Raw genomic sequence first — 143,495 nt, forward strand, 5'->3', positions numbered from 1 at the left:
CCCCTAAAAGAACAAGACTTGCTCAGAGGTCTTCCACCACATGTAGGTGGAGTGTCCAGAAGGTGCTCTGACCTCTGAAGAGAATACTTATCCACAAAACACGGCAATGGAGCAGAAGCCCAGGCCTGGTGCGGCTGCAGCTGATTGTTTATAGGGTAGACAGTAAATTTTCAGAAGTCAGTTTAATATTAAAAGTAGCAAGTTAACCTATTCTTGAGGGGGTTGAGTACAATCCTCCACCACCTCCCTATAGAAACAGATGCTTGTATCATGAATTATAAGCGAGGTCAGTGATAAGCCTTTGCAGGCCGAGGTTCCACTGCAACTGTGACAGTTTTTTTTCACTAGAAGTCTTTCTAGTGGTTTTAAGTAGCTCTGTAAAATTCAAATTCTTTTATACCCACAATATTTATTCTGAGTGTGTTAATATGAAGCAGCAATGTAAAACCGTGCTTTTTATATGATCAACCTTTAAAATAAAGGGCTTTTGTCTTAGGTGCACTTTGGAATGGGCAGGTCCCCTGTGGATCTGTAGCAGTAAGTTCTGGGTGGGGACTAGTATCAGCACTTAACTCTGAGCATGAACAAGGCATTCTGCTTGCACATTCCAGAACGAAACCATTTGCCTAATCCAAATGTATGAGCCGCATAAATGCATTTCTCAAGTGCAGTTTGAAAGATTTACTTTCCCCTTTTGATTATGCCTTAAGATGGCTCACTCCCTCGAGCTAAGAAGTGGTAGCACACTCAGTAGTGATTCTTCTGGTTTCGTGGGGTGCAGGGAGCCCACACCCAGCTGTTCAGGGTGATTACTTCTGGCACTGCACTTATGGATCACTCTTGGTGGGGCTCACTCACAAAAACATGCAGCAAGCATGCGCGTATGATTTGGTCTTTTAGGAACTTCGGAGTCCTGGTAGTCCTCACTACATTTGGGATCTGGGCAGATCACTTAACAAATATGCACCCCGGGGAATAGAATGTCTTGTTTACAGAACTGTTGAGCATTCATTCAGTGAAGAAAATTAAAAAACAAAAAAACTCTAAGTCAGCATAGAATACTAATTAGTATTTATTTCCAATTATATTTTAAAAAAACAAACGAAAAACGGATTCATCATAGAATAATTAGTCTTTATTTCCAACTTAGTATAATTGTAATGTGTTTCCTGGAAATACTACATTTTCACATTATACTAGAAACATTATTTAACATTAAAAACTTAGTTTTTGAAAGAGTATACAATTACAAAGTCATCCATATTTTAAAAATTTGCACCGGAATACTGTTAGCAAGTTTCAATACTTGGCCTTTCTGGTTTTCGCTCATCCCTTATCTAAAATCTTCCTGTCAGAAGGGCATCTGACTATATATCATTCAAGGTCTCTTCCAGCTATGTGGTTGGTTCATCACACACTTAATTTCCTTTACAAGTAAAAGAGTGGAGAAAATTAAAAGTTGTGGTCATCCCGGTGAAAGTACAAAACTTACTTATTATATAAGATAAAAGGTCAACCTATCCATCTCAGAAGGTGCAGGATAAAAATCAACTAGCCTGGCACAATGAATTTGGTCCAGGCGATTCTCCAGTCATTTAGGATCCATGGTTCTAATCCGTGGTCTACAAAGACACACTGAAAACTTAAAGGGGGCCGGAAATATGGCTCAGCTTTACACTATGTTCCAGTCCAGTCCTAGGGATGGCCCCCTAGTTAGCAGCCACGACTGGAGTGCATCCCATAAACAAAGCTCAAAAAAATATATAGAAAATGAAAACTTACACTCCAAGACCCATGTTTTCTATTTTCTTTGTATGGTTTACCTTTTTTTTTTTGGTTTTTGGATTACACCTGGCAGCACTCAGGGGTCACTCCTGACAGGCTTGGGGGACCATATGAGATGCTGGGAATTGAACCCAGGTCTGTCCTGGATCAGCTGCATGCTAGGCAAACACCCTACTGTTGTGCTATTGTTCCGGGCCTGCATGATTTACTTTTAAAGTAAATTATTTATGAACAGGGCTGTGCCAATTATTCCCCGCCTACCACTCCTGAAGGGATGCAGGGTCCCATCCTGATTCTCAAATTTAGCTGGCTCCTCTTCCCCATTCTTATTTTTATTCAACTTGGGCTTTCTGAGGGTCCCAGACTTGCCCAGGATCCGTGTCTCCACCCTACCAGAGCAGCCTGCAGTCAAGGCCTCAGATGCTCAGGGATTTGGTAGTGTACCCCTGTGGGATTATTTCACTCATATTTCATTGCCCCCCACTTTTTCTGCACCCCAGAATAATTCTTTACCCTTTGTATGGATGGAACCCTCTCTCCTCACCAGGAAGCAATACCATTTCAGGTCCAGAAAAAAAAAAAAAAAAAGGGTTCTGTTGGTGGCCAAATTCAGCTTTAACAGTAGAACTTGGCTAAGCAGTCGGGATTTCTAATTTGCATTCTACTTTATTTTTATTTTATTTTACTTTTTTTACAAAAAGCAAATTGGGGTCGGAGAGAGAGGAGAGAGGAGAGAGGGGAGAGGGAAGAGGAGAGAGGAGAGAAGAGAGAGGAGAGAGGAGAGAGAGGGAAGAGAGGTGAGAGAGAGAGAGAGCAAGAGAGAGAGAGAGAGAGAGCAAGAGAGAGAGAGAGAGAAAGCAAGAGTTTGCCTTGCAAGCAGCCCACCCAGGACAGAGAAGGTGGTTTGAATCCTGGCATCCCATAGGGTCCCCTGTGCCTGCCAGGAGTAAACCCTGAGCGCTGCAGGTGACCCAAAAAACAAACTGACCCCCCCCCCCCAAAGGCAAACCAAAAAAGCCAGGCTGGAGAGATACCATGGAGGTAAGGAATTCGCCTTGCATGCAGAGGGACTGTGGTTCGAGTCCTGGCATCCCATATGGTCCCCCGAGCCTGGCCAGGAGCGATTTCTGAGCTTAGAGCCAGGAGGAATCCCTGAGTGCTGCCAGATGTGACCCAAAAACCACAACCAAACAAAAAATTCTAGCTGTGCTAGGACGGAAGGTGGGTGGTTCAAATCCCAGCATCTCATCTGGTACCCTAAGGTACCTACCAGGAACCATTTCTGAGCGCAGTCAAGAGGAATCCCAGAGAGAGCCAGCCGGGGTGTGACCCCCCCCAAAATAAATAAATAAAAAAGCGGTGTCATGTCCCCCCAAAAAGCTGTGGCACCCCTCAACGCTCACTCTCAATTCCAATAGCCCACAGCAGCCACCGCCTCAGGAGATCTCCCAGGCCTCAGGAGATCTCCCAGACCTCAGGAGAGAGATCTCCCAGGCTTCAGGGAGAAATCTACAGGCCTCAGGACAGAGATCTCATAGGCTTCAGGAGAGAGCTCTCCCAGGCTTCAGAGAGAGATCTCCAAGACCTCAGGGGATAGATCTCCCAGGCCTCAGGACAGAGATCTCAGATCTCAGGGGAGAGATCTCCCAGGCCTCAGGACAGAGATCTCCCAGGGCTCAGGCAAGAGATCTCTCAGGCTTCAGGACAGAGATCTCCCAGGCTTAAGAAGAGAGCTCTCCCAGGGGTCAGGAAAGAGATCTCCCAGGCCTCAGGAGAGAGAGATCTCCCAGGCCTCAGGAGAGAGAGATCTCCCAGGTGTCAGGAAAGAGAGATCACCCAGGCTTCAGGACAGAGATCTTCCAAGCTTCCGAAGAGAGCTCTCCCAGGCCTCAGGTGAGAGATCTCCCAGTTGTAAGGAAACAGATTTCCCAGGCTTCAGGCGAGAGATCTTCCAGGCCTCTCAGGTCAGGCAAGAAATCTCCCAGGCCTCAGGAAAGAGATCTCCCAGGCCTCAGGAAAGAGATCTCCCAGACCTCAGGAGAAAGATCATCCAGGCTTCAGGAAAGAGATCTCCCAGGACTCAGGCAAGAGATCTCCCAGGCTTCAGGAGAGATCTCTCAGGTCTCAGGTCAGGTGAGAAATCTCCCAGGCCTCAGGTGAGAGATCTCCCAAGTGTAAGGAAAGAGATTTCCCAGGCTTCAGGCGAGAGATCTCCCAAGTGTAAGGAAAGAGATTTCCCAGGCTTCAGGCGAGAGATCTCCCAGGCCTCTCAGGTCAGGCAAGAAATCTCCCAGGCCTCAGGAGAGAGATCATCCAGGCTTCAGGAAAGAGATCTCCCAGGACTCAGGCAAGAGATCTCCCAGGCCTCAGGCAAGAGATCTCCCAGGCTTCAGGAGAGATCTCTCAGGCCTCAGGTCAGGTGAGAAATCTCCCAGGCCTCAGGTGAGAGATCTCCCAGGTGTCAGGAAAGAGATCTCCCAGGCTTCAGGAGAGAGATCTCCCAGGTCTCAGCAAAGCAAGCTCACCTTCAGCTCGTCTGTGTGTGTGTGTGTGTGTGTGTGTGTGTGTGTGTGTGTGTGTGTGTGTGTGTGTGTGTGTGTGTGTGTGTGTGTGTGTGTGTGTGTGTGTATGCGTGTGTGTGAACTCCATTTTCCAAGCAGGTACGCTCCCCTCAGACCTACCTCCCGCCTCTCGGAACCCTCAGCCCGAGTCTCAGCCTCAACCGGAAGTGCCGCTTCTCTCCCCGCAGGGGCCCGGACGCCCGCTTCCGGTGCGCGCGCTCGCCTGAGCTCGGCCAATCAGGAGCTCGCTGGCTCCTGGCCACGCCCCCTGGCGGCCAGAACGAGGCTGCGAGGGGAGGCGGGGGGGGGGCGGGAAGAGGAAGCAGAACATCTCGTCGCGCCCTCCTCCTCTCAGCGCGCGGGCGAGCGACGGCGGCGGCACCGGGGTCACGAACTCTGACCTTTCCCGAGAGAAAAAAAACTCCTCAGCGCCCACCCCGCCCCCACCCGTGACCCCGGCGGCGGCGGCGGCGGCGGCTTCCGGCGCGCGCGGCTTTCCCGCCCGAGCCTGAGGTAAGTAAGTGCGAGAAGCTGAGGTAAAAAATGAAGGCCGCAGAGCTGAGGGGGGAAAAAAAAATGGGCGGGCCAGGCGCGTGGACGTGGAAAGAGCTGGTGGCCTGGGGCGAGCTGCGCCTTGAACGGAGCCTGGCTTCAGCTTCTCTTTATTTATTTATTTATTTATTTATTTTCTTACCTCAGCTTCTCCCCATCGCGCGTCGCCCGAGGGGGGAACCGGAAGTGCCGCCATTTTGAGAAAGGCTTGGCGAGGCGAGGATGTTGCCTCCTCCAGCGTCCTCGCTTACCTTACTTTATTCCCTCTTTCCTCTTTTCGCCCTTTTCTTTCTCTCCTTTTGGCTCTGCGCGTCGTCCTGGTGGCGCCCGCTGCAGCCCAGCCGCCATTTTTATTTATTTCACCTCAGGTAGAGGAAGGTAGAAAGGGAGGAAGGAAGGCAGGAAGGCGGATGGCGAGGCGCGACCTTGTGAGTGACAGCCGCGCCGGCCAATGAGAACCGAGCGGGGCGGGGCATCCCTGGCGACCACGCCCCCTTACACACTGCTGATAGGCTCCGACGGGAAGGGGCGGGGCCATGCCAGACCGGAAGTGCACAGAGGGGTTGGCTTGAAGGGAGCTTGTGAGGAGAGGGCAGAGGGCACATGGCGCTGGCTGAGGCGAGGCGGCTGCAGGGCTGAGAGGGAAAGCATGGCAGGGCATTCATTCATCCTTCATGAAATGATGGATTCTGATCCACTGTGTCAACCCTCCTATGTAGCCTTTTTCATGGGAAAGGAGGTGCATACATTTTGTGCCCTTGGATCGCTTTGTGTGTTGCTAAGAAATGTGATGACAGACTCCATTCTGGGGACTTGAGGGCCAAAGTAAATGTGTACGCGTTTTGTTTTATTTTTCTTAATGTTTTTTGTTTTTGCTGAAAATTCAAAATTAAGGTGTCAGCAAGGGGATTTCTTCGGAGCATTCTGTTTCCGGGCGATTGCCTTCCCACTGTAATTTCACCTTGTCCTGTCTTTGCATCTCTGTCTTCAATAAAGAGAAGAAGAAAAAGAAAGAAGAAAGCTGCTGTAGGGTAGCTTTTTGAGCTTCACCCTGTAGAATCAAATAATTAATGATGGTGCTGGATGGAGATGGATGGAGGCCTTTCTTTGCCATCCCAGGCCACGTGGCTCCGCAGTCCCCATTCAGCTGGCGGGTCCCAGGTTTAGGCGAACGGCAGAATCAGACTCATTCAGAGATAGGCATCAGGAAGCATCAACTTTATTCATGTCCTATCCACCACATGTGTGGCCTATATCATAACCTTTTTAAGCATTCAGCCATTCTTAGCTAGCCCTGCATCTTAACTCCTGTCAGCCATCTTCCCTTTGACCTCCATGCTGGCTAAAGACCAAAAGACGCCTAATCCCCTCTGGTCAAAACCTTATCTACCTTTTCCAAGACCCCTCCCAGGAATGGGCAGGGTCTTGCAGGTAAGGTCAAGTTACCTAGGAAGAATGGAGGGATGAGGCTTCACCCCTCATGCATCACCCCTCAACATGATATGCCTCCCTCTCCCCCGCCCCATACCACACCACCACCACCATACATACAATTCTGCTAGGATCAGACCCAGGGCTTCACACTGGTGAAGTATATATTCCACTGTATCCCTGGCTAAACGTTGTCCAAGCCCCTTTAAAACTGATGCAGTGATAGGACACTCTTTCTGCATCCTATCTGTATTTTTAATTTGGGCGAAGAGAGGGTCCCAGGCCAAGGACACCTGCATTCAAGTGCTCAGGCGCTGGCACCTGCCTGAGGATGCTCATGACATGAGACAATTCCTCACTGCCCCAAGCAAGGACCTGGAAGGGTAACTGAAGGCCCAGTGGGAAGGGACGCTTCTATGAGTGAAATCCATTCACTTGGCTGTGACTGGAGTTTGCTGGCACTTCTGTTATCCTGCACTATTCCTCAGCCCTTTTTGTTTCTTTTATATATATATATATATATATATATATATATATATAAACATTCTAGGGGTTGAAGGGATAGTCAGTATGTCAGGTACTTGCCTTGCATTCTGATGGCCTGGATTCCATCCACATAGGGTCCTCCCAGCATTGCCAGGAATGCCAAAGGGTGTGACACCCACCTCCCCCAAACAAAAAACTTAAAGCCTTTCTAGACTTTTAATCGTTTTATTAGACCTATACTACAAGCATACCAGACTGCTGTCCTTGGCAGGTGGCTTGCCTGCTCCTCTAGGGCCCCATCACATGCAGTTCTCTATGACTGAATTCCTTGCTAGCTTGCCCACCCCCACCTCCAGTCCAGCAGAGCATTCTCTCTTTAGGAAAGCCCTCTCTGGTATCTTTCTAAATTAGTCCTTTACTTTACATTGTACTCTTCCTTTTTAACCCCAGTGATTTTGTAATTACTCTATTGATTGACTGTCCCCTTACTATGTTTTAAATTTATGAAAGCAGAAATGATTTCACTTACCACTTAGAAAAGTGTACTATTTGTTGAGTAAATTGTTGATATTTTATTATATTTTTTGACAACTAAATTGCTGCCCATAGTATGTCTTTCTGTATTGACTTGTTTGGCAACTCCAATGTTAGTGTCAGCAGTAGAGTCTGTGATGGTATTTGAATGAATGGAGAAGTCCCTCAAATAGGGTACTGCCTAGAGACATGAGTATGGATTAGATCTGAATAGGGGTAGCCCCGTGTTGCCCAAGACATTTTTTAGGCAATCTCAGGTATATACTTATATAAATTTGTAGGCACAGAGAGATAGTACAGGGTCCTGGAGATAGGTCATTGCCTATGGGACATGCCCAGCCTGCTCCCCAACCTAGGTTTTATTCCCTGAAACAGATTGTTCTCTAAGAATTGAATGGTGCAGCCCGGAGATCCCAGCACTACTCGAGTTGCACTTGTATTTTCAGCACCAAGGGGCCCAAGCAGTATCACTTCTTCAGGCATTGAACTGTTGGCTAGTTGAGAGTCAGCAGTGGGAGCCTGAGGCTTCTTGGCACTGCTTGGGAGGCTCCTTTCCTAAATAAGCATACAAATTGGTTACTGATGAGAAGGCATATATTTGTTTTAGACTTGAAGATATAGTACAAGGGGAAAGGCACTTGCATGCTAAATAAATCTGTTTGATCCTCAGTACCACATATAGTTATCACTAGGGGCCACTTCCTGGCTCCTTGTTCAAGATTAACCACTGGCAGATCTTGGGGATGATCTGGGATGCCAGGTATAGAACTCAGGTTGATTGCATGCAAGGCAAGTGCTCTACCTGTTGTACTAGCTCCCTGGTTCAATAAGAGATCATCTAGTATTTGTCTATATATGTATGGCTTATTTCACTTGGTATATATAATGTGCTCAAGTTCTATCCATGTTTTCACTAGTGGTGCAGGATTTCCCTTTTTTATTGCTGAATAATTTTGTTTTTGTTTTTGGGCCACACCTGGTGATGCTCAGGGGTTACTCCTGGCTATGCACTCAGAAATCATTACTGGCTTGGAGGATTGAACCAGGGTCTATCCTAGGTTAGAGCTTGCAAAGCAGGCAGATGCCTTACTGCTAGTGCCACCACTTCTGACTCCAATTGCTGAATAATTTTTATATCTCCATTTCTTTACCATTTGATATATTGGCGGACACAGGTTATTTCTTTGCTGCTGCAAATAATGCTGCCGTGAATATAGGAGCTTAAATATCTAAGAAAATAGATATTTGCTGGATCATAGAGTAGTTCTTTTTTGTTTCATTTTTGTTTTGGGATCAAAATGGGTAGTGCTCAGGGTTTACTCCTGGCTTTGCACTCAGGGATCACTCCTGGTAGTGGTGAGGGGGTCATACAGGGTTCCTGGAATCTATCCTGGGATGACTTTGTGCAAAGTAAACACCCTACTGTACTCATTGCTCCAGCCGCCTCTTTTTTTTTTTATGAATTTCCATAAATATTTTTTCATAGTGACTGTCAATTTCTATATCTTCATCAACATTTAACTGTTTTTCTTTCAATTTTCATGTTCTTACTCTTTCTTTGTTGCTGCAGTGACTTGGTGGTATACACAGTCATGATGCTAAATGGGGTCACAAGTTGGTTGAAGTGCTTATGCATAGTCATACAAACAGCAGTGCCCCCAGGACCATACATAGACTTGTGGGTGTTGGGTTTTGTTTTAAATCACTGTAAGATAATGAGTTCAAAAGTTGCTGGTAGTTGAATTTCCGTCATAATGTTCCCAACATCCATTCCTTTATAGTATTCATTTCTTGCCACAGTTTCTCCAGTTACCCTCCCATCCTTGAGGGTGGTTTCTGGATTAAATTTGTGGCCTCATTCATGCTTGAAGGACACCACTGAACTATTCAAGCCCTTCCTCCCCCGATATTACCATCATAGTGATATTTTATTATATTGATTTTCTGTGTGTGTGGTTTTGAATTTTTATCTGTGCTGATTAAATGATAATGATGGTTTACAGCCAGAGCGATAGTATAGTGGGTAGGGCAATTGCCTTGCATTCAACCTACCTGGATTTGATCAATCCTGCCACTATATTGGCTCCCAGGAACCTACCAGGAGTGATTCTTTTTGTTTATTTTTGGGTCACACCCGGCAGTGCTCAGGCTCTACGCTCAGAAATCGCTGCTGGCAGGCTCGGGGGGCATATATGGGATGTCGGGATTCGAACCACCGTCCTTCTGCATGCAAGGGAAACACCCTACCTACCTCCATGCTATCTCTCTGGCCTCCAGGAGTGATTTTTTTTTTTCTTTTTCTTTTTCTTTTTTTTTTTTTGTTTTTTGTTTTTTTGTTTTTTGGGTCATACCCGGCAGCGTTCAGGGTCTACGCTCAGAAATTGCTCCAAGCATGCTCAGGCGACCATATGGGATGCTTTGATTCGAACCAATGACCTTCTGCATGCAAGGCAAATGCCTTACCTCCATGCTATCTCTCTGGACCTAGGAGTGATTCTTGAGTGCAGAGCCAAGCTAAACCCTGAGTACCACCAGGAATGGCCCCAGAACAACAAGAAATGGTGGCATAAGTGTTTTTCTATTTACTTATTGGCCATTTTTGGTAACATATGTACCAAGATTTTTTTAACTTATTTATTTTGTTTTTTTTTTGGCCACACCCAGCAGCACTCAGAAGTTACTTTTATGTAATTTAGATATTTGCCCCCACCAGATATATAATTTGCAGATATTTTCCCCCATCAATAGGATGTCCTTTTATTGCGTCGATGGCTTTCTTTGCCACACAGCAGCCTTTTGTTAATAGTCATATTTGTTTGCTTGCTTGCTTTCAGGTTTAGATTTAAAAAAAAAAATCAATACCTAGGAGGCCAAGGAGTTTATCACGTTTTATTCTAATTTTTTTTTTTTTTTTTTTGGTTTGGTTTGATTTGGTTTGGTTTTTGGGTCACACCTGGAGGCCCTCAGGGGTTACTCCTGGCTCTGCACTCAGAAGTCACTCCTGGCAGGCTCAGGGGACCTTATGGGATACTGGGAATCGAATCTTCCTGTATTGGCCACGTGCAAGGCAAACACCTTACTGCTGTGCTATCTCTTCAGCCCTTATTCTAGGAGTTTTAAGGTTCAGGTCTTAAAGTCTTTAATCCTTTTTGAAGTTTTTTTGTTGTTTGTTTTAGAGGATGGGACACACTTGGCTGTGCTCCTGGTTTATTCTTGCTCTGTGCTCTAGGGTTGACCACATGCAAGTTAAGCACCTAACCTCCTCTACTGTCTTATCACTCTGAAACCACTTTCTCTTTTTGAGAGAGTGTTAAATGTACACAGTTCAATCCATTTCTGCTTATTGAGTTTTCATCTTGTACCTGAAAACAGTTTCAACAGTTGATTGAAATCTTTTAAAGGTTTCTGTTTGCCAAATCATTTTATCTGTAAATAGTTTTACTTCTACTTTTCTGATTTGGATACTTTATATTTATTTATTTTTGCCTAATTACTCTGATTAGGATATTTATTGGGAGGCACACACTGATGATGTTCAGAGGGGTTACTTCTGGCAGAGTTTAGGAGATTATACGGGATGCCAGTGATCAAACCCAGGTCAACCATGTGCAGCATAAGTGCCCTGCCTGCTGTACAATTGCTTGGGCTTCTCTAGTTGGGGCTTTAAGTACTAATTTAATAAAAGTGGTGAGCGTGCTCATTCATCCCTAGCATGTTCTGAATCTTTCAGAAAAAAACTTCCTTTCACCGTTATAAAGGATGTTAGCAATGGCTTATTATATATATGCTATCTTTTTTAAATCGAAGCACATTTTCTATATGTACTCTTAGCTGAGACTTTCATTTTAAATGAGTCTCAGAAGCCATTCACAGAAGTGCTCAAGGAACCGGGTGGTGCCAGGGATTGAACGGGGGCTGCTTACATGTAACTCTGTGCTCGCCATTGAGCTATTCTAGTCTGATAATTACTCTTTGATTTTGATTTGGGGAGGCCACACCTGCCTGTGCTTAGGGCTTACTCTTGGCTCTGCGCTCAGGTATCACTCCTGGCAGGTTTGGAGGACCTTATGTGGTGGTGGGGATTAAACCTGGGTCTACTGCATGCAAGGTAAGCACCTTACCTGCTATGTTAGCTCTCCAGTCCCCAAAATTTATTCTACTGTATGTTTTCTTGTTGCTGATTAGCACCCTACTTTTTCATTTTGGAAAGTTTACTTTTTCTTATAAGGGTGATTAGTAATGAGTAACTACTTTAGTTTTTGCTTATCTGGAAAAACTCTTTATCTCTCTGTTTTTTCCAGAAAATCACCAAGGTTAAAAGCAGATTTTGCAAAGTATGTCAAGCTTCTGCTGGAAAGTCTGGTAAATAGAACATTTTTGTTCACTTATTTTATGTAATGAGAGATTTGTAAAATAAAATGCTAATAGTATTTGGAAAAAGTCACACTTTTATTTTTCTTATCTTCTGATAATTTGTTTTTATACTCATCAATAAGTTTTTGTATTGTTTAGTTCATTTGAATTTTTGATTCCTTGAACAACTCCAGATACCAAAGAACAGACTAATGAAAAAACTACATACCGTCTTACATCGTTAAATTATTTATCCAATTACATAACGTTTGTTTACAGTACCCTCCCAACGTTGTTGGGTTTATTTTCCCCCCAGGAACATATCTTTATAGAAAGGAGAAAAACTGGGAACCTTTAGCATTTGTCTTCATGACTGCAGGGTCCCCATTACAAAATGGGCCATGAGGAGCAAAGACTGAGATCAGACCCAGGATTTGGAGCCAGTATTGTCCAAATGACATAGAGGAAAAAAAGCAAGTTCCTGCAATGACTGGCCCTACCTCAATCTCAAGTGGCCTCTTCTTGCTGCTGAGTATCTATAATCAGGAGCTATTATTTAGGATTTTTATGTTTGAGTTCACTTTATTTGTGTGCCATATGCTTCCTTCTTTCTGAGGTAATTCCCAGAACAGAAGCAAGTCTGCTTTATTAATACTATGGAAAGTGACTCTCTGAAGGCACCCATCTGTGTGCTCCTCAGTCAAATTTTGATGTGGAATTATTTTTATCAGAATTTAGTTTCTTCCTTACCTTATCACTGTTTATGAGGAACTTCAATAATGGCTATTGTCACGTATGATCGTTTAACCTGATGGACACATTCATACATTCGCATGTAAAAGGCATCATTTTATTACGTTGGAATTTCAGTTGGCTCTATACCAAAATTCCTGCGAGTTCATTTGTTTTTTTTGGTTTTGGTTTTGGTTTTATTTTTTGGGTCACACCGGCTGTGCTCAGGGGTTACTCCTGGCTCTACGCTCAGAAATCGCTCCTGGCAGACTCAGGGGACCATATGGGATGCTGGGATTCGAACCATCGTCCTTCTGCATGCAAGGCAAACGCCATATCTCCATGCTATCTCTCTGGCCGCAGATTGTTTTTATAATTCTTTTATATACCCGCTTTCTCCTGCTGCTGCTCCTTATCTTCTCATCCTGAGCCCAGAGTGCACGAGTTTTAAGAACTCTACCAAAAAGGCAGGACATAGTACAGCGGGTAGAGCATTTGCCTTGTACATGACTGTTCAATTTCTGAATTCTACATGGTCCCCTGAGCCCACCACCAAGCCCCAAACACAACCAGAAATAGCTACTTTGTATCATGGGTATGACCCATACAAAAGACATAAAGGAGCTTGGAAATAATATCAATAACATAACTCAGTGGTGAGGAGTAGTAGATCCACAAAAGACTGGCATTAGGTGTTGTCAGCGGGACAACATACCTTTTGGCATATGTCTATGGATAAAAGACATAATTTCTGTTTCAGGAAGCAAAGGAATAGGCTAGCTCTGATGCTTCTCTGCCCTTATTATTCGTCCTAGACTTTGGGTATCCTGTAATGATGAAAACCAACCTCAGGGCAAAGTGAAATTCTTTTCGGTCCAATAAAAATGACCTCCTCTAGTGTAGGAAAAGGCCTAAAATCCCTTAAATAGGAATTGAAACCTTTCAGTCCATGAGTGTTTATAATACAAAGAGTCTGATTTCTGGAAACATAAGAAGGAAATGAAGATGTTATTATTTGCTCCTATATTATTTGGTTTTGTTTGATCAATAAACTATGTAATTCTTAGAGCCTGGAAAATGGACTGATGCTACTGAAGAGTGAGGTGAAGTAAGAGGCCTTGTAGGTCTAGATTCAAAAGTTGAAGACTTGATGATTCTACTAGGAGTTACTTTAGTTACCTTTATTGTTCATATGTTGGTAGAAACTGCTATCCTGCCCCTCTGCCAAAGGTAATCTGGCTGTACACATGCCCATTAACAACTTCACTACCTCTGCAGTGGCCAGGAGATACTCAATTGTGGTTATGATGTGATCTCATTTTTATACACTGTTTCGTGATACATTTTCCTGATGGTATTTATTGTGCAGTGAATTTGATTATGTGATATTTTGTACAACATTTTAGAAATTATTATTTGTGTCACCTTGATTCTCTTTATCTCACCCTCTCCCATTGCTTTTACAATATTGCTATTTTTAGTTGGTTGAGCTTGGTAAATAGTCTGGGGGGGCGGATCATCTTTTATCACAATTAAAAGCTGAGTTATTATAAAATGTATATAATAAAATAAATATAGATCATAAAATACCCATTAGCTGAAAAGCTTGGCAGAGTATGTTGGAAGATGGTTCAAAAAAAAAAAAAGGGGGGGGTCGGGCGGTGGCGCTAAAGGTAAGGTGCCTGCCTTGCCAGCGCTAGCCTTGGACGGACCGCGGTTCGATCCCCCGGTGTCCCATATGGTCCCCCAAGCCAGGAGCAACTTCTGAGCACATAGCCAGGAGTAACCCCTGAGCGTTACCGGGTGTGGCCCAAAAAAAAAAAAAAAAAGGAAGATGGTTCAAAAGGCCACAGGTTCAATCCCCATCTCTGCTGCCTCGAGTGGCCCCTTGTGTGGCAAAAAATACAATTAGTATGTTTATGAATTAACAAACCCTTTGTAGAGGCCAGAGCAATAGCACAGTGGTAGGGTGTTTGCCTTGCACACAGCCAAGCCTGGACGGACACTGCTTTAATTCCCAGCATCCCATATGGTCTAAGCCTAAGCCTGCCAGGAGCGACTTTTGAGCAGAGCCAGGAGTAACTCCTGAACGCTGCCGTGTGTAACTCAAAAACCAAAACCCTTTGTAATAAAATTTTAAATTTCATTTTCTAAAGTAAAAGCATGTTTTTAAAAAATCAAATACTCAAATGAAGGCTATATAATAGTGTGAGCATGCATAGAATCTACATACTAAAGGGATCTAAGCTGTCATCAGTTATAAAATGGACAAAGAGATTATGGTATGATCTTAAGTTGGAATTTTATTCATGTCATAAAATGAGCAAATGGCTCTTCTCCCCTTCTATTCATCTTCTCCCTCTCCCATTTCTTCTCTCTTACCCACCCAAACCTTCTCATTCCTTCTCCCCTCTTTTCTTGCATAATAAAACTTACACTATGTTTGTTGGACCTAGTAGTTCTATGCTCTGTAGTACTGTGCACAAAGTAATAATGTATTATTGATTTTCTTTTAAATATTTGTAAGTTAGGGGCAAAAATATTGTTAAGTTTATAATCTTAACTTTTTTCCATTGGTACAACTTAGTAGTGAATTACATTTATCATGTGTATTGTGCATACATGAAGTTGAATTTGAAATGATTCATCAGATGAGAGACTTACATTCCTAATAACAATCTGAATTATTGTTGTTAAATTTCTTTGAGAAAGTAAAGTGATGTCATTCCATTGAACCCGAGTTATTGTTCTTGTCTTGCATTCCAGCTATCTTTTAGGCAGTATCAGTTTTTTAATATACACGTTTAAGACAATTTTCTTAGTAATCTGGTATCATAACCATTTAGTGCCAGAGACTCCACTCAGTCTATTTAGATGAGGAAATAAATGCCAAGAGCTTGGTGAGAAAATGCCAAGTGCTTAGTAATTATGAGCCAGGCAGTTCACAAACAGACAATGTGAATCGATTGATCATGAAGGGAAAGGCGGGCTCACTAGGTCCTATGAAGACAGTTTCCTTGTCCTACACTCAGCATATTTATTGTTACTAGAGACACTGGCTGGCTTCTTAAATTAGCCTCTGGAGACTGGAAATTCAGGTGTTTCTGGAGATTGGGCAACTTGCTCTACAGTCATGTCTTTGGCCCTAGTTGCAAAGTAGAGTCTGCATGTGGACATTTGTGGGGAGGTACACAAAACTGATGTGCTCAGATCTTGTTCCTGGCTCTGTGCTCAATAATTATCCCTGGACTATTTTGGGGTGAGTAGTGGGGATAGCATGCAGGCCAAGCACCTTACTGTATTATCATTGCTATATGTGCACATTTTTTGTTTGTTTTGTTTTGGTTTTTTTGTTTGTTTGTTTGTTTCTGGGCCACAGCTGAGTGGTACACAGGGGTTACAGTTCCTGGCTCTCAGTGCAGGAATTATTCCTGGCAGTGCTCGAGAGACCATTTGGTTTTTCTGTTTGTTTGTTTTTCGTTTTGGGGCCACATGCAGCGGTGTTCAGAGTTTACTCCTGGCTCTGTGCTCAGAAATTGCTCATGGGATGCTGGAGGATCAAACCTGGGTCAGCAGCCTGCAAGGCAAACACCCTACCACTGTGCTATCTCTCCAGCCCCTCGGGGGACCATTTGGGATGCTGAGGATCAAACTCAGGTTGTCCATTGCAAGGCAAAATGTCCTACCTGCTGTACTATTGCTCCGGTCCCCAGTTTATGTGCAGTCTTTTTGAGTATCCTGGAGAGTTGGTTCAAAGCCACTGTGTGTCCTCTGCTGCTTCATTGTTAAAAGAGTAGATATTGATCAATTTTTTAATGTGTTCTATAACCTGCTACATAAGTCCAAGCAATGCCATCCTTCTATGATGTGACAATTTACAGGTACTGTGACTGTTGTCATTTGTCTTCTATACAGGCATTCGTGCTGTTGATCACCTACAAGAACTTTTTTTTTTTGTTATTCCACACTGTTGATCAATTTTTTTTTAATAGAGTCCTTATGGGATCACTTTCTCCTCCAAACTTTGAGTTCTCCCTTGTTCTCTGTGTCAACAATGTCCAACCTCTGCTTTTTTTCCTTGAGTATTCCTTTGTGTCTGCCAATCTGTTTGAATTGGTGGACATTTCACCATTTTCTTCCTTTCTACTTGCTGACTTTACACTTTTTTTCCTAAAGCTGATTTTAATTTAACCTGGTGGTGGTCAGGGTGTATTCCTGGCTTTGCACTCAGGGATCATTCCTGGAGGGCTCAGCGATCAAACATGGATCAGCTGCTTGCAATGCAAGTGTCCTGCCTGCTATATTATTGCTTGACAACCTTGTTTGTTTCAAGTAAGATAATTGATAAATCAGGTTCTACTCTGGAAACACTGGAGTTGGGGGAAGAGGGTTAGGGAGCTGAGTAGATTAGGATCCAGCCTTTGAAGACCGCTATTTTGATACCAGGAGTAGTTAAAGCCATAGTGCTAATTAAGACACTGCCTACTTTATAGTGAACTTGTGGTGTTATGTTCAGTATTAACTATTAATTAGTTGTTTAATTTTCTTTTGAGGGAGGTTTTGAGTGCCACCATTGCCATCTTGAAAGTGCTCAGAGGTGGAGCTATGTACAGTGGTTCTTGCAGGATCAAATTCAGGGCCTCTGTATGCATTCCAGTCCTTTGGCTATCCTGTGGACCCTCATTTTTCTCTATGTAGTCTGCAGTACCAAAACATTTTTTCCCCTTCAGATTTCAAATGCAAAATAGCACAGCGGTAGGGCATTTGCCTTGCATGCTGCTAACCTCTGATGGACTCGGGTATGATTCCTGGCATCCCATATGGTCTCTCAAGCCTGCCGGGAGTGATTTCTGAGTGCAGAGCCAGAGTAACCCCTGAGCGCTGCTGGGGGTGGCCAAAAAACAAAGTGAAACAAACCGCATGTAGATGCGAACCATATATTTCCTATATCTTCTTATTTTAGAAAACATCCCATTATTGCTAACCTTTGATCATTTTCATTTATGAAGCTCTGCCCTTCCCTCTCAGTATGACCTTTCTGTCTCTAGGAAGTCCTATGGGTGCAGTAGCTGTAAGACGATCTCAGATGAGAGTATTAACCCCTGGCATTCTCTTTTCTTATGTGGGTTACCTCTGAGCTTAGTGTTTTTTCTCTGTTTAAAAAGATTTTCTTTTAGGCCCCATACGGGAGCCCTTCTCCCTGGCCTGGGGAGTGCTGGGAGGCTTGGCAGGCCCCAGCCGTCCTTGTCTTTTTCCCCTGACTCCAGGCCTTCCCTGGGTGCCAGCTCAGATGGCCAGAAGTGGTCCTCAGGCTTCCCCCCTACCTCTCCCTACTACACTAATGGGAATGTGCTTTGGGAGGAGGGCGGGCTGTTCTAGCACTGGTTTATGTTGGGACATCACTGGAATTTTTTTCGCCTTGTTTTCCTATTGATAGTATTGTATGCATATATTTTATATATCCATAACATCCATCTTGTATTGTGACCTTGGTACTGCCCTACAAATCTCATTTCTAATATTTTACTGCCTCAGTCCCAACCCTTATTTCTCCCCATCTTCCCATGTAGGTGCAGCTCATGACATGAAGCTCACCACATAGAGTGATAAGTGTAGTTAGAGAAATAACTACACTGAAAACTATCAGAACAATGTGAATGAATGAGGGAAAAAGAAAGCCTGTCTCGAGTACAGGTGTGGGTGGAGTGGGGAGTAGGTAGATCCGGGAAATTGGTGGTGGGAATCCTGCACTGGTGAAGGGGGGTGTTCTTTACATGACTGTAATCATACAACTACAATTATATTTGTAATCACTGTGTTTAAATAAAGATGATTTATTAAAAAAAAGATTTTCTTTTATAGTTTACACTGTGATATCCTAAGATAGTAGGATATGCTTTGTGCCTTGGGATAGTTTCTGAAATTATGACATGGGCTGGGGTGAGGGTGATGGCTCAAGGGGGCTGGAGCACATTCTTTGCACACAAGACCCTGTTTGATTCCCCTGAGTGCTAAGCTAGCTTAACATCAGTCACTGCCCAGTATGACCCACAAACCAGAACACATAGTAATGATACAGAAAATGTTTTTTGGATTTTTTTGGAACTATCTCTTATCCATGCTTTCTGGTCTTAAACTCTTTTTGAAAGTACTTGCTCTCATAGGATTTTTTTTTTTTCAGTTTATTTGTCACTCTTTTCTTATGCTTTGTTTGTTTTTCCAGAAGGTGCATTCCTCCTTGTTCCTTTTTTTAAGCAGCTTCCAAAGATGCCTGAAGCTGTTTTGAAGGCAGAAATCCAACACTGAAATCAAGAATTGTAAGAATTCAAGTGTATAAAGAAAGGTCTGACTATTGGGTTGGATGGTCCAGTGAGTTGGTGGGAGGAGCGAGGTGGGAATGGTATTTGCCCTGTTAGAAAGCAAGATTTACTCTAAAGCTGTCGTAAGGAAATAATGGCAGTGACATAGAGAAATACAAGTATAAAGAACTATAATGAAATTGAATAGATGAGAATTACATCCATACATAAAGGAAGACTTGAGATACAGCAGAAGTGGCAGTGCAAATTAGTGGATAAAAGGATAAATTGTTCAATATATACTGTTGGAAAATAGATAATCCAAATAGAAAGAAATTTATTAGATTTTCACTATTAACTCAAGAACCAATTTACTGCTAGATTGAATCCTTAACTATAATGAAAATCAGTTTTACATGTATGTATGAACATTAAATTATTCTTGGCCCTTTTATTTGTTGTATTTTGGGTTACACCTGGTAGTGCTCAGGGATCACTCTTGGAGGTGCTCAGGAAGAGTCTGGTGCCAGGGATAAAGTCGGGGTTGCCTATGTGCAAGGAAAACATGAACCCCTGTAATATCACTGTGGCCGCTGGGATTTTATAATAAAAGATCAAAAGACAAACTAAAATAAACTTTTTGTTTGTTTGCTTTTGTTTTTTGGGTCACGCCCAGCAGCGCTCAGGGGCCACTCCTGTCTCTATGCTCAGAAATAGCTCCTGGCAGGCTCAGGGGACCTTATGGGATGCCAGGATTCAAACCACCGACCTTCTGCATGCAAGGCAAATGCCCTACCCTCATGCTAGCTCTCCGGCTCCTAAAATAAACTATTGATAATTTCAGTACCTCAGAAAATCAAGACCCTTCTAGAATTCATCAAGACACTATAAAGAAAGTAAATATAAGCCACTTTCTTTTCTTTTTTTTTTGGGGGGGGGTCCACACACAGCAGCGCTCAGGGGTTACTCCTGGCTCCACGCTCAGAAATCGCTCCTGGCAGGCTTGGGGGACCATATGGGATGCTGGGATTCGAACCAATGACCTTCTGCATGAAAGGCAGACACCTTACCTCCATGCTATCTCTCCGGCCCCAATATAAGTCACTTTCACAGTGAAAGATATTTGTTACTTACGTAATAATGTCAAAAATATTTTTTTCTTAGCCAAACAAGTGTACGCTCTATTGTTTTTCTATGATATAATTATTGCCATTAGTTCCTAATCATTAGCAGTATCTTGGAACCTCTGTCTATCATATTGACCCTGTAAATTTAGTGATTACATAAAGTTCTCTGAATTACTAAGAAAGTATATCTATAAACCCACTTCAGCCAGGGTTAAAGTGGTTGCTTTGCATCTCATCAATCCTGGCTCAAATTCCTGGTACCATATATGGTTCTCAAGCACAGTCAGGCATCACTGCTGAACACAGAGCCAGGAATGGCCCCTGACCACGACCACCAGATGAACCCTTAATAAATAAAAATGAAATAAAACTAACCAGTTCAGAATTTGAAGGATCAAGTCATTCTTTTCAGGGGAACTCAATATAAAGAGAAGCTTTTCTACTCTATAATTTTATTTCTAGTAATTTTCCCTAATAATATTTCTGTTAACACCTAAAAATAAAGGAATTATGATTTGCAGCTGAGTGTTTGGATTCTCTTCTCTTTCCTCCTGTCCTCCTGCTCCTTCATCTTCTTTTTCTCATCCTCCTTTTCCTCCTCCCTATCCCTAGTAATATTTTATTTGGGGTCCACACATGGTGATTCAGTGATGGGGGTTGGCATGGGTGCTGCATATGTAGTGTATGAGCTCTGCCACTTCAGCCACTTCCCTACATTACATTGAGGGGGAACACCCAGCTGTGATTGGGTGCTACTCCCAACTCTGTGCTGGGGGGGGGTCTGATGGTGCTCAGGGGACCATGTGCTCCTACATACACAATATGCACTGAGCCCTTTGAGCCGTCTCTGGCCCTAGAGTTTTTCTTAAAATGAAGAGCCCACTGACTATCTTTCTTCTTGATTTCTTGGAGAACTTTCAGGTACTGTTTTGAGAAATCAGAATGCCAGACTTTCCACATGTAATAATTGTATACTTGACAACTGGAAGTTGACTGATCTGGGATGCTTTTTTCCCTCCATTTCTGTTACTGAAAAGTTGACTGATCTGGGATGCTTTTTCCCTCCATTTCTGTTACTGAAACTATACTATAGCAAAGGAAAAAGAGTGTTAATGCTTTTTTTTTCCTAGAAATAAAAGTGTACAGAAGCAAAATGTCATGACTTCTTGTTTTTTGTTGTTGTTGGTTTTTGTTATTAGTTTCTTTGGTTTGGGGGTCACATTGGGCTCTGCTTAGGCCTGCCTCCTGCTCAGGAAATCATTTTTATCAGGGCTGAGGGATCATATGTAATGGAACCTGAGTTCCATAAGGATGGAACCTGAGTCAGTCAGGCATGTGCAAGGCAAGCACTTTATCCACTATACTATCACTCCAGCCCAGACTACTTGTTAAAGTAATTTTTAAGAAATACAATGCTGGGCCGGAGAGATAGCATGGAGGTAAGGCGTTTGCCTCTCATGCAGAGGGTTATCGGTTCGAATCCCGGCGTCCCATATGGTCCCTCGTGCTTGCCAGGAGCGACTTCTGAGCGTGGAGCCAGGAGTAACCCCTGAGCACTGCCGGGTGAGACCCAAAAACCAAAAAAAAAAAAAAAAAAAAAAAAAAGAAATACAATGCTACCGGGGCCGGCGTGCTGGTGCTAGAGGTAAAGTGTCTGCCTTGCCAGCGCTATCCTAGGACGGACTTCGGTTCGATCCCCCGGCATCCCGTATGGTCCCCCAAGCCAGGAGCAACTTCTGAGCGCATAACAAGGAGTAACCCCTGAGCGTCACTGAGTGTGGCCCAAAAACCAAAAAAAAAAAAAAGGAAAAAAAAATAAAAGAAATACAATGCGGGGCCGGGCGGTGGCGCTGGAGGTAAGGTGCCTGCCTTGCCTGCGCTAGCCTAGGACGGACCGCTGTTCAATCCCCCAGCGTCCCATATGGTCCCCCAAGCCAGGAGCGACTTCTGAGCGCATAGCCAGGAGTAACCCCTGAGCGTCACCGGGTGTGGCCCAAAAACCAAAAAAAAAAAAAAAAAGAAATACAATGCTACCCCCATACTTTCCAATCTGATCACAATGAAGCCCAATCACTAAAAGTGGTTTGGTGTTGTAGTGATTGGTGTGCTCTCTGGATATAGTTTTAGCAGCTTAAAAACAGGCCAGTTCTTTTTATCATGATGCCATGTTCCCTTTTTCCTCTTCATACTATCTTAGCAAGATAATTTGAAGGGCAATTATAATAGAAGTCAGTAGGGGGCTGGAGCTATAGCACAGTGGCTAGGGTGTTTGCCTTGCACATGGACAACCTGGGTTCTATCCCCTTCAATCCCTGACATCAGATTTGGTCTCCCGAGCCTACCAGGAGTAATTTCAAAGCAAGAGCCAGGAGTAATTCCTGAGTACTGTTGGATGTGGCCCCCAAACAAACAAACAAAAAAAGTAGCTACCTAATAGTGAATGGAATGCAAAAAGTTCCCCTAATAGAAAAGTATAGAAATCAGTGCTTAAGGGGCCAGCGAGGTGGTGCCAGAGGTAAGATGTCTGCCTTGAAAGCGCTAGCCAAGGAAGGACCAGGGTTAGATCCCCTGGCATCCCATATGGTCCCTCAAAGCCAGGGGTGATTTCTGAGTGCTTAGCCAGGAGTAACCCCTGAGCATTAAATGGGTGTGGCCAAAAAACAAAGAAAGAGAGAGAGAGAGAGAGAGAGAGAGAGAGAGAGAGAGAGAGAGAGAGAAAGAAAGAAATAAATCAGTGCTTAGGTATAATACCTTAGATAAGAACTTTTTTTTTTTTTTGGTTTTTGGGCCACACCCCACACCCGGCGGTGCTCAGGGGTTACTCCTGGCTGTCTGCTCAGAAATAGCTCCTGGCAGGCACCGGGGACCATATGGGACACCGGGATTCGAACCAATCACCTTAGGCCTTGGATCGGCTGCTTGCAAGGCAAACACCACTATGCTATCTCTCCGGGCCCAGATAAGAACTATTTTAAGAAAATACTATATGGGCCATAGAAATAGCATGGTGGCAGGACATTTGCCTTGCACATAGCCAACTCAGGATTGATGGTGGTTCGATTCCCGGCATCCCATATGGTCTCTCGAGCCTGCCAGGAGTGATTTCTGAGCGCAGAACCAGGGGTAACCCCCTGAATGCCACCAGGTGTCACCCACCCACCCCCCAAAAAAGTATTATATAAAATTGCATTTGTTTGTGATTGGCAAAGGACCAAGTACAAACTCAATAGTACTAGATAAATCTGGAGAGAGAGAGAGAGATCTGCTCTCCAGACAACCTGGGTTTGCTCCTCAGCACCACAGATGGTCTCCTAATACCTCTAGGAGTTACCCCATGCACAGATCTAGGAGTAAGCCCTTAGCACTGCCATATGTGGTCTTGCTCTAAAAAAGAATAGTAATTGTTTTAGGTAAATGTTGGGAATAAATGATACCACAACTTTGTTGTTCTAGTATACGTGGACCTCTACAGTAATGCAATAATGAAGTCTTTCTTTTTTATCCAGGAGTGAGAGAGTGAGAGAAAAAGAAAGACCAACACATCTCTTAGACACGTGAAACATGCACTCCTGCACTGAACAACATTCCTGTTCGTTAGTTTTTAAGTCACACCTGTGGTCCTGAATGATTGCTCCTGCACTTGAGGATCACTCCTGCCAGTGCTAGGCGACTATATGTTGTGCTGCTGTCATCAAACTGTAGCTGACTGCACTCAAGGCATACACTGTAATCCATGTACTATCTTCTGTCCCTTTACTCAATTTTCTGTGCTATTTGAAAGATTCTGGGGAGCTTTCTTAGTAAGAGTGAGGAATCAGTTCCTTCAATGCTGCCTGCATCCTTGACCACAGAAATTGGCACCTTTCTTGTTTTTTTAGATCACATCATTAATTTTTATAAGTGATATCATGTTTTTGTCTAGTAGAAATCTGAATTTTCTGGTTCTAGTTTCTGAGGATTTAAAAATACAGTAGATGGGTTTTTAATGCCCTCAACGTAATGCAGTCACCTTTTCTTTGTTGGTGACAATGTATTTGCCTTTTAAGTCAAGTGAGGTGTTGCTGGTAGCTGGGCAAGGTTTGACTTCTTTATTGTCTTTAGTAACAGAAGTATAGTTAATGATAGCAATCTAGCATTCTGTATCCAGAGTTGATCTCACACCTTTCTCGGATAGCAGCCTTCTGTTCAGCATAGCTGACAGGGAACTGTTCAAAGAGGTGTGATCACTCTCTCCATGGGATGTGAACCAAGCTGTTACAAACCTCAAAGACCTGATAATTAAAAGTTCCAAATTTATCTTTGTATTTACAGAGGAAGTCTGCTTTAAAATGTTTCTACTTGGTGCCAAAGAGATAGTAAAATGGATAGGGTGCTCTCCTTAAACGAGGCCAACCAGATTCTCTAGCCCTGACATCTCATATGGTCCCAGAGCATCTGCCATGAGTAATTTCTGAGTGCAGAGCTGTGAGTAATCGCTGAGCACCACTGGATATGACATACACACAGAATTTTTTTTATTGTTTTTTTGGCCATACCTGGCAGCACTCGGGTTACTCCTGGCTCTGTGCTTAGAAATGGCTCCTGGCAGGCTTGGGGGACCATATGAGATGCCGAGGATCGAACTTGGGTCTGTCCCGGTTGACTGTGTGCAAGGCAAACGCCCTACACTGTGCTGTCACTCCAGCCCCCACACAGAATTTTTAATAAAACTTGCCTACTAATGAATTTGGTACCTGTAACTGAAGAATCTAGTGCAGTATACCCAGATATGGTTACCTTACTCTGTTTTCTAGAGAGAGCAAAATCTATCAAAGATAAATCGTGATTACTAATAGTTTTCCAGTAGCCTGGTTTCGCCTTGCCTGATAGAAGTTGCTGCATCTTTCCAAACAGGTTCTCTAATGGTCTTGCTTCATCATGGCTACAAATATGGAGGGGCTGGTTCAGCACAGAGTGGGGACCCAGCAGGTGGCTGAGGTGAGTGATGGGCTAGCACCATAGCTGGCACCCTTGCTTTTGAAAGGAAAAGTACACGGTGTGCTTTGTTGTTTCAAAATGGTCTTAAGTCAGCAAGGATGCGCAGCACCATCCTGCCATTGAAGGAAAAGGAACAATGACCAAACCATTTATTCCTAACTCTCTTTGGGGTAGCCTCACTGTATTCCATAAGGTAATTGGATGATTTTTCCCCCTTTGAACCAAAAACCAAACACTGCTGCATATCAGATTTGTGAGTATAGTTATAATTCCAAAGCTCTGTTAGTTTCTTGCACACTTGTTCATCAACACAGTGGTCACGGGGGAAAGCCCATTTTGTACGTTCTGCAGCCCTTAATTATCTGAATGGACTGGCAACCGTGCTAAGAAATGCAAAGAAATACTGAGAAATACAAAGGTAAAAGGACAAAGGTCCTTCTGCTAGCTTTCTCAGAGTCTGGTTATGGTGTATGGTGTATGGTGAGAAGTATAATGCTAGGTAAAGACGGTGATCCTCAGGAGCCAGGTGGTTCCTTTTCTTTTTCTTTTTCTTTTTTTTTTTTTTTTTTTTTTTTTTTGGTTTTTGGTTTTTGGGTCACACCCGGCAGTGCTCAGGGGTTACTCCTGGCTCTGGACTCAGAAATGGTCCCTGGCATCCACAGGGGACCATATGGGATGCCGGGATTCGAACCACCATCCTTCTGCATGAAAGGCAAACGCCTTACCTCCATGCTATCTCTCAGGCCCCACCAGGTGGTTCTTGAACGACAGGCTAGCATTTGTCAGAATGCTAAGGAAGTGGAGTGGGGAACTTTGTGCTATATTCTGCAGAGAACATCCTAAGCGAGAAAACTTGTGAAGGCTTCAAGTAACTTGGTATGTTTAGATAATGTGACGTGTAGAAAAAGGAAGTAGAGCCAAATCTCAAATATTCACATTGTACCAAGCCCTGTGCCTGAGTGAACGGCTCACAACCAGTGGTTCTCATACCAAAAATGTAAAATGGTTCAAAATCTTGAGCCAGAGTGGTAGTACAACAGGTTACGTGTTTGCCTTGCATGCAGCCAACCTGGGTTTCTTCCAGCAATAATATGATCCCTTGAGTCCCTCTAGGAGTGATCCCTGAATGTAGAGCAAGTCTAAGCCCTGTGTGCTACCGGATAGGACTCAAAAGTCACACACAGTTGAAAAATGTTCACATCTACTATTTTGGGGGTGTGGTTTGGGCTATGCCCAGCTCCTGGCTCAGTTTCAGAGGTTGCTTTGCATGATGCTTAAGAAACTATGCAGTGATGCGGTGCAAATCCAGGACTTCCACATGCAGAACACACTTCAGCCATTTGAACTATCTCCCGGGCCTTTATAGCTACGATTTGTTGTTGGCACGCCCAGTATTGCGTACATAAATGAGGAAACCGAAGCTCAAGAATGAATTAGCTAAGGGCATACTCTACCAGAACTGTTAATCTGTCCCAGTTGGTTTTACTTCTTCTAAAGCTCCTCCAGTAAATCCTGTATCAAACTGCAACTGGGGGACATTACAAGGATTACATTCTTAAAATACACATCTGGCAAAGACACATTTATTTTTTAAAATACAGACATTTAAAAGAATTAACTTTTGTAGGTAAGTACCCACATGTTGATTTATGCTAGTAATGGTGACTAGATTTTTTTGTTTTCTTTGGTTTTGGGGCTATACTGGTGACGCTCAGGGGTTACTCCTGGCTCTGCGCTGAGTTTGACACTTGACTAACTAACCTCAGTTTTATTCATTTAAAATAGGAGAAAACAATGAATTATGCTGTGCTTATAGTGTCAATTGAGTGTTAAATGAGATAATGAGTTTCTGCTAAAATCTGGTACACTGTATTATATAGATGTCATAAGACTACAAGTACACTTTATAAATGGAATCAAGACACATCATGAGATATGATTTATCCACTCTTTCTTATTTATTTAAAATACACCTGTAGTCTTCTTATGACATGTATATAATACAGTGTATCAAGTTTTAGCTGAGAAATTAATTAAGCAAGGCTATTTTTATAAAAAGTGCTTTTTATTTTTAAACAGTGCCAGGGATAGAACCTGGGGTGTCTACCAATGAGCCATATCCTCTAAACCATAGTCCAGCTCTCTCTCTCTCTCTCTCTCTCTCTCTCTCTCTCTCTCTCTCTCTCTCTCTCTCTCTCTCTCTCTCTCTCGTTTACAGTATTGTTATTGAATGGGGTATCATGCATATCACTTTATCTCTTTTTGGTTTGGGGGCCACACAGTATAGCTGCTAGTTAGAAAATGCTCCTGGCAGGCTTGGTGGACCTTATGTGATGCTGAGGATCAAACCAGGTCGAGGTCCAGGCCATACAATAGGTTCATATTTCACAGTATCCTAAATACCAGTAGTATCTTTGATATTATTTTTTTTCTTGGATGTTATTTTAATGTTAAAAATGTCTCTCCAATGTCCTAGAGTGTCAGAAGCATGGGTAAATACAGGCTTCTGTTAAATATATGTGCTGTGGAATTGACTGAAATTTGATCGACATCACTAGTTCATTTGGGGAATAGGGGGATGTTTGGGACCATACCTAATAGTGTTCAGGGACTACTGGCTCTGTGCTGAGGGTCTCACTCCTGATGGTCCTCGGCACCCTGGGCTATACCAGAGATCAAACTAGGATCGGCCACATCTCAGAATTTAAAACTGCCAACAGTTGGGACTTGAATCACACATAGCAACATTAATTTTGGTTTTATTTGGCTTCATGCTTCAGGGTGTGCTAGAGAGGTGAGAGAAAAACCATGTGATACCAGGTATTGAACTCAGGCCTCTTGGCCCATTGAGTTATTGGTTTGGTTCAGATTTTGTTTTTCACATGTGAAGGAAATGAAGTTTTGGAAGTTGGTTGTTTTGTTTTTTTGGGGGGGGGATTTTGGGGCACACCCAGCAGTGCTCAGCTTGGTTTACTTCTGGCTCTGCACTCAGAAATCACTCCTGGCAGGCTGGAGGGGACCATATGGGTTGCCAGGGATAGATAGAACCCAGGTCGGCAAAGTGCAAGGCAAGATGCTATATTCACTGTGCTATTGTTCCAGCCCTGGAAATGAAAGGTGTTTTTTGTTTCTTTTGGTTTTGGTTTTTGGGTCACACCTGGTGGCGCTCAGGGATTATGCCTGGCTCTGCACTCAGAAATCGCTCCTAGCAGGCTCAGGGGACAATTTGGGATGCTGGGATTCGAACCACCATTCGTCCTGGATTGGCTGTGTTCAAGGCAAACACCGTACTGCTGTACTATCTCTCCGACACCAGGAAATGAGAAGCCTACCTTTCTTCATCATTGCTAAAAAGAAGTAAAATAGTTAAATTTTTTTAAGAGCTTATTCAACTCTTAACAGATGTTTTTGAGTCTAGGGAAATTTAGAATTAAAGCATTTGAGTCACTGATTTTTTTTTTTTTCTTTTTTGCTTGGTTTTGGTTTGGGGCCACACTAAGTTACTACTGGCAGTGCTTGGGGAATCATATGGGATGCTCAGGATGGAATCCTGGTTGGCCACATGCAAGTCAAGCACCCTCTCCACTGGACTCTCTGGCCCTTTAATCATTGACTAACCAATTCTGCTCACAAACTCTTAAATTTCATTTACAACAAAAGTGGGACAATTTTCTATGTCTTGCTAAGATTTTTCCCTGAGGAAAAAAGGGCTTGGCATCATGAGAAATGCACCAAATTCTTATAACTCCAATTACCCTTTCAAGATTTCAGCTTCACTGTTATAGAAAACTTAACATTGCCTTGTAAGGGAATGTTTGAAAACATCAGGCTCTTCCAGTTCTTGAAAAAATCACTCAGATGATATCCACAAGTTAGGGAAAGCAGTCATTTAATTGCTCAGGTTTCGGGTTTCCAGTGTCCTTGAAAGACCTCCTATAGTAAATGAATTCAGTGACTTTGTCTGCCTATGAACTGATATTTAACATATTCTTTTTTTTTTTTTTTTTTTGGTGTTTTGGGTCACACCCATTTGAATCTCAGGGGTCACTCCTGGCTAAGCGCTCAGAAATTGCCCCTGGCTTGGGGGGACCATATGGGACACTGGGGGATCGAACTGCGGTCCTTCCTTGGCTAGCGCTTACAAGGCAGACACCTTACCTCTAGCGCCACCTCTCCGGCCCCGTTTAACATATTCTTGTCTAAGAAATATTTGTATCTATTTAAATGTAGGCCAGGAGCCTGAGTTACAGTACAGAAGGCTTTTGCCTTCCATGCAGCCGGCCCAGGGTTGATTTCTGGAATTCTGTATGCTCCCCTGAGCACTTCCAGTGGTGAGAACAAAGCCAGGACTAAATTCTGAGCATTTCTAGGTATGGTCCAAAAAGAAAAAGTAGGCCAATATCAATATCTATTGGCTTCAAATAGGAAACAATCAGACTTTGTGACTACTGCTACCCTTTATCTTCATTGTCTCCCTAAACCTACTCCTATGTGTTCTGGTTTGTTTTGGTTTTGGAGCCACACCAAGCAATGTTCAGAGATTACTCCTGGAGGTATGCAGGAGATCTAGATAATGGAGATCAAGCCTGGGTGGGTTGTATACAAGGTAAATGTCCTAAGAACAGTGTGCCATCTTTCCAGTCCCAACTTGTAATTTTTCCCCTTTTTCTTTCTTTCCTTTTTTTTTTTTTTTTTTTTTGGTTTTGGGCCATAACTGGGATGGTCAGGGGTCACTCCTGTTCTGCACTCAGGAATCAAACCCAGTTCTGTCCTGAGTCGGCTGCGTGCAAGGCAAAAGCCCTACCCTGGTACTATCTCTCTGGCTCCCTAACTTAATTTTGAAAAATATTTTTGCCCTGGTAATTTTATCATTGTTATGCTGTCATTTTGTAACAGGGAGGTTTTAATTGTGTTGAAATACAAAATGTACCATTGAAAAACCACTTTCAGATGTACCATTCTGTCAGTTGGTATATTTATATCATTCTGTAGCCATTACCATCATTCACCGGAACATTTTCATTAGGGTCAGTAAGCATTAGGGATAAGGCATTTATTTGCTTTGCAGTCAACCTCATTTTGCTGCCATCACACAATTCCCCAGAACATCACAGAGGGTGGGGGTAGAGTGGAGGAGAGGAATATGTGTTCCAGAAAGAGAGAGCACAAGTTTGAGAGAGCAAGTAAGCATGCAGAGAAGCAAGGATAAAGATAAGGGCTTGGTGAGCAGAGGGGGGGTGGGTCTTTGTGTTTTATTTGGAGACTTATGCCCATAGGTGCTTGCGGACTACTCCTGGCTCTGTCCTGAGGGAGTCTCTCTGGGCTACCTGCACACACTGCTGTCTGTGCTCAGCCCTTAGAGCTTTTCTGCTGCCCCTGGATATTATATTGTATAACATTATGAAAGAAGAGACTAGTTTTTTTTTGTTTTGTTTTGTTGTTTTTTTTTTTTTTTTGGTTTTTGGGCCACCCCCAGTAACGCTCAGGAGTTGCTCCTGGCTATGTGCTCAGAAGTTGCTCCTGGCTTGGGGGACCATATGGGACACCAGGGGATCGAACCGCGGTCCGTCCAAGGCTAGCACAGGCAAGGCAGGCACCTTACCTTTAGTGCCACCGCCCGGCCCCAAGAGACTAGTTTTGATGCTGTGTTTCCCAGTCCTAGACTTTCCTTCTTGCAGTAAAAATATATCTTTGCTGCATAAAATATAAATGTGTCATATGTCTTAGTTAGATTCTTCCTAATGTCTCTAAAGTGATCATAAAAATCATCTGAATACTATTTTCCATAGCAAATACATTGGAGGAATTTTTGGTTTTCCCCTTTTTATTTATTATTATTGTTGTTATTATTATTATTATAATAATTAGTCTGTGAAAACATTCCTTCTAAAGATCTTGGCCTCCAGACTGTGGTTTGATCATGCTCTGAATCCAGCACAGCTGTGGTCCTTCGCCTCTTTCAGTTTGGATTTTTTCCTTCAACATGTTTTTCTTTTATTCTGATAGAAATGTCATCAGGGTACATCAGAGCTAATTGTTTTTAGATCTTCCATATCTAAAGTTACCTTTATTTCAATGTTTGTAATTAAATGTGTAGTTTGGGTAGTCTGGGTATAGAAATCTATGCTATGCTGAAAATAACTTGGCCTCAGAATTCAGGGACCTTTTAGAATTTAAATTTTATTCCAGTTTTGGGTTTTTATTTCTTTGTTTAGTTTTGTTTGGGGCCCACACTCAGTGACGCTCAGGGGTTACTCTTGGCTAAGTGCTCAGAAATTGCTCCTGGCTTGGGGGATCATATGGGATTCTGGGGATTGAATCCGGGTCAGCCGTGTGCAAGGCAAATGCCCTACTTCTTTGTTATCGCTCTGGCCCAAGTTTTGGGTTATTTTTAAGAAGGCTATTCTTGGTTTTTGTTTTGTGGGTCACATAGCAGTGCTCAAGAGATATTCTTGGTTGAATGATGGGGCTTATTGCCACAGAGCGAGTTGACCATATGATTGAACACAGGCTCTTGCCTGTGGAGCATATGTCCAGCTCTTTGAACCCTCCCCAGGCCTACTTCTCCATCTTCAAAGGGTGGGGATCTTCTCTTTGTCCCATCCATTCTCCCTTTCTTCTGCTTTTTCTGCACTTGATTTGTTTTACTGTATTTGATTGGTTGCTTACTTTACTGTGGCCTTAGAAATTCTGAATGGTAGTGCTTGGTCACTCAGTGAATGAATTGCAGTACTAGGAATCGAACTCCCTGCCTCATGTTTGCAAACCAGGTATCTTACAGTTGGTGAGAAGTAGAGGTGGGGGCTGAGACCACACCCATCTGTGCTCCTCAAGAGTAATAGGGATTAAACAAGGATTGGCTGCATATGCAAAGTATGCTCCTTACTGCTGTATTATTTTTCTGGTCCTTGTTGCCCCTCTCCTTTTTAAAGGAATACAGTAGTTCATTTTTCCTTTTTGAATTGGGTGCCTAATTTGTGCTCAAATCTGAAAAATGATGACATCTTCCTTTAACTTAGATTGTTGTTAGTACCTTCAAAAGCTTGGGATGTAGAGATTTGTTTTTTGTGACAGTAAGACTTTTTTTCTTAATTTCCTTTCTTCTATCTATCTAGATAGTACAGCAGGAAGAACACTTGCCTTGCAAGAAAGAGACCTAGGAGGTTCTATTCCTTGCACATCAAATAGTCCCCAAAGCTAGGAGTGATCCCTGAGTATAGAGCCAGGTGTTAGCCCATAACACCTACCTTCAGGTGTGAACCCCCAAAACCTAAAATAAACAATGGAATTTCCATTCTCTTCCTACCTCCTACTTTTGCTCATTCTATATAAATGTAAATATTCATAATCTTGCTTTTCATCCTCATAATCTTGCTTTCTTTTCATCCTCCAAGTTTTGGTTTGTTTTCTTTTAGCTGGTTTTAGGCCATCATCTTCATGTTTATTATCTGTCAGTGTATTAAAACAACCAATGAGAATCAAGGAGTTGACTTAAAGGTCTAGAGTGCATGCTTTTTGTATGCAGAGACCGTAGGCTCAATCATATGAACAGTGCAATGTGTGGCCAAAATAAGTCAATCAGGTAAGTAGTGAGTCTTCCATATCAGATAGGAGAAATCTTTTATTCCAGTCTCACCTTAGTTTACTGTGATCTCAAGAACTTTCCTCTGCAGCTTTGGGGTAGAGTTGAGGCTTAGGTTTTGAAGCCTATTCTGGCCTATACTGCCCTAACTTGCAAAGACTGCATATGTTCAACTTCCTCTTAGAACGTGAGCTCTTTGAGTCTAGAACTTTGGTCTGTGTTCACTTGCCTGTCCTGTCATCTTTGGGTTAGGTGAAATAATTTTGTAAACTGAATTTGGTGCTGCTATTTCTGTAGGATTTGAGAGGGGGTTGTAAAAAGCAAACTGTTGGGCCAGAGAGATAGCATGGAGGTAAGGCATTTTCCTTGCATGAAGAAGATTGGTGGTTCGAATCCTGGCATCCCATATGGTCACCCAAGCCTGTCAGGAGTGATATCTGAGCGTAAAGCCAGGAGTAACCCCTGAGCGCTGCCGGGTGTGGCCAAAAATAAAGCAAACTGTCGTTACCTTTCATTGGAATAAAACAACTTGCAAAGATATCCATTATCATTAAAACTATTGGTTCAGGCATCAACGATAGTTTAACAGGCAAAGCATTTATTGTCTTGTACAGAGCTTCCTGGGTCTGAGCCCTGATACCCATATGGTCCCTCAAGCACTACTAGGTGTGAATATATATAATCAAGTGTACAGTGAAATTGATGCCATATATACAGAATATCATATTTCTGAGTTTTCCATATCTTCCTTCCACTCATAGTTTAAAAAGGGAGGACAGACATAGCCATAGTACAGATAGTGGGTAGAACATTTACCTTAAAGGCAGCCTACCTGATTCAATCGTCAGCACCCCAGATGGTCCCCTGAGTCCTGTCAGGACTAAGCCCTCATAAGCACAGCTGGGTATAGCCAAAAAACAAAAAAATCTCTTTTGAATTGGTTGGATTCCTGGTAACATGCTAGTGAACTCTGTTTTGGAAAGGTGTTCTTTAAGAGGAAGTGAGGCACATTTCTTAAAGGCAAGGGAGAACTTCCTAAAACAAAGTACATCTTCCCTTGAAGCAATTAGCCATATTATTAGACAAACTGCTTCAGTAGCTGGCAAACGAGCAGGAACATAGCAATTTTGCTTCCTTAGTTACAGAGTGATAGTGTACCTGACCTTCAACAGAACAGAGTCAGAGAGAAGGCGTCTTTAAACAGTTCTGTCTGGTTTGGGTGAATGGAATCTGCACTGGCAGTTTGAAAGTAAATGCCTGTGAGTTTACCCAACCTCCTCCGGCCTGGGAAGTTGCTGAGGAAAATGTAAATAAGGTGGGTGCTTGCTGGGAGCCATTGGTTGGGTAACTGTAAGTGATCAGCTGTTCTGGTGCTGCAGTGTTGGAACCTGCTCTCCTTTGTTTTGCAGGGAAGCCTTCTTTTAATGCTTTATATTTTATGATTATTTGGCTTTGGATAAGTTTATAAAAGAGCAATAGATTTAGATGCCTGTTAACTTACATGAAGGAATTCAATTAGTATCTTGCTATGCTTAGCAGTTAGTAAATTATTTCTTCGAAGAGCTTATTTACTATTACTAGATAAATTCAGGTGAGTGAGGCAAAAAGATGTTGCTTGCAGCTAGTTAATCTGCCAACAGAATTTCTGAGCCATGTTACTCTAAATGCTAAAACACTGTTTTACTTAGTAGTATCTGCTAGCTCTTGACTTTGGGCCTTTGTTTTTGTGCCAAGAAACTTAGAACTAGGTTTATGTGCTCCCTGGGCCTATGTACATGGTACTCATTCATATGCACATGTTGCCCGCATTGCCCCTCTTGAGTTATGTACTTTCCTACTTTCGCTTGGTGTGTTCTCTCTTGGGCCCATTACTTTCTTAATGTCTCCCTCTCCTTCCTCAGAACTTCTTTTTTTTTTTTTTTTTTTTTTTTTGGTTTTTGGGCCACACCCAGCGGTGCTCAGGGGTTTCTCCTGGCTGTCTGCTCAGAAATAGCTCCTGGCAGGCACGGGGGACCATATGGGACACCGGGATTCGAACCAACCACCTTTGGTCCTGGATCGGCTGCTTGCAAGGCAAACACCACTGTGCTATCTCTCCGGGCCCTCCTCAGAACTTCTAAATAAAACACTTTCTTATTTCACACACACAAGAAAGTAGCTTAATTTTTTTTATAATAGTATCAACAGAGACATTTAAAAATGATTGATCATATCTGATACAAACTAGCATGGTTTATAATATTCAAGTTTCATTTCTTCACTGACTCAAGTATAACGAGGGACTAGTTTTACATGTAGGTCTTCAAAAAAAGTGATATTTATGAACATGGTACCTTCACATTGAAAGGTTTTAACCCTTAGGGTGAGGCTAGAGGAAGCACTTTTGAACCATCACCTCCTCTGGATTTTCTCTGATGCAAGTAGCCAACCCAAAGAAGGGTTAACTTTACCCATTACACTGGTTAGTGGTCCTTTGAAAGCAAAAGGGCATCTTTGGTATATTTTAGTTAAAGCTAGAGTCATCAGCTGCCTGAAACCCTTTACCCTACTTTGGCATTTATTTACATTGTTCTTTCTTTCACTTGGAATGTTAAGGAGAAGTCGGAAGTTCCTGCTTGGATTTGTAACATACTAAGTTTGCAGTGACCTGTTTTTTTTTTCTCTCAGGGTATGAACTTTGTTGCCCTAACTGTAAACTCAGGAAACGTAGCCAAAAACTCAGAATAAATTTAGGTTTCGGAAACTTAGTATTTGTTCATTGTGTTTGTTTCCTCATCCTAAATGTTCATCTTTTAACAATGATGATTTGTTAAAATCCTAAGAATTATTTCTTAAAGCGTGTTAGCATGCCAAAGTCATGAGATGAAATATACAGGATTCTCATTCCAGGGTGAAATGTCTGTTGAAACTCATTTTATGCCTCATAAACCCATATGAATTAATGGAAGACAGAACTTCTCAGTTTATATGCCAAAGCTCCAAAAGGGTACAAAGAGAGTTCTAGTAGCCCAGGTCTTTCCTTGGCTCCTCGTATAGTCCCTGAACAATGCTGGAAATGATTCCTGAGTGCAGAGCCAGGAGCAACCCCTAAGCATCGCTAGGTATGGCTCCAAACAAAACATGAACAATAAAAATATCCTTCAAAGAACCACGTTTCGATCCCCCCAGCGTCCGATATGGTCCCCCGAAGCCAGGGGAAATTTCTGAGTGCTTAGCCAGGAGTAACCCCTGAGCATCAAACGGGTATGGCCTGAAAAACCAAAAAAAAAAAAAAAAAAATCCTTCAAAACAGTTTTTGTTTTGTTTTGTTTTGGGACTGCACCTACTGGTGCTCAGGATTACTCCTAGTTGTGAGCTCAGAAATCACTCCGGGTAGTCTCCGGAGACCATATAGGATGCTAGGGATCAACCAGGCTGGCTATGTGCAAGGCAAACGCCCTACTTGCTGTGCTATGGCTCTGGCCCCCCTTGAAGACAGTTTTGCTGAACATGTTGCATGTCTAATAAGCCAAAAGGCTGACAGTGGAGCAGAACAGAGAAGTCTAATAGAGTCCCAGGATCTAGGACCAAATTAGACTTCTTGTTAGCAGACGGCCATTGTGGGCCTATGCCTAGTTTGGTGAAGGAAAAATAGGAAATAGAGGGAAGCAGGCAATTCACTTCATTCTCAGTGGACAGGGCTAAATTGCAGGAATTCTATGAGAGCCTAGAGTGAGTTGACTACTAATCTTAGGGTTCAGGAAAAGCAGAGAAGCAAAGATTTTTTTTTCTTTTTTATTAAACCTCTTAGACAGTAAAAACATTTGTGTGTTGAATGTACAGCTAACTTTAGAAAGGATGCAAAATGGAGCAGCTGACATACCCTTGGTGTGAGTCAGAGATCATGACCTGCAGAACCTTTGTCCAATAATACTTTCACATCCTGCTTGCTTGTGGTTTACTTGAGTCCTTTGTGGTTTGAGTCCTTTGGAATGGCAATTCAATAACTCGTCTGTTGAACCCTTAGTTTTCTTGTGAAAGCGCAAGTCTTTTGCCACAAACATAGACCTGGGTGTTGGCAGGTATTTATTCGTAATATTAAGAATCCATAAAGTGGGGCCGGCGAGGTGGCGCTAGAGGTAAGGTGTCTGCCTTGCAAGCGCTAGCCAAGGAAAGGACCACGGTTCGATCCCCGGCGTCCCATATGGTCCCCCCAAGCCAGGGGCAATTTCTGAGCTCATAGCCAGGAGTAACCCCTGAGCATCTAACGGGTGTGGCCCAAAAAACCAAAAAAAAAAAAAAAAAAGAATCCATAAAATTTGCAAGCATATCCCTTAATAGGTAAGGGATATGAAGCTATAGGCATGGTTGCAAAGCTGCCAGATATCAAATACAACTCCCAAGTTTAATCATTCCTTGTCATCTCAGGACCTATCTCTCCCCCAGCACCCCCCTCGCCCACACACACTGATGACTGCTTACCCAGCCTGTGCTCAGCAGGTCCAAGTTAAATATGTGCAACACATTCACATATTGATGACTGGTCCAGGTTAAATATGTGCAAGACACACACACACACACACACACACACACACACACACACACACACACACACACACACACACACACACACACACACACTGATGACTGCTTGTGCAACACATTCACATATTGATGACTGGTCCAGGTTAAATATGTGCAAGACACACACACACACACACACACACACACACACACACACACACACACACACACACACACACACACACACACACACACACACACACACACACTGATGACTGCTTACCCAGCTGCAACTCCCAGATATAGCACAGGGTCAGTGCTCAGCAGGTCCAAGTTAAATATGTGCAAGAGGCACTTTGACTTACCCGCTTAAGATTAGAATTATGCCATATGTGGCCCTTTCTATATTCTGGCTTGTGGATCTCTCTTTAACTCAGCTAAATGTTTTTGAGGTTCATAGCAAGTAACTACTGCATTCCTTTTTGTACCAGAATAATATTCCACAGTATACTATAGATAGACCATGTCTTGTTCATCAGTTGGTAGTCATTGAATTGTCCCCCCCTCCTTTTTTTTAACCTCAGTAGGGATAATAATGTTCTGAATATTTACAGATATATTTTTTGTTTCTCTTGTATATATAACTTGCAATAGAATTGCTGATTATTCTTTTTTTTGTTTGTTTTATGGCCCCACTCATTGGTCCTCCAGAATGACTCCTGGCAGTTTGATCCAGGGTCATAGCCCTCACCTCCTGTACTATCTCTTGGCCCAGAATACACATTTTGTTTGTTTGTTTCATTTTGTGGGCAGTCCTCAGGGCTCTATGCTCCGGGATCATTCCTGGTACATTCAGAAGACTTTCATTCAGAAGACCCTGTGCTGTACCAGGAATCGAACTTGGGTAGGCTACATGCAAGGCAAGCACTCTTTCCTATATATAAATCTACATATAAATATTTCTGTTTGTTCTCCTATATATAAATATTTCTCCTATATATAAAACTCCTATATATAAATATTTCTGTTTGTTCATTTATATATATTATATATATACTCTTTCTTGCCCTCAGAATACTCATTCTGTTAAATAAATTTTTTTTTTTGTCCCCCAATTCACAATACATACCTGGCAAGGGGCCTGTGTTGAGGTGTATATGGGGTGCCTTTACTGTACCTCCTCTTTCTATACAGCCAGTGTAAAGAACACAGCCTGTGGTAAGATTTGGGAGGCCTTATCTGTTATTTATTTTATTTTTTTTTTTCTTCAGAGCAAACTAAAGTTGTTTTTTTTTTTGTTTGTTTTTTTAAAGTAAGAATTCATTTAAAGGACAAAATTGATTAACATAATGAGGTAAACTAATATAACATAATATAGTGACATAACATAACATATAATATAATTGATATAATAATAATACATGTAAGTCAAAGAAAATTTCTGATTAAAAACACAATTTTTGTAATGGCTTACATATCTTTCACTGTAGTATTTTGGGTACATATTCACATTGAATCAGGGGAATACCCATCACCTAATATGTCCTCTTCTCAATCAAAAATCAAATATGCTGAAAATAGGCAAAATCCTGTCTAGAGGCTTCCAACCTCAGTTTGAGAGAGGATGTGAAAAAAGTAATTAAAATACCACAACAATACAAAAAAAAATAAAAATAAAAAAATATCGAATTAAATAACCGATAAGCACCACAGCAATAAAGACAGGCACCACACAATAATCTCGGTTCTGAAATCAAATCATACTCAAGTGCAAAAAAGAAAGAGAAAGACAAAACAAAATAAAATAAAATAATATTGGAGACATCAACCGTAATCTCCACACCAAAATAAAGACGTCAAAAAAAATAGATCATTTATTCTCCTCTTGCTGCTTTCGTGGTATGTGGAAGACTTCTACTTTATCTTGGATGGTAAAATCAGACCTGTTTCTAAAGATCTTGGTGGCTGTGCAGATCAGGGAATGGAGTTTATGAAGTCTTTCTTTGTGGTTCTAGCAGTTATGCTTCTTCAATGTCATTTTTTTGTTTTTTATGTGTTCTAGGTGTTTCAGAATAGTGCTACCATTCTGTGTTTTTCTTTTGTCTTCTGACTTACTTCATTTAACATAACATGATCTAGGTCCATCCACGTTGCTGCAAAGTCTGTGATTGTATCATTTCTAACTGCCATGTAATATTCCATTGTATATATGTACCACATCTTAATGATCCATTCATCTGTTGTTGGACATCGAGGTTGGTTCCAAGATTTGGCTATTATACTGAGTGCTGCAATAAATAGTGGGGTGCATATGTATTTTGGAATGAATGTCCTTCCATCTTGGGGATATATGCCTAGGAGAGCAATTGCTGGGTCAAATGGCAGCTCAATTCTAAGTTCTTTGAGCACTCTCCAGACTTTTCTCCATAGATGTTGGACCAAGGGGCATTCCCACCAGCAATGAATGAGAGTTCCTTTCATACCACATCCTCTCCAACAAAGGTTGTTCCCATTATTTTTGATGTGAGCCAACCTCACTGGTGTGAGGTGGTATCTCATTGTTGTCTTGATTTGGATCTCCCTGATGATGAGCGAAGGTGAGCATGTTTTCATGTGTTTGTTGGCCATCCTTCTCTCTTCCTCAGAGAAATGTCTATTCATTTCGTCTCCCCATTTTTTTATGGCTTCGTTTGGTTTTGAAGGGCTCAGGTTTCTGAGCGCTTTGTATGTTCTAGATATCAGCCCTTTATCTGATATATCAAGTGAAAAGATTTTTTCCCATTCTGTTAGCTGTCTTCTTGCATTAAGTAGGGTTTCTTTTGCCATGCAGAAGCTTTTTAGTTTGATATAGTCCCATTTGTTTATAGTTGATGCTAACGTTTTTGCCATTGGTGCTCCATTCTCAAAGACCCTTTTGATATAAAGGTCTTCGAGTGTTCTGCCTATTTTATTCTCGATAAACTTTATAGATTCAGGTCTGATTTCCAGATCTTTGATCCATTTTGAGTTGACTTTTGTATAAGGAGTGAGATATGGGTCGATTTTCACTTTCGTGCATATGAGTTTCCAGTTGTACCAACACCATTTGTTGAATAGGCTTTCTTTGTTCCATTTCATATTCTTGCCTCTTTTATCAAATATTAGCTGGCTATATATCTGGGGGTTTATGTCTGGGAATTCTGTTCTAATCCACTGGTCTGAGGTCCTGTCTCTGTTCCAGTACCATGCTGTTTTTATTACTATGGCTTTATAGTATAGTTTCAAGTTAGGTAAGGAGATACCTCCCAACTTCTCATTTTTCAGAATGTGTTTAGCTATCCTGGGTCTTTTATGGTTCCAAATGAATTTTATAATTGATTGTTCTATTTCTTTAAAGAATTGTGTCTGGATTTGGATAGGGATTGCATTAAATCTATATAGCAGTTTGGGTAAAATAGTCATTTTGACTATGTTAATTCTACCTATCCATGAGGATGGGATGTTCTTCCATTTCTTTAGATCATCTTCAATTTCTTTCTGAAGTGTTTTGAAGTTTCCCTGGTATAGATCTTTCACTTCTCTTGTAAGGTTGATTCCTAGGTATTTGATATTTTTTGATACTATCTTAAATGGAATTGTATTTTTAATCTCTCTCTCCTCAACTTCATTGTTTGTATATAAAAACGCTACTGTCTTTTGTGTATTGACTTTGTATCCAGCCACTTTACTGTATTGGTTGATTGTTTCTAGGAGTTTTTCTGTGGATTCTTTAGGGTTTTTGATGTATATCATCATATCATCAGCAAATAGAGCTAGCTATTATATAAAATAAATAAATTTTATTATACATATATTTACCATTCATAAGTGTATAATACTTAATTATAACAGTTTTTCATGCAACCAACTTTCAGGTTAAACTCTCTGTACCTTCTTAGCAATCACCACCCTATCTATGTTTACCTTGTGTAGATGACCTCAATTCTGGCTTCTTACATTATGGGTTGAAATTATTTTGGTTTGGGGGCGAGGCCTGGCAGTGCTCAGAGGTCATTCCTGTCTCAATGGACAGTGTTGTGCCAGGGAGCATTTCAGACTTTCTGTATGCAAAACATACTTACAGGCCTTTGAGATATCTCTCTGGCCCAGATTGAAATTTCTGTTTGTTCATTCTTTATTTATTTATTTATTTTTTTGGTTTTTATTGTGTCACACCCAGCAGCGCTCAGGGGTTACTCCTGGCTCTATGTTCAGATATCGCTCCTGGCAAGCTCAGGGGACCATATGGGATGCCAGGATTCAAACCAGTGACCTTCTGCATGCAAGGCAAATGCTCTACCTCCATGCTATCTCTCCAGCCTGTTTGTTCATTCTTAAAGCCTTTTTAAGAGGTTTACTGAAATTTAATTCATAGTATAGCATACCTATTTAAAATATATGATTCTGTCTTTTGATATATTCACATGGTTGTATAGTTGCAACTATTATTATATATCTTGATTTGGAACTCATTTACTACCTACAATATTTACTAGCTACAATAGTTTTCTGTGGCTTCCTGTACGATTTTCTGAGTTCAACTTTATGTCTTGTTGAAATAATAGCTAGTTTTGCTTCTTTTACCTAGGTCTGTGTGCTTCTATTTATTTTCTTTTTCCTTTTTTTCCTCCTCCTCCTCCTCCTCCTTCTTTTTCTTCTTCTTCTTCCTTCTTCCTTCTTCCTTCTTCTTTCTTTCTTTTTCTTTTTTCTTTTTTTTTTATTCTTTTGGGCTACACCCAACAGGGCTGCGTTCAGGATTACTCCTGGCTCTGCACTCAGAAATTATTCCTGGCAAGCTTGGGGGCGGGATAGGGCAGGGACGTGGGACCATATGGAATGCAGGAATTGAAACTGGGTCAGCCATGAGCTAGGCAAATGCCCTATCCAGTGTGCTATCGCTCAGGCCCCCATTTCTTTTTCTTAACTGACATTCCTGGATAGAACCTCCAATACATGCCAAATAGAAGTGTTTAAAGTGGCCGTCTTTGTCCTGTCTTGATCTTAGAGATAAAACTTTCAGTCTTTCATCTTTCCATATTATGGTAGCTTTGAGTCTTTTCCAAGTTCTCTTTGTTAGCTTTAGAACTTATTTTCTATTTCTAGTTTAAGTATTTTTTTTATCATGAAAGGATATTAAATTTTGTCAAATACCTTTTCTGTGCTTAATGAGATGATCTTGATTGAAATGGTCTTGTGACTTTCCTTTAATGTGGTATATTGTATTTTTGTATTTGCTCATGTGAACCAACCCTGCATTCCTGTAATAAATCCCTATAGTCATGGTATATAAACCTTATGCTGCTAGATTAGGTTTGATGGTGTTTGAGAATTTTTTACATCTATTTTTATAAAAAAAATAATAATGATTTGTGGGACCAGAACAGTTGCACAGGCGGTAGGGCATTTGCCTTGCATGTGCTAACCTAGGACTGACCGGGTTCAATCCCCCGGCGTCCCATATGGTCCCCCAAGCCATTGGCGATTTCTGAACACATAGCCAGGAGTAACCCCTGAGTGTCACTGGGTTTGGTCCAAAAACCAAAAAGAAAGAAAGAAAGAAAGAATGATTTGTAAGTTTTGGTGTGCTATTTTTAGTTGTGATATCAGATAATGTTGACCTCTTAGAATTGGGAAGTATTCACATGTATATTTGTATATGTGTATATACATGTACAGATGCTGTTTTTATTATAGTGCCATGGACTCACATGTACCCAGTGCTGAGGGTCGAACACAGGGCCTCACTTATATAAGGTAAATACAGTACCAGAGTCACATCCCCAACCCCTTGTTTATTTCTTTTTTGTGTGGGGGCGAGGGAATTTGGGCCACACCTACTCTGCTCAGGGATCACTTTTGGCAGGGCTTAGAGAATCGAACCTGAATTAGTTTTCTACATACAAAACAAAGCACATTACCCTCAGTACCCTCTCTGGTTCCTCTTTACATTTTTTAATATAATTTTTATTTTAATCATAGTGGCTTACGTATCGTTTACAATAATATTTTAGGTACATATTAACATTGACTCAAGGGAATCCTCTTTACTTTTTTTTTTTTTTTTTGGTTTTTGGTTTTTGCGCCACACCCAGCAGTGCTCAGGGGATACTCCTGGCTGTCTGCTCAGAAATAGCTCTTGGCAGGCACGGAGGTGGGGGGGGTGGGGGGGCACATGGGACACTGGGATTCGAACCAACCACCTTTGGTCCTGGATCTGCTGCTTGCAAGGCAAACGCCGCTGTGCCATCTCTTCGGGCCCTCCTCTTTACATTTTTAAGAATCATTTGTAATGCATTGATTCACAGTATACTTTGTTTATTTGTTTGTTTGGAGGCCACACCTGGTAATGTTTGGGGCTATAATTTTTCTCTGCACAGGGGACCATGTACCTGGGATCAAGCCATGGTTGGATACATGTAAGGCAAGGCCTTACCTCTTGCGCTTCCCCTCCAGCCTGTGATTTACTACTAATTCGGACAGATAATATGTACGACCACTTAGAACTTGAACTTGTGTTTGACGGGGATTAATTAGCTAAACTCCTCCTCTTACGTTACTGATGGACTTTTTCCAGTCACATCCCAATATAACTGAATGATTGCTGGGACTCTGGATAGCTTTAATCTGCATAGATTTCAGTGTGATCCTACTTCTGTTTGCCATCCTCAGCCTTTCTTTTTTTTTTTTTTTTTTTGGTATTTGGGTCACACCAGAAGTGCTCTTGGGTTACTCCTGGCTCTACACTCAGAAATACCCTCTGGCAGGTTCAGGGGACCATATGGGATGCCAGAATTCGAACCACCATCCTTCTACATGCAAGGCAAATGCCTTATCTCCATGCTATCTCTTCGGCCCCTCAGCCTTTCTTTTGGACACTCTTTTTATTTTCTTTTTTAAAAAAATTTTGCTAACTTATTTATTTTGGGGATGTCATACCTGGTACTGCTCAGAGGCTACTTCTGGCTTTGAGTTCAGGAATTTCTCCTGGTAGGCTTGGGTGCCCAAATGGGATACCAGAAAAAGAAGCCAGTTTTACCGTGTGCAAGGCGAATACCTTACCCACTTTACTCTCTCTGTGGCCCAACCCCATGGACACTGTCTTCTTCTCACACCCAGCTATGCTAAGGGATTGCTCCTGGCTCTGCGCTCACAAATTACTCCTGATTGCTCAAGCAACCATATGGTATGCTGGGATATGAACTTGGTTGGTCGTGTGCAAGGTGAATGCCTTACCTGCTGTACTATCACTCTAGCCCCATGGACACTCTTTTTTGATTTTTGAATCAGATGCTGCCATGCTCGGGGATTATTTCTGGCTCTGTACTTAGGAATCACTCCTGGCAGGCTCCAGGGATCAAACCCAAGTCAGCCCTACCCGCTGTACTATCACACCAGCCCAGACTGTTTTCTTAAAGGGATATTGTATAACTGATTTCAGGACAGGAAAAAAAACACACACACCAATATCACCATTGTAGATTCTTATTTTATTGAAGTTGTATGAAACAGTACTGAAAACTCTTTCATTTTTATTTCATCCTTGTGTTTTTAGCAATAGAAACAACTGCTTTTTGGTTTTCTTTTTAAGGTCAGAAATGTAATAGCTCAGTGGTTCAAAAAACACACCTCACATGTATGAGGACCTGGGTTAAATCCCTGGCACACACTCTCAAAAGTCATTGAGCGTCAGTATCTCATCAATTCTCTTGTTATCCTGAATCTTAAATTCAGCACTGCAGAAGCTGATCATGCAGCGCTATAGTGAAAGCAAGAAGCATGATTCTCAGATTGCCATCAGTCATGTTTCCTGTCCCCTTTGATCCAGCTGACTTCTCACCTACAGGTACCTCGTACACAGACCTCTCGGCCGGAATCTCCAGGGATGACCAGCCCCTCCCCGCGCATCCAGATAATTTCCACCGACTCTGCGGTAGCTTCACCTCAGCGCATTCAGGTACTGGCACTTGTCCCAGCAGTTTTCAACTTGTTGCCTCCCCTGAATTCCCAGGCAAAACCAAACTGGCCTGGAAGTTTCACTGAGGAATTGTGCCTCTTGCCCAAGGGGCAAGTGTGTAATAACCTTTTATTTTTGTCCTTTAAAAAATAAAAAGGTCCAGAGTGATAGTTCCACAGCTGGCCCAGATTTGATCCTTGGCATCTCATATAGTCCCTGAGCACTGCCAGGAGTAATTCCCGGGTTCAGAGCCAGAAGTAACCCCTGAGTACTACTGAGTGTGGGCCCAAAACCAAAATAAAATAAAGTAAAAAGGCCAGGAGAGAATATAGCAGATAAGGCACTTGCCTTCCACACTGCCAACCCAGGTTTAATTATTGGTACACCATAAGTTTCCTGAGCACAGCCTAGTATGACCACTACCCCAAATGCATCCATTCATCCATATATACATACATATAAGAAGGGTCAGAGCAATAATACGATAGATAAGATTGCCTTACACACAGCCAGTTTGGTTTAATACTTGGCACCAAATACAGTCTTCTGGCATCCACCAGGACTAACGTTAAGCATAGCTGGGTGTAGCCCCCAAATTAATAAGTAAATAAATGTTAAAATTTTATCTGTTGAACTTAATTTAGATTACTTGAAGCTATTGGAATGATTTACTGTTGTATGCTTCCAAATTAAGAGGCATTGTGGGGTTATTTTTTGGTAAGAGTATGGACTCCCACTTGAAGTCAGATTTCCCACTTTTTATCTGTTTCTTCTTTAGACTACCTGGTAGTAATATGCTATATATCAAGGTTATTGTGAAAAGTTAATGGGGTATTGTTTGTAAAGTGCTCAGAACAGTGCTTAGTTCATAATAATGTTCGGCATGTACTACTTATAGTAGCTATTAGTACTATATTCTAGTTAAATAGTAAAAGTACTAGATTATATTGTTATTCTTTACTTAGCAATATCACTTTGTGAAAGTTTCCTTTTCCCACCACACTGAGCATGCCTCTGGCCTTTGATGCAGAAAGTATGTATATCAAACTGATTCACAATAAATTATAGTTGTTTCACCAAGCTGAATCTGAACAAAAATTAAAAATTAAAGAAAGGCATAAAAGAGATGAACATGCGATAGAATATTAGTGTGCTATGAATTGGAGAGAATACTAAACAGCTTTTTGAGTAAGTAAAGGATTGTTTTCATTTGTATTTTATTTCAAACTTAGTATATAAATGAATTGTATGATATAATGGCATTCTGTAGTAGTTACCCACACTTAACAAGTGATTTTATTAAATGCTTGGAGATAAATCACAAAGAATTCTAATAACTTAAATAAGTTATTATTTAACAACTTAAATAAGTTGTTAAAAACTGTATTCTCAAAAAAAAATTGTATTCTCAGCCAGAGAGATAATATAAGTAGTTAAGGTGCCTGCCTCACATGTGGCCAACTTAATTCAATATCTAGCACCATTTTTAGCATCACTGGGTACCGTCCTGGGTACCCCCAATCACCGCTAAAGTAACCTGGGTAGGAGGTGACCGTGGGCTGCCCTGAACGCTACATTGGAAGACTGCAGCGAAATTATATTCTCATTTAATCTGAATTGTACAAAATTTGCAGAAGTACAATGGTTCATATACTTGAATATTGAGAAGTTTTTTTGTTTTGTTTGAGGCCATAGTTGGCAGTGCTCAGGAGCTTCTCTTAGCTCAGTGCTGAGGGTATATGTGGCACCAGGGATTGAACCTGAGCCTCTTGCTGCTCTAGTTCCTGAGTTATCTTTCCACCCACTTGCCATTATTTTAATGCCCAGTGGGAAACACTTAGTGTTTGGATATCCAGTGGTCATAAATGTGAACAAGGGTTTATTATCCTCAGAACTTCCAACTTTAGCTAAGTCAATTTTTCTCTTATTTAGTTATTTGCTGATACGAATTAATAGTTGTTGTTTTAATGTAGTAGCTGTTAAAATTCTTTCTACAATTCTCCTGACTCAAAATTTACCTGTGCTTTAAACATAACTGTTACAACAGGATCTTAAAACCATCTGAAGGAAAATGAGAATAGAGACTCCTCTCAAGACAGTCTTTGTCTTTCTACCAAAAAAAAAAATCTTCATTGCTGGATCTGAAATGCAAGGCCTTCCATATGCTGTGTATTGTTTCCCAAGATCCATTTTAACATTCTTCTCTGGGGCTATTTCCCAATCCCTGATTCGAGACCTATGGCAACACTCATGTCCTGGCTAGGAAACTCTTAGATTTCTTACAGAGCAGATGCTGAGCTTTCACTCTCTCTAGGGCCACTAACACTTGGGCATGAATCTAATATTTAGTAAGCAAAGTAGAAAATTATTTTCACTGCAGATAGCTAATTGGACATACTTTGGTATAGTCAAGTTGACTATATTCCGAAGGTTGGGGTTTTTTATTTGTTTTTAAGGAAAAATGGAGATACAGAAAGGCAAGGTGTTAGCCTGATGACTTAAATGAAGTTTTCATTTCTAGGAAATCCAATTCCCTAATACCTCCGAGGAGGATAAGTGTACTAGTGTTTCAACAAGTCATGGTTCTTGGAAGTCAAGTAGAGAGACTTCTGTAAAAAATCAGATTTAATAAAGGGTGAATAATTCAATAAAGACTATGGCACAGGAGTTGTGGCTTAGTGGAACTCACTTCATGTCAAAGAAAGTTTACTGTGTCCTTGAGAAATTTTGTTTGTTTGTTTTGGGGGGGGGGGCGTATCCAGCAATGCTCAAGGATCACTACTAGCTGAGAGATCACAGGAAGTGCCAGGAATTAAAACCCAGACCAATTGCATGCTTGGCAAATGCTATACCTACTGAACTATTCTTCTAGCCTCTGTTCTTGAGAAATTTTACAGCAGTTGTCGCACTGCCTTTTAAAGAGGTTCTGCAGCTGCATATTCGCATCAGGCCAATCTGAGAGTGCCTATCTCCTTTCCCCACTTCCACTCACCCGCATATAGAGCCTTACAACTTGTTCATTTTTTGAGCTTGCAAGATAAAAATTACTGCTATGTAAAATTTGCATTTTATATTTATTCAGACATATATGTTAATGGCTACATTATGTTTTTCACTATCCAAGCTGATGGTCCAATGTATATCATTACAAATTAGAAAATACTCATCTCTATTCTTCCCAGAATCCTTATTCATTTCTCAGTCAGTAGGGTTTTTATGAAAATTATATTTAATTTGATTATAATTTTAGGATTTAAGGATATAGCAAGTATATACTAAAATGGCCTTTTCCAGAACCACTGCTCTAATCTGGCATAGTTAAGTCAATCATTTGTTTTGTAGGAGAATGGATATTCAGAAAATTTAGAGACCTTTTATGAAACTAAAAATGTGAGCTGGCTTTGATGGTTTTGACTGTAGGTCTTTATTGTAGCTATTTTGCCTGACTACTAAATATTGGACCTCAGGATCCTCAGGAGAATTTTCTTTCTATATAGTCTCTCCTGCTGAGCCCATGACTCTCAATGTCTCTTGGTAGGAACTGGGGATGACTGGTGGCCGGTAGCACCTCCCTTGCAACTATGAGCCACTACATGTGCTGGACTCAGACCCTGCAACTTTGCTAAGACACACCCTCCACTCTCCCCCACAGTGCCACAACCGAGTATGTAGTCTCTGGTGCACAGCCACGTGTGTGTGAGCATTGCAGTAAAAGAGTGCAGCCCTCAGCAGCCACCACTAAAAGACATGCAAGTACCACGACCAGGAGTCCAACCCTTGGTGAGCACTACAACCAGACTGCATGAACAGCAGAGCTAAGAGTGCAACCCCTGGTGAGCACATGTACAAGCACGGCAACTAGAGAGCACTGCCCTTGGTGAGCATTGTCACTGAGAGTGCAAGCACCACAACCAGGTGTGCAGACAGGAAGGCCGGAGAGATAGTACAGGAGGTAAGGCATTGCCTTGCATGAATACTAGGCACTGCATATAGTCCCCAAGTATCACCAGGGTAAATAACTGGAAAATGGAGTCAGGAGTCGCCACTGAGCATCACCATTAAGTAAAAACAAAAACAATTTAAGCACTTCAGCCAAGTGTATTGAAAGCCTGGTCGTCACAACAGATGGGAAGAGAAGGAAGGAAAAAGGAAAGAAAACCTTTCACACAACTTCCAAATGTGTTTGTATACACATATATACACAGAGCTACTGTGAGCTCTATTTATTTCAAAACATTTTCACATTTCTCTTTAACTATTAAATCGAACTGACCCATGCATTATTCAGAAGTTTGTTCTTTATGAATGATTGGGAAGCTTTGTGACTATCTTTTTATTTGCTCATCTAGTTATTGTCCTTACAGGATTTTTTTTAATTCTTGTGTTGGGGATTGAACCCAAGGCCTCATACTCGCAGGGCAAGTGCTCTACTGCTGAGCCACATCCCTTACTGGTCTTTACTTTAGAAGGTATGTTCTGTGACTCAGAATGGATTGTTTTAGTGAACGGACTACGCAGGTTTATAAAGAATATGGACTCTGCTTTTCTTATAGGTGTATTAGTTTTATAAGTGCTGATTATAGCAACTTGATTGGTAGTGCTGTTTAGGTCAGCTAAATTCTTTTGGGTTTTCGGCCTTGTTTGACTGACATCTCCAAATAAAATAGTTAATTTCTGTTTCTCTTTGCACTTCTATCAGGTTTTGCTTTAAATATTCCGATGTTTTGTTGTTAGATACATACACATTTAAGATGGCTATGTTTGGTTTTTGGTCTTTTTATTTCAGTCACACCTAGCAGTGCTTAGGAGACTGTCCATGATGCATGTGGTGCAAACATGTTCTGCTGCATATAAAGCAAATGTCCTACCCATTGTACTATCTCTGTGGTCCACAAGTAGGTAATTCATGCCTGAATTTCTCCAGTCCTTTCTCTTTGTTGCTAATGTTGATGACCAGGGGGCCTCACACTCTAGGTTGTACTGCTCCCAAAAGGGTATTGCACACTTTAGCTTTGGTGCAGTGAACATGGAGCACACATTGTTGAATTGTGCTTAGGCACATTTTGATTGTGGTGCTTCTGGGATTTGCCTTCGTGGCTCTGGTGTGCTGGCGACGACGGCATACTCTGTTGCTACACCGGAAATCCCAGGTAACAGCCACTGAGAATTCAGAGTTAAACAGCTTACAACTTCAAGCTTGCTAAGTACATGCTTTTGCTGCTGAGCCATATCCAATATCCAGGCACCAGTGTGATGTTTTAAGACAGATAAAAAATTTTGTGTAGTGTTTTGTTTTTAATATACTTATTGTAGATGTCTTTTGATTAGTATTGGAAAGGAATATTTGTCTCCATCCCATTACTTATGATGCATCTATGTCTAGGGCTTCATTTTATTATCTTGATTTCTTTTAGTTGTTGGTTTATTTGTTTTTTATCTAAATTGTCTCTGTCTTTTGGGGGGAGGGCTCACACCTGGCAGTAGGTAGTGCTCAGGCGTTACTCCTAGCACTGCACACAGAAATCACTCCTGGCAGACTTGGGAGACCATATGGGATGCGAGCCTGGGTCGGCCGCATGCAAGGCAAACACCCTACCTGCTGTGCTCACTTCTGCCTATTCTTTCTATTTTTTAAATGGTATAAGCACACAGTTCACATTTAAAATTTTTATTTGGATAAAATCCAGTGTGTAGTTGTTTCCTGTTTCTTTTTTTGTTTGTTTGTTTCTTTGTTTTGGTTTTTGGGTCACACTCGGCTGTGCTCAGGGGTTACTCCTGGCTCTACGCTCAGAGAATCGCCCTTGGCAGGCTCGGGGGACTACATGGGGTGCCGGGATTCAAACCACCGTCCTCCTGCATGCAAGGCAAATGCCCTATCTCCATGCTATCTCTCCGGCCTTGCTAGAAGTTTCTTTTTCTGACTTTTATGGTTTTGATTGAGTATCTTATCATTTTTTTTTTTTTTTTTTTTTTTTTTTTTTTTTTTTTTTTTGGTTTTTGGGTCACACCCAGCGGTGCTCAGGGGTTACTCCTGGCTGTCTGCTCAGAAATAGCTCCTGGCAGGCACGGGGGACCATATGGGACACCGGGATTCGAACCAACCACCTTTGGTCCTGGATTGGCTGCTTGCAAGGCAAACGCCACTGTGCTATCTCTCCGGGCCCGTATCTTATCATTTATCTCAGTCTTAGTGTCCCAAATGTACTTCTGTTTCATCTGGTTTGTTTTAATGTCATACTCAGTGGTGCTGGCAGATCATGTATGTACTAGGCATTGAATTCAGGGTTCTCAACATGCAAAGCATGTGCTTCAGCCTTTTTTTTCTTTCCTTTGGTTTTTGGTTTCTGGGTCACACCCGGCAGCGTTCTGGGATTACTCCTGGCTCTATGCTCAGAAATCGCTCCTGGCAGGCTCGGGGGATACCATATGGGATACCAGGATTTGAACCACCGACCTTCTGCACGCAAGGCAAACGCCTTACCTCCATGCTATCTCTCCGGTCCCAGTGCTTCAGCCTTTTAAGCCATCTCCTAGTCTCCAGTATACTAAAAAAAAAAAATTTTGTTTTAAATCCCACAGAATTTGTGTTCTACTCTGAAATTACTCACATCCCAACTTTTAGGGTGTTGTACTCCATGGGGTTTTCTCTTTTATTTTTTTTTTTAAATAAAAACTGTACTTTAGGGGCCGGCGAGGTGGCTTTAGAGGTAAGGTGTCTGCCTTGCGAGCGCCTAGCCAAGGAAGGACCGCAGTTCGATCCCCGGGCGTCCCATATGGTCCTCCCAAGCCAGGGGCAATTTCTGAGCTTAGCCAGAAGTAACCCTTGAGCATCAAACGGTGTGGCCCAAAAAACCAAAAAAAAAGAACACACACAAAAAAAACTGTACTTTAATTTTTTATTTGCCAGGATAAATTCAGAAATTAAATTGACTTTATTAAATGACATGAATTGACATTGACAGCTATCCTGTCTAATAAAGAAAGACTCTGTGAGGTAAAGTGCATCCCTTTTCACCCCCCTACCTTTGAAAATTTTTTGACCTTGTTTCTTTGTTATTTTGCCTTTGTGTATATGGGGGGGGGGGGGGGGGCAAGGCACACTCAGCTGTGTTTAGGGCTTACTCTTGGCTCTCCAGGGATTACTCCTGGGAGGACTCTGGAAAACTATGGGCTGCTATAGCAGTTAGGATGGAGTGGAGAGTGACAATATACCTGGCCATAGCGAAATCCTTTTGGCTAGAACTAAGGTTTCATTAGAATACAGTTCGCATAGAATAGTGATGGCTAACCTTTTTGAGCCCGAGTGCCCAAACTGCCGCACAAAACCAAAGAATTTCCTCAAAGTGCCAGCACATCAATTAAACCTTAATAACAAGATTTTAGTATCTAAACTCTTAATAAATTTTATAAATTTATCCATTTATTAATAGTAGTAAATATTATTAAATTATTAATAATTTATTATTATAATTTATTGATTAGATTAATTCCCATGTGCCACAGCTGGTACTCATGCCATAGGTTTACCATTGCTGGCATAGAATAATACAAAATGTATTTCAAAAATTCCTATCTGTTGGGGTTGGAGAGATAGCATGGAGGCCAGGCATTTGCCTTGCATACAGAAGGATGGTGGTTCGAGTCCCGGCATCCCATATGGTCCCCGAGCCTGCCAGGAGCGATTTCTGAGCATAGAACCAGGAGTAACCCCTGATGCTGCCGGGTGTGACCCAAAAGCCAAAAAAAAAAAATTTTTTTTTTTCTGTGCAAGGAAAACTAAAGGAAAATCATATTAGTGACTAGTCACTCAAAAATTGCATAAATGTAGGGAAGAGTGAGTGTCTGGAGAGATAGTGCAGTAAAGAAGATTCTTTCTTACCTTGCATTCAGTTAACCCAGATTCGATCCCCAGTATCCCATATAGTCCCCCAAGTACTGCCAGGAATAATTCCTGAATGCAGAGCTAGGAATAACCCCAAAGTATTGCCAGTTGTGGTTCCAAAACAAAAATCAAAAATGGTATCAACTGGAATGGATTTAATTTAAAAAAAAAAAAGACTCCAGTTATATATTATGCAACGGTCCTCAAACTACAGCCCGCGGGCCACATATTGTATTTATTCCCATTTTGTTTCTTCACTTCTAAATAAGATATATGCAGTGTACATAGAAATTTGTTCATAATTTTTGTTTTTACTATAATCTGGCCCTCCAACAGTCTGAAGGACAGTGAACTGGCCCCCTGTTTAAAAAGTTTGAGGACCCCGGGCCCGGAAAGATAGCACAACGGCGTTTGCCTTGCAAGCAGCTGATCCAGGACCTAAGGTGGTTGGTTCGAATCCCGGTGTCCCATATGGTCCCCTGTGCCTGCCAGGAGCTATTTCTGAGCAGACAGCCAGGAATAACCCCTGAGCACCGCCGGGTGTGGCCCAAAAACCAAAAAAAAAAAAAAAAAGTTTGAGGACCCCTGTAAAGTGTAGCATTATAATGGCAGGGTACATGCCTCATATGTATGGAGGTCTGAACTTGATCGTGGGTATAATTCCTCCCTTCCTGCAAAAATTAAAATATAATACTGAGGTTATATACCTGTTAAATTGGCCAAGAAATATGCAATGACCACAATAAACAGAACACTTGCCCTTGAAAGAAAACTGCAGCTTATGTAGGCACATTTAAGTTCCTGAACAATGTTTCTGCAGGGTGTTTAGGAGTTGGTGCAACCTTATGCGCACAAAGCAAGCTCTTCAGTCTGGTGAGATAATACAGTGGGCCAGGTGCTTGCCTTTTACATGGCTGACCCAGGTCCTATCCCTGGCATCCCATATGTCCCCCAAAACCTCCAGGAGTGATTTCTTAGTGCAGCAGAGTCAGGAGTAATCTCTGAGTACCACCAGATGTGGCCCCAAAACAAACAAACAATTAAAACAAAGCTGGATCTTCTCACACAACTCGCCTCACCTGGATGTTGCATTCTGCGTTTACCTATATTTATTCATGGGAAAAGTGGGTGAAAACAAATGCAGACTATTCTCATACATTAATCATATCAGAATAAGTTCACAATGATGGTGCAGGTAGGCATTCAAGGGCCTTAACTTCACCCAGGAGCTGGGGCATAACTTAGTGGAGCAGAGGTCCTAAGTTCAGTCCTAAGTTTCCCAGCACCAGAAAGAAAAGGTCACAAAAAGTCAAGTATTCCTGTTTTAGATTGTTATTCTTTGTTACTGCTTGCTAGCCAGAAGTATAAACATTTATTCCAAGCAAAATAAATTTAAATCAAGTTTTCTTCTTATATTAGGGCTACCATAGCAAATTAGACAAATTTGGTGATTTAAACAAAATAGAAACAATAGAAATTTATTGTTTTTACAGTTCTAGATGCAAAGGTCTGCACAGAAGCTTTTGCAGGGTGTCTTGCCCTCCCTTACAGTTCCAAGGAAGCATCATTCTCCGCCTCTTCCTAGCTGCTTTGCTGGTAGCAAACTCTGTCCTGCCTTGATCTAGCTGCATCATACCCCTTTTTGCCATAAGAGCCATAGCATTTTATTTTTGTTTGTTATTGTTTTGTTTTGGGATCACACCTGGCATTGCTCAGGGGTTACTTCCTGGTTTTGCACTCAGGAATCACTTCTTATGGTCTCGGGGATCGTATGGACCAGGATTAACCCAGGTGGGCTACATGCAAGGCAAACGCCCTACCCACTGTGCTATTGCTCCGGCCACCCAGGGTACATTCTTATGAGGATGCCAGCCCACCTTCTCTGTGCCTTGAGGTTAAGACTCAGGACTACAGGATACTTAGGGATTGTTTGGGGGTGGGGCTATATCCAGCAGTGTTGAGGGATCAAACTTGGGCTCTCTGAGCTTTCTCCCTAGCCCAGGAGATTTAGATTTGTAATGTGACTGGAGTCATTCTTGCAATTTGATAACTTCTTTGGTTTTGTTAAACAGGAGTAGAACTGGATTTTGTTCATGATCAAGATCTTTGTTTACTTGATGGTTACCCCACGGTTCCAGTTGGCTATTGGGATTGTTTTGCGTTTCTGCTTAAATTTTTTGTTGTGAATTTTATTTGGTTTTTGGTTTTGTTTTTCTGTGAGAAACAAAAAGGCTTTTTCTCTGGGAAATGTAAATGTTTTAAGACAGGAGAATTAAAAAGAGAAAATAACTTATAAGTAAGTTGTTAAATTTACAAGACCTTCAACCTATAGTGCTTTCTTGGCATATATGAAGCTTTGGGTTTCATCCTGGTGGGGTGGGGGGAGGTGGGAAAATAATCTGAGCTTTGGAATCTATTATAAATAGTCACCAAGGGCACCTGTCTCTTACTGGACTGGTCATTCCTACCTCCCACCCTTGGTCCTCATCTGGTCCAACCATATATTACGAAACGGGTCCTCAAACTACTGCCCGCCAAAAGCAGACCTATATAGTTCCCATTGAAGTATTGGTAAATCTGTTGCTTTAACTTTACTTATTCCTCATTTTAAGTTTGTATTTGTTCTCTTTTTGTTTTTTACTTCAAAATAAGATGTGTGCATAGGAATTTGTTCGTAGCTTTTCTTTTCTAATCTGTAGTAACCCTCCAGTTGTCTGAGGGACAGTAAACTGCCCTGTGTTTAAAAAGTTTGAGGACCGGGCCCGGAGAGATAGCACAGCGGCGTTTGCCTTGCAAGCAGCCGATCCAGGACCAAAGGTGGTTGGTTCGAATCCCGGTGTCCCATATGGTCCCCCCGTGCCTGCCAGGAGCTATTTCTGAGCAGACAGCCAGGAGTAACCCCTGAGCAACGCCGGGTGTGCCCCCCCCCCAAAAAAAAAAAGTTTGAGGACCCTTGTATTAGGATCATAAACGGAAGTTCACACTGCTTACTGTGTGGAGGTCAGGCACTCGTGCGTCTTTCTGAACAAGCCAGTCCTAAAAGACTCACAAACTTGCTTTGTATGTGGTTGCCAATTAAAAATCTCTGTCAAGAACATGGCCACTTAGTTTATTATTTTCCCTCTTCCCTTTTGTTTGGTGGCAAGGCCCGCACTCTTGGTTTTGGCGCTTACTGGGACTTGCCTATCTATGACCCGCTGGAGGTTGTACACTTTCCTCTTAGAGCGGAGCTTCAGGGGAAGGTACAGGAGATCATTGGGCATCAGACTGTAGCCCCATTTGGTCACTGAACCTGAGGCCCCTACATTTTATTTAACATGGAAGTTCATTAGGAAGGAAATAAGCATTGGTGGGCATAGAAAAGAAATCAAACTTTTGATATAGAGCTCCCAAGGGTATGTGAACCTCAGAGGCCATGTCTGCCTCCTATGAAGATGAGAGTTGCTTCTGTGGCAGTGGAAAGAAGTATGTACTAGTTTTATCTACTATCTTTAAATTGAGCATACAATAGGAATTGAGTATACAATAGGAAATTGTATATATACAATTGAGTATACAATAGGAAAGTATATTTTATTTTATTTTTGGTTTTTGGGCCACACCTGGCAGCGCTCGGGTTACTCCTGGTTCTGTGCATAGAAATCGCTCCTGGCAGGCTCGGGACCATAGAGGATGCCAGGGATCGAACTTGGGTAGGCCCCAGGCCAGCTGTGTGCAAGGCAAAATGCCCTACTTCTGTGCTGTCACTCTAGCCCTTTCAGAAAAGTTTCTTTTCTGGGGGCAAGGCACCCCAAAGTATTCCAGGGTCCTAGAGGTCCCTCCTGGTAATCCTGTCCCTGTGGTACTGGCCTGATGGTTCAATGCTGGGCCCAGTGATGTGATATCGTTCAAATTGGAGGCCCCTAGGCCACTCGCACATTTGCCACTCTTCCTGGCTCTGAGAATCCTTCTCACAAGGTTTTGTCTCATGTTTTTATTTTATGGGAGACTTTATATGTGGTATAGGTTACAATAATGAAAAGCAATTCCTGTCCTCCTGAAAATCAGTTTCTCTTTAGCCTTTAAAAGATCTTTTGATCCTTCAGTTGGAAATTGTGGTGCACTGTACCTAGCCATGAGCAGTGGTTTGCATTTGCGTCTTTGTTCCCACTCTGCTGTTCTCTCTCCTGTTGCCCTTGCTCTGTTCTCAGCCTGCAGCCTGGCTGCCTATCTTCACAGCTTCAGCTCCTCCTTTATTTGGATTTCTGCCTAGTGCCACTCCCCCAGAGGAGCCTTTTCTTCTTTGTGTTCTACTTTGTCCATTTGCTCTGGTTGTGTTTCTTTTACCCATAAGACTCATTAAGAGTAGAGTATGTCTGTGTATGTGGTCTGTTTCCCTGGTTTCAACTTAGCTCCTTGAAGGTAGACTTCATTGAATTATGTTCTGCCCATCGTACAACAGGAGTGCTTTGTACGTAATCACTCAGCACACATTCATCAAATCATGATATATTTAGGTTTTATTTTTAAAGGCACTGAATTACAGCTTTATTATTGATAGGGCTTTATGCATACAGTGTCTCAGCATCACACTATGTAGACCACACCAGTGTCTCCCTGGCCTCAGCCTCTACCCCATCTTTCCCACCATGGTAAGCAGTTCTAAAGACCTGATGTCACTCAGCTTCTGGTCATTTGTTGTTCCCTTGCTATTTCTTGTTATAGCCACATGTGAGACAGATCGTTCTCTATCCCCCTGCTGTGCCGAGGGTTTACTCTTGGCTCTGTGCTCAGGGATCACTCTTGACAGGGATCTGAGGATCATTTGTGGTGCTAGGGATTGAACAAGACAAGGTTGACTGCATGTAAGGCAAGCACCCTACTCACTGTACCTCTCCCTTTCCTTTTGACCTACTTCACTATCTGGCCTATAGTATTTTTATTTGTTTTACTTTTGGAGCCAGACCCAGCAGCACTTGGGGCTTCTTCCTGCCTCTGCACAGGGGATAGCTGCTGGCAGGGCTCTGGGGATCATATGTGATGCTGGGGATCAAACCCAGTTTACTGCATGCAAGGAAGGTGCTATACCTGCTGTACTACTGCTCTGACCTGTTATTTTCTTTTTAAGCAGCCAGCCCTGTCTGTTTTGGTGATGTTGTTGTTCTTGTTTTTGTTTTTTGTTTTTGGGCCACACCCAGTGACGCTCAGGATTACTCCTGGATAGATATTCGCTCAGAAATCGCTCCTGGCTCAGGGGACCTTATGGGATACCGGGGATCGAACCAAGGTCTGTCCTGGGTCAGCCACGTGCAAGGCAAATGCCCCACCGCTGTGCTATCGCTCGCCCCAGGTTGTTGTTCTTGTTTAAAAATTAAGCAACTGGACAATTGGCAGAGCTGTTGTGTTAGATGTGTGTGCTGACTGAACTTTGAAATTTGACATATCAAAGCTGTGCTTATTAAGAGGTGGTACACATAAATAGGCTTTAGGGTACTGACTTGCAGCCAGAGATTGAGTCCCCCAAGTTGAGTCCTTTGAGTTGCTCAAGGCCCAGCCCAGCCCATCCTATTTGCAGTGCATTCTGCTGGTGTTCTCAGAGGCGGGAGGTGAGGACTCCCACACAGGGCCACTTGGCCTAGAAGACAGGCAGGACAGGAACCAGATAGCTTCCAAGAATTTCCTGAGCAAGAGTAAAAGTTTATTTTAAATGTGGTATCTGGAACAGTCAAAGGACAAAGATAGCAGAGTAGTGGTTGGGGGAGGAAAAGAAGAGTCTCTGTTGCCATAGCAATGACATTTGTTTAGTGGGTGTTTGTGTTTGTGCGTATGTTTTGGCTTTTAATCTATGGGGGCACCCCAGCTATGTTCAGCTTGTCAGGGCAGCCTGATGATTCTGTGTTTGAAAGCTTGGTGATGTCTGGGGACTACCAGGGCTGCTTCCCTACTGGAAGAGGGCTCTAATATGCTGGATGGCTTGTCAAAGTTCACAGGGAAGTCTGTGCTAGGACTTCCTGGAGCCTGCACCCACTACCAGTGCTTCCATGCCTGGTGTTAACTGCTTGACTCTCTTAGGGTCAGCACTCTGTGACAAGGACTAGCCTCAAAGACCTCCAAGTCAGGAGGACTGGAGCGGACTCCGGACTCTTGTCACCCTGGCAAGATTATTTTAAAGACCTTCCCTTTAGCAATAATCTTTGTTCGGGGCTAGTGAGGTAGTTCAGCAGTCAGGTGTTTGCCTTGCACACAGCTGACCTGGGTTTGACCCCTGTGCACAGAGCCTGGAATAAGCCCCAAGTACAGCAGTGTATGGCCCATAAAACAAAATGTTTAAATAAATAACAATAATCTTTTTTAAAATGATTACTCCTGGGTTTTCACATTTTGTTAACTTGGTAGCCTTTCAGAAAAGTTCGATACATTTTTTTATGATGCTAGAGCAAGAATTTTTTTTTTTACCTTGATTCTATCTTTTATTTTCTTTGCTTCATAAATGAAAGGTTATTTCAGTTCTGAAAGTAAAAGGAAAGCTGTCCTAGGATGGATCCAGTTTTGTGAAAACTGGTGTCTGGAAAGCTCACTGTTACTTTTTGTGTTTTCTCACCTCACCATGGATTGGTGAAACTGCATCTCGGAACAGGACGGCGGCGCTGGGCAGTCACCGCTCTGACCACCACTTGCAGATCTACAGGTCACACGATGCTCCATGCGAGCAGCCTTCGTGTTATCTCTTGTAGATTGTGACAGACCAGCAGACAGGACAGAAAATCCAGATAGTCACCGCAGTGGATGCCTCCGGTTCCCCCAAGCAGCAGTTCATCCTGACCAGCCCAGATGGAGCTGGAACTGGCAAGGTGATCCTGGCTTCTCCGGAGACCTCCAGTGCCAAGCAGCTCATATTCACCACCTCGGACAACCTTGTCCCTGGCAGAATCCAGGTGAGACCTGTTTCAGTGCCAAGTACTTGAGTGCTTCGTAGCACTGAAGTTGAGCACAAACATGTGTCTTGATTATTTTGTTTGACGCCAGATCCAGAGATGCTCAGGGGTTTAATCCTGGCTCTGCACTCAGGAATTGCTCGTAGGAGTGCTTGGGGGAGCACATGGGATGTTGGAGATTGATCATGGGTCAGCTGTGTGCAAAGCAAATACCCTCCCCATTGTGCTGTTGTTTAGGCTCCATGTTTCTGATTTTTAACTGGCCTCCTGGAGGTTAAACCCATCCTTCATGAGACCTTTGAAAACCTGTAGATGTGGTTGCTATTTCAGCTAAAATAACTATTCAGCAAATGTCCAGAAAGCTGTCTCTTTTCCAGAGGTCATGGAAGTTGAGCCTAGAAAATGAGTGGCCTTCAGTCGAGCATTGTTCCTGAGCCTCAGTAAAGTGTATTGTCGAACCTGGTCCCAGCTCGTCATTCCATCCTACCTGAATTCTTGTCTCTGGGTCTTTTAGTTTCTTCTCTTCCTCTGCTTTGTCTCTTGCTGCTGTGGCTGGGAGGGAAAGGATTAAGGGCGGGGAGGTACAGGAAGAAAGCAAGGGCTTGGAGGAAAGCAAGGGCTGTTTGGAAGTACTAATTTCCAACTCTGACAATTGGTGGCGGCACAAAAACTCCAGGCTTCTATCCAGGCTTGGAGCATGTTTAGTCTAGTCCAGGTCAAGGTGGAATTTGAGTGTTTTGTTTGTTTTCATTTCTTTAACTTCTGCTAAAACAGAAAGACGTTTGCCATCTTAATCATCTTATGTGCACACTCTGTGGCATTAACTCACATAGTTGTAAACCATCCATGACCACCATCTTTAGAATTCTTTTATCTTCCCAAAGTAAACTTTTCTCACTAAATAGCTCCCTATTCTCTCTCCCTGCAGCCACCGGTAACCATCTTTTTTCCCCTTTAACCTTTCTTCCTTTGACTACTTCAGAAAGCTTATGAGGTGGGACTATAGTGTCTGTCTTTCCGTAACTGGCATGTTTCACTTGCATAACGGTGCTGTTTATCCATGGTGTAGCATGTGGTAGGGTATCTTTCTCTTTTAAGGCCAAATGGTATTTTATTGTTTATGTTAACCATGCTTCATCTATTCACTTATTTGCTGTTGGATTGTTTATATACTTGATATATACATTGTATATGGTTATAGATAGATATTGTTTCTATCAACACTTTGAATCTATTGCTGGAGATAATGCAAACTAAGAATCTATGGGGGTCAAGGGATTTTCAACTATGAGAAAATTAAGGAAAGGATTTTATTTTCTTCTAATGGAAGTGGGGTCAGAGTATCAATCTGCTCCACTTTCAAAGCTATTCTTTTGGGACACTTTTAGTAAGAGTAGTAAGTAGTTCTTTATCCTTTCCCGGAGTACAGTCCAGCCACCTGAAGTTAAACTCCCTGCTTAGTTGAACAGTTGTTGGCAAAAGATGGCTTTTGACTGTGTGTTGCTTAGAGGTCATTCTACATAGTGACTTCTGTGTGCAATGCCACTATAAAACAGATTTATTTTTTTAGTAATTTGCATTGAGGTATTGTGGTTTACATTAGTATTTTTTTTTACATGCACTGAAACTAAAACAGAGTGTCAGTAACCCTCCTACAGTTGTCCCGTGACCTTCTCTCCCTTCAGCCTTAAAACCTCCCCCATTACACATAGATCTTTTTTGTTTTGTTTTGTTTGTTTGTTTGTTTGGGCTGTGATGCTCATGGGTTACTCCTGGCTATGCATTCAGAATTCGCTCCTGGCTTGGGGGACCAAATGGGATGCCAGGATATCAAACCGAAGTCCATCCTAGGCTAGCGCCAGGAAGGCAGATGCCTTACCGCTTTGCACCACCATTCCGACCCCTATACATAGATCATTTTAAGACTCATTGTTGGCTGAAATTGAGGTACTTTTTAAAACAGCAACCTTTTTCACTTTCTTAAATTGGTGTCAGTTTTCTCTGAGATGAGAAGTTTAATTTACCACCTACAAGTCAAAGACAATTAGGTTTCAAAGGTAACTATTTCTTCCATTGCTTACTGCCTCACTGAAAGAACTAGTCAGTGGCTTAATTACTTCTTTGCTAAATATTCCTTTTTGCCTATTTTGTAAGCTATCCAGAAACAAGAGAGGCTTCAAAACGGCTTTCTGTCTCTTTGTATTGATCAGTATCGATTTCCCACCTGGCTCCCAATCCTATACTGTGGAAGCAGCCAAGGAAGTAGAGTAATAAAACTAGTGCCTGACTCTGAGCCAGTTTCTGCCACCATGAAGGGCACAGTCCTGGGTATCAGAGTTAGTGGGTGAGTGGAATTTATCCTTCCTTCCTCTCTCCCCATTCCTTTTGCCTCCTTCCCCCTCACTTTTTGGGACACACCCAGCGATACTCAAGAGTTACTCTTGACTCTGTACTCAGGGATCACTCCTGGTGGGTGTGGGGAACCATATGAAATAGCAAGGAGCGAACCTGGGTTGGCCACGTGGAAGGCAAATGTCTTACCCGCTGTACTATCTCACCAGCCGAGAATTTTTTCATTTTTGTCCCAACTTCAACTTAGACTCCAGGTTAAGAATTTACAGTTAAGAATCTGAAATGTAGTATAGGAGTAACCCCTAAGCATCACAACCCCTCAAAAAGCAAGAATTATTTTTAACATTATTTTGCTCAGTGATGTGGTTTTTAATCAGCACCCGATTCGTAGATTGTTACAGACTCTGCTTCTGTGGAGCGTCTGCTGGGGAAAACTGATGTCCAGCGACCTCAAGTGGTGGAGTACTGTGTGGTCTGTGGTGACAAAGCCTCTGGTAAGTGATTCTTTGTTCAGCTGCATGTATATATCACGGACCTACATCATGAGCCATTTGGGGAACTTGGGGGAACATTAATGAAGAGTAAACCTGTGCTGTAGGTGTGTAGAGTACAAAATAAAAACTCCATTTTTTTTAAACTGCATTTTTTTAACTTGGTGAGATGTAAGTAAATGTTTTCTGTGGTTACTAGATTGAATGTCAAGTATTTCTGTGCTGCTAAGAAAATCATCTTTAGTTACTGTTTGCACTGTTTCACACGTTGTATTGTTCACATCTTCTGCTTCATCCTAACCAGCCTTCTTTGACATTGTGATGAATGGCTGTGATGGAAGATGAGGGAGCATACTATTCTGTTTGGAGTGTCAGTGTTAGGAATGGCTCTCCAGACATAGTCACATCTCTAGGCCATAGTGGTGGTGTTTGGAGTGGAGAAGTATTTGAGAAAGTCATTGTTCCACAGATAATACTGTGTTGGCCCAGATTCTTCAAAGGCCCTTTGCTTCTGCTTTATCTTGTTGTCTTAAAACTCACAGAAATTTTGTGTATTTTATGGTCTTTATTTTATTTTATTATTTTATTTTATTTTTGGTTTTTGGGCCACGCCCGGCGGTGCTCAGGGGTTACTCCTGGCTGTCTGCTCAGAAATAGCTCCTGGCAGGCATGGGGGACCATATGGGACACCGGGATTCGAACCAACCACCTTTGGTCCTGGATCAGCTGCTTGCAAGGCAAGGCAAACGCCGCTGTGCTATCTCTCCGGGCCCTGGTCTTTATTTTATTTTCATTTTTTAATTTTAAGAAGAGAGCCAGAGCAATATTGTACAGTCTGACCAACCAGGTTCATTCTGAGCACCACATAGGGATTAATCCCTGAGCACAGAGCCAGAAATAAGCCCTGAACACCTCTGAGTCCCGTATATTTTGTTTTATAAGACGTACCTGTCCATACGACGCACATGGTTTTTAGACAAGAAAAACAAGAAAAAAATATTCTAAAGCAAATGGTTCAATGCAAGATGCTGTCTCAACCAGCCGTATATTTACAATACATCAGTCTACAGCTAGTTAAACACATTTACCTAATTTAACTTTTTTTGTTTGTTTGTTTGGATTATATCCGGCAGCGTTCAGGGGTCACTCCTGGCTCTATGCTCAGAAATTGCTCCTGGCAGGCTTGGGGGACCATATGGGATGCTGGGATTCAAACCACCGTCCTTCTGCATGCAAGGCAAATGCCTTAATTCCATGCTGTCTCTGGCACCTAACTTTTTTTTTTTTTTAATTAAAAAATTTAAAACAAAAAATTTTTAAAAATACTCAGACTTCAGCTCCAGATGACATTTACTCCATTAGACACACAGACATTTCTCCCATCTTTATTTTGATGGGGGGGGGGGGTGCATCTTATGGTACGAAAAATCGGGTATCTGCAAAAGGTAAGAAACTTGGTTCCTCTTCAAGGGTCCTCAAACTTTTTAAACAGGAGGCCAGTTCACTGTCCTTCAGACTGTTGGAGGGCCAGATTATAGTAAAAATAAAAATTATGAACAAATTTCTATGCATACTGCATATATCTTATTTAGAAGTGAAGAAACAAAATGGGAATAAATACAATATGTGGCCCGAGGGCTGTAGTTTGAAGACCCCTGCTAGGTGTTTGTTTGCTCAACTGTGGATGCTGCCTTCCCACCTATCTGTAGTCCTGGTAAACCCAGCCTGACACACTCTTTCTTAGGGCAGGGCGGGCCACATCCAGCAGTGTTCAGGGCTCATTCTTGGTTCTGCGCTCAGAGATCACTCCTGACTGGCCGTGGGAGACCTTATGGGATGCCAGAAATCAAACAGGTTGGCCACATGCAGGGCCCCATTTCTCTGGCCCCATCACATTCTTTCTCTAAGCTCTCACCTGTTCTATTTGGTAGGGACCAATGCTGCTTCTGTCCTCATCGCCCTTTTGTGCATACAGTTGCCTCAAACTTGAGCTCTGTTCTCTTCTCATTGATTCTCTGCAGGTCGATGTTCTGCTGTTTGGCAGCAGCAGCCTGTCTGACATATACCTATCTTCTTGTTCAGCAAAGATAGATACTCTGCAGCCTCCAAACAAATGAAGCATGAGCATGGAATCTGCTTAGCTCCCCATCCATCAGTTCCCTCCTGAACTTCAAGGAAAGCTCTGGTCATAGACTTAGAGTGCCATTGTCACCATATAGAAGAGATCACTTTAAAAGTAGAGTGTCCAAGGAAAGGGAATATGGTATCTACATGGTAATTTTAGGACAACTTAAAAGCCCACTCTTGATCCTTTAAATGCACTTTTCATGCTAGAACTGAGGGCAATGAGATGCTTTCAGCTGTCATAAATTATACTCCTCTGAATGTGTCACCCAGAACTGTATGTAATTCAGGCGTTGGGGTCTATACAGTCAAACCAGAAGAGTATATATCCGTGGTCAGTCCCAGCTGGAGCAGATGAGGTATGCTAGGTGTGAACGCACCTAAATGGACTAGAAAAGTAGATTGATACAGTACTATGAGAGCCTGCACACCCAGATCTGGCTTGTGTACGTGTTTAATGAGTTACTCTTGATAGTATAAGCAAAGAGTGGATGTGCAGAGCTAGAACCAGGTATGGTTGCAACAGGATGAGCTGTCTTCCATGAGGGTCTACTGCATGTAGGTCTTTTGTACATAGAGTGTCACAGTTCTGTCATTTAGCTGCGGTCATCAGTCTGGAGCTGTCTGAACACTATCTTTCCATCATGACTTTATTAATGACTTTTCAGATTTGGAGAAACTCTGACTAATGTTCAGGCCCATGTTTGTCCCTTGTCTGTTGGTGGACCCTGCATCAGTTACTCATATAGACCTGCTTAGAAACAGGCTGTGTGGCCAATTGCTGTGGTTCTCCATTGAACGCTTGCCATTCTCTCCCTCCTTTCAGGCCGTCATTATGGGGCTGTTAGTTGTGAAGGCTGCAAAGGTTTCTTCAAAAGGAGCGTAAGGAAAAACTTGACCTACAGCTGCCGGAGTAACCAAGACTGCATTATCAATAAGCACCATAGGAACCGCTGTCAGTTTTGCCGGCTGAAAAAATGCTTAGAGATGGGCATGAAAATGGAATGTGAGTAACTGACTTCTCTGTTTTGATTTGGTTTTGAATAGCATATTTTATGAGGGAGAAAGTGGAGTTTCTATACTTGACTTTAAGATACTGTAGGACTGTAAAGATAGACACGAGGCCCAGATTAAATCCTTGGCGCTCATGGTACCCCAATCACTGCCATAAATGACCCCCAAGCATTGCTGGATAGGAACCCAAAATGGAATCAATCGGTCACCTTTAAAATGCTTGCCGGCGGGGGTGGGGTTGGAGGAATGGACCAGGGAGAGAGTGCAAGGAAGTTTGCCTTGCACATGGTCAGCCCCTGGGTTGATCTCTGCCACCAGTGGGTGTGGTCCCCAAACAAAAACATGTAGGTCTGGTAGAGTAAGTAAGTGCTTTGCTTACTGGATTTGCCCTGTGCTTTGCCCTGGGTTTCATCCTGCTGCCCAAAAAAAGTATTTTACTGTTTAAAAAACAAAAACAAAAAAACACCCCAGCTCCATTTTTGGTTTACCTTCTGGATCAGCTAAATGATTCAGCACCAACATTGTGGGGTCGGTCAGTTCTGTGATAGAGGTGGAAACCTCAACCTAATCATAGTGGGTTGGGGTAAGCACAGGCTTTGGAGTAAAGCTGATGCCAAATTTCACTCTTTGGCTTTACCCCTCAAGATCTGCAGGAACTGGTAAAACACAAGCGTCCCTCAGTCCTTTCCCTTCCTTTCCTGCATGGTGGACCTGGGCTCATGCTTTCTCTCTGATATGGTGTTGATACATTTTCCACCATTGTTTACATGCAGGCCTGTATGTGCAAGCAGGGAGAGATTGTGTGGTAGAAGAGTGACACCTATAAATCATAGTTGTCAAAAGCCGTGCAGAATTGAATTGGACATTCAAAAGATTCCTCTGCAGCTTGTGGTATTGAAAAGCTGCTTTTCTTATCCAAGAGTCCATTTCTTAGCAGCAGGAAGTGATAGCCCAGTGTGCTTCCCTCTGTGTGGGTCCCTCAGAGCTAAGCTCCCTACTCTTGCCAAGCAGTGCCCTCCACTTATTGGTTGAGAAGGTGGGGTGCACACATCTATTTGTGCTCACGGAACTATATGAAGTGCTGGGTATCAAATCCGGGCTGGCTGTGTGCAAGGCAAGAGCCCTACCTGCTGTATTGTCACTCCAGCCCCTTGAGTTATTTTATATCTTACAATTTGACATGCACTGTTTGACTTGGAGCCTTTCTCCTTTGGCTAAAAAAATTTCACTGTGAAAATTGAACCTCATGGATCTAATGCCAAAGCTTGTCATCTCTGACTTTCCAAGGAAGACTCCTTTCTGCAGCCTGAAAGATGTTCATTGATTTGAATCTCTCCTCTAAACATGAATATTTATGTTGTGATTTAAGCTGTGCAAAGTGAACGGAAGCCCTTTGATGTACAGCGGGAGAAGCCAAGTAATTGTGCTGCTTCAACTGAGAAAATCTATATCCGGAAGGACTTGAGAAGTCCTCTGATAGCCACACCCACATTTGTGGCAGATAAAGATGGGACAAGGTCAGTCCTTGTTTTTGTTTGTTTGTTTTGTATTGTATTTGTCTTTTTTTTTTTTTTTTTTTTTTTGCCACATCCTCAATGCTCAGGGGTTACTCCTGAACTTAGGAACGACTTCTGGGGAGTAAGGAAGGCATGTGGAATGCCGGTGATCAAACCCACATCGAGCATATGCAAGTCAAGTACCCTCACCACTCACTGTCTCATCGCTCTGGTCACTCAATCCCTGTTTTGACAAAGGTCAAAAACCCTCTAGGGACCTATCTGTTCTGAGTTCACTTCCTGGGGAGTCATCAGAGTAAATGCAGCTTCCAGGGCAGAGGTGTCTGGTATCGGTCTCTGACCACCTGCTGCTGCCTTGTCCCCTTCTCCCAGATTGCTACTCACCTCTGGACAGACCTGAGATGGCTAATTTGAATGACACTAGGGGGATTAGAGATGGAACTCAGTAGTAAAATCGATGGTTCACATGGCTGAGACCTTAGGTTCAATCTCTGGGACAAAATTTAAAAAAGCCAGACATAAATGATAGGGTCAGAATTTCTCAATTCTCAGGGACTCCAGTTACATGCTGTGTATAGTGTAGGCATTACTCATAGAGAACAGCTCTCTAACTCAGTATAGACAAAGGAGTAAGTCCCAACTGAGGTCCATGGTAATGTCACAATTTACCCATCTGCCTCAATGTATCTATCGAACTTAAAAGGACATGAAGGGAAAAGAAGGCATCCAGGGGCCATTCAGAGTCGTGCCTTCTAGAACTGGACTTGAGAATGCCTCTGTGATGTTCTGAAGATCAAGTTCGTTTGGCAGAATGGCAGTTTGCATCCTCTGTGGGAGCCCCTAGAAATAGGCATCTCGTTGGTAGCTGAAGGCCTTTCTGCGAATCCATCTCACTGCAAGGGGAGGGAGGGCATCTTGGGGGCTGTTCTTTCACTTGGTGGCTGGATCTTAAGGTTTTTCTGCTACTCAGTTCTGCAGAGGTGGAATGGAAAGGTGAGTGCAGCATGATCCTACTGAGCATGAAATGATGGAAGTCATCCTGGCTTTCTTTTTGTCTTCCATAGACAAACAGGTCTTCTTGATCCAGGGATGCTTGTGAACATCCAACAGCCTTTGATACGTGAGGACGGTACTGTTGTTCTGGCCACAGATTCCAAGGTGATGTGCTCTACTTCCTGTGCCTTCTCAGTGCAAAGAAGCATAATGTGTCTTCTACCCTCTTAGTGCCTCTCAGAATCCATGTTGAAAGCATAATTGCAGCTCAGTTTGCTGCTTGTGGTAATATAGCCATCCTATGGTTTATCTTAGTGGCATCGTTGGTCTTTCAGAAAGCTCAGTCATAACTGACTGACCATAATCATTAAAGATGTCACAGTCAAGCATTTAATTTGGAGAAAATCCTTTGGCTCTATTAGGATTCCCCCATCCTGACAAATTGCTGGACGACTTTTCTGTAAAAAAGGCTACTTATTAAGATGGCCTTTTGCCAAAGAGCCTTTTCATTGACTTCCTTTTAATTAGATGTCTTCAAGAGGAGGTCCAGTGGGATTCTGAAAATTTCAGCTCATCGCTTGAGTTGATCAGCCATGGGGATTTCCTTAACAGAAATAGGGCTTACCTAATAAGCCAGGTTGTATTACTAGGTACAGAAGAAATAGAAAAACTGTTGTATGTAAGGCAGAGTAGAGAAAAAGAGCTGCGAAGTCAGATATGTATCAACCCATTGTCTCCTCTGTGCAAGAAAGTAACGTACCACCCTGAAGTTCTTTGTGGGTGGTGGAGTGTACAAAACATACTTTGAAACTGGAAAGATAATACAGGGTTCAAGGCATTTGAAGCCAACCATAGTTCCCTCCCTGAGCACCATCACAAGAGACCTGCAAGCATAGAACTGGGAGTAACCCAGCACTGCAGGGTGTTAAGAACCTCCCCCAGGTCCCGTCTCCCCCCAAAAAGTAAAAGGAAAGCACATATAGGTTGACCTAATTTTTTTTTTAACTTTTTGCTTTAACATTTTTTTTAAAAATCCAGTAAGAATTTGGGGTTCCCAGGTACCCAGTTTCTCTCCCAGTTTTCATCTCATTGGGCTATAGGCAGCACCCACATCAGGACGCAGCATTGCTATAGTGGTACTCTTCCTTCCCCTTCAGCTCGTTCAGCTCTGTCTCCCTTCTAAATGCCACTCTGTCAAGATGTCCTGCAGAGCAACTACACAGTACTGTTTGATGGTGGTTCTGATTTATTAAGCAATCCTCATGATCAGATTTGTAATCCAGATCACTTTGTGCATGCATGTAGGTCTCTTGGTCTGTTTAAAAGACATCTTTTACTTTCTTGTTTAGCTCTGCCCCATAAAATATTCACAAGGTTGCACAACCATGTTACCTCAAAAAGAAACCCTGGATCCATTGAGCAGCCACATCCCCTCCGCACTCCCAATTCCTTTTTTTATTTTTATTTTTATTTTAATTATGACAACAAAGATGCAAAGAAAGAGGACAGGGTAAAGTTACAGTGGAAGCCCAATCACCCATAAACAGAATTCTCGGTAGTCCCATCGATGATATCCCAGCCTTGAACTTTCAGCCAAAGAACAGTAAGAAAAACAAAACTGAACCCATGTACAATACAATTACTTTGTCCCTCAAATCCCCAGTTGTAGTACATACTATTTCTTAGCAGCACACAATATAATCTAAAGACATTAGACTTATGTAACTCCTTAAACATTGAGGGCAAAATACGTTTCTCTAGTTCCATGCACATGCTAAATAGTTTAAGTTAACCTCAAAAGTTTTAGTGGGTTGTTTTTCTAGTAAAAAATAGTATTAAAGTGGCATTTGTTTGCATAGGCCCACCAAAACATAAGGGACATGGAAAGACGAATTATGGTCTAAATACAAGGAGACCCTATCCCTGAAGTTTCCTGGCACAGGACTGATTCTAGGCTCCAGGCAAATTAGTTTGTCCAAATCAAGTCATCGTCTGTAGTGGCAATAAACCTCCATTCCTTACATAGTCTCTGTTGTTGGTATCATGCTTCTGTATTAGAGATCATGGAGTCTGCATATCCCATATTGCAGTCAGGATGGCGCACTCCCAATTCCTATGGCCGCTGATCTGTTTTCTGATTGATTTTGGTGAGATTGCACAGTCTCTACAGAAGGAATCCCATGAGGAGCCTTTTATGACTGACCTCTTTCTTGAGCATGTTTCTGAGATTTTCTGTTAAGCATCTGTCAGTATTCCTTTGTATTGGCAGATAATCTGCCAATGGATGTATATATCATATTTTTAAGATTCATTACTATATAATGAATTTGTGGATTGTTTTAACTTTCAGTATGTTTAACTTCACATTTTTGTCATCTGAGGAACAGGTGGGTTATATTTCCTTTTTGTCTATTATGAATAGCTCTATAATGAAGTTATTGACACATTTTTTGTCAATAAAAATGAAATTTTTATTTCTCTTGTGTATGTACTTAGGAGTTGGGTTCTAATCATGTGGTAACTTGAGTTTAAGCTTTCTAGGAAATGCCAGACCATTTTCTTTCTTTTCATTATTTTTTAACCAGGCCATTTTCTAAAGCACCTGTACCATTTTATGTTTCCACTGCAATGAATGAAGGTTCCAGTCTTCCTAAATTAGCGCTTAATATGTCCTTTTTATGACCAAACTATCTTTGTGTGAAATATATTTCATTGTAGTTTTAATGAGCACTTTTAGTCATATTAAACTTCTTTCATTAGCTTATTTTTATGAATCTTCTTTGAAGAAGAATCTCCTTGTGTTCCTTAAAGGAGCCACCTTTTCCAGCAGCACTTGGCCGAAAACAATGGATATGGCCACTTAGAATTGAGGGAATAATGATGCCAGGACACAAACCCAGGGAGCACATGCTCCATTCCTAGAGCCAAATCCTTGTCCCCTCCTTATTTATTTCTTCTCTGTCTCTCTCTCTCTCTCTCCCCCACCTTCCTCCTTCCATCCCTCCCTCCCACATATAGTTGACATAGTTGATCATAATACCTTTATTTCCACATAAGTGAAAGCAAAGTTATTGAAAAAATAAAATGGAAGATGGTACAGTAGCAAGCACATTTGTGAAAATTACTGTATCTCCAATGAAGGGACAGTGGCAGAAGGTTTAGTAAGCTTTTGTTATTAACTGTTCATTCTGGTAAACTAGGTTGTTCTTTTAGGGATGTAAAGCAGTCAAATAAAGTGGGCCAGAAACTTTCAAAGAAATCAAACAAATAAAGTGGTCCAGAAACTCAGAACACTACTACTGATAGTACGACTTTTAGGGGCACACGGTCAGCTGCCGGGCCTCCCAAAAGAAGGAAGATGTGTGTGGGGGGGGGGGTGGACATTGAGAGTCAGTGATGAGTCCTTGCCTATTTCTTAATTAGGTTATTTATGTTGAATTGTAAAAAATTTTTAAAGAGCTTACAACTTCTGAATCCCTGTCATTTACCATTTGTAGGTTCTATGAATGTTAGGGGCTATAGGTGAAGGTAGAAAAAAAATTTTTAACCTTCTTGAGAATATCTTATGAAGCAGTTTGAATTGTGGTGAAGTAATTTGGTTTATTTATAGTTGTTTTTTCTGTTGTTTTGTAAATTTGCTTATTGACCACCACTGTGGAAATGCAGAACCAGTCTGTTACCAAACAGATGTCTTTCATGCTGCCCTATCAGTGCCAACTCCACTGAGCTGTCTGTAAGTCAGCATTCTACCTGCTGCCTAAGAGAAGCCAGCACATGTCTGTTCACCTTCACCTTATTCTTTCTCATAGGCTGAAACAAGCCAGGGCGCTCTGGGCACTCTGGCAAATGTAGTGACCTCTCTTGCCAACCTGAGTGAATCCCTTAACAATGGTGACACGTCGGAAATGCAGCCAGAGGACCAGTCTGCAAGTGAGATCACTCGGTATGTACCATAAAAGTGGCTGGTGCACCCTTTCTCATTTGCATTGTGCCGGTGTGGTGGGTTGCGCACTCTGATACCTAGCCCAGTTTAATCAAGGGCTGTAAAGTCACCATCACACGGCTCCTACGTCTACCTTCATTCTACGTTTGTTTGTTTGTTTGTTTCGTTTTTGGACTACCCCTGATGATGCTCAGAGGTCACTCCTGGCTATGTGCTCAGAAATTGCTTCTCGCTTGGGGGACCATATGGGACACCAGGGGATCAAACCACAGTCCATCCTAGGTCAGCCACGTGCGAGGCAAATGCCCTACCGCTGCGTCACTGTTCTGGCCCTTCATTATACTTTTAACTATGGGAATGTAAACACACATTCCATGATATCCAACAGAACTGCTTTTCAGGGACTGGAGCAATAGTATACCAGATAGGATGTTTGCCTTGCACATAGCTGACACAAGTTTGATCCCAGTATCCTTATAGAGTCTCCCAAGCCTGCCAAGTGTGATCCCTGACCACAAAGTCGGGGTAACCCCTGAGCAGAGAGCCAGGACTGATTCCTTTGCACTGCTAGTGTGATCCAAAAACTGAGTTGGGGATTGAGGAGGAATAAAAATTGCTTTTCATTCCAGACCAGAAAAAAAGGAGAGTAATTCCGTGAAGTGCAAGGGCAGACCCATCAGTGGACACATGCTTCTCATGTTCTACTGTTCAACGTGCTTACTTTTTCCAAGTATTGAATGTAGAATATTTAGCACACAGGCAGAGCTGTCACTGACAGCAGCAGCTGGTCCAAGGGATCATAACAGACTGCTGCAGCATTTTTTTCTTTGTTACTTGACTCTTGGGATCTGCTGGTTCTATATGGTACAGCCCATTCCTACCCTTACTCAAAAGGGACGTGGGTAAGGGGCCAGGCTGTCTTGCTGATCCTTATGTTCACTTATAGTCTGCTAATGATGAGCAAACTTGAGATTCAGAATCCATTAGAAAGTTGATGTATTTGAGTAAGGCAGAATTCTGATGCCACCTCTTGGGAAAGTTCTTTCACTTATTGAAGCCCTAGTTTTCACATCTATGAGATGCAGATAACTTCTACCTGGAGAATGGTTGTGGAAAAGATTATTGGGGCCATGGAGATAGCTCACACCACTAGACTCTGGGGGTACCACACTATCAGGAATCCTCAAAAGTCAGGAAAAAATAGAGATTATATGTGAAAATAAGTAATATAAAGAGAATTGGGTCAATTTGGTAAAAAGAAAAGAACTGTGAAGAGCTGATTTTCAAGGTAAACTTAATGTAATCTACAACAGATGTATGCATATATGCAGATCCAGTTCTTAGCCTCCATTACTGTAACACCCCAGCTGCAGCCTTAAAAAGGGATCTGATCCTTTAAGAAGGACCTTAACTAACTTATTGACTGGCGCTGGCATTGGTTGGGGGTGTAAAACCCCACCCCGAGTGAGACTTAGGGAGGTAGTTGTGGAGCTGTGGACTGGTGAACTTGCTGCTGGTTTTCTACGAACTTCGGCTGTATTTTCCTGGACTGTTTTGTTCTTTTGTGCCTCTTGCCTGGCCTTTGACCTGACCTTCTAACTGACTTTACCCTGGTCCCAAACCTAGTTCTCTCTCCCACTTTCTCTCCCTTTCTCGGCCTAGGGTTTTGTCTTGGTCTCTCTATCCTAACTGTTCATTAAAATCTTGTCAGACTCTTGCATGCTTGGCTTCTAGCAGGCTACAGATCCCAGATTCTGACATCCAGGCACATACATGCCTTATAAACACACTAGAAAATATAATGGTTGAAGTGCTACTTCAATAATTTTTGTTGGTTTGGGGTCACACCTGGTTGTGCTATGTCTATAGCCCCTAATTCTTTAAAGGACTATGTACTTTAGTGCCCTAGGTGATACATGGATGGCACCTGAATCCTTCCCTTGCTCTCCTCCCTTCCCTCAGCAGGTACAATTAAATCATCTCCTGTGCACGATTTTAATTTTAAGCAATGCCTCAAAGCTAGGACTTTTCCCCCTAAAAGCTGTGCGTTTACCACATTGGCTTTTTCACTTCTGTTCTCAGGGCCTTCGACACTTTAGCTAAAGCACTTACAGCCACTGACAGCTCCTCCCCTCCAAGCCTGTCTGATGGGCTAGACACCAGTGGTGGAGGAAGCATCCACGTCATCAGCAGAGACCAGTCCACACCCATCATTGAGGTCGAAGGCCCCCTCCTATCAGATACTCACGTCACATTTAAGGTGAGTGCATTGGGAAGACGGCATTCCCTGGCCCTCAGACTGCTGGGAGAGGGGCTCTGTCAGTTTGTCTGTAACATCGAGTCACACCCATGCTGATTCACCTTCTGGTCACCACCACTCTTAACTGAGTACCTCATACCTGTTAGGATCTTGTTTTCCACAAGAGCCCAGCAGGTAGACGTTTCCTTCCCCTTGTCCCCTGTTGCCATTTGCCTCTGAAATCAGCCTTGAAATTGGTGTGCTGGCGACTCAAGGTTTTGACTAGCCAGCACTGTGAGCCCCTCTCTTAACACTCACTCACCATGAAGCAACAGAAAATAGGTCCCGGATTCTTTGAAGAGTGCTCTTAGGGCTCTTCTGAGCATTGCACCACTTGCCTCACTTCTGTGGGAGGGACATTTTGCAGCTTCCCCGAAACCCTCCAAATTTTAAGTTAACAAGCTGAGTCTCCTTTCCCCTACTATGGCGGGGGAGAGGGGTGTCACACTGGTGGCACTCAGGGGTTACTTTTGGCTCTGCGCTCAGAAATCGCTCCCAGCAGGCACGGGGGACCATATGGGATGCCAGGGATTGAACCCAAGTTCGTCCCGGGTCGGCCATGTGCAAGGCAAACTCCCTGCCGCTTTGCTATCACTCCGGACCCAGACCCTAGTTTAATTGGACCAAAAAGCACAGGATTTTCAGGACTGAAAATGGTGACACTACTGCCTGGATTGTTGAATTACCAAAGGGATTCATGGTGATAGACAAAGCCATTCTGTCCTGCCAACACTCTCCTGTTCTCCGACCCTCTTTTCCTCCAGCTCACAATGCCCAGCCCAATGCCAGAGTACCTCAATGTGCACTACATCTGTGAGTCTGCCTCCCGCCTGCTTTTCCTCTCCATGCACTGGGCCAGGTCAATTCCAGCTTTCCAGGCACTTGGGTAAGTCATCTTTCTCCCTGCATGTACCCTTAGACAAGGGCCTTTGGCTTCCTAGGAGAATCTGGAAGATATTTGTCTGAGGGATCTGGTAAGGGCAGTAAGTGGGCTAGTGGCAAGCAGGCCCTGGTTGCCAGTGCTTGTAGATCCTTCCTGTGTGGAGGACCTAGTGCTCAGAGCCAAGGATGGAGTGACATAAAGGACAGGAGTTATCTTGAAGTATTTTGGCTGGGTTTCTTTTTTGTTTGTTTTTTTAGCTTGTGGTTTGAGCTTCTGCCTCTGCTGGAAAGAAAGAAAGCCGGCAGGAGCCCCTGCTAGAAGCTATAAATATAAATTTAAAAGAAGAAAAAAAGGGGGGGAGGCTGATGTGGCAAGTTTGTTTGTTTTTGTTTGTTTTGCATAGGCACAGTAAGTATTGGAGAAATTAGAAAGGACATTTCAGGGATCACTTCTATCAGGACTTGGAGACCATATGGGGTGCCAGGGATCAAACTTAGGCTTACCACATGCAAGGCAAGCATCTTATGCACTGTGCTGTAACTCCAACCCCTCACCCTGAAGTCTCAAGGTGAGTGATGCTGCATCTGGCATGGGCTTTCTGTAACAAGAATGTACTGACCAGACTAAACTGAGATATCTTCCCAAAACAGAATTGGCTTGTCTAACCTGAATGCCAACTTGGCCGACCCCTTCCTTTCTCCTCCATTTTTAATTTTTGCCCTTGTGGGTTGTAGGCCCATTAGAGCACAGGGAGTTTCCTCTTCTCACATACCAGCTCTTGATCCTCTCAGGGGTCTTCAAACTACAGCCCGCGGGACACATATTGTATTTATTCCCATTTTGTTTCTTCACTTCTAAATAAGATATATGCAGTGTGCATAGAAATTTGTTCATAATTTTTGTTTTTACTATAATCTGGCCCTCCAACAGTCTGAAGGACAGTGAACTGGCCCCCTGTTTAAAAAGTTTAAGGACCCCAGCTAGGTGCTGCAGTCTGTCGTGACAGAACCAGGTTAGCACCACTGAGTAGAGATCTATCAGAAATGACACCCTGATCACAGCGAACAGAGTTGCTGGTTCTTTAAATCTAAAAACAATGTTTTGGGGTCTGAGCAATAGCACAGCAGTAAGGTGTTTGCCTTGCACATGGCCAACCCAGGAAAAACTCGGGTTCAATTCCCGGCGTCCCATATGACCACCACCCCACCCCCCAAGCATGCCAGGAGCGATTTCTGAGCACAGAGCCAGGAGTAACCCCTGAGTACTGCCAGATGTGACCCAAAAACCAATCAAATAAAATGAAATAAATAAGATAAAACAATGTTTCTTAAAGAAGCAATACTACCCCTTGACGGCACTGGAACAATTGGAGATTAGAACAGTAGTGGCATGTAGTTTAATTGGGGGACACTTTTTGTTTGTTCACCAAAACATGGTAGATTTCCCATGTACTTTTTATTTTGTCTTGAAAAGGAGGCAGTAGGTCGAATCAGTTTGGGGGACTCTGGTCTAAGGAATCCTTTGTATAAAACTGATTTGAAGGTGGAGCCATAGTACAGCTACAGCCAGCCTGGGTTCAACTCCTGGAACTCCAGATGGTCTCCCAAGCACTGCCAGGAGTTATTCCTGAGTACAGAGCCAGAAGTAAGCCCTGGGGATGGCTCAAAAACAATAAAAAAGACTAGTTTGCCTTCAGTGGCACACTAGTTTAGATAATTTTGGACAGTGATACTTAAAGACTAACCGTAGATATACCATAGGCCTTCTGTATAGATTTTCTGAATCCATTTGTTTGGGTTGAGCTTAATGAAATGCCCATTCCTGGTATCTCTGTCCCTAGGCAGGACTGCAACACTAGCCTGGTGCGGGCCTGCTGGAATGAACTCTTCACCCTTGGCCTGGCCCAGTGTGCCCAGGTCATGAGTCTCTCCACTATCCTGGCGGCCATCGTCAACCATCTGCAGAACAGCATCCAGGAAGGTAAGTCTGTGGTGAGCAGGTGGGTCGGCAGACAGGGCTGCAGGCCTCAGGCTACCCTACAGCCACCAGAAGCCTGTTTGCTTTCCTTTGACAGAATGAATGGAAAGGAGGAAGCGACCATTTAACAGTAGCCATTGTTGGATACTTAGGCTTGCACAGTCACAAATTTTCATCTTCATTGCAAAGTAGTAGCCTTTCATTTGTACCTTCCATCAGTTTCCTAGCCCTAGTGAAAGTGGTCTCATTGTTACATATGGGAAACTGAGGTCCCAGTAAAGTCACTGGTTTGTGCCCAGTGAAACAAGCGTAGAAGAGTTGGAGCAACAACCTAGACTTGAGATCCAGGACATAGTCACCTTACTCGGTTATTTTGATCAATGAACAAGTGAGACTTTGCTAGTAAGATCTGTGGCAGCATCTGACCTTTGGTGGTTTGGTGCCTGCCACATCAGGATTAGAGCTGACCAGCACAAACTCATGGGAGCCTGCCCGAGACCAGACAGACTCAGTTGAACTGCAGTTGAATTGTCTGGTACCATCTTTGTTTTTCTAGTTACTCCTTTTGATTCTGAAAATCCCATAACATTTTTATGCAATTGGTTGATCAGAATTAACATCCAGGTCTTCACCACAGTCAGTCTGTGCGTGGAGCCAAAGTGCTACTCCTGTTGGGCCAGGAAGTATCACACTGTTTAGCGGTCTTTACTGAGACAGAGGACATAATGAAGAGAATTGGCTAGAGGTGTGTCTTCCTTCAGCCTCAGTGAGAAGTGAAGCCCTTAGCCACTTGTAGATGGTATGGGTTTGTTGTTCTGTTTGCTTGTTTTCCTTTTCATTGAAAAGTAAAATTCATTTAATATTGGGACCCTTCAGAGCAACTCATTCCATTGGCCCTTTCTCAGAGGATCTGTGATATTGATTTCTAGATAAACTTTCTGGTGACCGGATAAAGCAAGTCATGGAGCACATCTGGAAGCTTCAAGAGTTCTGTAACAGTATGGCCAGGCTGGATATTGACGGCTATGAGTATGCATACCTTAAAGCTATAGTTCTCTTTAGCCCTGGTAAGATATATGATCGGGACCTATGAGAGTTTTTCATTTGTGTCTGATAAATCTGAGCATTAATACCTTGTCAAGACACCCCAGGAAGAAACAGACCTTTCCAGATTGCGTGTGACCAGGCATTCTTCAGATAGATGTGCTTGGGGCAAAAGAGATACTGCAGTGGGGAAGGTGCTTGCCTTGTGTGCAGCCAACTCAACTTGATTCCTGGTGCTCCCTCCATATGGTCTCCCAAACCTACAAGGAGTGATTCCTGGGTGCAGAAACAGGAATAAGCTCTGATCCTGCATTGGTGTGCCCACCCCAAGAAAAAAGATCCAAACCCAGAAAAGTGTGCTTTACCAGACTACCACAAGCACATACGTGCTTTTAAATTCTTGCCTTCGGGGCTTCAGATACTCAGATTGATAGAGCACATGCCTAGCATGTGGGCAGCCCGGAGTTCCATCCTGACATAGGGCCCCTCTCCACCTAGTACATCTAGAGCCTCCCTTGTAGCACTGCTGGGTGGCATTCTTTTGTAAGAAACTGTATCTTGTTCTCATAATTGCAAATAAAAAGTATGCAGTACCTCGTGAGTTACAGACTTCACCTGTAGATTTCATCTCTGTCCCAAGTAAATTATTGGCCATACCAGACTATGCATACAGAATAGAATAGCCATCCGCTTTTTCTTTTTGGTATTGTTTTGCTCTTTGTGAATCTATAGACTTTGCGATCAGATTCATACAGAGACTGCAGTCCTAATGGTAGGGGCAAAAATAACTGACTGACTCTTTCCTAGATGTCTGGGCTCAATATGGCACGACCTCTCCCTTTTCCCTGCCTCATACATGAACCGCAAGCTTGCTCCTCAGAGTGACTAAATGTCTAGAGAGTGGTCTTTTTTTGGTTTTTGTTTTTGTTTTGTTGTTGTTGATGTTGTTGTTTTTGGCCCACACCCAGCAGCACACAGTGGTTAATCCCGGCTCTGAGCTTAGAGATCACTCTTGGAAGGCTCAGGGGACCATATGGGATGCCGGGAATCAAAGCCGGGTCTGTCCCAGGTTTGCTGCGTGTAAGGCAAATGTCCTACCCCTGTACAATTGCTCCGGCCCCGGAAAGGGGTCATTTTTAATTTTATGTGATAGCATGAAAATCTTTTTTCTAGAACAGTTGAGTCTTGTTTGACCTGGCAGGAACTCACATTCCACACCTGGGAACTTTCAATTTTGACAGAATAGAGCATGCAGGAAAAGGCTATTCTAGTCATGCTGCCCAAACATGGACATGCTGTGCAGTTTGCAGAGCTCAGTCTTAGAGAAGATTGTTGGCCTGACTCAAAATAAGTACTGAGGGGGCTGGAGTGATAGCACAGCAGTAGGGCGTTTGCCTTGCATGCGGTCGACCCAGGAAGGGCAGTGTTTTGATTCCCAGCATCCCATATGGTCCCCCGAGCCTGCCAGGGGCAATTTCTGAGTGCAGAGCCAGGAGTAACCCCTGAGCACTGCAGGGTGTGCCCCAAAACCAAAACAAATAAACAAACAAACAAAAAATAAGTACTGAGTAGTTTGCAGGAGGCTGGAAAGAGAGCCCTGAGGATTTATTGCATGTGGGAGGCCTGGATATGATCTCAGGAACCACATAATCGGTCGCCTGAGCATAGCCTGGTGTGCCGTCCCCTTCTCTCAACTGTGCAGGTGAGGCTTTCTGAATACGAAGGGAATTCTGATTTATTTGTCTCTCTTCAGATCATCCAGGTTTGACCAGCACAAGCCAGATTGAAAAATTCCAGGAGAAGGCACAGATGGAGTTGCAGGACTACGTTCAGAAAACCTACTCCGAAGACACGTACCGGTGAGGGCCCCCGGCCCAGCTCTTCCCACTGGGTCTGCAGTTGCCAGAACAGATGTTAGCCTTCCTGCCCTTTGCTCAGCTGCAGTTCTGGGATCGGATAGGTGGTGAGGGAGTTTGAAAGGGGGGCGTGAAGTGGGGGTTGCTGTGGCATGCTAGGGGAGGGTCTGTATTTCCAGGTGACTACATATTTGCCTTTCCTGTACTGAGCCTTCACACTTGAGGGCAGACAGTCTTCTCTCCCTCTCTTGAGCTCCAGGGTTGCTTCTCTTTGATTTGATGGATTGGAGTTAATGCTTAGTTCTTTGTGATATCTTCTGGGCGAAGAACATTTTGTAGGACACTGTTCCCTGGAGCCAGAAAAGAAACTCAGCCGCTCTGACCCATGCTGGTGCTAGGGATTGGACCCTGGACTGCTACTCCCAGCCCCTACACTGATTTCTAAAAGTCCTTTATTGGGCTGACAGTTTCTCCCTCTCCCCTCCCTCCTTCCTTCCTTTTCTCTCTTCCCTTCTTCCCCTCCCTCTCTCCCTCTTCTATTTCTCCTTTCTGTTCCCCCTTCACTGGTATTCAATAGCTACCTACTGGCTTGGTGCTGGAGAAAAGGTGGACTCCCACCTTTTGAGCTGCCTCCCCAACTGTGCAGTTTTTGGAGGTCTCACCAAGGCTATACCCAGGGGTGATCCAGAGGGCAGGTGGTGCCTTGTACATGCCATGCATGAGCTTCAGCCCATCGAGCTATATCTCCTTTGTCCCCAAAACTCTTTTTTATTGTTTGTAATGGTCATGCAGCTTATAACCATTCATAAACTGGCAGATTTGAACAGAAGATTTCTTCAGAAATAGAGCAGAAATTCCTGCAAGTTTTCCTGCTATCGAGTGGAAAAGGTCTTTCCCACCTTCTGGAGGCACCATGAGTTTCTCAAGCCCTGTCAAGTAAATTATTTAGTAGTCCCTCCTCATTCCATCTATCCCCTCAAAATAAATCACCTAGAGGGGCCGGAGCAATAGCACAGCGGTAGGGCATTTGCCTTGCACGTGGCTGACCCAGGATGAACCTCGGTTCCATCCCCGGCACCCCATCCCTGGTCCCCCAAGCCAGGAGTGATTTCTGAGTGCATAGTCAGAAGTAATCCCCTGAGTGTCACCAAGTGTGGCCCAAAAACCAAAAATAAAATAAAAAATAAATCACAAAGATGTCCACACCCTCGCTAATTTGTTTTCCTCTTTATAAACCTTAGTCATGTGTCTTGGGCTTGATTCCAGCACCACAGGGTCCCCTGAAGCACCCCCCAGAAATCATACTTCTAGGCCCCAGGCATAGGTTTTCTAGAATCACACAGACCTTTCACTAGACTAACTTCAGCTCAAATGCACAGAAGGAAACTGCCTCCAGCCAGGCAACCCTGAACTGAAGTCCATGGCAGGAAGAAGTGAAAACCCCCTTGGGACTGTTGGTAGAGCCCAAATCCCAAAACATTACCACTATTCAGAGAACTTGACATGACCACTATTTATTTGCTTGCAGATACTTATTTGTAACATAGTTTTCCACCTAAAACGGTGAGCATATATGTCCATCATTTTCCATAGCTAAGGAAATGCAGTGATTCCCTTCATGGGAAGAGTTTTCTCCGATGCGGGTGGTTTCCGGCAGGTCAGCTCCAGAGACAGACTTCTCAGAGCTTCATGCTTGGTGGGATGGGGACAGTTGCTACAAACAGTGGAAATCTGCACGTACATTTTCATACTTGCTTGTTTGAATTTTTCCTCTGAGATAAACTCCTTAAGAAGCAGTTGTTAAAAATGGGTGGCTGGTGGGTCTGATTCAGTTCCAAGCAGTGTGGACAGGGCCCCAGAGCTTATTCAGAGCCAGTTTCCCTGATGACCCTCCCTTTTACAGGTTGGCCCGGATTCTTGTCCGCCTCCCGGCACTCAGGCTGATGAGCTCCAATATAACAGAAGAACTTTTTTTTACTGGCCTCATCGGCAATGTTTCAATAGACAGCATTATCCCCTACATCCTCAAGATGGAGACGGCAGAGTATAATGGCCAGATCACTGGAGCCAGTCTATAGTCCACCTCACCTGCAGAGCCGGCAGGGGTGCTCACACACACAGTAACTAGTGATATTTTGGTATGTGCAAGTAGTTCCGATGTAGTAGCCATTTCCTGCCTGGTTTCTTTCTGTTCATCCCAGAAAATAGCAGCTAAAAGACTATAAGATCCTTTCCTGCCGTAGAAATGTTTTAATGCCTTTTGATGAAGCTACAGATTTTGGAACAATCTTTTAACTCAATTTGTACTATGAGACTCTCAAAGGGCAAAAAACGCAAACAACATTTTATACTATCAGAGACTAGTATTAAAACTAAAAAGAACCTAAGAGAACAGTATGTGTGTATATATATTAAAAATGTCCTTGGAATTAATAGCTACTAATGACCAGGGTAATGATATTAGCACTTTCTAAGCACTTATCAATGGAGATAGATGTTCACAGCATCTTGCCTGTGGGCTGGGCACGTGGGAAATTATCCAGCTTTTGTGGAAATGCTAATAATCTCTGTGGAAACGCAATAGGGACAGGAGACAATCATTCTCTGTTGAAGGCATTCCTATTTGTATGCACATGGGTGGCGTAAAGCTAAATCCCTGTGAACAAATGAAAATACAGCTTGTCTGCACCCATAGTGGAGTGGGCATGGGACCTACACTCGTGGCTCCCCCTCCCAGAGTCAGTCCTTGCCTGATTCAGTAGGCGCCACTGGTCATGGGGCACTCCTACTGAATGGTTCGCAAAATTGGATGCAGCCAGTCAGCCATAACTGCCAGAATCGCAGCGACTGGACACTCGCCAGCAACCTGCACTCACAGGAGATGGAGCCTTCAGACCAGAGCACACAGGTGGGCACCTGAACTTCCTGAATATAGTGGGGGGTCTAGCACCTCGTTCATAGAGACCTTTGTGAGGGGTTTTCATTCACAGTGTCCCCTGACAAAGGGACTTGCTGCCGCCTGGCCAGTGCCTGTCAAGCTGAAAGGAAGTTTTCTTTGTTGACTGTCCAACTGTCTCCTCCACGGTGCATGTGCACTTCAATTCCTCAGAGAACAGTCAGAAATTCTTCTCATCTCTCTCCTCCCCGAATACAATAGCTGACCTGACCCCCAGCAACTTTCTAAGGAAGAAAAAGCTAGAGGGGAGCTCCTAGAGATTCCAGGGAGTCAGGAGCAGCAAGCATTGTCCAGGGAGTGTAGCTTGTCCAAGACTAGGTCAGGAACTTCACAATTTTCTTGTTGAATAGCTCAGATAAAGAAAATACAGTGAAAGGTAAAACTTGCATCTCCTGAGTCTTCTGGGCAAGCCAAAAACACGCCATTGCACTCCCAACTCTTGAGCCCCTCAATCAAGGTGGGGTCTCCATGTGGTGTTTACCAGCCGGCCAGCCCTGACTTAGAAGGACATGAGATGTTTTGTTTGAAGTACGCATTAGCAGCACTTTATAAAAGTCATGGGAGGACATTAAGTAAGGATAGCGTCTCTTCATTTCTAAATTCTCATCTGGATTTAGAGAGTAGGCAGGGGGCTGTGCCTGTTATAAAATGACAGAAAAGAGATCATTTTTCTATCATTTTGCCAGCTTTCAGTTCCCGTGTTCTAGATTTGAAGTGATTAAGTGTCAAAAATTAAGACAAAAGCCAACCCGATGGATTATAGCAGGTGTGCTTGCTTTGTTTCTGCTGTGAAGGATATCGCAGGGGCATTCAGAACCCCTTGGTGATCTTACACGCTGCCTGTTTTTCCATCCTCTGCCCTGATCATATGAACAGTTTTCCCTGGGTGCATGTCTGTCCTTTCAGCACTTCCTTCAGGCCCATTCTCTGGCAGCGATTGCCCTCACCTGTCCTCACAGGGTCAGAGGCAAGCTCTGAGGATTTTGTTGCTATTCAGGCTAAGATGGGGTCAAGGACCAGCAGGACTTTCAGCAGAGCCAGCTGGGAGATCTGATGACGCACACTGTTGTTGGGATGTTGGGAGTAGGTGGTGGCCAGCAGGAAGACATGGCCAACTTAGATGAGTGCTAGCTGACCTGGAGCCAGGTTGGTTGGTCTGAGAAATGGTTGATTTTGACCTGGTCCTGCTCCTCGAATTCCTTTTCTGGCTAGGCTAGTTCCATGGACTATTGGCCTTGGAACACTCGCTCGTTTCCCAGATCCTTCTTGGCCTTACTCTGAAGTGACCTTTTCCCGAAGGATCATGCCAGCACCTAACTCCACTCTCCCGTCATTCCAAGCTTTTGACTACAATCCCTTCCATCTTTGTCAAAGTGGCGAAGAGAAGCCCTGAGTCAAAAATTCCTTGCAGGAACCTCTGACAAATACTTGCATTAGACTTTTGAGAAACCAAGTATAGTGGTATCAGACTCCCTCTCCGTCACTAAACCTGAGGGCAGCGGGATGCCAGTAGGAAAAATCACAGGCCCGGTTTCTATGTGAGCCGATCTTCACCTCCTCAGACTCCTGTTTCCCCAGGAAGCAGCTCAGCTCTTCTGATGAATGCTGCATTGTTTGTGGAAAATAATCTGATATTTAGACTTAGAAAAAGACCAAATTTCTTAAGCAAGTACAACTTTTGACTGTATTTCCTGGGCAGTCTAAGTACATTACCGTCCCCTCATTCGAGTCGTGCATGTGTCTGTTGGAGCGGGAAGGGGTTGTTATTTATGATCTAAATGAGGCTATTGTTTGGGGTTCCCTTTTTTGGGTTTCCATATTTAATTTCCAGTGTAGTTATGTGTAAGATGTTATATGGTTGCCCCTAAAAGGGTCTGTTCTCTGGGCTGTATCAGTATTAAACGTGGAGTGGTTTGGGTTGGACACCCATCACGGGAGAAGCACCTGGGCTACCCAGATGTGGTGGCGGCCTGCTCGGAAGCAGAGGAATGGAGCTGTATGGCTGCAGACTGGGCTGTCTGAAAGACAGGGTTCTGGCTGGATCTAGTGTTTTCACGGGGTGAGGGGGGGGGGGGGACCAGACACATGAATTGTTAGAGCATGTCAGCCCTTGAAGACTTATCAGAAGCTTTTTTTTGCCCAGGTGCCAGTGGAAACATTCCTATGTGCAATGGGTTGGAAGCTACATTTCAGTCTCTCAAGTCCGGGTCTCGAGAACTGTCACCTTTGACTGGGTTCTAGATTGTGTGGCTCTCTGGAATGCAAGTTTATAAAGCAAACCCCACCTTGAGAGGAAGTTTGAGTCTTGTACATAAAGATCTGGATTCTTCCTTATATGTGCCTCATGCCAGCTGCATGTCTGAGCATTCAGCCCTGGGTCCCTTCAGAGGCTCTAAGTTTGTACAGATGTTACAGGTTGTGTGATTGAGTGTGTGTGTTTCTATCTTCTACAAATGTACAGTGTATATAGCATATGTGTACATAGATGTATATTATGTATACAGACATGTAGCCATGTATCCAGACTTGCCTCATGTTGAAAGAGTCTGCAGTTAAAGAGTCACTAAGGTAAAGTGATGTGGAGGTACCACGGTTCCTCAGCAGGAGCATTTGCTGAGTTGAATTCCTTGTTCTCTTGGGTGAGCGTAGCCCAGGCCATCACAGTCTCTGCTGTGTCAGGGAAAGTTCTAGACTGAAAAGGTCCTAACAGGTGACACTCTACTCTCTGGGGTTAAACATCTAGAAAACTGCAGGAGTTCCAGCCTAGGGTCCTAGACTAGCCGAAGCTGCCTCCCCTGGTTGCCTTATACCCTTTCATGGCCAGTCAGGAAAGGACTTTAGTCAGAGCTGCTGCCTTCCTAGATGGCTCAGAGAGGCTTGCTGAGAGCAGGGCTGATGGCAATGGGGTACCAGTTTCTCTGTTCTTTCTGGACTCCTGCGTGGTGTACATTCCCTGGAGTTAAGCCAGTTTCTAATGCCAGGTAGGTAGGTAAAAATCACCTACCAAGTATTCTTTTTTTTTTTTTTTAAAGGCACTAATGTTGATGGATAGCTATATTGCATGTGAGTGAATCCTTTCTGTAATTCTAAGTTTTTTCAAATTAAAATTGCATTTAACATGGGGGTGTATGCCCTTCCAGCTACAGACGCCAAATTTTCCTTGTCCAGGTCTGTTGTGATGAATTTTAACCCCCTAATCGGGAGCCAGGGCAGCCCAGCAGTAGTTGTTCACGGACTTGGTAAGCAGGGCCTGACCAGTGCGAGGGTGAGAGCCAGCCGGCGGCGAAACCACCACAGGAGAGCTGCAGACTCCCGTCAGCCACAGGTTGCTTTTGTTCGTAATAAGCTACTGAAATGTTTGAGACCGTAGTACTCAGTGCCTTTTGTGAGATGTGGGTCCTTTAGCCTTCCGCTTCCCCCATTTCTGACGGAAAGAAAGCTCCTGTTTCACTGGCTTCCTCCAGCTGTGATTGTTCGACCTTTCCTTACCTGTGTCCTTGCCTGTCGTGACAATCACACTAATGAAGCGGCTTTCCAGTTGAAACATAAAGCGGAAGCTTGACAACTGAATCTGCATACTTTTTCCTTTGGGGCTATTTATCTGAATAGCAATCTAATCATTAAACTGTGAGCTTAAAAAGTATCCAGTATCCCGCCGGGTGGGGTAGGGGGGAGATTTTTTTAATACCCAGCTTTTTCAGTTAAGCAGCCTTAACTGAACTTCGGTGTTTCAATATTTATACATACATAAGGCATATTAGAAATACTGTGTTAAATTCTGAAAAAATAAAATTCTCAGCAACATTTAGCAGTTGACAGACTTTGATAAAGCTAATCTTTGGATAACGTTGGAAAGAAACAGACTTTCCATTAGAAGTGGTTTTCCTTTAAGAAAGTATGATCGATTCTTCCGATGACCAGAGCATTCTTGGACTCGAAATGCTGCTGCCACGTACGACTCAAGTGCTGGACTATTTTTCTACAGCCTCCGTTTCCCCAATGACCTTGTCAACCAGTGTTCGACTAGTTTTATAACCGAAAAGCTGCACATTTTTCATAGTACAAACCATAGTTTTTACCTGTAGTTGGGGCCTCTGTTCAAAACGTAGCTGTCTTACCAGCTTTCTTTAGCGAGATGTCTGTGAAAAGGAAATTCCAGTTATCGGATTTCCTTTGGGACCGTTTCTGTAACCCTTTTCCCCTTCACGATCTAGATCTTGTTTATGCCGTTACATCTTAAATTCAGGTTTAAAATCTGTTGAAAGCTGCAGCTTGGAGTCAGCTTGATGTGATGGCATTTAAAAAAAAAAAGGCATGTTCTTTTTAAACTGAATTTTGTATCTAATCATTGTCTTCAGTCCTGAAGAAGAATTTGCATTGTTGTGTTTGTATATAGAGTATTGCAGTGCATGGATTAGCTTTATGCATTTTATTAAATGCTGTTTCAATGTGGCATTATTGTTGTGGCTTAATACTACTACCTAAATGAGGTTTATACTATTAAAAATGAATTAAAGATATATGCATCATGCTCATCATTTCTTTTACTCTATGGGTTCAGCAGCCAGAGCCCCACGAAGGGCTCTTTACTGGCTTCCACCAAAGATAAGGGGCCACCCAGTCCCCTGACCATGTAAATAACCTCCAATGGGAAACTGGAACGTCTGTCCCTGGGCACCTGCATGTCTGGAATCAAGCTCGGTGGTGAGACAGGTAGAACCAGACCATTTCAAGCCAAGAGTTCTCCTGAGAGAATATTTGCTGTATGCAGTGTTGGAAAGAATATGCTTGCAGTACCATCTGATACCTGGCTGTGCATTCAAGTTCAGCAAGCAGGAATCAAAATCCCTCCGTGGTGCTGTTCAGTAGCTCTCAGAACCTGATTATGCCAATAAAATGAATGAACTGTTTCAATTAAGGAGAAAACTGGGGCCAGCGAGGTGGCGCTAGAGGTAAGGTGTCTGCCTTGCAAGCGCTAGCCAAGGAAGGTTTGATCCCCCGGTGTCCCATATAGTCCCCCCAAGCCAGGGGCAATTTCTGAGCACTTAGCCAGGAGTAACCCCTGAGCATCAAACAGGTGTGGCCCAAAAAAAAAAGAGAAAACTGTCTCCAAATGGTGCCCTCCACATCTGGAATAGCCCCTTGGAACAGATCATCTTTGAGTGGGGCCTGTACCTCGGGAAGGGAGAGATGCCGCTCCTCAAGAGCTTTCTCTCCCCAAGAGAACTGCCAGCCAGTTCTGAACAGGACTGGCTTTGTGTGTGGCCAACATTGTCCCCCAATCTCCCTCCAAAATGGAGGTGGTGATGTAACCTTCCTCCCAGCCCCTTCCCCATGAGTGACCCCCTGACCACTGAGTGCAGGTCTGGTTCAGTCACGAACTTTCGAACTTTCGCACATTTTCGTTCTCTTCCTTTAAAAGAGACTAACTTGAGCGGGAGCAATAAGCACAGTGGGTAGGGAGCTGCCTTGCACGACGTGGCCGACCTGGGTTCGATTCCTGGCATCCCCTTTGGTACACTGATCCTGCCGGGAGTGATTTCTGAGTGCAGAGCCAGGAATATCCCCTGAGCACCAGTATAGCACAGAAACAAACAACACACACGAAAGACTAACATGAGCATGTGGAAAACATGGAGGAAGATTAGGTTTGATTCCTGGCACCCTCTGAGCACTATCCAGTATGGCTAATCCCTGACTCCTAAAATGCAGGCAGGCCCTGGACTGTTCCCTCCCCAATACTATCCCATGTGTTGTTGCCCCACATGTATGTGTGTATGTATGTATGATGTATGTATGTATGTATGTATGTATGTGGAAGCCAAATGTCAACTCACTGCAACAAGTGGCCGTATTTACCTACACCAGCCTAAAGGTGTCCTTCCTCACATCTTCCACAGCGTGCCTCCATGCCAGAGCCTCCCTCTGCTTAACAAGCACTCTGGCCTTGGCCAACACTCCTGTAATAAAGCAGTTCTCACCTCACCCAGTCCCAACCTGCTTAGTCCTTCACATGCATCAGTGACCCTGGACAGCTCAGGTCTGCTGCCGAACCCATCCCACCTCTCCTGTGAGCAAGAGACCAGAGCAGACCCTTGGCCACACCAGCCAATCATAAATGGAAACTGAGCACTAGGGCCACTAGGGGTGGACCTCAAACAGAGGTGCTGGTCACCGTACCATAGGGGCCTCCTGCTTGCTGCATACCATGTCAGGCCCTTTAAGAAGAGAGTCTCTGGGCTCTTGTAAAGGCACTTGTCTGGCATGTGGTCCCAAAATTGGGCAGGTAAGTGCTCTTGAGCAGAGCCAGGTGAGCCCCAAAGCCCACCCAACTCCCCTCAAAGGGGCTCACCAGGAAATACCCAAAGAACCTGACTGGAGGGAAGGTCTGCATTGCCAGCTACGGGCAGCAACTGGGCCACTCTTGAAGTTCCTGAGTGAAACTACAAGATTCAGCTAGGGGAGCCCCAGTGACTGTAATGTGGTTACCAGCAGGCCTTCCCCTAGCCAGAACCCTCTCCCATCCCTTCCTCTTCATGCATCGCAGACCAGAGATGAGCAGCAGTTTAACAAAGGGCGTCAAGAATCATTTATTAATCAACAGCAGCTCCACTGCAGCTCATCTGGCCCACACCCACCTCTTGACAGGCATCTAACAGGAAGCCCATGCTTCGAGGTGCTAAGTCTCCAGGGACAGAGCTCAGAGCTACCTCACGACATGGGGGAACCCACAGACACTGTGGACTTAATCTTGGCCACCGGCACTCAGGGTAGCTCGGTACTTCCCTGTCATCTCCTTGGGTAGCGGCACCAGGCCTGGGCAGGGCACCTGCCCTTCCACCTCACAGATGCACTCCCGTAGGCAGTACTTGCGGGGACCAAAGTGTGCTGGGTGCGAGAGCTTCATCTTCTCCTGCTCTTCCTTCAGGAGGGTTTCCCTGAAACGAAGAGAAGAGGGCAACAAGGTGTGGGCAACGCTACGCTGTGCCTCTGGAAAGGACCTGTCATCCCGCACCCAGTAGCCTTCCTGGGACTACATACAGGAACCAAGAGGGAGGGAGCAAGGTCTCATCCATGCACATGGAAACAGCATAAACTTGAGACCACCTACCCCTGCTTCCCTGGTGGTGCCTCCCACATGGGAGCCTAGATACTAGATAACTCTAGACCCCAATGGGATCCAGACATTAGATACCCCAACACAGTGGACAGGCTGGGAGGAGAGTGGCCACAACAAAGGCACAGTCAAGAGGAATGAGATCGATCCAAAGGGCAAAGAGGGTCTAAGAGGGTCTAAGAAATTCAGCAAGCCAATAGCCCAAATCTCCACTCAGTGTCTATTAGTCTTTTTTTTTTTTAATTTTTTTGGTTTTTGGGGTCACACCCAGCAGCACTCAGGGGGTTACTCCTGGCAGGCTTGAAGGACCATATGGGATGCTGGGATTCAAACCACCGTCCTTCTGCATGCAAGGCAAACGCCTTACCTCCATGCTATCTCTCCAGCCCAGTCAAACCTCTTACATCCAGCCCCTGACACACGCTGTCTCGAACCTAGGGTGGCCCCACAAACTCACTCTGTCTTCCCCAAGATCTTTTTGATGTGTGCCATGATCTCCTTGTTGCTCTTGGTCTCCACATCCACCAGGATTTGTTCCCCAGAATCTGAAACAAAGTGAAATAAAGGAGAAAATCTTGACAACTTAATAGATTCACCAGTGTGGTGATCGAGTATTCTTTTAGTGTACAAACGGTTTATAAAATGTCTTATTTCCAGGGCTGGAGAGAGAGCTCGTGCCCAAGTCTAACCCACAATACCCTATGGTCCTCCAAGCATCAGCTGCCCCTTCATCTACTCTGTTTACACAACTTTATCTCCAAAACAAGTCATTTTACAGAATCCATATTCCTTTCTCCATGTTTCTTTTTTTTTTTTTTTTTTTGGTTTTTGGGTCACACCCGGCGGTGCTCAGGGGTTACTCCTGGCTGTCTGCTCAGAAATAGCTCCTGGCAGGCACGGGGGACCATATGGGACACCGGGATTCGAACCAACCACCTTTGTTCCTGGATCGGCTGCTTGCAAGGCAAACGCTGCTGTGCTATCTCTCCAGGCCCTCTCCATGTTTCTTGAGCCATAAAGTAGGCATATGTACAAAAGTGCATACTATTTTATTTCATTTTTGATTTTTAGGCCACACCGAAAAACACACAGCCGGCGGCACTCAGGGGGTTACTCCGGCCTCTCTGCTCAGAAGTCGCTCCTGGCAAGCTCGGGAGACCATATGGGATGCCAGGATTCGAACCACCATTGGTCCTGGGTTGGCCGCTTGCAAGGCAACGCCCTACCACTGTACTATCTCTCCAGCCCCAAAAAGTGTGTACTATTTTAGAAGGAAAGAATCTCATGTCTGTAGATTGAAAGATTTGTTAAGATATTGTATCCCGGGGCCGGGTAGGTGGCGCTGGACGTAAGGTGTCTGCCTTGCAAGCGCTAGCCAAGGAAGGACCGCGGTTCGATCCCCCGGCGTCCCATATGGTCCCCCCAAGCCAGGGGCGATTTCTGAGCACATAGCCAGGAGTAACCCCTGAGCGTCAAACGGGTGTGGCCCAAAAACCAAAAAAAAAAAAAAAAAAAGATATTGTATCCCAGGGACAGGGGGCTGGACAGAGTGCAGAGGGTAGAGCCCCTGCCTTAGCCAGCTCCCAGCACCTGATAGGGTCCGAGCCTAGCCAGGAATAAGCCCTAAGCACAGTTCGTAAACAAATATACAAAGTTATTCTGCCCCAAACTGTTCTATAAATTGAACTGAATTTCTATCAAATCCAAAGGAGTGGAATGGATTAGGCTGAGAGCACGCGCGGACACACACACACACACACACACACACATACACACGTGTTTTTTGTGTGTACCTAGGCCCCACACTCACCTAAATAGAATCGAAGGAAGGGAGATGGCGTCATGTTCTTAAACATCAGGATCTGAACCCAAGGGTTTTTGTACTGGATCTGAGGGATGTTGAAAAACACGAATTTCCTGAAGAAAGCAAGAAATTAAACTCGGAACAGGTTTGGGCCACACTTGGCAGGGCTCACGGAACCATAGGGGTTCCTTGAAAGTCAGCTATTAATTTTTTTTCTGGGAAGGCCAAACCCAGGAACACTCAGGGATTCCTCCTGGCTCTGCTCTCAGAAATTGCTCCTGGCAGGCTCTGGGGACCGTATAGGTCGGACATCAGGAATAGAATCCGGGTCAAGTGTGTGCAAGATAAATAAATGCCCTGCCCACTATTGCTATCACTCTGGCACCTGCTCTTAATATTTTGTTTTGGTTTTTGGGTCGCACCCAGCAGCACTCAGGAGTTACTTCTAGATCTTCTATGCTCAGAAATCACTCCTGGCAGGCTCAGGGGACCATATGGGATGCTGCGATTCAAACCACCGTCCTGCATGCAAGGCAAATGCCTACCTCCATGCTATCTCTTGAGCCCCAACCCTGCTCTTAATATTTTATCCATTCCCCTTCCCTTTTATTGTTTCCACAACCAGTTCTCGCATACACTCAGTTTACTATGCACCAGACCATAATGCTGTGTTGAGGTGCAGGGATCCACCAAATAACCATGCCCCTGCCAATGCATGCACTTTGAATGTGTGGGGCGGTACGAGATCGAGATCAGATTTGGGGTGAGGCAGGCACTTTGCTGTCATTCCAGCCCCAGAAATGCAGGAGATCTTCAAGTGTGTGTGTGGTACTTACTGCATTCATTGTTCTTGGAGTTCAGAGGGGGGCCGGGCCTGTGCTCTGTATGCAGGTGGCCCAGATGTGATCCCCAATGCACCATCCACCAAGCCGGCCTCACCCACACCCCCCAAAAAAGAAGTGTCAGCATTACTACTTTTTTTTTTTTATATCAATTATGCCATTTAAAAATAAATCACACCCGACAGTCTACAGCATTGTTTAATAACAAAAAACAAAATAAGTCATGGTGGGAGAATATGGAGGGGGTAAAAAAAAAGTTTGTAAAAGAGATTCCTGGGGCTGGAGAGATAGCAAAGAGGTAAGACATTTGCTGTGAATGTGGCTGACCTGGAATGAACCAGGTTCGACCCCTGGCATCCCATCTGGTCGTCGTCCTCCGCCCCCCCCCCCCCAGGCCTGCCTGGAGTGATTTCTGAGTGCAGAGCCAGGAGTGGCCCCAAAATCAACCAATTAATAAAATAAAAGATTCTAAATATTTTTACCAACTTATATAAAGCTGTCATTCACTCATGGACACCTCCCCCGACTGACCCCCAATGGGGGAACCAAAGTGCAGAGCCAGGAGTGGCCCCAAAATCAACCAATTAATAAAATAAAAGATTCTAAATATTTTTACCAACTTATATAAAACTGTCATTCACTCATGGACACCCCCCCGACTGATCCCCAGTGGGGGAACCAAACTTTGGGCTGCAGAACTGACCTGGCGCCCTCGCCCAGGGCCCCGTGCGTGTTGTAGTTCACCGTCATGACCTTCACCGAGTCCTTGAACACCACGTCCCCCTGGCTCAGGTACTGCAGGGTGCGGCGGATGGGGAAGCGGCCTTTCATAGGCATGGTGGCGATGGCGGGGCCCTGGCAGCCACTTTGGCTCCCTGGGTCCGCTTCCCGCGCATGCGCGCAGGCGTCTGCTCCCTGACCTTTCTCCCGGCAGGCAGCGCGCGCCGCGAGGCATCCTGGGACTTGTAGTCCCGCTTAGCCGAGGCCAAAGGTGAACCTCTGGCTGGGCCCATGTTGCTATGCACTGAAATCCAATCCAGTTTCTTGCGCAGAGAGTGTGTGTGTGTGTGTGTGTGTGTGTGTGTGTGTGTGTGTGTGTGTGTGTGTGTGTGTGTGTGTGTGTGTGTGTGTGTGTGTGTGTGTGTGTGTGTGTGTATGTGTATGTGTGTGTGTGTGTATATATATATATAATTAGGCTCCTATAAAAAGACTAGAGTTTATAATAATATATTATAATAAAAATAATATAATATTAGTGTTATAATAAGCTGCTGGCTTATTATCCCACTGCAGGTAAGTTTTTCTTCTCCCAGCCGCTCAAGTTTCAAGATAAGTCATTAGCTGATATGGGCTAAAAGAAAAAAATATGATTTGCAAATCAAGTGTTGGGACCAAGGGAGACAGCTCAAGGGGTTAAAGCAGTGAGGTTCCTAATTTTGACTATAGCAGCCCAGCCCCCAGTACCGCTGAGTGGTCCCCCTGCCAAGCAAAAATACAAACTAGTAGTTGTTTTGGCTTCACCCAACTAAGAGGAAGCAGGAAAGCTAAATAAGGCTCAAGGCAGTGCAGTGGAGTGAGAAGACTGAGAAGGTGAATTCTTGAGAATCAAGAATCTGTTAAGGAGGACACAGCCCATCTATTGGGAGACAGGGCCACCATCCTGCTGTGCAGAGATCACTAGGGCCCATAGAGGGGGTATTTGGGGTTCAGGCTAGGGTCCAGAGCCAGAAGCCTGCTGCAGGCTACAGCATCCCACATGCTACTTGCTAGCTTGCAGGCACTATCCAAAGTGTCTTGTTGGGGCCAGAGAGACAGCATGGAGGTAGGGTGTTTGCCTTGCATGCAGAAGGACGGTGGTTCAAATAGCAGCATCCCACATGGTCCATCGAGCCTGCCAAGAGCGATTTCTGAGAGTCAAGCCAGGAGTAAGCCAGGAGTAACCCGAGCGCAGCAGGGTGTGACCCAAATAAGAAAGAAACCAGTGTCTGGTGGTACCAAGGACTCAACTCCCTTCCAAAGCCCACGCCTGCCCTGTGCTGACTACCTAGGCCCAGTTTAAGACCATTCTCTCCCTCTCCTGCGCTACAAGGAGTCAAACTGTGTACAAAGCAAGTATTTAATGCCATGCCTATCTCTGGCCCCAAGGTTTTGTTCTTCAAGCCCACCGCAGTGCTCCTTGTAGATTAAACACCCCCTTCCAGGTTAGAGATAAGGGTCATGTATGAAACAGGCTCAGGCAGCTGGAGTTCTGAAGTTAAGACTGACCTGGGCTGCAATCCCATCGTATAATGCTGAGCATGTTTACCCGCATCAGTCAAGTCACAAGTAATCAGTGATGGGAGAATTAAACAAGGTGCTCCATGAATGATATTCAGCGTTCGGCTTGCTTCCAGAATAAGCACTACTATGGGGGGGGGGTCACACCCAGTAGCGCTCAGGGGTTACTCTGGCTCTGCGCTAAGAGTGCCTGGCAGGCACGGGGGACCATACGGGATACCAGGATTGGAACTACCATCCTTTTGCATGCAAGGCAAATGCCCTACCTTCATGCTATTTCTCCGGTCCCATGAGCACTGTTTTCTGTTTTCATAACCCACCTGGGTTCTTGGGAGGTTTCCATTCCAAAGACCCAAGTGACATCATTATCAGGAACAAAATAAACCATTCCTCACCTCTTCTCATTGCCCATTTCTATCAATACCAAGCTAGACAGTGTTTGAACTCTCCCCCTGGACCTCCCCACCACATCCCCCTTGATACTCAGGGCCAATCAAGTCAGGCTTTGTGTCCCAGACTCTACTTTGTATCCCCATTTGACCAAACGAATTTCATCTGTCCAATGAACCCACAAGTGATCACCTCACAGGCCTGGTGTTTGGGCTGAGAAACAGCAGCCATTCATTTCCTCAACCTCTGAGCCATTATAAGAAGTGACAAATCTGGAAAGGGTTTTTGTTCTATGTGTAAAAAGACTTTTTCATTTAACAATGCAGAAATAATTGGGTTCTATAAGGGCTGCACTCAAACCCACACTTATCCTTTCATGAGCTGTGACACTGATTTGGTCTGAAGTTCTGAAACATGGGGCTGGTGTATCTCTTGCTACTTCGATGGTCACAAGGAAAGAGGAAGAGAGGGTGTTTCCTGGTAATTCTCATTTGTAACACATACATAAACAGAGAACCACTAGCATTTTAATTTAATTTTATTTTTTTTAAGGTTCCCATATGAGTTCCCAGAGTAGTGCATGCAAATCAATGACCTTAAAATGGACCACCGTTGGGAGATGACCCATGCAATCTGCTACGGTCTGTGACCTGCTCATGACAACTCAAGAGGTCCGTTTTAGTATCTGAATAACAAAGACACCATGAACTGCAAGCACAATGATGTGTCCTTAGTGTCTTGGACAGGGAAAACCTCCAATGTGGCATTAAAGGGAAGAGCAAACCTTATTTGATGCTCAAAGCCCCAGACTCTTCCACATATGATCTATGTCTAAGAAGACATGTCAATGCTTTATGAAGTACGTGCTTGCTTCCCAACAACGGAACATGCAGCTGTCTGCACTGAGGACCTGTAGGAAGGGCAAAATATCCAGCTGAGGTGAGAACTCCAAAGCTGTGGTAACAGTTCGAAGGCCATCTTTTCCCTGATGTAAACCCAACACTGTTCCCATGTGAATCCTGAAAAGTGGTACGGATGAAGGACAGAGAAATCTAACTCCTGCTGTAACTACAATTGGAAGAGAATATTGCCATGAAAGGATTACATTGGAGAATTTTAGTTTGGTATAGTACATTCAGTGATAGTACAGCGAGTGGGGCGCTTGCCTTGCATGCAGTTGACCTGGGATCCCAGGCACCCCATTTGATGCCCAGCATCTGTGGTTATCCCCCGCACCCGTCCACAAGTAATTCCCAACTTCATACCCAAGCACTGCAGGGTGTGACCTCAAAACCAAAAAATAAAAAGGTTTTGTATGTGGTTCTTATTAGTCTTAGCTCTACTTCCTAACTGCTACCTGGGCTTTATTTTTTTTTTTTTTTTTTGTTCCTTAGTTTTTGAGTCACACCAGTGATGTTCAGGGATTACTCCTGGCTCTGTGATCAGGAGTTACTCTTTTTTTTTTTTTTTTTTTTGGTTTTTGGACCACACCCGGTGACGCTCAGGGGTTACTCCTGGCTATGCGCTCAGAAGTCGCTCCTGGCTTGGGGGACCATATGGGACGCCGGGGGATCGAACCGCGGTCCGTCCTAGGCTAGCGCAGGCAAGGCAGGCACCTTACCTCTAGCGCCACCACCCGACCCCAGGAGTTAACTCTTGGTGGTGCTCATGGGACCATGAGAAGTGCCAGCGATTAAACCAGGGAGGCTGCATGCAAGGCAAGTGCCTAACCCAATGTACTATCTCTTCAGCCCTTGAAGCTGATTTTTAGACATAGGGTACATTTAGTGAACTAACATTGGCTGAAATCACCAGCTAATAAACATTCCATGATGAGGATTAGGACGGGAAGCTGAGGGGCATCAGCCATTAGCAAAACGTTGCAAAATAACCAAGCACATGGGCACTGAGCAAGAAGAGGCCTGACCCAGATGTGAAATTCCTGGTTGCCACCGTCCCCTAACCCCCCCCCCCTTGGCAATCACCAAGTAAAGCTGGCATTAGGAACCCATGTTTCTCTGTGAACAGAAACCAAACGGAAAGGATCCTCCACCCATCCCCAACACCCACACCCCAATACAGGAGCTTTTTATTCAACCATAAAATCCAGCGGGTAGTTAAATGCCAATAGTGTCAAGACATACAGGTTATTATACACCACAATGTTATCGGACATTAATAAAGGTATCTCCAGAATGTAACAAAATGAATCACAGCTCACACGCCGAGTGTGACCTGAGCTAGTTAAGGGATATAAAGTGACTAGTGGTCAGCAATTGCTCATACATTAACAAGCTTAATTATAAGATGTTTACCCAACCTCACACAGACGTCCTATCAGCAGTGTTTCCCAACAAAGGGCCATGTAGGCCCCAGAATATTGCAAGGAGGACAAAGATAAAAACCCTATAAACGGAAGGCCATGGCACAAGACTACAGGGCCAGTCACGAGGACAAGGGATCAAAAAAAAAAAAAAAAGCAGCAAGGTCAGAAAGAGACCTCGGTCAGATAAAGGCTGAGAAACACTGAGTTAAGGGTTATGTTCCTAAGAACCAGAGCACCAGAGCTAAGCTAACAATTTCCCTTTGTGACCTTCATGAATGAAGAGGCCACGTGCCTTAGTGATTCCAGAATGATCCTATGTTGTGCCTCTTCAAATATATGTTTTTATAATACTGAATGGTGTCGAGAAGGTAGTAACCCCAGGCCAGGACAAAAGGCCAAAGGGAAGTCTAATCACTAAGTCCTGAAAGGCATTTTTTCTCTTAAGGGGCAAGGGGGTCACACCCAGTTCTCATAGGCTATGGTGCCAGGGATTTAACCTGGGGGAGCCACACAAAAGGTTAAGTGCCTTATCTTATCTCTCTGGTCCTGACTATTAAATTTATCTTCTGAGAAGAAAGCTGCCACTCTCCTGACTTTGTTCCATAAGTCTCCTGACCAGCAATTCCTAAAGGACAGACTGGGAACTTTGAACTAGCCCAAGTCAGTCTTACCAAAGCTCTAGACTCTAGAGCATTAGTTTTTAACCAAGGGCCAGAGGGGTCCATATGGGACCACAGGATATTCCAAAGGGGTCACAGGCAAAATGGGAGGGGGAGCACAATAGCACAAGACCTGGGGCCTCGGGGCCAGAGTGGTGGCGCAAGTGGTGAGGCGTCTGCCTTTCGCATGCAAGCCTAGGACGGACCATGGCTCGATCCCCTGGTGTCCCATATGGTCCCCCAAGCCAGGAGCGATTTCTGAGCACATAGCCAGGAGTAAACGCTAAGCGTCACCGGGTGTGGCCCAAAAACCAAAAATAAAAAAAGACTAGGGGGTCAACCAGTAGGATGGTGGTCACACGAAGGAAACCAGGCCAGAAGTGGGAGCTAGGTCAGAACAAGGGTGACAAACACTGCTCTAGAGGAAAGCCATTAGTGCCATTAACCTTAATAGTAAGTACCACCTCCACCAACCCAAGTTAACCACTTCTCCTTCCTAAAAGGCTCCCAGGCTGCAGGATGGGCCTGTATGGGGCCTGGAGGCAGCACAACCCAACAATCTAGAGTGAAGCAAAAACAAATGGACCCAGAGGTTTAGAGTGGCCACTTCTGCCCTGTGCCCAATAAAAACTGCATTTAGTCCGAGCTTGGGAGATGCAATGTAAAGTCTCTCTAAAGCGAAAATCCAATTGAAAGAAAAACCAGAAACTAGGGGGGGGGAAACGGAAAATATGATTATTCCTGTTCTAATTCCCAGTTTCCTGTTCAGTGTAGTGGGGAAAGCTCCAGTTGCCATCATTAACTAATCAATCTTCTCCCCACACCTGTGTTCACCTTAATTCCTGCCCTTCCTCCTTGCCACCCACCAGCCCCCCACCAGCCCTCTCCCCAAACTCGAGGCTCCAGGCCAAGTTCCCCCGGGGCCCAGAGGCACGCTATGCTCTGCACCCCTGGTCAGCTAGTGCCACCCTTCTGTTTGGCCAGCGTGTGCTTCAGCTCCTTGAGGTTCTCTGTCAGCACGTCCACCTCGTCCAGGCGGCCGCACTGCTTGGCGTCGAAGATGTAGGCCTTGATGTTGTCGATCTGCTGGAGGAGCAGCTCCTCCTCGATGGGCGCCTCGGCCTCCGGCCCGCTGTCACTGTCCACCTCGAAGGGGTTGGTGCCAACGACTTCCTCGAAGGGGTTGCCGGGGACCGGGGGGCTTGCTGGCTGGTGGTGGGGTCGCTCATCCTCGTCGTTGTCAAAGGGATTAGGGGCAGGGCCATGCAAGTCCTTGAATGGACTCCCTGCAGTGGGCTCTTCCTCATCGTCCTCCTCAAAAGGGTTGTACTCTCTGGGCTTGTGATCTGAAGGAGCAGAAGCAGGAGGCTCTGCAGCAGGACTGGAAGAGCCTTCATCCGGGGGACTAGAGAGGTCGTCCTCAAAAGGGTTCAGGGAGGGCGCCAGGTCCAGCTGTGGCATGGAGACTGGGGGCCCAGGCCAGACTCTGCTAGGCTCGGGAGCCGAGTTGGGCGACGGGGTCTGGGAAGCCACCCTGCTCTCAACCGGAGAAGCGTCCAGGTCCAAAGTGGAAGAAGCCGGGTGGAAACGTGGCTCCAAGGGAGGCTTGGCATATGGCTCCAGCTGAAAGGGCCGGACTTCCCGGAAATCCAGGGACCGAGTCCGGTTGTGGTTGTGCAGGGAGGCGGCCTGCAACTGCTCCCGCTCCCACTCGCGCTCCAGCAGCATCTGCAGCTGCTCCCGCTGCAGATCCTCCTCTTCAGCTTGCTTTCGGGACAGCTCGATGGCCCTGGCGGTCTGCTGCTGGTCGTACTCGTCCTGCAGCTGGCGCAGGTTCTCCTGCAGGGTGCGGACTTCGTCTGCCCGGCCCGCGGCCCTGGCCTGCTTGATGAAGGAGGTGATGTTGTGGATCTGCTGAAGGAGGGGATCCGAGTCTTCTCTCTCCCCCTGGCCTTCAGACAGGGGGAGCCAGCCCTCAGCCTTTCTCATGGGGGCCGGGCCCCTCCGTAGCGACGCCACATCCCCATTGGCTGCACCAGTCCCCAGATCATTCCGTCTCTCCTCCAGCCTTCGCTGAGATTCCAAGGCGGCCTGGGGACACACCGAGGGCAAAGAAAAGAAACCTGGTCATTGGGCAAACACACCAACAGTGACTGGTTCAGGAGGCTCGCAAGCCCCTTGTGTTCAGGGGTGCTGGGAAGAAGCCACCAGTGGCCCACTCCCTCACCTGGCGCTCCAGGGCCCTCTTCCTCTCCATGTCCTCCTGCCTTCTCTTTTTCAGTTCCTCAAACTGTTCTTTGGTAGGCAGCGACATCAAACCCAGCAACTTTTCCTACAGGGAGTCACAGGCAAGTTGGCACATCGTGTGTAGACTTTTATGGAAAAAGAAAACTGAAGCCCCCCCGGAAATCCACTTTAGTCAACGCCCTCAGTCACACGAATTAGTGAAGGATCCAATGAAAGACCTAATGAAGGATCTGGCAGCACCTTCTCCTAGTGAAACTGTCCATTGCAGCCATCCCAGGCCTCTCTCTGCCTTCTCAGCCACCTGCTAAAATCTGAGCCTCCCCCAATTCCCCACACCCCTTTCCCATCCTGCATCTCTCCACAAGTTTCAAGAGCTGTTTTGTCTCTTTCCTCTCTCAAATATGAGGTATATGGGAATGTTTGTCTTTTCGTCCATGACAGAACACTCAACACCCAACTCCTACACAGATAGGGGCCATTCACCAAATGCCCTACTTACACAAGTCCCTATGGAAAGGAGAAAGGCCCCTGTGCGATCTGGTGTTGGGACACTAGTAGATTTGGCCTCTCCCCAGGAGCTCCAACAGAAGCTACAAGGGAGTAGCCTGTGTCTTTGTCCCCGGCTTCCTTCTTGGTGCTGCTTATTTGAAAGAACAAATCGCATCAACATTGCTAAGGAAGATTAGGGGTACTCTGCGGCCACGAGATGCCAGGGGTCCAAGCCAGTCTTGTGCCAGCTGAGCATGCAGCTTAGTCCTTTCACCTCTCTCTGGTCCCCCACCAGAGAGGTAGAACCATCCTAGGTTAGTTCTGCCCTTGAGCAATCACTATTTCTTCATAACCAGTTGTTGTCAGAGCAATTACAAATTCGCCCTAGCATTATCCTGAAGTCTCTTACAGGACAGCTATTTGAGGACTATGTAAAAGTTTTTATGTAGAGGCCAGAGAGAGCAAGGCTTTGCTTGTGGCTTACAAGTGGCTGACACAGGTTCAATCCCCGGCATCCCATCTGGTTCTCCAAGCCTGCCAGAAGTGGTCCTTGAGCTCAGAGCCAAGAGTAATCCCTGATATTATTATCAGACATGACCCAAAAACTAAAGAAAAAGGAAAACAAAGCCCACCTCTTATGTGGTTCAAGTTATAGAGCACATGGCTTATATGTGGGCCCTCAGTTGAGCACTGAAAACACTGGTACAAGCCTATTCAGGCTCCCAAGTGCCTCCAGCAATGGCTCCTCTCCCCCAGGAAAAAAGTTCTTATGAAAAAATTCAGGGGCCAGAGAGATAACACAGGACATTTGTCTTGTACATAGCTGACCCGGGACAGACCAGTGTTTGATCCCTGGTATCCCATATGGTCCCCCAAGTCTGCCAGGAGCAATTTCTGAGTACAGAGCCAGGAATAACCCCAGAGCTCTACTGGGTGTGGCCCAAACACCACCACCTCCAAAAAAGAAACAATTCAGTGATGAAAAGATGAATCTGCAAATGTGCCCTAATTATTACTTTATGTAATAACATTGAAAAAAATTTAAGGAGAAAATATATCAGAATGATGTGACTGTACTGAGGTCATATAATTTAAGAGCAATTTTTAGGAGCTCAGATCAATCAGATGCATACTTTGTAAAACAGGATGAGTTTAATTCCAGCACAGCATGGACCTCTGAGCACTAGCAGGCACTGCCTGGAGGCCTTCAGCACAGGATGGCCAGAGCACTGAACTGTCGGCCTGACTGGCCGAGTGTTACTGAGTGACTCCTGAGCACTGTTCCATACTCCTTAAAAAAAGTAGTTTTACTTTTCTCTTAAAAGGCAGGCTTTTCTCTAGATATGATCAAATGCAGTTATATCCTTACAACACAGAAACAGAAAATACTGGCAGTCTGACTAGATAGGCAAAGAGCAGGATGGGTGAGTGTGATGTTTCTGCTAAGCCAGGCTTTACCTGCACGAAGAGCGTGGCTGAGTACCTGATCATCCTCTGCAGCCGCAGGGAGTTTGGGTGCGGTGGAGGCTCCAGTTTCAAGCCCAGGGTTAAGATCTTCTTACTGCATTGGAACAAACCATCAGCAAAATGGGTGTCAGGCTTTCAGGTTGGGAAAATTAGTGGGGTCCAAGGCCACACAGGTTCCACGGTTAACACCTGGCCATTGAGATATTGACCACTCAAGAATCACACCCAGGGGAAAGTGATTTGTGTGACTACCCGGGATCTTGCACGTAGAAAGACCCTGAACTTGGCTCAATAGTCCACCGTCACCATCTTGAACCTCTTGTTTTGTTTTGTTGGGTTTTTTTTTTTGGTTTTTGGGCCACACCTGGCAGTGCTCAGGGGTTACTCCTGGCTGTTTGCTCAGAAATAGCTCCTGGCAGGCACGGGGGACCATATGGGACACCGAGATTCAAACCAACCACCTTTGGTCCTGGATCGGCTACTTGCAAGGCAAACGCCGCTGTGCTATCTCTCCGGGCCCCACCTTGAACCTCTTAATTCTAAACATCGACTGAAGTTTTCATCACACCAGGCACCATAAAGGATATAGCAATGAGCAAAGATTCCTTGTTTGGGTTATCCTGCTAATAGGGGACTTCTGCTTCAAAGCGCAGATAACAACTCAGTCAGTCCACCATTAAAAAGCTGCTACTGAGCTGCTGAGAAAACTCACCAGGAGAGCAGATGCCTAGCATGAGTGAGGGCCAGAGTGAGATCTCTGAAACCAAGCACCCTGCTTCCCACACTAGTAGGTGTGTCTGCTCTGGGAAAAAAAAATGCAGCTGTTGACCTGAAGAAAGAGCCCAAGTTCCCATCCTAGCTGGATCCAGCACCTGTGTGAGCTGTGGGACATTTTCTCACCTATAATGGGGGAAGAGTAAGTCACCTCACAGGGTAGCTTCGATAGAATCCAAGTTACTTACTCTATGTGGAAAATATCCAATGCAACTGTCAGTTCAGTGCCTCGCCCTGGTCTAATGAGCATGAGAAATCCCTAGAACTGGGGCTGGAGAGATAGCATGGAGGTAAGGCATTTGCCTTGCAAGCAGAAGGACAGTGGTTCGAATCCTGGCATCTCATATGGTTCCCCGAGCCTGCTGGGGGTGATTTTTGAGTGTAGAGCCAGGAGTAACCCCTGAGAGCTGCCGGGTGTGACCCAAAAATCAAAAAAGAAAAAAAAAAAAAAAAAAAAAGAAATCCCTAGTAGGGGCTGGAGCGATAGCACAAGCAGTAGAGCGTTTACCTTGCAGGCAGATGACCTGGGGACCTGGGTTAGATCCCTAGCATCCCATATGGTCCCCCAAGCCTGCCAGGGGCTATTTCTGAGCAGAGTCAGGAGTAACCCCTGAGTACTGCTGGGTGTCGCCCAAAAAAAAAAAAAAAATCCCTAGTTTGAAGTTATTGAGATGTGGCCTGCAGAAGCAGACACTCCCTCTCACACAGACCAAGTGTCAACAGGCTCCCGCCACCAGGTCCTGTATGCCAACTGCCACCACTCTGTTCAGACAATACCTCTCACACTCAAGGCTGCATCAGGAAAATACCTCGTGACTTACCTTAAAGCATCGATGAGCTCATACACTTTCTGTACTTCCACCCGGAGGTCATTGGCATGTTCCAGGCTATAAGTTGTCTCACCAGCACTGAGGAGAAATCACAGAGAAGTGTGCTCTGAGTTTCATTCCACTGACTGCAAACGAAGTGTAGGATTCTAATGACTGAGGACTCACAAGGGAAAATCTTTCATACTCTGCATGTCTCTATCAAATTTTCCCGAACAATTTCATCAATCTACTAAGGCACAAGGTGGCTGCTACCTAAGTTAGGGTCACCCCATAAGAGCAGAAAGCATTTACTTTTGGGGGGGATGGGGGACACACCTGGCAGTGCTCAGAGGTTACTCACTCCTGGCTCTGTGCTCTGAAATCGCTCCTGGGTGGCATGGGGACCATATGGGATGCCGGGATTTGAACCACCATCGGTCCTAGGTCAGCCACTTGCAAGGCAAAACGTTCTACCGTTGTGCTATCTCTCTGGCTCCAGCATTTAACTTTTTAATCACTCAAAGATATGCTAGCGAGAAGAGGAACAAATGACTGAAGGTTGGCCTTGCACAGCAAGATAATTTCCTGCAAGGCACCATCACTATTCTGCTGCTGTTCCTCGTGAAACATATACTTTGCCTCCGAGTCAAGAAGGAAAAAGAAGGATTCTGGGTTCTCTTTGGGTGGTGGTGACCTCAAGGAAAGCCAGAAGTGGCAAATTTCAGAAAAACAGCGACAGTATGAGTTCTAGAATCGCGCATTTCGAGGCTTGTCACCACTAGCAGACCACCGAGTTCCAAGACCACTGAGTTCCTAAGACAGCAGCAATGCCAACACAGCATCGCGGCCTTCCCCGACTTCATCTACAACAGACCTAACTGAAAAAATATTGGTGTATATGGCGGCAGACTTGGACGTGTCCCTTGAATACCCCCACTTGGCACGACCCTCGGATACCTCACTGCAATGACTGTTGAACCTGGACACACCCCCTTCCCAAGGATAAAAAGAACAACTTGGGACTGTTGAGGAGGTGGGTCCCAGAATAGTCAGCAGGGCAGTGCCTGCTGGCTCATGGGGAGTCAGAGATAAAACTTCGGAGAAATGCTGCCTGCTTTGTATCTACTTTCTATTCTAGCTTTTTTGAACTTGGGCTCTACTTTTTGTTCTATCTTCTTTGAACTTGGGCCTCCCCCAGCTGAAACTCTGAGTGGTGGCAGCAGGCCTCAGACACCAGGAGGAATAAAAGGTGTACTTAGTTTCTTCCCTCCCCTCCTCTCTCTCTCTCCTCCCTTTCCCTTTCTCTGTCCTGGGCAGGCAGTCGCTACATGATGACTTCCCTGGGTGGGCACAAGGCCCCACCTAGCAGCTGGGCCCCACTGGGCCCTTCAAATCTTGCAGCAGCAGGTCCTGGCAGCCTTGGGGATCTGCAGCCTGCAGCCCTGCAGTCAGCCCTGGCTGACTGGTATATATATATATATATATATATATATATATATATATATATATATATATATATATATACCTGGGCCTCTGCAGGTATATGCATCAATACAAGGATTCGATAGGGTGGATTCATCTTTTTCTCTACAAGCATTAGCAAGTAAATGGAGAAGTGACATCCTCAGACCCATTATTTACCACTGAAAATGGGAAAGCAGTACAGCCATTTTGGAAAAGAGTATGGCAGCTCCTCAGAAAGTTAAAACACAGAGTGACCACATGACCTAGCTACTCCATTTCTAGGAGCAAACCTACGAGTAATGACAATCTAGGCTCACAAAAACCTTTATATATATTCTTTTGGGTCACACCCGGCAGCACTCAGGTGTTACTCCTGGCTGGCTCTACGCTCAGAAATCACTCCTGCAGGCTCGGGGGACCATATGGGATGTTGGGATTCGAACCACTGTCCTTCTGCATGCAAGGCAAATGCCTTACCTCCATGCTATCTCTCCGGCCCCTATACTCAAAATTGACAGATTTATAAATCACCAAGTGAAAAAAGCCTCAGTGTTCACCGACAGAATAATAAATGAACGCAAGCAGTCTCTGGCTACCGAAAAGACTGCACAAGTATCCAGGGACTTGCTTTGCTACACAGCTGGTCTAAGTTTGATTCCTGGCATATGGTCCTGGTGCACCACCAGGAATGACCCCTGAGCTCAAAGCCAAAAGTAAGGCCTAAGCACAACCAGCTATGGCCCCAAAATAACATTTAAAAAAAAAAAAGGAGGGGCCGGTGAGGTGGTGCTAGAGGTAAGGTGTCTGTCTCGCAAGCGCTTGCCAAGGAAGGACTGCAACCACGGTTCAATCCCCCGGTGTCCCACATGGTCCCTCCAAGCCAAGGGCAATTTCTGAGCGCTTAGCCAGGAGTAACCCCTGAGCATCAAACGGGTGTGGCCCGAAAAAAAAAGAGGACACTTCGCCATCCTCTTTATAAAAAGAAATACCTTGAAAACATTACACTACATAAATAGGCATACACAAAGGTTGTATTTATTGTTTCATTTATATTAAATGTCCTCAAGAGATAAATCCATAAATAGAAAGAAGACTGAAGACTGATTACTCACATGCATGAGAACTGAACTGAAAGGAAGGAGAGTCAAAAAGAAAGAGGGGCCGGAACGATGGCACAAGCGGTAAGGCATCTGCCTTGCCTGCGCTAGCCTAGGACAGAGTGTGGTTCTATTCCCCCAGCGTCCCATATGGTCCCCAAGCCAAGAGCGATTTCTGAGCACATAGCCAGGAGTAACCCCTGAGCGTCACCAGATGTGGCCCAAAAGAAAAGTAAATAAATAAATAATTAAATTAAATAAACAAAAAGAAAGATGGACCAGTGGTAACAGGAAGAATGGGATGAGCAATTCTGCTAATGGGTAGGGGGATTTTATTAGAGCATGAACAATTTTTTAATTAAAGATAGGGGTGATAGAATACAATTTTGTGAATGTACCAAAGTCATTGGCTTAGAAAGAAACAGAATAGGGCCCGGAGAGATAGCACAGCGGCGTTTGCCTTGCAAGCAGCCGATCCAGGACCAAAGGTGGTTGGTTCGAATCCCAGTGTCCCATATGGTCCCCCGTGCCTGCCAGGAGCTATTTCTGAGCAGACAGCCAGGAGTAACCTCTGAGCACCGCTGGGTGTGGCCCCAAAACCAGAAAAAAATAAATAAAAAAGAAAGAAACAGAATAAACGGCATTTGAACTGTGGGCTAAAGTTTACTAATTCTAGGCCTAAAGGAAATACCTGCTCTCCTTTAGGATACCTTAATGCTACCCTCTATAGTGGCATCTACATGGACATGAGTATGAGGCCCATTATCTTTGCTCAATTCCAGATGGCACTTCCTAAACCTACTTAACCCAAACCATTGGATGCCCCGATCGAGGCACACAGGACTGTAGGGCCTGTTACATGGAAACATCAACATGACAAACATTCACTAGAGTGCCACAAGGAATCATGACCAGAGGTAAGGTCTTTATTTTAGGTGCTAATGAAGTGACCGAAAATGCCACACAGCAATGACTACTGACTTAGAAAAGCTGAAAACTGAGAGCTTACTTTAATGATGCTGCCATCCGGATGTATTCAGGAGCTTTTTGGTCAACTTTCTCCATGCAAAGTCGCAATTTCTAAAAACAAAAGGGAGAGGTGATTCTCCAGATAAAGAAAAGTCAAGGGCAGAGAGATTGTACAGGGGATATAATCTCTTGGCACGGCATGAAGCTGACCCTGGTTCAATCCCCAGTCCTGCATGTGATCCCAGGCATCACCAGGAGTGACCCCTGCGGGAAGGGAAAGACCAGGGAGAAGGGGAAAAGGGACAGAAAAGAGGGGAGAAGGAAGGAAAATTTCTCAGAAACTATGTCTTAAAAGTTGTTCTTATTTTGGGGGAAGGCATACCAGTTTAGGGGCCACTGTGTTAATAAGTACCTTAAGACATTAAGTGCCTCAATCTTTATACCTCTCTCCAGACCAATTTGGATATTTAAAAGAGATGTCTTTAAAATGTGCAATTTTCATTAGTGCCACGAAAACCCAAGGTTTACTTCGAATGGCAAACAAGAATGAGTTTTCGGGCCATGAACTCCACATAAAAGATGACCAATGCTTTATCTGCAGCCCAGCTCCAGGGTTTATCAACATTATTTCTATTAGTCTGTTTATGTTACAGCGATTCCAGAAACAGTGCATTATAACCTATAGAACCGCCAATAGCAATCACCAAATACACTTGGTCTACTCAAGCATTTTACATAAGCTATATTGCTAGCTCTACTGAAGCTTGTCAAGCATCACTTGGCTCTGAGTAGGCCAAGTCAGTCTTACTGCCAATCTGATTCCAAACCCCATGCCCTCACACTACACTCTGTTCCTCTCAAACTGTGGGGTTTGAAGTCGCTAGAGGAACTGAAGCATTTCAATGGACCTGGAAAGGAAGCTGGATGCTTAGGCTGTTTCTCCAACTTGTCACAAGTTTCTGGGTGAGTTGTCCAGGACACTTCTGGCCCCAGCTCCAGCCTCTGCCCCTACCACAGAATCTACCCATACACCATATTTCACAGGGGAACTCTCTTTCCTCCCCTGGATCCCTTGCTCCTACGTCACCCAAGCCTCGAACTCCCCACATTCAACTTTGCTGCATACAACAGGTGACTCTCTGATCCACCAAGCCTAACTATAAAATGACCTCATGACTTTTTAACAGAAATTAAAAATGGACAAAAAAGAGAACAAGTTTGTGAAGCATGCTCTCAACCCGCAGGCACATGGAGGCTGGCCCACGGCACCCTGCCTGCACGTGAGCAGAACCCCTGGGGCACACTAGTCACCTCGTAGAGCTTCACGATGTCGGGTGTGTGCTCCTTCTCATCGATTTGCTGCTCTCTCTTGACCAGTGTGTCCTTGCAGTGCGTACAGCAGCGAATCCGGTCGTCGTCCTTCTCATCCAGGACGGAGCTCACACTGCTCATGCTGCTGATGCTCCCCCGGCGGGAGCTGTGGACGCTATTCGGGGACTGGCTGGGGCTGGTGTGGGTGCTCAAGGATTCCTTGCTGGCACTGGTGAGCTTGTCTGGAAAGCACAGCAGGGAAAGGCAGCAGTGAGACCGAACCTTCGGGGCACAGGGGAGAGGCAAGAACAGGCTCTGCTGGCAAGCAAGAAGCATCCACACCTGTCTTCCTGTGTGGCAATGGATCCCCGCTGAAGTGGTCAAAGAGCCAAAGAGTCTAGGAAGTCAATCTTGGAGGCTCTGAAGCTGGTTTGTAACCTGGCCTTCCCACCTACTGCCTATTTCAGATTCAGCCCACATTCTCCCCATAGTCCTCCATAACCAAACTCCTGGTTCTGTCCTGTCAAAGCTCAGGCACATTCTCCAGGATCATTCCCAACTCCTAGATGCAAAAACAATATGCCATTCTTCCCTGTTCCAACCACATCACCACTGTCAGTGTTTTCCACAGTTCCCACTTTGTGTTGATTCTCTCTACAACCCTCAGCAAAAACTAAAAGGCTGTGACTCTGCAGAGAGAAACTGAGCTTTATTCATCTACAGGGCCACCCCAATGCTGCTAGCCAGGAAATTCCAGTTGACAGAAGAAAAGCGAAAATTGGGCCCGAGCAATAACACAGTGGGTAGGGTGTGTGCCTTACATGCAGCCAACTCAGGACCAACCCAGGACTGACCTGGGTTCGATCCCTGGCATCCCATATGGTCCCCCAAGGATGCCAGGAGCAATTTCTGAGTGCAGAACCAGGAGTAACCCTGAGCACTGCCGGATGTGGCCCAAACACACACACACACACACACACACTCTGAGTGCAGAACCAGGAGTAACCCTGAGCACTGCCGGATGTGGCCCAAACACACACACACACACACACACACACACACAGAAAAATGAAGACTATGTTGCAAACACAGCTTATGTCAACTCAGGCCAAGGGACAGCATCAAGGGAACTGTATGCCCTGAACTGTTGTTGTCAGAACCTACAGGAAACATCTGCTTCGACACATTGTGGCCAACAGCCCATGCAGACTCAGCAGAATTCTCGGGGTTGCAAAACCACTCCAAACTCCCTGAATTGGCTGAAAGCACATCAAATCACCTTTAGCAACATTTCACCAACTGAGATTCAAAGTTCCAGACAGACCATCTGGTTCCACCCAGCCTTTGTAGCCTCTGCCCACAATTCTCAAACACCCCCTTCCCTCACTCCATCTATTCTTCCTTGCTCAACTGCTGACCCTCCTCGGGGTCTTTCCACGCTCCACAGTTTTGTGCTCTTCACTCTAACCAGCATGGCCTCTACCACATCTCTCTGCATTCTTAGTTGTCTTTCAAGACTCTCTTCCCTAACATCATTTGATGACCCTGAGTATTTATACTCTCGTTCCCTCTACCACTCAGTGGTAAACTAGTAAACCATAACATGATAGGCCCAGAGGAGTATCAGAGGTTTAGACGGTCGATTTGCGAGCATTTGGTCAGGAATTCACATCCTCAGTGCTACACATGCACAGAGCACATTCCTGGCAGCTCTCCTGTTTGTGATGCCCAGTGGCACAGGTATTTCCAGTCATATCACAGTCAGGTATACTGAAGCACCACAAAACAGGTGCAACCCCTAACATCCATCACTAAGCAGCAGCACCACCAGGAAGAACAAGCTCTGGTGAGAAGGGGTAAAAGATCAACCCCTGGCAACACCACAGCTCGACTTTGCTGGTCTCGGCTAAAGAGAGTGACCTCTGGAAAGCACGTGAGTAAAGGCTGCAACTACAGGAGTAGAAAGCCCAGAGAACACCACAGCCGAGTGTGCAAGCATCACAACCTGATAGACTAATCTGCAGATATACAACAGCTAAAAGTGTAAAAGCACCAGAGCCAGAGGTGTGTGTCTGGCCAAACAGGGGCTGAAGCAACAGTAAGTACAGCAGGTAGAATGCTTGCCCGGCATACAGATGACCCAGGTTTGATTTGCAGCATCCCATGTGGTCCCCCACACCCACTGGGAGAAATTCCTAAACACAGAGCCAGAAATAACGACTGAGCACACCAGGTAGACTCCTCCCTCCAAAGCGATGAGTAAATTAATAAAGAACAGCATTACAGTCTATCTTTTGAGGAGAGGAAGTGGATGTTGAGGATGTGTTGGGTCCACATCTGACAACACTCAGGGTTTATTCTTGGCTCTGCCATCAGGGATCACTCCTGACAGTGCACATGGGATGATATACAGTACTGGTAGTTAACCCCATGAAAGGCCTTAACCCCTACACTATCTCTCTGGCCCCTAGCGTCTATTCTTTACACAGCAAACTATTTATGAAAATTATCTCAAAGAAAAAGAATAAATGACCTAAACTTTAAATGGGCCTGTTATACTGGCACAGACTAAGGGGCAAAGGTTGGCGATTGGGATCTACTCTGGGAACATGGCGGAGGGTAATTGACAATGGTGGTGAGATTGGCCCTGATTTACTGTATGTCTGAACCTCAACAATGAAGGACTTTATAAATCACAATGGTTTCAATAAAAAAGAAAAGAAAAATGAATAGCCCACTGCTCATTTTAAAACTCTTCACTCAAGGCCAGAGAAATAGTACACATGGAAGAATATTTGCCTTGCACATGGCCAACCCAGGTTCGATCCCGACATCCCATAAGGTCTCTCGAGCCCACAACAAGTGATCCCTGAGAGCAGAGTAAGAAGGAGTAAGCCTTGAGTATAGCACAGTGTAGTCCAAAAACAAAAAACAGAACAAACAAACAAACAAAACCACTCCTCTTCACTCAGTATCCTGACAGCCTTCCCTACCACTTTTTTTTTATTTGGCACTCAAGGGTGACTCCTGGCTCTGTGCTTGGAAGTCACTCCTGGCAGGTTCAGGGGACCAAATGGGATGCTGGGAATCAAACCCAGGTCCATCCTGGGTCGGCCTCGTGCAAGGCAAATACCCTACCACTGTGCTATCTCTCCGGCCCCCTTCCCTACCACTTTTAAGCAGAGCTAACAAAAATGATTTTTCTCCTCCCTAGAGGCCAGATGCAGTTTCAGTCATCTTTACTTACTTCTTAATAAAGCCACTGCTTGTCTGTAAGTCTATATTCATTCTAGGTGCTAAACTTCCCAGGGGAATGAATAGATGATGACTTATAGGACCAGAGATGAACAAATAACCTCAGAGTCAACCTCAGTCTGTCTCACATAACCCTTGAACTAAGCAGCTTTTACAGTTTTAGAAAGCAGTTTTTAAAAAAGATCAAAGAGGGGCCAGAGAGACAGCATGGAAGTAGGACGTTTGCCTTGCATGCAGAAGGATGGTGGTTCAAATCCCAGCATCCCATATGGTCCCCCGAGCCTGCCAGGAGCGATTTCTGAGCGTAGAGCCAGGAGTAACTGAGCACTGCTGGGTGTGACCCCTCCCCCCCCCAAAAAAGAACAAGGAAATAGCTCAAAGAGATAGAGCATATGTCCTGCATACGTGAAGTCGTGAGTTTAATGCTTAGCACCATGTGGTCACCCTATCCCCCAGAACCATTAAAGACCTAAAAAGAAGGGTGGCGTAAAAAAGTTTAAGTTCCATATTTCTTTGTTTTGGGGTCATACCCAGCAGCTCTCAGGGGTTACTCTTGGCTCTACGCTCAGAAATCGTTCCTGGCAGGCACGGGGACCACATGGGATGCTGGAATTCGAACCACCAGCCTTCTGCACTCCTATCCATGTCTAGACTGAAGTGGACTTCATGGGATCAGCCAACAAATGAAGATTCCTTGAGCCAATAATTCAAACAAATGGCCCCCACATGACTCAGTGGTGACATAAACAAGCTCCTGTGCAGAGATGCAGGTTGGGGCTGCCTCCACGATACCTACTTGCCAAGGGCAGACTGATGAGCTCCATGCACTTCTTGCACATGATAGACCCACAAAGGCGGCAATGGTGGCGTCGGTTCCGAATGCTGAACTTATTTCCACAGTCAGGACAGAAGGGGACATCCTGGTCGTTGACCCAAGGCACCACCGATTTCTCGATTGCTTTAAGAGTAAGATAAGAGCAAGTCATTTAAAAAAAAAAAAAGAGATCTGTTTGAGGAGAAAGGTAAACAGAATAATGTGAGCAAAGGTCTACACTTACCTCGGATCTTAGCGGACTCGGTGTTGGTTCTGTCGAACGCAGTGAGCTGAAAAGGAGAAAACGCAAAGCAGAATCAACCCAGATGATGTGTATATTTTTGTGGGCAAGAGGCAGCATGCAAGAATGAGAATATTTGCATTTCGAAGTCTTATCTGTGGCCCTGATCTTGTAAAGTCAATAAAGCAATTTTATATGGGAAGGAGTACGATTAGGTTGATGGCCCGTTTCCACATCCCACTTCCCATCTCTTTATTGTCATTTACCTATGTAAGCAACAGAAAGAGATTAGCGAGAATGTGATGGGCTACTGGAGACCGTGGAGATTTCCCCATTTATTCCCCACAGTCCTGGATCACGACACTGGCCACTTCTTTCAACACAAAGTACACACAGATATGTCATGCTACCATACCCACCATGCAGCCAGTTATGAGTATTTATTTCTAGGCTCAAAGTGTAACAATGATTGCAGTCATTAAGATTCTACTTTTGATGGGGCTGGAGAGATAGCATGGAGATAGGGCATTTGTCTTGCATGCAGAAGGACGGTGGTTCGAATCCCAGCATCCCACATGGTCCCCCAAGCCTGCCAGGAGCGATTTCTGAGCATAGAGCCAGGAGTAACCCCTGAGCGCTGCCAGGCATAACCCAAAAGCCAAAAACCAAAAAAAAGATTCTACTTCTGTAACACAAGGTATCCAATCAGCCAATCAGCAGAGGTCTGGCTGATTATCCCTGGGTCACCCTTCAGTTGGCCATCAGATGCTATCACACACTATGTCCCACTGTGTGATGATGGTCCCTAAAACTTCCAAAAGAGGAAAGAATCTGAAAGCAGAAATTCCAACAGCCAAGTGGGGAAGTGTGGCGAGTCTGTCCCCCTGAACCATTCCTTTAGTGAAAACAGTTGCTAGGTCCTCTACACTCCCTGAAGGTGAGGTGCTTCTCTCTCAGCATCAGTTCATCACAGTATGTACAAAAGCACCCCCCCAACCCCAAAAGACCATAAAAAAGATTTCAAAAACCACAAAATTTACCTTCTCTAACCTGATTATTAATTTATTGACTTCAACAACATAGTGGTCGATTCTGGCAGCTCGGTGTTTCTTGAAGTCGGAAAGATGGCTTCTCACAGCACCTGGAAGGAGCAGCAGGGAGAAAAATGACCTGTCATTCTGTGACAGTGGTCTCTAATTTCTGCTAATCAATAGCAAATGAACAGTCTAGGATTTTAGAATCCCACTGAAAATTGAAAACCTAACGTCATGATGGAAGGAGATTTGCTAAGTTGTTAACTATAGTGGCCCTGGAGGCCACCATACATAGAAGGAGAGACCTCAGAATACAGTGATCTGTGGCTGGAGTCACAATGTTCAAGTTTCAATTCCGCCATCCTCTATGAACCAGTTAGCTTGGGGACATCAACAATAAAATGAGATGACGGGGCTAGAGGGATAGCACAGCTGTAGGGCGTTTGCCTTGCAAGCGGCCAACCCAAGACCAATGGTAGTTCGAATCACAGCATCCCATATGGTCCCGTGCCTGCCAGGAGTGATTTCTGAGCACAAAGTCAGGAGTAACCCCTGAACGCCATCAGGTGTGACTCAAAAACCAAAAAAAAAAAAAAAAAAAGAGATGACAATAGTACCTACTGCAAAGGTTTGTGATGAAAATTAAATAAATCCAAAACTTGACAAAACATTGCCTGACAGTTGCCTGACAGGTGAACTTTTACTGAAAAAAAAAAAAAAAAAGACCAAAAATACTATATGGTGTCTGGCACTTAAAAAAAAATCTGTCCAACTTCTCTATATTTTCCAAAATTGATATGTAGGTTTTCATCAAAACAAAAAAATCGGGGCCCGAGAGATAGCATGGAGATAAGGCGTTTGCCTTTCATGCAGGAGGTCATCGGTTCGAATCCTGGCACCCATATGGTCCCCCGTGCCTGCCAGGAGCAATTTCTGAGCCTGGAGCCAGGAATAACCCCTGAGCACTGCCGGGTGTGACCCAAAAACCACAAAAAAAAAAAAAAAAAAAAAATCCTCCTCAAAATAGCACTCCAAATGTAAACACTAATGGAGGTCCCTGAGAAAATTAGTGAAGTTAGTGCCTTCTTCCTCAATTCAGTAGCCAAGGTTGGGATCAACCTCACCAGTTTAAGAGAAGTAAGTGATTTGCTATTTCAATGTATCTGAAACATTTCTTCCAAAGATCCTTTCTACCTTTGTATCTTTATTTTAAAAGTACTATACATGACACTAAAATGATATGTTTTTAGAAAAGTCATCTGCAGAAACTAGTATTTTTCAGTAGGAGAAAAAAATCCAATATGAAAGAAGAGACCAATCAACGGAGTCTGTGTTTGTCTCAGACCCCACTTCTGCACTTTTCTAGCTACTTCACCCTGGGAACATGCCACTGAGGGGCCAAGAGGAGGAAAGGAGATCACATATGTCAAGCAATTTATGGACATCAATACACAACCCATGATTTTGTTTGGTTCTTTGGGCCCTGAGCACTGCCGGGTGTGACCCAAAAACCAAAAACCAAAACCCCCCCCCAAAAAAATTAGGGATCACTCTTGCAGAGACCAGTTGACAGGGATCAAATCTGGGTCAACAACGTGCAAAGTAAGCACCAAGCACCGTACCACTGTACTCTCACCATACCGACGACTCATTCTTGTTCTTGATTTCCTCCCCAACACACTAGGCTCACTCAAGAAGCGTAAGTCTAGGGCTGGAGAGACAGCACAGTGGGAGGGCATTTGCCTTGCATGTGGCTGACCCAGGACGGACCTGGGTTCGATCCCTGGCATCCCATATGGTCCCCCGAGCCAGGAGCGACTTCTGAGCTCATAGCCAGGAGTAACCCCTGAGCGTCAATGAGTGTAGACCAAAAACCAAAAACCAAAAAAGCTTAAGTCTACTGGTACTATGCTGCCATCTCTTAAAACGTGACCTAGAATTGGGGCTGAAGAGATAGCATGAAGGTAGGGAGTTTGCCTTGCATGCAGAAGGACAAGTGTTTCAAATCCCGGCATCCTGTATGGTCCCCTGAGCCTGCCAGTAGTGATGTCTGAGCGTAGAACCAGAAGTAACCCCTGAGCGCTGCCGGGTGTGAACCAAAAACCAAAAACAAAACAAAACAAAAAAAATGACCAAGAATTTATAAATAGTATTTTTTTTAATTTTAGACCAATTATGTATTATGACACAGACCTTGAAAACATAGTCTTAAAAAGTTTTTTTACAAAACTTCTTATATAAATAAATTTTCTTAATTCCTGAATTATTCATAATTAGCCTCTAGTATAGGGGTGGCGAACAGGATTTTTACCCTCACTCAAAATGGCAAAATGCAATATGTGTTTAATATATTATTGTTAAAATTAGATGCTTTTGTGTGAGTGTTTGTCTGTTTTGGCAGGTCACTGCGTGGTGTGACGCTCTGACTCTCACAGTTTAAAATTTTGGCTCTTTGTGTCCAACTTGTTTGCCACTCCTGCTCAAGTATATCTTATATCAGCATTCTAAAACAGTCACATTTATCAATACATTTGACTGTAGTTATTTACGTGATTAACAAGTCCAGATTAACCCAGAATTATTGACAAAATCTTTCCAAAGTGTTCATAAAACCTTTAACAGGATCACTGAGTAATTATTTTATGACCCCATTTTGTCTCTCTTTTAAATAAAAGGAAAATAGGATAATACTATTTGAGGGCCACAGAGATGAAGAAAACTTTTAGAGAGTGCAAATGTTCAAGTAACAAAATGTTGGACTTTTTTGTATCTTTAAATAAGTATTAATAGTGGAATATTTAATAACTATCAAATGCTGCATTGATGAAGTGAATAAATGATAGCATCAACAGAATAGGAAGAAATAAAATATAACAAAGCAGAATAAAAATAATTGTTCTCTTATTCATGTTAGCTATTTACTTAGGTACAAATAGTATTTTAAACATATAAACAAACAGTGTTCAATGAACTGATTATCTCACCAAGTTCCTGAGGTTCCCACATGTAAGGGTCAACCCCTCCATAGCTGAAAGACTCATATCCTTGGGTGCCTGAGTCTACTCGGTCATCTCCTTCTCGTTTCAATAATCTGTTCTTTGCTTTCTTAGCCTTCTGAACAAGACCTTGAAAAAAAATAAGAAAAATTAAAAAAAAAAAAAACACAAATTGAATCCATGAAGAATACCTAGAAAAAAGTCCAGGGACATCTCAAAAATGGGCTGGTAAAATAATTAGGCTTTCTCTAAAAAAGGCCGAGAACATTTTGGATTCTCCCTCCCACCCCCAAATGCAGTCATACACACACAACAGCTGTATTACAAATGAAGTAATTATTTAAAAAATATATATAAATCCGTTTCTGTAGTTCTAATTTATCTATCTTAGAAACTCAGAAGTCAATAATTCCTTTTTACTTTCAGGATGAAACTCTGCCAAACCAAATCATTGAGCTGGTACTCCAAAGACATGTAACTGCACACACTTCTTCCCCCACCATTGCCCAAATTGATTTCATATGTGACATTATTAAAACAAAGTTTCTGGGGGCTGGAGCGAAGGTGCAGCTGTAGGGCATTTGCCTTGCACACAGCTGACCCAGGATGAACCTGAGTTCGATGCCCTGTGTCCTATATGATCCTTCCAAGCCAGGAGCGATTTCTGAGCACATAGCCAGGAGTAACCCCTGAGCAATACCGGGTATAGCCCAAAAAATCCAAAAAACAAAAATAAATAAACAAGTAAATAAATAAAACAAAGCTTCCAGAAACAGTCAGAACCTTATGACACAACGGGTACAATGGTAAGAAAAGGTTTCCTAGGGCCAAAGTGATAGCAGAAAGGTAGGGTGTTTGCCTTTGCAAGCAGACATCCAGGGACAGACCTGAGTTTGATTCGCAGCATCCCATATGATCCCCCAAGCCTGCCAGGAGAGATTTCTGAGCGCAGAACCAGGACTAACCCCTAAGTGCTGCCAGGTACGCCCCCCCCCAAAAAAAAAACAACCAACAACAAACAAAAAAGAAACAAAAAGGTGGGGTCAGCGCGGTGGTGCTAGAGGTAAGGTGGTCTGCCTTGCCAGCGCTAGCCTAGGACGGACCGGACCGTGGGGTGGTTCAATCCCCCGGCGTCCTATATGGTCCCCCAAGCCAGGAGCGACTTCTGAGCATATAGCCAGGAGTAACCCCCTGAGCGTCACCAGGTGTGACCCAAAAACCAAAAAAAAAAAAAAATAAAAAGAAACAAAAAGATTTTCTAAATTGATTCCTTATATCCACCAGGCACAAAGCAGAGCACTTTCAAGTACAAAATATATTATACCAATTCATGCTCACTATCTTGTGAGGCAGATGGTGTCCCACTTGCAGAGGAGTACAACAAACAGGAAAAACTTGCTTCCCCCAAGATCAGAAGATTTATAGGGAATATAAGTCTATGTTCTCCCAAGCCTCTGAAAACAAGCATTCTGTCACTAGGGTTAGGTGGGAGGGACCTGTTATTAAAATCAAACAACACAGGCCAGAGAGATAGATAGGGGTTAAAGCATGTATTTGCCTTGTGTGCAGTTCAAACCTGACAACTGCATGCCGCACTGTTGGGTGGCTGTTGGGAATGAAATCTTGAGTACAGGGCCAGGAAGTTGAGTAAGCCCTGAGCACCAATAGATATGGTCTCCAAAATAAAAAATAAACAAAAATATTTAATTGATAAAGCGCAGGAAAGATAGTACAGTGGGCAGGGCGTTGCCTTGCACACAGCTGACCCAGATTTGGTCCCTGGCACCCAAGCCCACCAGTTATGATCCCTGAGCACCATTGGGTAGGGCTGAAAACAGAGTAAACAAGAATAAAAGTAAAAATTAGTGAAACAGGGGCCGGGCGGTGGCGCTGGAGGTAAGGTGCCTGCCTTGCCTGCGCTAGCCTAGGACGGACCGCGGTTCGATCCCCTGGCGTCCCATATGGTCCCCCAAGAAGCCAGGAGCAACTTCTGAGTGCATAGCCAGGAGTAACCCCTGAGCGTCACAGGGTGTGGCCCAAAAACCAAAAAAAAAAAAAAAAAAAAAAAAAATTTAGTGAAACAAAACAATAGTCAATTGGTGGGAGAAAAATATTAACTCTTAATTCTAGGTTGCTCTAACATATTTTCACTACTAGTGAAATGATACATACCCAGCAGTGCTGGAAAGGCATAAGGCTCAGGATGACTGGTAATAATCAATCCAGCTATGTGGGCATGAAGGGGGAGGGCTAGGGGGATGTGATACCAGAATTCAGGTTCTCCTATGTACAACTACAAGTACTCTGCCCGCTGTAGTACTCTCTCTCCAGCCTAGCTAATGTTATTTTAACACTGAGTCTGGTATCCTTATTGGGAGGATTGTTATCAAGTTAATATTGGAAGAGTTTGAAAAATACCTGGCACATAGAAAGCACTATTTATACATTTAATACTATTAGATATATATGTTCATTTACTACGGCTCTTATTGTGTTGTGTTCTGTAGCAACATAGGAGCTTGTAGAAACCATCCTAAAATGGCAGCATTCACAGGCACCCAAGAACAAGCAAAAACCTTCTTACTTTTAATTTGTCCTTTGACATCATGGTCTTCCCCTGAGTGCTCTTCCTCGTAATGTGACTGGAGCTGATAGAAAGACTGTAGGTCCTTCAAACACAGAGGGCAGAGGAAGCCCTCCCTCACTTCCCCTGGGTCATCCAGAGAAGCCATGGCAGAGTTCCTCTAACCCCCACAAGCCAGGGTCCTCATGCCACGAGTCAGCTTAATCCCTTCTTGGGGCTCCCTCAGTATCAGCTTAACCAAGCAGTGCCTGGATGATGGGAACAAGACATCATGGTCCAGTAGTTCTATTCTGGAGCAGAGAAACCCTGAGAAAAAAAAAGAAGGGGAGGGGAGTCAATACAAGTGGATCACAGTAACTGACAGTTATCTTCAGCATTCTTTCCACAATTCAGCAAGGGCACTTCAAGTACTTCAAGTCTCTTAAAGTACAAGTTTCTTGTACTTTAAAAAGCTGTCCAGGATTTGCCACTCACATGATTCTAGGCTTAGAAAGTTAGTTTTACCAAGCATGGTCAAGTTATTTCCGTCAATCACCTGACAAAACCAGTCCATAAAAGCAAAGATATTTCTTCCCATGATCCTGAGGCGCAAAGCGTAGCAGAGATCGAGAGACAGAATGTTCTGAGATATGAGAACTAGAACTAGAACTGCAGAGAACAACAGGCAACTCTGTAGAGTGGGAGTACAGAACCTTGAAGATAATGAGAGTTGCCTTCACCAGCAAACACAATAAGGAAGGCCAGTCTCTAAAATTCACTCCACTGCATACATAATCTGAACTGCTCCTTAGCCACGGGGTTAAATGCCTGAATACTTATCAAGGAGCAAAAGGTTTATCAGTATTCCAGGAGAAATGCTTGCAAGGGTGTTAAAATGCAAAAATGAAATATGGATTGTCCTGAGAACAAGAATCCCAATCATTTACATTTTCTTTCTGCTTTTTGAAACTAATTCCAACAAGATGAGGAGGGAAGGAGGAGGGAGGAAGGGAGGGAGGGAGGGAGGGAGGAGAAAGGAAGAAGGAAGGAAGGAAGGAAGGAAGGAAGGAAGGAAGGAAGGAAGGAAGGAAGGAAGGAAGGAAGGAAGGAAGGAAGGAAAGGAGAGAGGAAAGAAGGTGGAAGGGGAGGATAGAAGGGAGAGGATAGAAGGGAAGGACGATGGAAAAAAGAGAGGGAAGATCGAATCCCAATCATTTAGACAATCCATGGACAAAAAACAAGAATCTATGTCTGTCTTAGACTTGTCAAATACTTTCTCTCTAACGAGCTTCCTAGATTTCATAAACCAGTAAAAAAAAAAAAAAAAAAAAGTCAGAGCATCAATCAACCTTACTCAAAAGTTCTAACTACCTCCAAAGCACTAGACTAGACTGACCCAGGGCCTAAAACCACTGCCTTTTTGCATTTTCTCCTTTCCGAGCCTTTGACTTGTCAAGTCAAAGTCACTTCCAGTGTCCCCTGTGGCAGCTAGGTGAGGATCCCAGAAGACTAAAACACATCCACAGAAGCAAAAAAAAAGTCTCTCCTGAACCTGAGAACCAAAGGGCCACGGTGCAGAGCCAAGGAGATGAGACCCTCCACTTTGCAAGCAAGGACCTGCTTGGAGATTTTGGGGGAGACATTTGGGGAGAGAGATCTCTTGGGTTCCTCAATGGGGGGATGGCAGTGACCCAAGCAAGGGGGACAACAAAACACCAAATGACAATGGCCATGCCTGCAGGTCGGATTCCCTTCTTGCAGACAACTCAGGGTCTCTCTGATCAGGTCCCACCTGGGCCCAGGACCCCACCACCACCCACCCGGGGTCAGGGGTCAAGGGGCGCGGGGTCGAGGGTCACGCCCACCGCCCCAATCCCGCCGCGCCCTCCAGACTGCGCTGTCATGTCCCAACCCCCCGCTCCTCAGGCCGGGCCCGAACCTCTAGCTCCGACCGTGCCTCTCCGGGCCTCCTCCGCCGAGCCGCATACTCACACCATCAGCTCGGCCGCCATTACTATCGATCAGGTCGGCGCTCGACAGGCGCGCCTGGAGGCGGCGCCGGAAGCGGAAGTCAGCCTGGCGGGCGCCGGCGAGTGCCGAGTCCATCGAGCGCGCGGCGCCGAGCGGCGGGCTCTACTGCGCATGCGCGCCACTAGAGCCCCGGAGGGAGGAAGGGAGGGGAGGAGTGTTGTCGATTTCGCGGCTTGCAGCTGCGCCTGCGCCTACACTTGCAGCTGCACGTGCAGCTGAAGACACACCTGCTGACGCACCTGCACCTGCACCGGGAAAACCGTAGCCTTTGGAAGTGTGTAGGGAAAGGGAACTAAGTCTCTTGCTGGCGAACTTCCCAGAGGTGCAGAAAATGGTGTTGAGTGACAATTTCTATACTCCACAAGCTTTTTCATAAAAGCTAGCAAGTCCACATTGGAACTTCGTCCTTTGCAGTTTCTGAAAGCCTTAGGTTTGGTTGCGGCTTGTAATGTTCCATAGATAACAGAAACAAGGCCTTTTATACTATACCTTGTTTATAACCAGAAGACTACAGATTAGATGTCTTGGACATGTTATAACCATTATCTCTAATTCCACAGCCGTCTGAAGAAGTATGCTCTAAATAATTATTCCCAATTCACAGATAAGGAATTGAGTTTCACAAAGGCGAGGTAATCTCCAATGCTCCTGTTGTTTTTATTCCTGCTTCTTGATAATAAAAACAATACTTAAATTCAGCTTGCATAAGGTCATTTCCCAATTTGGGACATAAAAAGAAATTCTGGCACAGAAACTTACATGGGCAGATTTTCTTGCCACCCCCCTTGCTGTAAGGCTTAGATAAGTAGATGCCCAAAATCATATTGACCTTTCAAGAAAAACAGTGGGAGCAGATGCTCTCTAGGGAACTAAGGGTCCTCCCACCACTCATCATATGTCATACAGTGTCAGGTCAACATTTGTCTAGAAGAGGTAAACATTCTCAGAATTGCCACCTGGGAGGAGTATATGGCCACTGGGATAAAAGGAAATGTCCACTAACATGTCAGGCGTTAAATACCAGTTGCCAAAAAATATATATTGCTGTGACAGCTATTAATTTCTGAAGGAAGTTGGAAGGCAATTTTTCCAAGGCAACTTAGTGGAACTACTCAGTTATATTCAATAGGTTTCAGAAACTATATACAAGCAAAATATATAGCTTTATCTTAGTGTTATTGTTTCATGCTCTGAAAAAATAGAATTTCAAATTCAAATTGTAATTTATATAATTCTTTATATTTATATTTATTTTTATATAATACTTTCATCCAGAACACCAAATAAGGAAATGGGCAAAAGCTTTACAAAAGATATGTCCAATACAAATGAATTATAGAGAAATGAATAGTGGCTAGGCTAGATTCAAAGTTGAAAAATCTCTGATTTTAAAACTTGGGTTTCTATATAATTCTGATAAAAGCACTAAATTCAAGGGGGTTCATCTTTTATCTCAGAGTTTTTTTCCAAAAAACATAATATACTAGGTAATGTTTATTATAAATTATAAAATATGTGCAAATAAATGAGTTGTGTTTTATAAATAACCATTGAGCTTTATTGAGGGGCTTACGTGATAGTCATAAAAGTATTGTCATTAGAGCTAGGAGATTTGTATCAATACTTGGGTGCCTAGTAACAAAAAAAAAGAATGGAGGGGGAATAAGAAAAGGGGTGGAGGGGAAGGGAAGGGAGGGAATAAAAAAGGGAGGGAGGGAAAGGGGAAGAAGGGTAGGGGTGAAGAGGGAAGGAGAGGGGAGGGGAGGCTAGTCTAGGAGAGAAGAGGAGAGGGGAGGAGAGAGGAAGGGAAGAAGAAAGAAGCTAAAAGTATGTTGAACAGAATAGTCCCCAATCAGTCAAATCCAGCCACATTTAACATAAAGAAGACATGACTATTATGTTATAGTTTTTATTTAATAACACTATATTATATATATACTATATTTAAATTTTAAGAATCATAAAACGTCTTCTCAGTATAGTCCTGAATTCCTATCTGTCTTTAAAATGTTGGCAATAAATTGAGTATTTTATGCAATGAACAACCTTCCTGCCTTTCTTGGACACTATGAGGATAGACAGATTATGTTCCATTTCATTTGTAACCTTTTGGCACAGCTGTTGAAGATTCTTAGATGAGGCATACGTAGGCCCCTGAAGGGGGCAGTCTGCTGAGATATTATCACATCCTTCTGCTCTCTTCAATGTCCAAGGAACATGAAAAAGAATAGAATAAAAAAGCAATAAAAACTAGCTTTTGGCTTTGACAGCCTTATGCACTTACCTAATAAATTAAAAAAGTAAAACTATTTTTAGTTTAAAGCAGGCGTTAGCTTATAATTACACTAAAATGGTAGTATTTCTGATGCAGGCCATAATTTGACGTGTGCAGAAAAACATTAGCCCAGACTCTTTCCATTGTTCTAGAGTCCAAGTGGCAAAAATGTATTGAAGGAAATTTGGGAATCTGTTTCAGTTACATGATATAAACATCAGGAAAAAATGAAGGCTATAAGAAGAATACTATCAAAGGAAAATTAAAATAACCATGAGTCGAGTATACATTGTGGCTTGTTGAATTTACTTTCTTAGCACCAGCTCCTGGCAAAATTCAATTGGACAAACTATTAGAAATCTCAACTGGGTAATTTTTCAGATAAACTTACTTGATATTTTTCTTTCCCATTTTTTACATGCAATTCTATATATTTGAGATATATATAGTTTATATATACTTGATATATGAAAATGTATTGAAAATATTTGTGTAGAATATTAGACAACTACCAAAAAAGAAACAACCAGTAAAATATTGTAATTTGAAGCATCATAATGGAATTAAAAATTACTATAGTAAATTAAAAGTCATCATAAAGAGAAAATCAAACAGTAGTTAATGCCGCTGCGCTATCTCTCCGGGCCCCATCAATCAAGCTTTAAAATATAAAATAAAAGGCCTGGCTTAGACCAGCTGTTCATTTTGAAGCCCAATAAGAACTTTTTGGTCTATGGCTCAGGATTCTAGGTTATTTTCATGGGCTAAGCATTATACCATGGGTGGGGAAGGAAAAGCGACTGGGAATCCAAAGGGGCGCAGGGACTTGGTTTGGAGATGTTTCTGTAACAGCTTCACTTTCCTTTAAAGCGATGCAGACCGCTAGCAAGGCAGGCAGCCTAGGGGCATGCTGGGTGGTGGGGGACCCCAACATGCTACAGAGCAGCTGCCCAGCACAGAGGTTTGAGTGCCTAGCCTCTGTTTCCATGAATGCTATGCAGTTTAAATGACTCATCTGCAGAGATGAAAGAAAATGGCCCCAATCCATGCTGGTGAGGATGTGGTAGTAAAAACTAAAAAATCCAATGGTATGACTTTTCTGAAATATAGGCAGGGGATTTGGTACAAGGATTAGGGTCAAGTCTTCTGCGCCTTATTTGACCCTTGACACCACACAGTTATCCCAAACATCACCTTGCATTGTTCTGGAGGCCCCTGAACATCACTGGGTGCAGTCCTGGTTGATCCTGTCTTGCAGTGCTTGAGCTGCACGCTCAGAGCCCATTACTAAACCACTGGCCTGGATGGTCACGTATCACTGGGAATGACCTCCTAGACCCCGAAGCACTGCTTGGGGGAAAACCATCAGCATCCTGTCTGTCTCCCCAGTGTTTTTTTTTTCTCTAAAGCATTGTAGGATTTTTCATATGTTATAGCTTTTGATCTAACCCTGAAAACCTACTGTAGAAAGTAACCTGAAATACTGACAATCATACAAACATAGACTTGATCTCTGCATTTAAAGCCTTGGCTGTAGAAAACTGGAAACAAAGCTAGTACCCAACTTAGGGGAAAGCATGAATAAATTATGTTTCCTTAAACAAGAAGGCATATTCTAAACCATTAAAGAAACTTTATAGGCAGTCATCTTCAAAATAAAGGGAACTATCTACAATGTTAATTGATAAAAGCAGGAACATAATTATATATTAAATTAGACTTTAAAAATATCTTAGGGGGGCCGGAGCAGTGGCGCAAGTGGTAGGATGTTTGCCTTTCATGTGTTAACCTAGGACGGACCTCGGTTTGATCCCCCAGTGTCCCATATGGTCCCCCAAGCCAGGAGTGATTTCTGAGTGCATAGCCAGGTGTAACCCCTGAGCATCACCAGGTGTGGTGCAAAAACAAAAATAAATAAATAAAAAATAACATCTTAGGGGCTTGAGAGATAGCACTGTGATAGTGTGTTGGCCTTGCAATCAGCTGACCCGGGACAGACCTGGCTTCGATTCACGGCGTTTCATATGGTTCCTTGAGCCTGCCAGAAATGATTTCTGAGCTTAGAGCCAGAAATAACCCGAGCACCACCGTGTGTGACCCAAAAGCACCAGGAAAAACAAAAAAACTTAAACAATAAGATGGAGGAAGCAAGGGTATTGGTGGTGGGAATGTTGCCCTGGTGAAGTGTGGTGTTCTGTTTATGACTAAAACCCAACTACAGTTATGCTTGTAATCATGGTGCTTAAATAAATATTTCATATAAAAAAACAACACTGAGATTAAGTAAGTGGAAGAAGTGGTAGGAAAATGGTGTCACCCCTTCCTCCTTTATAACTTTCATACTTTACAAATTTCCTATAATGCATCTCCACTGACTTTATAATGTCCAAAATGCTAAGAAAACCTAGGAACCTCATTCTGGAAGCTAGGGAAAGAACAATAAAATTCAAAATAGGAAGAAAGCCCCCCAAGGAGAAAGCATAGAAGGAAATCTGGAACACTGGTAGAGGGGAAGAGACATTGGTGGCGGAACTGGTGTGTAATATTGTAGGCCTCTCTATTATAACAACTTTGTCCTTCACAATGTCATGGTTAAAATAAACTTAAAGAGTTTCTTTCCCTCTGCATCCCGCCAACACTGCTTGCTCTCATTCTTTGTGATGTGTGCCAATCTCTGGGGTGTGAGGTGGTACCTCCTAGTTGTTTTGATTTGCATCTCCCTGATGATCAGTGAGGTGGAGCGTTTTTTCATGTGCCTTTTAGCCATTTGTATTTCTTCTTTATCAAAGTGTCTGTCCATTTCTTCTCCCCATTTTTTTGATGGGATTAGATTTTTTTTTCTTGTAAAGTTCTGTCAGTGCCTTGTCTATTTTGGAGATTAGTCCCTTATCTGATGGGTAATGGGTGAGTAGTTTCTCCCACTCAGTGTTTGGAGAGTGCAGTTTCCTTCTTGAAGATGCCTTTAGTCTCAATGTCATGGAGTGTTTTCCTACGTGTTTTTCTATATACCTTATCAGGTCTGATACAACTGCTGGTGGGAATGCCGTCTAGTCAAACCTTTCTGGAAAGCGATATGGAGATTCCTCCAAAAACTGGAAATTGAGCTCCCATACGATCCAGCTCTACCACTCCTAGAAATATACCCTAGGAACACAAAAATACAATTCAAAAATCCCTTCCTCACACCTATATTCATCGCAGCACTATTTACCATAGCAAGACTCTGGAAACAACCAAGATGCCCTTCAACAGATGAATGGCTAAAGAAACTGTGGTACATATACACAATGGAATGTTATGCAGCCATCAGGAGAGATGAAGTCATGAAATTTTCCTATACATGGATGTACATGGAATCTATTATGCTGAGTGAAATCAGTCAGAGAGAGAGAGAAAGACACAGAATGGTCTCATTCATCTATGGGTTTTAAGAAAAATGAAAGACATTCTTGCAATAATTTTCAGAGACAAAAGAGAGGAGGGCTGGAAGTTATAGCCCACCTCATGAACCTCACCACAAAGAGTGATGAATTTAGTTAGAGAAACAACTACGAACTATCCTATTGCGAACTATTCTAACAATGAGGAAAATAGAAAGCCTGTCTAGAATACAGGTGGCGGTGGGGTGAGGAGGAGGGATATTTGGGACATTGGTGGTGGAATGTTGCATTGGTGATGGGGGGGTGTCCACTTATATGACTGAAACACAACCACAATCATGTTTGTAACCAAAGTGTTTAAATAAAAATATTATTTAAAAAAAATAAATTTTGGGCCTGGAGAGATAGCACAGCGGCGTTTGTCTTGCAAGCAGCCGATGCAGGACCAAAGGTGGTTGGTTCGAATCCCGGTGTCCCATAGGGTCCCCCGTGCCTGCCAGGAGCTATTTCTGAGCAGACAGCCAGGAGTAACCCCTGAGCACTGCCGAGTGTGGCCCAAAAACCAATAAATAAATAAACAAATAAATAAATAAATAAATTTAAAGAAAAAAAGAAAGAACATATATGTGAATAAGAAAATGAATAGAGGGGCCGGGCGGTGGCGCTAAAGGTAAGGTGCGCCTGCCTTGCCTGCGCTAGCCTTGGACGGACCGAGGTTCGATCCCCTGGTGTCCCATATGGTCCCCCAAGCCAGGAGCAACTTCTGAGCACATAGCCAGGAGTAACCCCTGAGCGTTACCGGGTGTGGCCCAAAAGCCAAAAAAAAAAAAAAAAGAAAGAAAATGAATAGAATTGCTCAATATAATTACAGGGCCTAGAGGTGATTTTACACAATCTTTTTTTTTTTTTTTTTGGTTTTGGGTCACACCCGGCAGCACTCAGAGGCTACTACTCCTGGCTCTATGCTCAGAAATCGCTCCTGGCTTGGGGGGAACATATGGGACGCCAGGGATCGAACCCAGACCCGTCCTAGGTTAATACGGGCAAGGCAAACGCCCTACCACTTGTGCCACCGCTCTGGTCCAATGATTCCCCCATCTTAACAGGCACTTAGAGGTGCCTCCCTCCCTTTTACTGTCATAATTACTCAAAACTGAAACCCTTGATTTGAATTCTTAAAAAGGTTGACTTTAAGCATTATGTTTCTGTAGGGAAAAAAAAACAAAAACACACATTCCAGGCCTTTGAGTCCTCCATATTTTGCTTGACTTCCTTACTATTGGTTCATTAAATAAACATTTCTTCAATATGTAGAGACAAGACACTCAGAACCATAATTGTATTAGAATTAGTAATTCAAGGGACCAGAGAGATGGCACAGAGGTAGGGCTTTTGCCTTGCATGTGGCCGAGCTGTGTGGGTCCTGATTTGATTCCCAGTATCTCATAACATTCCCTAGCCTGCAAGGGGTGATTTCTGAGCCAGGAGTGATCCCTGGGCACTGCTGGGTGTGGCCCCAAAACCAATCAATCAATAAATAAAGTTTAAAAAAAAAGAGAATTAGTAACTTGGGGCCAAGCTTCCTCCTGTCTCATGAGACAAAACCAGGATATCAGGTCAATGAACACACCTCTGCACTCGATGGTATGAACATTTCTAAGAAAATCAGGTGCTTAAATCAGTTCAATAATGAAAAAAATACATGGATATGGTGGTCACAATAGTTGATCACTGCCACTGCTACAAATTCATGGCAGCTAGAAAGCCTCCAAGTTAATAAGAAAATAGCATTAGGGAAGTAAGATCCTGTCTTCTCACAGTTGAGGGGCAAGAGAAAGCGAAAGCCCACCCACTCTAGGGAGGAAGTTAAGTGATGGTGTCTGCTCTCAGAAGTGGCTATGATCTCCTTCAGCCCACTGCTGGGATATTCTGCAGCAATGGAGTGTGGGCTTGCCTGCACCAAGAGCAGCAAAGGATGAGCTCTATATAATGAAGATGATGGTTCTTGGCCTGTGAACACTGAAACTAAGAAACGCTGCCACACAAGTACCTCATCCACACTCTGACATGGAACAACAGTCTATAAAGCTCTTATAAATATTTACTTTGAGTGACGACGACACACAGGTTTACAGGAAGGAAAGAAAATCTGCCTTTCAGAAATAAAAAGTTGACCCTGCAGAAGGAACCTGGCAAAGCAGTTCTGGGAATTGTGCTCCTAATATGTGCCCTGAGCCACGCATCACCTTTTTGAGTAGAGAGAGTGTGGAAGCAAATAATGACCACAGACACAGAAAGAGTGCCCCACAGAGTGGCCTGGAGCTGCCAAGTAAGGGGGCCACCTTCCCTGCAAGGAAGAGACTCAGGACACCAGGCCTGGAAACTCGCACAGAAGCAGATTTAGAAGGTGCCAGAAGAGGGTGCTAAATCGCATGCAAAGAACCAGCTTTCCAAAAGGCTAACTCAAACAGTGGACTTGAGCTACAGGAGGCTGCAATACTCTTAGGGACCCAGGCAGTCTCTCCTCGTCATACACCTGTGTCCTGTCAACATCCGTATTCCAGCAAAGCCAACTCCCAAGAGACTGTCTCTCACAACTCACAGAGACATAAGCACATACCCTCACAGAGTCACAGACACACGCACCCAACATGTGTGCTCACAGACACACCCACCCCACACACCCCAGACATATATACAAAGACACAGAAACACAGATTCAGACACACACACACACACTTCAGAGACACATGCAGACACACTGTCACACAGTCTCACAAAGACGAGACACACACCCTCACACAGCCTGAGACACATAAACGGTACCTAGACACAGCTTCACAGAGATACAGAGAGACAAAAACACCCTAAGACAGCCTTGCAGACACACAGAAAGAAATATAAACCCCCTCACATACAGACAGACATGCCTATGAGTCTCAGAGACACACACTCTCACAATATATCCTCATACAAAAACACAGACACACACCTCCTGACATAGAAACATAGTAGATACACACCTTCTCACACCTGTCACATAGACACCCTCACAACAGCTCACATATCCTACACAGAAACATAATTGTCATTTCCATCATACTTACAGTCTTTCACTCACACCCCAGGTATCCCTGAGAAACATACAAGTACATTACCCCTCTCTCTCTTCACTCTCTCTCTCCTCTCTCTCTCTCTCTCTCTCTCTCTCTCTCACACACACATACACACACACACACCTGAGACACACATCCTCACACAGGGACACACAAATATACACAGCCCACACACTATCACAATTCATGGCACACAGGGCCAGGGTTAAAGGAAACGATGCACCTTAGAATGACATAGATGGGCATGACGGGGGTACCTGGATTCTTCTGGAATGTATGCCGAGCTCTCCATGCAACTGGAAAGCATCACAAGTCACTTCTGACACACTATGAAAGGCCAGCCATCTACATACAGTGCCAGGTCCCCAGAGGAGAGACTAAGGTGGGGGCATCTGAGTGTTGCTCAAACTGGGGCATAAGTGGTCTGCATAACATGTATGCAAGCATACAAAGCACATGTGTGTGAATGTACACACACACACACACAGCTCAAAGGAAAATGCCAGCATCCTACCTTTCCTGAGGCTTGAGCAGGCCCAGCAATGGTGACATGATGCCAGTGAGAGCCCTTCCTGGATTATATGCACTGAAGCCTGTACTGGAGAATCCAGTGGTCAGCAGTCAGGTTTGCAGACTGTTTTCTGTTTGGGAGAATCAAGGGATCATTCCTAGTGGGGAACTGGGGGTGGAAGTGGGGTCAGGCACATGCACAGGGAGTGACCTATCTGCTGTCCTAACTCTTCAGGCCCCAAACCAGTTAAGCAAAAGCAAAAACTGGGCACTGGGGAACAAACAGTCACCCCTGAAAGCATTGCTCCCTCGAATAATCTCCACTACTGCTCCCCTGAGAGGTTATGCTGTCCCCTGTTCCTGGCACCCAGCAGCCTTTGCAAGGGATGAGAGAGAAACCCAGCCTGACACATGGAGACACCATGGGAACATGCGTTACCTGGGCTGAACGCCATTTCCGGAAGCTTCACCTCAAAGACGATGCTGTGGCCACTCCCCGCACACCTTGCAAGGTTCGGTCCCGGAAGCAGAGAACCTCCACCGACTGGACACTGCTGCTCCTGGCATCAGGGTGGCATTGATTGTCATTTTTCACAGGAAGGAAGAGAAAAGAGCTTGGCTGAGAGCTGGGCAAAGGCAGCTGGAGAGAATTCAGTAACAGACATGGTGTCCTCCTGCCACTGGGGGCTGACCTCCCAGCACCCCAAAAAAGTCCTTTGTCCCAGTGCTTAGAAATTGCAGAGGCTGAAAGAATTGTAATTTCTTTCTTTTCCTTCCTTCCTTCCTTCCTTCCTTCCTTCCTTCCTTCCTTCCTTCCTTCCTTCCTTCCTTCCTTCCTTTTTCTTTCTTTCTTTCTTTCTTTCTTTCTTTCTTTCTTTCTTTCTCTCTCTCTTTCTCTCTCTTTCTTTCTTTCTCTTTCTTTCTTTCTTTCTTTCTTTCTTTCTCTTCCTTCCTTCCTTCCTTCCTTTTTCTTTCTTTCTTTCTTTCTTTCTTTCTTTCTTTCTTTCTTTCTTTCTTTCTTTCTTTCTTTCTCTCTCTCTTTCTCTCTCTTTCTTTCTTTCTTTCTTTCTTTCTTTCTTTCTTTCTTTCTTTCTTTCTTTCTCTTCCTTCCTTCCTTCCTTCCTTCCTTCCTTCTTTCTTTCTTTCTGTCTTTTTCTTTCTTTTTTTTGGTTTTTGGGCCACACTCAGTGATGTTCAGGGGCTAATACTGACTCTGTGCTCAGAAATTGCTCGTAACTCCTTAAAACAAAAGAGTACTCTTTTAGGTGGGTCCCACTCACTCCTGCACATCCTCATGATAAAGCCCAGACTTCTGAGCACCCCAGTAGTTACTGACAGTTTACAGCCTGCCACCAGCCAGCGTGGGTGGTGCCTGCATTCTGGTTTCACAGCTGTCCCCAATAGGCCCAAGGCTGAAATTTGCTGAAAACCAGGTTAGTGGTAGTCAGGATGGATACAAGGCATTCCAAACACCAGAGTCTGGGTTCTTACCTGGCTGTGTCCACAAGGTCCACCCCATCTACCTATGCACTCAGCCCCTAAGGCTTAGATAAAGTCTCCCCCATGGCTCCGAATGACTCACAGCACCCTTGGTACCCCTCAACGCATCTTCTGGACACAAAAAGAAAAAGGCCCTTGGAGTCAGGGTTGGGCATCTCTGCCTCTGTATCTTTTGATTGCCGAGCAGTGCCTGGTACTCAGCAGAAGCTCTGCCAATACCTGTCTCCTCAATGAAGAAAGTGGACTAGGGCCCTAAAGGGGGAACTGGTGGCTCAAGGAGTGCTAAAGCAAGGGTTTCAAAAGGTCCATGGAGTTTATCCATCAAAAGAATTTTTTCCACAATACGCCTAAGAGTTCTTCTTGATTCCCCCCACAGGCAAGGCCAAAAATGAAGTGAAAGATCTCCTTCAAAGGGTCATATGCTCTGCCCTTCCTATAAGCTTCCTATAGGCTAAATACAGACAGGTTGACTCATCTGAGCTCATCTGAATTCTACTCAACATGCCAAGGCATGGCCTGGCATCCTAGTAGTGAGTTCCTGTTCCTCATGAACCCTCATTTATCTGCATCCACCAACAGGCTAAAATACAAATTTAATAAACGTGGAATTTATTTTTTTTTATTTTATTATTATTATTATTATTATTATTTTTGTTTTGTTTTTGGGCCACACCCAGCGGTGCTCAGGGGTTACTCCTGGCTGTCTGCTCAGAAATAGCTCCTGGCAGGCACAGGGGACCATATGGGACACCGGGATTCGAACCAACCACCTTTGGTCCTGGATCGGCTGCTTGCAAGGCAAATGCCACTGTGCTATCTCTCCGGGCCCGGAATTTATTTTTTATGTTGTTGTTGTTTTTTTACAGATGAAGGATGATGGGAAGTTTTGAAATTCATTATTTTCTTCAGCCGATTCTGTTGAAGAATTGTATTCTTTGTGTCTTAGAGATATTTTGAAGCAGTAATGCTAGGTTCTGGAGAGAGAGAGAGCACAGGAGATAAGGCCCTGGCCTCGCATCCCCCAGGTTTGAATTCCTGATTCCACTATGGTTCCCGAGCATGGCCAGGGGTCTCTTCTAAAAACATAGCTAGGAACAGTCCCAGAACTTAGTGTGGTTCAAAGGGAAAATGGGGGGCAGGAGAGGTAGGGCATTTTCCTGAAAGTTGCCTGCCGACCCAGGTCTGAAGGTGTTTGGAATCTGGGCCTCCCACATGGTCCCCCGTGTTTGCTGGCACGGTGAAAGTCCTTAAGCCATTTGCATTTCCACCTGGCACTCCTTGTCCTGGATTGTCTTTGCCTTGTGCTTTAGGTGCACACATGTTCAGTGTTCAGGGCCCACGAGTGCTGCCCCTCGGGCAGGGGTACGCGCAGGTGCCCGGCATAACCGGGCCCATGTCTGGAGAGTACTTATGGGCCGGCTGCCCACGGGCTGCAGCCATTCGTTAGGATTTGAACACTCATCTTTGACGAATAAATTGAGTTCTGTTTGGTGCACTGGTTTCCGAACGTTTCATGTTCTCACTGGTTCTGTTTTTATCCATCTAGGATATCTGAGAAAGGGAGTATGAAAGAAACCTCTGAAAAATCACTACACACGTAGACATGCATCCTTGACAGCCGTTTTAGATGACTGCGTTTAGGAGGCACAGAAGTATTTGGGGTCTGGAAATTTCTTATTCATATATCCCTTATCACTGATGATGGCCAAACCCCAGAATCCTCCCACCGCAGCTAGGCAGGAGGTCTGGGCTGGGCTTATTCTGGAAGGGCATTGGCCCAGTTGGGCATTGAGGGGACACTTGGCAAAGGAGGGAGAGAGAGAGAGAGAGGGAGGGAGGAAGGGAGGGAGCAAGAATCAGAGAGGGGGGAGGGAGAGAGAGAGAAATAGAAGCCAACATTGTCTCTGCCCTTAAGAGTTCCCCAGTTCCGGGCCCGGAGAGATAGCACAGCGGCGTTTGCCTTGCAAGCAGCCGATCCAGGACCAAAGGTGGTTGGTTCGAATCCCGGTGTCCCATAGGGTCCCCCGTGCCTGCCAGGAGCTATTTCTGAGCAGACAGCCAGGAGTAACCCCAGAGCATTGCCGGGTGTGGCCCCAAAACCAAAAGAGTTCCCCAGTTCCAGGTCAGAGCAATTGCACTTTTATTTGCTTTGCACACAACTGACCTGGGAACTACTCAGGTTCAATCCCCAGCATTCCTAAGACTACCAGGAAGAAGCAATTTCTGAACACTGAACCAGGAATAACCCATGAGCACTGCCAAATGTGGGACCCCAAAAAAGGAGTTGCCCAGTTCCCAGGTAAGAGGACAAAATGTAAATGTGTGCAAAGTGGGGTGGGTCACATGCAATTTTTTTGGTTTTTTTCTTGTTTCTGTTTTTGTTTTTGTGCTACACCTAGTGGCACTGAGGGATCACTCCTGGCTCTATGCTCAGAAATGGCTCCTGGCAGGCTCAGGGGTTACTGTAGGGGATGTTGGAAATCAAACCTGGGTCCATCCCAGGTGGGCCGCATTCAAGGCAAAAAAGCCCTATTGCTGTGCTATTTCTTCGGCCCCACAGGTGTTTTTTTGTTTGTTTGTTTGTTTGTTTTGTTTTGGGGGTTTGTGTTTTTTTGGGTCACATCCAGCAATGCTCAGGGGTTGGTTACTTCTGGCTCTATGCTCAGAAATCGCTCCTGGCAGGCTCAGGGGACTGAGCTCAGGGAAATCGAACCTGGGTCCGTCCCAGATGGGCTGCATTCAAGGCAAAAAAGCCCTATTGCTGTGCTATTTCTTCGGCGCCACAGGTGTTTGTTTTTTTGTTTTTATTTTTGTTTGTGTGTGTGTGTTGTTTGGGTCACACCTGGCAGCGCTCAGGAGTTGGTTACTTCTGGCTCTATGCTCAGAAATTGCTCCTGGCAAACTCAGGGACCACATGGGATGCTGGGATTTGAACTACTGTCCTTCTGCATTCAAGGCAAATGCTTTACCTCCATGCTATCTCTCTGGCCCCCTGTTTGTTTTTATTTTTATTTTATTTTCCCTTAGAGGAGTTTGTTATACACACACACACACACACACACACACACACACATATATGTATATGTATATTGGTCTGCCTTCAGAAATGACTCCTGGAAGGCTCAGGAGTCTGTTTGGGATGCCGGTTCGAACCTGGATTGGTCCCTGTGCAAGGCAAATGGCCTACCCATTGTGCTATTGCTCCAGACCATCTTCAATTTTCAAGGTCTTTTACTGCCTTACATGGGTGTTGGTGGAGGTCTTGGGGCAACACCGACAGATGCGGAACTCCGTGGGAGTTCAGACCAGAGCGAGTCATGAGAGCTACCCCTTGGCACCTGGCTGTTAGTGGCACGGAAAGGGTTAAGAGAAATTGCAGCCAAAGTCACTTTCCTGACAAAGCAAAACTGCCCCTCCTTCTCCATCTGCTTTCTAGGATCTACCGACCCCAGGCACCTCCAGGACTCCCGCAGTTGAGTGATAAAAATAACCCCTTTCCATTCCTAGGGCCCCTGGTGCTAAAGACATTGTCCTGCCACTTTGAGGTCCCTGACATCTGGGCTGGTAAAACAATTACCAGCGCCAGTCAAGTTTCGAAGAACAAATTCTCTTAGTCCCATCTCCGGAAAATTTAAGCAGGCGCCAGGAAAAGGGACTGCATGGGGGGTAAATTCGAATTTGTGTTTATCACCTTTTGTGAATGATAAGATGTGATGAAATGATCTGAAAGGTACCAAAACCTGCTTTTCCCATAACTCGGGGTTCAAGGCAGCCCTTTTAGTAATAAAGCCTTGTTGTCTTGGATCACTGCCTCTGCCTCTTTGTTGTTTAGCACCTCAGGTTTAGGAGTCTCTCCGAACCCCAACAGCACAACCAATAGGAGAGCCAATCCCCAGGAAGCTTGGAAGGTGCTTGAGCACTGAAGACACTAGCTTCGGAAGAGTATCTCTTGGCTGCAATGTTTCTAATGAAAAGCTTCGTCGTAGCCCTTTCCTTGGGCAAACACTAGGCACAGCGAATTGGCTGCCTCTGGCCCTTTTGGGCTCGCCTGTTGTTCTCTCTTTTCTTGGTCGTCTTGGCAGCCAAGACACGAAAGAGCTACATACAGGGATTGAGTGAAAATGAGGAGAAAGAAAGCAGGTTCCCTCTGGGGTGACTTTAGTGGAGAACACAGTCAAGCAAATGTCCCCCCATTGACTAAGAGGAGGGCCATGTGCTATTGAAAAGGAATAAAAAAAAAAAAAAAACTCATGCCAGGTTTCACTCAGGTTCTAACTAGGAAAGGGACACCATTTTGTAAGGACCACATGTTCACGAGCTTGCTAGCGAAAAGGAAGTCCCGCCTTTAGCACTACCTCACCAATGATTCGTGTTACCGTAGCGGAAGTCCAGCCCTCAAGGAAGTGGCGTCACTCCTTCCTTCCCCTCCCACTTCCCATCTTATATAAGGAGGGACCAAGGGGACCACGAGGTCTTTTTGCCTCTGTTCCGTTGGGAGTAAGCTTGAAACCCTGGCATACCAGAATAAACGAATTCACCGGAGCATTTGCTGGGGCCTCAGCCTCTTCATTTCTCTGCGTCGGGCAGCTAGATTAGGACGCCTGGACCTTTCATTGGCGAGCCAGCCAGGAGTCCTCATCCTGCCCGGAACAGAGCTGTGAACAGGCGGCCTGGTGAATTCTGATGTGTGTGTGTGAGTGCGCTTTCTTCGTGTCTGTCTTAGTCTAAGATTATGTTGTATTCTGTGACCAGTGGGAAGCAGACTTTGGTGGCTTAGTGACTGAGGGTATGAGTTCCCTACTTGACGTGGAAACCAAGTAGTAGCAGACGTTGTGACTGAGAGTTCGAGTCCCCTACTGAATGAGGAATCTGAGTAGTAGCGAGCTGACGAGCTCTGGTGCTATAGGTCACGACCTTGGTGGTGCCCCAGGGGATCAGTAAGAGCAGCGGGAAGATGTTCCCGGGCTGCTGGGAGAGGTTGTCTGCTTATGATTTGTAGAGCTCAAAAAATAAAAAATAAAAAAAAACTTGGTTGTTATTGGCATTGCCGTCTGTCTTGGATTTATTGTTGGTATTTACAGTCAAGAATTAATCTGTGAATTTTACAGTTGTGCCTCTGAATGTTCATTTGACTCCCCTCTGATTGTCTCCTTTGTCTATCTGCCTTCGTGACGATTCTACAAATTTGATTCCTTCCCATTTTCTTTTTCTATGGTTGTATTTCAAATTGCACTTCTCAGACAGAAAATTTCGATACTTCTATTGGGTTGTTGTCCTTCATATTGTCATAGGCTCTGGAATATTTTTCCTCCTAGTGATTTGCTGTATTAGCCACTGTGATAGAAAATTTCAAGCTTGCTAGAATGAGGCAAAGTCAATCCATCCCACTTACTCTAACACTAGAACATTGGGCAGAAATTACTTGAATGCATTCGTTGGGGTTGTTCCAGTGTGGTGCCACTGTCTATCTGTTTTCTGTCTGTGGTTTTTGTGTTCCATGTTTTTTTTTTGTTTTTTTTTGTTTTGTTTTGTTTTGTTTTTTGGTCTGACCATGGAAAGAAACTCTAGGGGCCACCTCTCCTCAGGTCAGAAATTGTTATTCTAGGGACATGGCAGAGGGTGTCGGAAATTGCAAACCCCAAATTTCTCAATGGCCATCGGGGATAAATTTTCCCTGGAGAATTTCTGGACTTTGCGATTGCCCAACTTTCCTGCCATGTGTTAAGACCAAAAAGAATCGGGAGCAACTGGCTGCTTTTTTTCTAACTGAAAAAATAAAGGTGCTTTTTTTAAACTCTCCAGCCTGAAGGAATTCACTAAGCCCCCAGGGCAAAGGCTATTGTCCTCCCAGACTCACCTGGCTGGGAAATGTGGGTGTAGGCAAAGTAATCCCAGTGGGTCTTTTACATATCAAAGAAAAATTTAGCTAATGGTTTGGAAGTCGAAAAAGATTTTGAGCATTTAAATTTCTAATTTAAAGGTTTCTTAAAATGAATAATTAGGATGTTGCTGATTATTGTGGTTGTTTTTTTTAAACAATATTGTTAACTTTGTGGATGCATGTTATTGTTACAGTATCTCAATTACGTGTCAAATTTATCTCACCAAATTTAGTGGTGGATTTTAAGGTAGCTTAATGTAAAAATCTTGATGGTACTAGGTTGTGAATACCTAAAGAAAAAGGAATCAATAAAATCTGGTCCTGCTCAGACATATTAAAGCTCTGTTCCTAGGGCCCTAATGCTAAGTTCTAGTCTGAATTCGGTGCACATGGAAGTTTTTAGCAACAAAACCACTCCCAAAGGATGAGTGGAGAAGTTAAAAAAAAAAAAAGAAGAAGAGAAGGAGCCAGATGGTAGGGCATTTGCCTTGCATGCAGAAAGGAAAGTGGTGCAAAAGAAATTAAAAATGTGTACTAGGAAAAATCCATATAATCAAACTAAATGATTATTGATATGTCTTTAGGTTAACATAAAAGAAGTGTAAATGTTTTTGAGCATGTTCTGCCAGAAGTAGTGAGCATTCATTCTTTCTGGTTTTCAGAATTAATTTGTGTAACGTGAATTGCTGTCTTCTGCCTGTAAACCGAGGTCAGAAGACTAAGTAAATTTCTATATGTAGAGTTAAGCATAATTAAAATATTATTTTACAATTTTTCATTATTTGTTACCAAGAACATTAATAATTGTATCACAGGAGGCTTTGTAAAAATGGTCATGGTTTTAAGAAAAAATATATAAAAGATTTCGTTGTAGAAAAAGATTCTAGAATTTTCTGAGTAATTTAAGTAATATTTGCTTTTTCTCTTCTCCTAGAACCTTTTAGTACCATTTCATGTCACGGCATCATGTTGCTTTGCACAAGATACAAGCAGATGGCTTTCCTCTCTGCATGAGGAGTGATCCCCATGCAGACAGAAAATCCTAAAATTAGTGAGGGGACCCCCAAAGCCCTCTTTCAGAGGAATAATTGGAGTTGAGGTGGTGTGACAAGCAGGCACCCTTAAGCATTTGGCTGTAAAGACCGGAAAGAGACCGAGATAAATGGCCTGAGTAAGGAAATTGAAGATTTCCTAGAAGATTCTGGAGCAGCACTAATTGACCACAGCCTGTGGGCCCTGCTCTCACCCTCCACCCTCAATCTCAAGAGAAAGAGAATTCGAGGTCAGTCTCTTCCAAACCTGGAGAGGAGTGGAACAGACAGATCACCTCTGAAAATTCCTACAGAGGGTGAGATGCCCACGGCCAGCCACAAAAAATTGACCAACTCATCAGCCAAACCTGAGTGACTGTGATGTGACAAACCTGCTGTGTCTACAACCTATCCTCAGAAAATCTCTGTAAGTAATGGGAGTGCCCCAGATGAAAATTTCTCCCAACAGTGCTGTATATGTGCAAAGGAAAAAGCCAAGTTATTTAAATACCTGGTAAGGTACAAGGTAAAGGTGGAGAGAAAAACTATTTTTGGTAGCTAATTAAAATTCTAGTGGGCCTAACTTAAAACCCACTTCTTTGAAGTAACTTATGTGAAAATGCTCTTACTAGTTGTACTGAACCAGATCATAAACTGTAAATGCAAATGTTAGTCTAACTAAAGTAACTCAGAGCTGTGTTTATTGATAATGCTATACTGCTTTGTTTTCTGTTGTTTAATTTGTGCTATTATTACAGACAATAAGGACAGCTGTGCCATTCAAGTTGTACTATTTACTGCTCCAAGGCCTGATTGGGTTAAGTAATATTCCCCTGTATAATTGATCTGATCCTTTTCAGGTGTTAAGACTGCAAAAGTGAACCAGTTAACTGCTCCTTTAGGGAAATATGAGATTTCACCCTATCTAGAGATTGAGACTGCAGTCCCCTGTCAGCCTGAAGTAGCTACAGAAAATTGATCTTCAACCACTCTCCCTTTAATGACTTCTAGGGTGATGAAATCTCTAGGAAAAACATGAAGCAAAATGGTCATCAGGAAAAGCTATAAGGGAAATAAGGGGAAAAGAAAGGCCACAGGAATTAATAAGCCAGGTTAACAACTAAAGATAATATTATGCCTATCTATCCCAGAGGTTAAAGCAGGTAGCAAAAATAAACCAACCCTAACATTTAATAAACATGGGTGGTAAATGGAAAGAGCAAAAATTATGCTTCCCTTGGTAATGTTAAAAGTAAGACAATTATTACTAGATATGAAATTTCTTCATCTCTGTCTGACCCAGTGCAGGAAAGGCAACTGGAGTTTAGGGCTCTATTGTTTTCTCCACCCTAACAGCTGTTTAAGTTGCAGGATTGAAGAAAAGAAAGCTGAAACCTCCTTATCTTCGTGGTGGAATTCACAGCCTATAAGAAGAAAACCCTGAAGATCCAGCTGAGTCAGTAGCTCATAGGACCAGAACAAAAGTCCTAGTCTTCCTACAGTAGCAACCATATGGCGCCCCCCCCCCCCCAGTGCAAATGCTTTCTAAGCCTTATGATGTTTTTCTCTCCCCCTTCCACTCTCGTAGCAGCTCGGCTGGCCGCCATTGATGCCCTACAAAGCCAAGTCTGAAAGGAACTCAGGCATATGAACCCCAGAAGCTGGGAGACCAGGTCCTGGTAAGACGGCACTGCTCGCAGACACTAGAGCCTAGGTGGAAAGCACCTTATGTAGTCCTTCTGATCACCCCGACTGCTGTTAAGGTGGAGGGCATGCTTCCTGGGTTCACGCCTTCCATCTAAAACCTGCCCCTGCTGATCTCAACCATGATGAGTGGAAAGTGACGCGCCCTGAGAATTCCCTCAAGATTCGGGTCCGGCGGGCACACTTCAGCTCTGATGCACTCACTGACTCTGGCAATGCTTTCCCTGGCACTTGCTTTTTTTCTCCATTTCCCACTCTGGGAACCAGCACATGTGGGAAGCAGGTTCTGTTTACACTCAGGAAGAGAAGACTGCCATCCTTCCTCATGACACCCCCCTTCTGCCCACTGACAGTTGCTCTTCTTGTTCTTCAGGGACTTTCCCTAAGCATGGAGGGGTTCTAACAGATTCTCCCAGTCATTTGTCTTAAAATGACAGTGGCCATATTTGTCAATGTTCTGCATTTCCTTTATTTAGAAAAAAAAGTAACCAGGTGTGACATGAATCTGCTTTTGTTGGACAGTCCAACCTTCTTGTCATGAGGTAGCCAGTGTTAGGGGTATCCTGAGTTTTTCTTTTTTTTTTGGTTTTTGGTTTTTGGGTCACACCCAGAAGCGCTCAGGGGTTACTCTTGGCTCCATGCTCAGAGATCACTCCTGGCAAGCTTGGGGGACCATATGGGATGCCAGATTCGAACCAGTGACCTTTTGCATGAAAAGCAAACGCCTTTCCTCCATGCTATCTCTCCGGCCTCTTGTTTTTTGTTTGTTTGTTTGTTTTGAGTAATGATTTCAGCTGTTAAAGCTGTGATATTCCTATCCACTGGTCAAATTCTCTAAAAGCAGAACTCCAGAAATGTACTTCTTCCTTAAGTGCTCTGTTGAAGGCTGTTCCCCGAGAGAGAAAGTCAAGGAGTCACGGAAGGCAGAGAAGGAAAAATAACTGAGGAGGTTAGGACTATTTTTGACTGCTGCTCTTCGACATCAGGAGCTCTGGATACCATAAACTTGATTCACTTTGGAGGCCGAGGATGCCCTGGAAGTAACAGTCCAGGGTTAGGAATCCTCTGTTTATTGACACTTGTAGGGGTCAGTACTCAGCTTCAGGGAAGGAGTGGTCAGGCCAAGTGGGGAGATTCACACATGCACCCATTGAAACATTGATGTCCTGCTGTATCTTTCCAAGTCAGACTTTCTATCTTACCTTTATGCTTTTCTTTTTCTTAGCCTGGAAATGAAACAATTTCTTTTTATCCCTAAAAATATTCCCTTGTTTATTTTGGTTTATTTGAATTTGTTTTTAGTGGAGTGGGGGGGTGTTCAGGAAGCCATGCATTGCCAAACCTCAAACCCAAGACTCCTATATGCAAAGCCTGTGCTCCCACTCTACCAACCATCCCCAGCCCTGCTTGGGCTTGTTAATGTTGGTCTGATACCCACCTTGAACTTAGAAGTCTCTGTAAATCTTTCACCTGGTCGTTAAGGAAATCACTCAGCTGTGCAGGAAGGAACTGGAAAGCCCTGACCATCCTCTTGAAGTATGCCCCAGGTCCTCCTGCCCCTGTCATCACCAGGGTGGCTTTGTCAAGTGAACTATCCCTAAAATAGAGGCAGAACAGAAAGCACCAGAAGACTGGAGGAAAGAATACCTGGCCAATGGATTGCCATTTCCTCTAGGGGAACCACTCAGCACTGCTGAGCCTCCTATGTCCTTCCTAGGTGTAGCATTAAATAATTAACGATGGTTAATTATTTAATCCCCATTCAGCTGGCGGGTCCCAGGTTTAGGTGAACGGCGGAATCAGACTCATCCAGAGACAGGCATCAGGAAGCATCAACTTTATTCATACCCTATCCACCACAAGTGTGGCCTATATCATAACCTTTTAAGCATTTGCTATTCTTAGCTAGCCCTGCATCTTAACTCCTTTCAGCCATCTTCCATTTGACCTCCATGCTGGCCAAAGACCAAAAAGTCCTAATCC

The 143,495-nt window shown here is 44.0% G+C and overlaps 3 protein-coding genes and 1 non-coding gene across 7 annotated transcripts; 1 reads left to right on the forward strand and 3 right to left on the reverse strand.

The window, feature by feature from the left end:
• The first annotated feature begins 4,707 nt into the window (after positions 1-4,707).
• On the forward strand, positions 4,708-87,659 carry NR2C2 (nuclear receptor subfamily 2 group C member 2). Of its 4 annotated transcripts, XM_049766511.1 has the most exons (15): positions 4,708-4,859; positions 11,651-11,711; positions 44,784-44,894; positions 59,490-59,690; positions 62,434-62,536; positions 65,484-65,663; positions 67,041-67,188; positions 68,253-68,346; positions 71,991-72,124; positions 74,207-74,384; positions 75,188-75,309; positions 77,147-77,286; positions 78,213-78,350; positions 80,081-80,186; positions 82,087-82,575. In XM_049766511.1, the coding sequence occupies exons 3-15, from the start codon at positions 44,823-44,825 to the stop codon at positions 82,259-82,261; spliced, it is 1,791 nt and encodes a 596-aa protein (XP_049622468.1). In that variant the 5' UTR covers positions 4,708-4,859; positions 11,651-11,711; positions 44,784-44,822; the 3' UTR covers positions 82,262-82,575. The 4 variants fall into 4 exon arrangements, 3 of the variants coding, with proteins under 3 accessions (XP_049622468.1, XP_049622469.1, XP_049622470.1); XM_049766512.1 differs by lacking the exon at positions 11,651-11,711; XR_007491872.1 differs by lacking the exons at positions 4,708-4,859; positions 11,651-11,711 and adding an exon at positions 86,308-87,659 and having other exon boundaries at positions 44,808-44,894; positions 82,087-83,091.
• LOC125998468 (small nucleolar RNA SNORA51) lies at positions 38,025-38,157 on the reverse strand. Its single transcript, XR_007492034.1, has one exon. It is a non-coding gene; the product is annotated as a small nucleolar RNA SNORA51 (small nucleolar RNA).
• A 2,045-nt stretch (positions 87,660-89,704) lies between the features above and the next one.
• On the reverse strand, positions 89,705-93,813 carry MRPS25 (mitochondrial ribosomal protein S25). The gene is made up of 4 exons (XM_049766556.1): positions 93,606-93,813; positions 92,067-92,173; positions 90,714-90,801; positions 89,705-90,077 (listed from the first exon to the last, which is right to left on the reverse strand). The coding sequence occupies exons 1-4, from the start codon at positions 93,737-93,739 to the stop codon at positions 89,885-89,887; spliced, it is 522 nt and encodes a 173-aa protein (XP_049622513.1). The 5' UTR covers positions 93,740-93,813; the 3' UTR covers positions 89,705-89,884.
• Positions 93,814-99,508: 5,695 nt separating this feature from the next.
• On the reverse strand, positions 99,509-120,277 carry RBSN (rabenosyn, RAB effector). Its single transcript, XM_049766504.1, has 11 exons — positions 120,106-120,277; positions 117,510-117,650; positions 114,532-114,632; positions 113,495-113,540; positions 113,233-113,394; positions 109,182-109,423; positions 107,911-107,981; positions 104,353-104,439; positions 102,749-102,851; positions 100,782-100,886; positions 99,509-100,645 (listed from the first exon to the last, which is right to left on the reverse strand). Exons 1-11 carry the CDS (start codon positions 120,251-120,253, stop codon positions 99,509-99,511), a joined length of 2,343 nt encoding a protein of 780 aa, XP_049622461.1. The 5' UTR covers positions 120,254-120,277.
• Between the last annotated feature and the right edge of the window lie 23,218 nt (positions 120,278-143,495).

The sequence above is a fragment of the Suncus etruscus genome, chromosome 20 (assembly GCF_024139225.1).
Source record: "Suncus etruscus isolate mSunEtr1 chromosome 20, mSunEtr1.pri.cur, whole genome shotgun sequence".
NCBI classification, from domain to species: Eukaryota; Metazoa; Chordata; class Mammalia; order Eulipotyphla; family Soricidae; genus Suncus; species Suncus etruscus.

Bases quoted from the DNA above. Each gene is read 5' to 3' on its own strand.
- NR2C2 (XM_049766511.1), top strand. From the start codon at position 44,823: ATGACCAGCCCCTCCCCGCGCATCCAGATAATTTCCACCGACTCTGCG. The intron at 65,664-67,040 runs GTGAGTAACTGA...TTGTGATTTAAG, and splicing joins GATGGGCATGAAAATGGAAT to CTGTGCAAAGTGAACGGAAG. The intron at 77,287-78,212 runs GTAAGTCTGTGG...ATTGATTTCTAG, and splicing joins GCAGAACAGCATCCAGGAAG to ATAAACTTTCTGGTGACCGG.
- MRPS25 (XM_049766556.1), bottom strand. From the start codon at position 93,739: ATGCCTATGAAAGGCCGCTTCCCCATCCGCCGCACCCTGCAGTACCTG. The intron at 90,802-92,066 runs GTGAGTGTGGGG...ACTTTGTTTCAG, and splicing joins CTTCCTTCGATTCTATTTAG to ATTCTGGGGAACAAATCCTG. The intron at 90,078-90,713 runs GTGAGTTTGTGG...TCTTCGTTTCAG, and splicing joins AAGATCTTGGGGAAGACAGA to GGAAACCCTCCTGAAGGAAG.
- RBSN (XM_049766504.1), bottom strand. From the start codon at position 120,253: ATGGCTTCTCTGGATGACCCAGGGGAAGTGAGGGAGGGCTTCCTCTGC. The intron at 117,651-120,105 runs GTAAGAAGGTTT...TTTTTTTTCAAG, and splicing joins TGTCAAAGGACAAATTAAAA to GTCTTGTTCAGAAGGCTAAG. The intron at 107,982-109,181 runs GTGACTAGTGTG...TTTTGTTTTTAG, and splicing joins ACATCGTGAAGCTCTACGAG to AAATTGCGACTTTGCATGGA.